The sequence below is a fragment of the Maniola hyperantus genome, chromosome 6, assembly GCF_902806685.2.
Source record: "Maniola hyperantus chromosome 6, iAphHyp1.2, whole genome shotgun sequence".
Classification (NCBI taxonomy): Eukaryota; Metazoa; Arthropoda; class Insecta; order Lepidoptera; family Nymphalidae; genus Maniola; species Maniola hyperantus.
Window position 1 is genome coordinate 15,872,123 of NC_048541.1, and position 144,179 is coordinate 16,016,301.

At 38.4% G+C, this 144,179-nt stretch overlaps 1 long non-coding RNA gene across 1 annotated transcript; it reads right to left on the bottom strand.

The window, feature by feature from the left end:
* Positions 1-1,038: 1,038 nt before the first annotated feature.
* LOC138402512 (uncharacterized) lies at positions 1,039-62,814 on the bottom strand. Its single transcript, XR_011236890.1, has 2 exons — positions 62,698-62,814; positions 1,039-1,116 (listed from the first exon to the last, which is right to left on the bottom strand). It is a non-coding gene; the product is annotated as an uncharacterized lncRNA (long non-coding RNA).
* Between the last annotated feature and the right edge of the window lie 81,365 nt (positions 62,815-144,179).

Here is a 144,179-nt window from a genome sequence, read left to right on the forward strand (position 1 = left end):
TTTGTGTGATGTAACCACAAATTCACAGTTTTCACATTTTTTCCCGAATGTCAGCTAAAAGACCTACCTAACTGCCAAATTTCATGATTCTAGGTCAACGGAAAGTACCTACCCTGTAGGTTTCTTGACTGACATGCAGACAGACAGACAACAAAGTGATCCTATAAGTGTTCCGTTTTCCTTTTGGGGTACGGAACTCTGAAAAACTTGTGTAGTGTCAGTACTTAGTTCCATTTTATAAGTACCTATAAAAGTGTAGATTTAAAAAACAAATCCACGTGTAGGAAATCGCGGAAATCATCTGTTTAAAAACAAGTTTCATTTTTTTTTTTTTTTTTTTCAATAAAGAATATTAGCCATGTTAAACGACTAATATTCCCCTTTTCTCTCCAACTAAGCGTTAAGCTTGTGCTAGGAGTAGGTACGACAATAGTGCAACGGGCGGGGTTTGAACCGTCGACCTTTCGGTTTTCAGTCCACTCCTTTACTCGTTGAGCTATTGAGGCTTCGCTTCGCAACCTGAAAAGTTAGCTATAGCTACTCCTGAAGTAAGATAGCTCCTGAAATCACCCCTAATTGTGACAATATATCGCTGGATTGTGTGAAATCAACCAGAACGCTCCTGTCTGGCCGACCCCGCGCAGCCGAGCGTGGCGGACACTGGCACAAGTTACTGCCAGTATCGCAATAGCATTAAGTACTCCTAATTGCTTCATTTTGACTTTAATTTCATTTATTAACTGTCCGGTCAATAAACATGGTCACTAAGTACGGGCATTTTTAAAAATTCATTATAGGCAAACGCTTGACCACAATCACACCTGATGGAAAGTGATGAAATGGTCACCACAACGGGCGATGGAGAGAGCTCTATAGCTCATATCGCCTAAAATTCTTTGATGAACTTGATCCGAGTCAGTCGGCTTTACCTTCTTATATATAACCCATTATAATATATAACCCGTTTCAAAGTTACAAAACTAACTAGAAATAAAGGCCTTGTAGTAAATAAAACTTCGCATGTAGTAGTGTTTTACGTACCTTGGGTATAATACATAATACTAGACGACCATTCGCAGCAATGTGTTGATTTTCCTTGTCTTTAACACCACTCACCTAAAACAAATGAAACAAAACATGTTTTATATGTTTGTTGAACGAGTTTCGCATACAAAATAATGAAATAATGCAAGGATGAAAAATCCGCTATGATTTGGCAATGACTAATTTGTGAACTAGTGATGTGCATCAGCTATATATCGATGAAATAAGCTAGATAATTAATGTATTAATTACTCTTCAATACTGTAAATGAATGAGTTTGTTACAATATTTATTACTTCCGCAACTCATTACCAAATAACAAAAAAACCATGACCATATCTATTATATATAAAAGGAAAAGCTGACTGACTAACTGATCTATCAACGCACAGCTCAAACTACCGGACGGATCGGGCTGTATGGCATGCAGATAGCTATTATGACGTAGTAGCTAAGAAAGGATTTTCATAAAAGATATTCATTTGATTGAACCTGACCCTGATATGACCCACCAATTATTCGATCCTGACCTTTACTTAAAGTAAATATAATTACTGTTCTATAATATTAATAAAGCAAAAATCATTAATTTAAAAATGTAGACGTAGTTTCATATTATTAGAACCCTTTTTGTCTTAAAATGTTCATTTATATAACTACGACCCTTATTTTCAAAGATTTGCCCAAAGCATATGTATGGAAATTAAACGAACGTAGAGAAATACCATCATGCATATGCCACAAAAACCACATCCTTGCACAATGCAATACAAAGGCAAATCTCTCCAAGCTTTGTTCAACAATCGACAAGATTAATTTCAGAATGCATAGCTCGGTTTAGCAACGCACACACACAAACAGGTGTAGCAGAGCCAACTGCACGGCATAAATATAAGCAAAACAGAAAGTTATCGATGCCCACTAAGCCGCCTTTATTGACTATCGTTACATCACTAGTGGAGCGAGTAAAGCTTAGACAAATATTTGCATTTTGAACTTTGTTGCATCGAAATAAGGTTGTGGTTTGTAGCTTTTGTTTGATAGGGATGTTTTGTTAAGCACAAGCCGAGTACGGGTTTGCAATAATGACGCAGTGACAGCGGCAGTGTGTGCCGACTGCGTTTCATATCGTTAATCGATAAGCTGGTATCGCATCTGAATATAAAGTGCCTTAAAGTGTTGACTATGAAGCGATTTAGTGATGCTTATGTCGTATGGCGAAAATTTCGGATTCTAGTACCCACTTCCGATTGTCATCAAATGAAGGTCAGTTAACCGCATTTGAGGTCACCTGTGTTGGTAATGGGTACTTTATATTTTTTTACGAAATATGATTCACTAGCTAATGCCCGCGACTTCGTACGCGTGGATTTAGGTTTTAAAAATTCCATGGGATCTCTTTCAATTTCCGGGATAAAAAGTAGTCTAGGTATGTCACTCTCCAGGTCTTAAACTATACCCAAAAATCACGTCAATCCGTTGCTCTGTTGCGACGTGATTGAAGGACAAATCAACAAACCAACAAACAAACACAAAAGTTAGAGGTGCGTGCTTGGGATCGAACCCCCGACCTCTGATTAGAAGGCGGACGTCCTTACCACTAGGCTATCACAGCATAGTGGCAGAATAAGAAAAGCTTTTAGAAATTCCACCAGAGTGAAGCCGAGGTAGAGCAATTAGTCACTGAATAGGCATCTATCTAAATATGTAAAAGGAAAAGGTGACTGACTGATCTATCAACGCTCAGCTGAAACTACTGGACGAATTGGGCTGAAATTTGGCATGCAGATAGCTATTATGACGTAAGCGTCCGCTAAGAAAGGATTTTTGAAAATTCAACCGTTAAGGGGTTGAAATAGGAGTTTGGTGTAGTGCAAGCGGATAAAGTTGCGAGCATAGGCTGGTCGTAGATCTAACAAATAAGCTGTCTGCTTATTTTGAAGTAAAAATTATACCTAACTATAGCTAACTTGTTTCTGAATAAAAAAATAAAAATACAATTATTGCAGATACCTAATATAGTTAGATACATTTTTTTTTAAAGAATATTAGCCATGGCCCTTGACTAACATGCCCCTTTCCTCTCCAATAAAGCGTGAAGCTTGTGCTAGGAGTAGGTACGACAATAGTGCAACGGGTGGGGTTTGAACCGGCGACCTTTTGAATTTCAGTCCGCACCTTTACCCGTTGATCTATTGAGGCTTTAAGTTTAGAGAAAATTTAGATGCCATTTTGATTGGCCCCGATTCTCTAGTCTCTCTCTAAACTAAATTTAGAGTATCTGCATCCTTTTCTTTTTACTAATGCTAAAAAAGGAACGGAACATGACTTTCACATTTAAGGACTCTAAATTTTAGTGCACAATACAAATTTAAACAGTAGGTTCGCGACTGCGCGCTACAATCACGGGTTTAACCATCTAAAAATTAAATTTAGAAATGTCAAACTGGTTCTGTCCTTTTCATATTACAATAGTAAGAAGAGGGTGCGAATACTCTAAAATTAGGTTGTGCTTAGAATCGGCGGCGGGAAGGTTTTAAGTTTAGAGAAAAATATCAGAATCGACGGGAGTCTCTGTATGGGAATTGTTACTAAAAGTATTAAAGAAGTGAAAAGGGAGAGCAAACAATAAGGAAAGAATATAATATTGATACAAGCTGCTGTTGTCTTTTGTATTACTTAAATTGAAGGTGGAGGGGCAGAGTGCATCGCAAACTTAGATTGCAGCTCGGCGGGAAGATTGTTATATAAATGAAATCGTTTTGGGAATACAACTAAATATGTACTGGGACTTAGACAACTTTTTGCGTTCCATTTTGACAAATCTTCGGCATTCCCTTATGAATATTATTATATCAAATAATTATATATTGTATTGTATCAAATAACCTAGATTAAAAAAGTGTATGTATGTAATATGTATAAACATATGTATATTCTTTATTGCACAACCGCGACCGGCTTGCCTGAAAGTTTGCCATAACATTCTCAAAGGTTTGTGAAGTCCGCCAACCGGCACTTATTTGGCATTGTAAACTATGACCTCTTATGAAGATTTAAAAAAGTCTTATTGTATGGATTGTGACGGTTTTGTCACGCATATTAGGCCTCAGACAAACAGCGCGGGACAATTAGCCCTGTCTCGCCGAAGCCCTACACGATCGTAAGCCGGTGTCAGACGCCTCTGTCGCCACTCTTATCCCGTCTATATCTACAATACGTATGGGAAACGCACACTTTTCGTAACCTAACACATAAGCTAACAACGTAGCATAGTGTCTAAGTGACATTTTTTATTTCATACTAGCTGCCCTGGCGAACTTCGTTCCGACTAACAGTCAATTCAAATTTTTTAATTTTTTCTCTGTAAGAACCATCCTCGTACTTCAAGGAATATTATGAAAAAAGAATTAGCGAAATCGGTTCAGCTGTCCTCGAGATTTGCGATCAGCAACACATTCAGCGATTTATTTTTATAGACCTATAGAGATATCCACGAAAGCAATACGTGGAATTAACATCATCATCATCATCAACCGATAGACGTCCACTGCTGGACATAGGTATCTTGTAGAGACTTCCACGCGTCTTGCGCCGCCTGAATCTGTATTTAGTCTGTATCTGTATTGCAGGGAGCCGCTGTCGGCTCGTCTGATGTCGTCCGTCTAGAACTAGAACAACGGGTTGCGAAGCTGAAGTGGCAATGGGCAGGGCACATAGTTCGTACAACCGATAGACGTTGGGGTCCCAAGGTGCTGGAATGGCGACCTCGCACCGTAAGACGCAGCGTTGGAAGACCTCCCACTAGGTGGACGGACGACATCAGACGAGTCGCAGGGAGCCGCTGGATTCAGGCGGCGCAAGACGGTGGCATGTGGAAGTCACTACAAGAGACCTATGTCCAGCAGTGGACGTCTATCGGTTGATGATGTTGAAAGTCCACACGGACGAAGTCGCGAGCATAAGTTAGTATTGTATACCTACGCCTAAAACTTAGGTCACACAACTGACTGTTACGAACTAGTGAGTAAAAGTTGGTATTTTTCCCATCTTAAAGGCTTCTAATATCGCAGCCTCCCGCCTAGCCTCCAGCCCGTTGTCATTTGTCCGCCGCTGTACGCAAACTTTGCCGCAATGTTTGAAAGCACTACATTATAGCCGTCTTCATCGTCTTCGTGATAGTGATGGGACAAGGTCGATAAAAACTCAAAATATATTTTCAATAAAAACAGTTTTTATTTTATACTAAACTAGCTTATGCTCGCGACTTCGTCCGCGTGGACTACACGAATTTCAAACCCCTATTTCACCCCCTCAGGGGTTGTATTTTCAAAAATCCTTTCTTAGCGGACGCCTACGTCATAATAGCTATCTGCATGCCAAATTTCAGCCCGACCCGTCCAGTAGTTTTAGCTGTGCGTTGATAGATCAGTCAGTCAGTCAGTCAGTCACCTTATCCTTTTATATATTTAGACTAGCTGATGCCCGCGACTTCGTACGCGTGGGTTTAGGTTTTTAAAAATCCTGTGGGAACTCTTCAATTTTCCGGGATAAAAAGTAGCCTATGCCACTCTCCAGGTCTTTATCTATACCCATGCAAAAAATCACGTCAATCCGTTGCACTGTTGCGACGTGATTGAAGGACAAACCAACAAATAAACACACTTTCGCATTTATAATAAGGGTACTGACTAATATCGCAGCCTCCCGCCTCCAGCCCGTTGTCATTTGTCCGCCGCTGTACGCAAACTTTGCCTCAATGTTTGAAAGCACTACATTATAGCCGTAGCTCTTCTCGTCGTCGTGATAGTGATGGAAGTAGGTCGATAATAAACGATTATTTATCAAAAAAACCGGCCAAGTGCGAGTCAGGCTCGCGCAACGAGGGTTCCGTCCTACAGTCGTATTTTTTCGACATTTTGCACGATAATTTAAAAACTATGATGCACAAAAATAAATAAAAATCTATTTTAGAATGTACAGATGAAGACCTTTCATATGATACCCCACTAGATATAGTTATCTTACTTCGAAAATTGAAAATACTTATTAGTGCATGAACACAATTTAATTTTTTTTGTGTGATGTAACCACAAATTCACGGTTTTCAGATTGTTCCCCGAATGTCAGCTATAAGACCTACCTACCTGCCAAATTTCATGATTCTAGGTCAACGGGAAGTAACCTGTAGGTTTCTTGACAGACCGACAGACAGACAGACAACAAAGTGATCCTATAAGGGTTCCGTTTTCCTTTTGAGGTACGGAACCCTAAAAATGGTTGTGACTGACTCACTGATCGATCGACGACGCACAGCCTATGGCGCTCGGCTTAATTTGCTATAATCCGCTGAAACAGGTCGAATCTGTATGGTGCACCATGCAGCAAGCGAAATGCACCACCCGCCCTCCCACTGCTAAACAAGCAGGAATTTGCAATTGTGCATAGTAAGGTCTATACATTGCTCCGCAATATATTGTACGGGAGCGGTGTGCAGGCTCGACCGTACCAAAGGGGAGATCTCCCTCCGAGCGGTTGGGTTGTGCTCGGTAGGCGCAGCTGGGCCGACGGTTGTATCTTGAAACTTCTATATAATATAGTCCAGATTGCAGAACACTCTGTTAGTGCGAGTACTGTCGGCGGTACATTTGTTCGGGACTATGTCATCGATTGAACAGCGCCATCTAGTTTCTATTGTGGCAACCGCCACATCAATTCTTGATCACGTCGGGGTCACCAATGTACGGGAGCGGTGTGCAGGCTCGACCGTACCAAAGGGGAGATCTCCCACCGAGCGGTTGGTTGTGCTCGGTAGCGCCAGCTGGGCCGACGGTTGTATCTTGAAACTTCTATATATAGTCCAGATTGCAGAACACTCTGTTAGTGCGAGTACTGTCGGCGGTACATTTGTTCGGGACTATGTCATCGATTGAACAGCGCCATCTAGTTTCTATTGTGGCAACCGCCACAGTATCAACGTGATTTTTTGCATGGGTACAGTCAAAGACCAGGAAAGTGGCATAGGCTACTTTTATCCCGGAAAATCAAAGAGTTCCCACGGGATTTTTAAAGCTAGTTAATAAATAAATTATAATAACATGTATTATTTCATAGCACAGGAACATCACTAGATGGAAGTAAGACGTGGCACTCCCTAACACAGTGGATTTCTTTTTAATACCCTACATTTAAACTCGTCGCAGGAAACCACATGTCGTCGTACAAACTTCTCTCTTTTTAACCGACTTCAAAAAAAGGAGGAGGTTCTCAATTCGTCGGAATCTTTTTTTTTTTTTTTGTATGTTCCCCGATTACTCGAAGACGCCTGGACCGATTTTGAAAATTCTTTTTTGTTTGAAAGGGTATACTTCAAAGTTGGTCCCATTTAAATTTGGTGAAGATCTGATGAACATCTTCGAAGATAGATACTGGAACTCCTCAACGGATAAGAGTAAATTGCTCGCGATCAGTGTAATAGCTTAGTAAACAGTAGATTTTTAACCAGTCATAGCATAATTCCATGGAGCCACTAAAAATTGTGAAATAAATTTTTTTTACAAAAAAAAAAAAAAACCGACTTCGATACACAAACACTAAAAATTGAAAAATAATTTAATTTATTACCGAATATATTATGTATACAAGAGTTAATATAGTTCCATGATAATATTTTTTGGGGTCGGTGCCAATGAGGTGCCATTGTGGAGTCTCATAAAAATATGAAGTCTAGACGATTCGCGCAGCTAAAGCTAATTGGCACCGGCACCAAAAAGTATATTATGGAACTATATTAACTCTTGTATACATAATATATTCGGTAATAAATTAAATTATTTTTCAATTTTTAGTGTTTGTGTATCGAAGTCGGTTTTTATTTTTTTTGTTTATTTATTATTATCATGCTAATGTTGCCAATCTTTTCCTTTTTGTTGCCAGTAGGACTAATTAAAATATTAGATGGATTTTTAGAATAGAATAGAATAGAATAGATTTTTATTCAAATAAACTTTTACAAGTGCTTTTGAATCGTCAACTAGTTTCGGAATGCCGTTCCAACCGAGAAGAACCAATAAGAAACTCTGCTCTTATTATGGTATGTACTAGCTGATGCTCGCGACTTTATCCGTGTGGATGTAGGCTTTAGAAATTCCGTGGGAACTCTTGAATTTTCGGGATAAAAGTAGGTACCTTATGTACGGACATCCACACGGATAAAGTCGCGAGCATCAGCTAGTACATACCATAATAAGAGCAGAGTTTCTTATTGGTTCTTCTCGGTTGGAACGGCGGCCTAGGAACGTTCCTAGGCTGCAAGATATTGCTGTACCAAGTTCGTCGAAATTCGTAAACAGGTGGGCCGTGAAAAGCTAGCAGACAGACTCACAGACAGACAAATTGACAGACAGACAGACAGACAGACACTATTTCGCATTTATAATAATAACGTATACTTATATTTATAAACACGATCATAGTCCACGGTATAATTTCATTATACCAAGGTATATGTATATATATTTATCTCTCAGCCAAATCCATTCAGTAGTTTTTGTGTCAAAGTTTAAGAAACATACACACATATATACAAACTTTCGCCTTTATAATAATATGAGTAGTGATTTTTTAAATATAACCAGCGTAAAATCAGCAGAAACTTAGGGTGGTGGGACAGGACACCATTAGCTCCGCGTGCCTGGATTTCGGTGACGGTTCCAGCGATGAAAAACAGCAAGAACTGTCGGGAGACGATCGGCAGCTGTCCCCCCCCCCCCACCCCAGCTACCCTCACAACGGGCTCTACGGGCAGCGGCACGCGCGTCCCGCAGTCAAAACCGCGGCACGTGCGCGAACGGACTCCCTTGAAAAAGGACCCCGTATGGGTTCGAAACTAGTCGGGCTAACGTCGACTAAACACGTGAGTAAAGCCGGGACAGATATTATTTAGAATGGAAATCACTCACGGTAGTTTAAACGCTACAAAACATACATTTCAACATAGATTCATAAGAGACCTTGACACCAAATGCTGCAAATCTCAGACGCTATATACTTCAATGAAGGGATCCGAACGGAGTGTGACGTCACAGGGGAAATCAGGCTGCCTCAGTCACTCCGGCCGATGATGTATATTTATGGAGGTCTGTCAGAGGTCGATCGGCTCTAGAGGGCCCGGGGACGGGACGACCTCAGACGAACGTTTGGCGTAATAGACATACCTTTTGACGATATTATGGAGAACTATCAGGCATGCAGGTTTCCTCACGATGTTTCCCTTCACCGCTAAAGCAAAAACACACATAACTAACTCCCAAAATACCCCCAGAGCCCCGACCAGCGCGGCGGGGTGAATCGTTAACTCAGTATCTAACAGGGTCGTGACAAAAGGGTTCTGCCTGAAAATCAGCGCTGCAGTAGTCAAATACTGCAGCATCAAGCGGAGGCAGTAGCCCTTTTGGCTCAAACAAGACATCATTTTTGTTCTTAGTACTGTCGAGCTCGTTAGTTAGTTTTAATTTTTTAATTTTTAACATTTGGTTTACCTATATGTTAAAAAAAAAAAGGACCAAACCTTTTGAGTTAGTGTATAGTGATTAGTGATAGTGTACATAGTGTAAGTGCTAAAAGAACACGTGAACAAAGTGTCATATCTCAAATCAAGAAAGACTAAGATGCGTCAGTGGACAATTTCTTAGTATATAAGATAATTTATAAGTTTAGGTTAAAATAAAATTACTTATTGGTCATACATTAATTAGGCTAGATCGTAATATAATTGAGTAGCTTATTGGCACTCAACAATAAGGAAAAAAAAATGTTTTGTTTTGTTTTCTTGTTTTGTTAGTTAAATAAACTTTTTTTTTATTTTTTTAATAGAGATAGCGAGCAAACGAGCAGGCGGGTCACCTGATGTTAAGTGATTACCGCCGCCCTTGGACAGAGGAACCGCCGATGCGTTGCCGGCCTTTTAGGAATTTTAACACTGAATGATAGCCACCGAGATCATTTTTTAATTCGTTGAAGGTTTTCTACGAAAAAATATTTTAATATCACCCAGTGAAGCAGTAATGTAGAACCAATTAATCCCGGCGGCTATCATTAATGTTAGACACTTAGTTAGCGAATCACCTAGCTGGAGGCTGACGTCTAAAATACAGTTGTATAAAACTTCTAAGAAACGCGTTTGACACGTCGTCGCCTGGTTCATGCTTTAGGGAAGTTGGGAGCTCGCGCCTCTCATGTTAATTGGCTAAAATGCGCCATTTTACACTCAGTCTATTTTGATGCGATATTTCACTGGGAGTTTGCTGAACAGGTTTGCTCTCAATAAAATTATCCACGCGGAGTTTAACTAAATTAATTTCGTTGTTTTAACAATAAATTATGTAGGTGCCCACGACATGCCCGTGTGGATTTAGGTTGTCAAAAATCCTGTCGGACCTTTTTCACTTTCCAGGATAAAAAGTAGACTATGTTACTCTCCAACCTTTCTATCTCTATGCTAAAAGTCAAGTCGATTGGTTGCTTAGTTAGGGCATGAAGGAAGGACAAACAAACCAACAATTTCGTAGTTATAATATTAGTATAGGTAGATGACTACTCGTTGAATGAGGAAGGCTGAGGACCGGGTGATGGTAGCGCTCTTTAGGGAAGCCCTATGTCCAACAGTGTACTTTCCCATGCTGATGATGATGATGTTATATGTACAATGTTATTTCGTAAAATAGTATCAAAAGCATGACTTTTTCAATTTAAGTAAGTACACAAACAGATTAAAATACCAGTCTAACAAAATGAATTAACTTGCTTTTTGTCACAACACCTTTAGAAATCAGCATCTAGTGAAATATTTATGACGAAGCCACCAAAAACCTCTCGTACAACATCGGCCATATTGATTTTGTGACTTAGGACCCCATTGCATAATGCGATCCACTGAATATTGTATTGGGCTTCGAATTCGCTTCAATAAGACTCTATTCTTCTTCTTTTTGGTACCTTGTGCTGTAATCTGTAATTCTATTAGGGTTAATACGATTTATAAATAAATGTACCTGTACTTGGATTATTATAGGGCTGACATGTACATACAGGGTGTAACCAAAACGCTGGCAAAAACGAAGACAGATGATAGTACAGGGTCCCGTACCTACTCGGGTATTTTTTCGACATTTTGCATGATAAATCAAAAACTATAATGCATAAAAATAAATAAAAATCTGTTTTTTAGAATATAATATAGCTCTTTAGCTATATATTCTAAAAAACAGATTTTTATTTATTTCATAATATTATGATACCCCACTTGGTATAGTAATCTCACTTTGAAAATTGAAAATAATAATAATTTGTTCATGAATACATTTTTTGTGATATAACCACAAATTCACGGTTTTCGGATTTTTCCTCTTACGTGTGCTATAAGACCTATCTACCCACCAAATTTCATGATTCTCGGTCAACGGAAAGTACTCTATAGGCTTACAGACAGACAGACAATAAAGTGATCCTGTAAGGATTCCGTTTTTCCCTTTAAAAAACACGTTTACAGGAAACGGGAAGACGAGTTTCACCAAGTTACAGATATTTAACTAACTCACATGCCAGTCAGCGAAGAACCATGAAAGTCACAATAAATTTCCACCAACCAGTACTCAGTCACAGTTAATCAACATCTCTAAATGTTAACTCAAGAGTTGGCAACTTAATTAGTAAGTTGTGAACGCGGAGCGAGACATGCAACTTGTAAGCGTAGGCTCGCAAGCACTAAGTAGGTTCAACCTTTATGTATGACAAGCTACCTCTGTACCAAATTTCATCATTTTAATGACTTACTGCCGCACTCAGAGTTGCTAATCGTTACTTAAGATTGAGTTAAAACGAGACAGGTTTATGTGAGAGATATAGCTCTGTCTCGTTTTAACTAAACTTAAGTACTGATTAAGCAACTCTGAGTGCGGCAGTTAAAGCGCATATAACTTCGATTAATTAGAAGTGCGGGACCCAACCCCGGACCCCCGAATAGAAGCCCTACGTCCTAACCAATAGGCAATCATCACTTTACTGCTAGATAAATGGTGTGAATTAGGAAGGAAGGAGTAGCTCAGAGGACCTTCCTCAAGCCATTAGCAGGAGTCCAATCAATTTGTCAGGGCCGTCATGCGGCGGTGTCAATTCGTCGGCCGTCATTCGACGCCGCCCGAAACGACGCGCGATAAAAGCGGGCCGTATCCGCTTCCGATGCCCGCCCGCGCCGCACAACACGTACCAAAGAATAGTTCATTAAGTAGATACGACGTATAATTTTACTAATTTTTCATCATCATCATCAACCGATAGACGTCCACTGCTGGACATAGGTCTCTTGTAGGGACTTCCATACGCCACGATCTTGCCCCACCTGAACCCAGCGGCTCCCTGCGGCTCGTCTGATGTCGTCCGTCCAGCCACCCGGCCGTCGCGTCGGCGGCCCCCTGTCTCATACCCACTACACCACAATCTCAATTGTTGTGATTGGCTAAATTTGTGCGATTCTTGTTGCAACAATGCACTGTAGCCAATAGTAAGCGAGCGTCAACCAATCAGAGGCGATTGCGATTGTTGCATTGTAGCTGGCATTCTACCGCAATAGAGCAGCCGATTACCATGTCGACCTGTCGCGTATCATAAGGTCGCATTTTACGTCCGAATTTACTTTCCACGCGACTACCATGAATACCGATTTAAAAAGTCACTCTGGAAGATTTATAAAACTCACGTCTCGAACGTAAAAGTTTAATATTATGCTTCAAAAACGCCATGATCTTTTCCGTGGACACAAATTGAGATTTAGCTGATCGAAAATCTGAATTCTCCGCCGGCGTGACAGCGAAGTGATTTATTGCGAGGCCGATAATAACGTTATCACGGCCATCTTGGATTCTAGGACATAATGGAACATGGTCCTCCGAACCGGATCGGTCGAGTTACCTGGTTGGACTGTATCATGGAGGTGTCACTTAGTAACCCTCCTTAGTCAACTTGAATCTATCTATTATCTTGTAAAGGTAGTTTGACTACAGTATACTTTATACTAGCTGTTGCGTGCAACTTTGTCTGCGTGTGTTTAGGTTTTTAAAAATCTCTAGGATGCAAGCTTTTATGGAAGATGCAGTCTAAGATGGAAGCGGGTTAGCTTAGAAGAGGTATGAAAGTTTTATTAACGATTTCGAAAATCTGAACTCTCCGGCGGCGAGGTGATTTATTGCGAAGCCGATAATAACGTTATCAGGGCCATCTTGGACTCTAGAACAAAATGGAACATGGTCCTTCGAACCGGATCTGTACAAGCCATTATAATATGACCTAGGTTCTTATAGCTTTGAACCCAAACTCTCTCATTTATCAATCAATCAATCAATTTATCGATCAACATTGGAAGTAAAAACCGTTACAGTCGATTATTATTCAACACAACGGAAAAAATCAAAAAATATTTTATTTTCATACGTACATTTAAACTTCGTTTTATTTAACGAGATTTGTTCGAAATTTTTAAAGCAATAATTCGGGGTGTACCTACGGAAATAAAATCGCGTCGCAACGTGACGTCACGACACGCACGTCCACACAATCAAAAGGAGAATAAAGTCGGATGCATCGCACGTCACGTTTCATACGAGCACAAAATAAATAGGTGCAGAAGGCCCGCTACGGCTTTTTACTTGTATATAAATACCTACACTCGAACATGGCGCTAGGGTTGGCACTCTCCGAAAATATTCTTCTCTTCAATATATCCCTATCCCATTGCAACTTTAAAAGTTCTTTATAAAGAGTACCTCTGTGTTTCATCAGCGTTTCGATAACTACTCCTAAGTAGATTATTAGAGATATTTTACGAGATTGTCAATCTAGGGGAATGGGCGTTGTACAACACTTGTACAATGACTATGCACAACTATATACCTAGTACAGTGTTCCCTCCGTTAAAAATGATAGAGACAAAAATCTAAGTGGGGTTAACCATTTTGAATCACAAACCAATCACAAACATGTTTTCAAAAACATTCGAAGTTTAATTAGAAAACTTAGTTTCGTTTGTGATTGGATGGTGTCTCAAAATAGTAGGCGTCCACTAAATTTTTTGTCTTTATCATTTGTATAGGAGTACGTAACAGAGAGCGCTATACTAGCTTCTTTCCGCGGATACAGTAACTATAGCATTTGTTTGACTTGATTTAAGATCTCCGTGCTTACACGACTATCGTTTGTTATCCCTCGATGTATGGAGGTGACCTTCTGAACCTATTTATTTTATCATACCAATGTAGTATTAGGCAGGCTGCACACGTACGACATATTAACGTACACCGCGACAGACGTGCCTGCGCCGACTTGTATAGGGGCGTTTCGATTCAATAAGCCCCGTTTGTTACTTGTACCTAGCTACGCCTTTTGGTTAAAGGGAAACACAATGAGGGCTTCAACAAAGATTACTGTAACGTTTAGCGGGTATTAATATTAATTAAAAACAAAATAATATAATAATGCGTACAAAATGAGATTTTACTAGCCATCTTATCCTTATGTGTCAACTGTCAAAGTACGATTTTAATCCTTAATAGTAATAGCTTTAGTTTTAAGTTTGCGTAATAATTATCACCACTACATCTTACAAATCCAACTGACTATCAAAAAGAGTAGGTAATTTATTACCTAATTTGAATAAATCATTTGAATTGAATTTTTTGAATTTGAATTTAAAGGTGAACCTGCATCAATCATTATTACAATCTCAATTGTTCTGATTGGCTGAATTTGTGCGATTCTTGTTGCAACAAGCCAATTTTCTAAGTTCCGCCCGAGCGAAGCCGGGGCGGGTCTGCTAGTCCCGACTTAATATTATAAAGGCGAAAGTTTGTATGCGTGTTTTTTTTTTTTTTTTTTTATTATTCATTATAGGTGTACGCTTGACCACAATCACACCTGATAGGAAGTGATGATGTGGCCTAAGATGGGACGCGTTTACCTAGAAGGTGCCTATTCACTCTTGTTTTAAAGATACCCGGGTTATAATTGGTAGGAAACACATATCGCGGAAGAGTATTCCAAACCTTAGCCATACGTATGAGGAATGATGACGCAAAACGTTTCGTGCGTGTAGTGTGGATGTGTGTGTGTGTGTATGTGTGTATGTGTGTGTGTGTGTATGTTTGTTACTCCTTCACGCAAAAACTACTGGACGGATTTGGTTAAAATTTGGAATGGAGATAGATTTTACCCTGGATTAACACATAGGTTACCCGGAAAATAAAAGAGTTCCCGCGGAATTTTGAAAAACGTAAATCCACGCGGACGAAGTCGCGGGCATCAGTTAGTTATTTATAAAAATTGAAATAAAATCCTCGTAGACATCACTCAAATGCCTCCTCGGAAGCTATTCGCAGTTCGGCCGCCATCTTAATGAATTCATTAGACATGACGCGCGCCATCCGCCCAGCTTGTTCGATTAATTCTAATTAATCCCGTTACCGTCACATTTGCACTGACTTATTAATAGTGTGGTAGAGGGGATTAAATTGGGGGAAATTGGGGAAACCTGCTAGCTGTTGTATTGTTGTTAGGTATTCCAGGTATTCTATTGTTGTGATAGCCTAGTTGTTAAGACATCACGTCGGCCTCCTAGTCAGGAGGTCTGCAGTACGATCCTGGGCACGCACCTCTAACTTTTCGGAGCTAGTGCGTTTTCAGCACTTAAATATCGCTTTCTTTAAGGCGAGTTACCGAGGCGGGCAGCACGGCTTGTAATTAAACCGCTTGGCAACGTTCAAATTCTGTGTTTCAAACGTTAAATTTGAATTTAATAAATTATAGAAGTCCTGTTGAAAACCAAAATTTAGCAGGTTCTCTGTAGTACTTAAAGACAAATATTTCCATATAAAAATATTTGCCAAGTCAGAAATTTTAGTATTAAATAATTAGTTTTAGACTTTTATTTCGGCTTATTTCAAGATTTTATTTGATCGAGTGAAGTACTTCCTATTGTGTATCAAAGTAGCACATTCTTTAGCAATGTCTTTAGGTATATTGTATATTTTTAGCAAGGCGATTATTTAATAGTAAATACCTAAAACATTTGATCTAGCTAACCAGTTTTTTCCGCTTAGCCTCGTTGACTCGCCTGCTTGCTTGAGAGTTCTTCAAAATATTCTCAAAGGTGTTTGAAGTCTATCAATCCTCACTTGGGTAGTGTGGTATACTATGGCTATGCCCTTCTCACTTTGAGAGGAGATCCGTGCACATTACTTAGTGAGCCGGCAATGGGATGGTTATGAACCAACATAGCTGAACAATTTACGCAGCTGAACTGGTAATGGGCACATAGTTCAAAGAACCAAGACCTCTACAAAAAAGCAAAACTAAGTACACACCGAAATCTGTGAGCAATCAATCATCATCACGTTTAACCCGCACCTAAGCCAATGGCGTGCACTGAATTCCTGAATAGAATATGTGCTCCATTACACCAAAACTAACACCACGCCATTGATATACGACATCGCGCTAGAAGATACATTGGTGACGAAGCGTTGGTCAATTTTAGGCAAGCGCGCTCCAATTTAAACATCACTAGCTTATGCTCGCGACTACGTCCGCGTGGACTACACAAATTTCAAACCCCAATTTCACCCCTTTAGGGATTGAATTTTCAAAAATCCTTTCTTAGCGGATGCCTACGTCACAATAGCTATCTGCATGCCAAATTTCAGCCCGATCCGTCCAGTAGTTTGAGCTGTGCGTTGATAGATCAGTCAGAACCAAATTTAAAAAACCAAGATTTGAAGTTTGAAGAAGCTAGTAAAAGTAATCTTCAAACACAATGCCAAACATAAAGGTTAGTACCTACCTACTGCAAGAAAAAGTTATCACAAATGATTTTTAATTTTACGTGCACGACAAATAAACAAAAAAATTAAGAATATCTAGTTGAATTTAACCTAAGTAAATTAAAATGGTTTTTCCTCAGGTATCTTTTTCTTCTAGTCCAAAAAAGCATTATCATTAAGGTCCATTGTGTGTATCTTTGGTGTGTGTATATTAATGGCATACGAACGGACCCAATAGGGTCCACAGCGGGTCGATCAATCATCGCTATCAGTTCCATTCAAAGCCTATTTATGTACAGGGGACATTTACATCGGGGGATACAAGATTTACATAAAACAGCTCACATCATACCGCCGTCCGTCAAATGAAAAGCGGATACGTGAAAAATGATAATTTCCATGAAACGAAAAATAGCAAAGTGCTTATACTGTATTTTTGAGTAAAGATAAAGTATAGTACGCGACAGGTCAAGAGTGCAATCGGCGTATGAGGCGGGGGGGACACCCAGTACACCCGCACCTCACTCGCGTTATCCCGCACTGAGGTAGCGCGTGGGATGTGCGGGTGGGCGGGGCGTCCCCACCTCGAGTGCCTTCTCGACCTGTCGCGTACTATAGTCAGACTATCACTGCAATTATTATTGACATTAGCTTACTATAAAGCTCTAAGGTTGAGGCAAAAGTTACACTTTGTTTATATATAACGCGAATCAAGCTGTAAACGTTCTGAAGCGAAAAATAAAATAACTCAAAAATACCAAGGAGACACGCAAATTGCCACAAAATAAATCTACCGTAACCGCCTGATAAACTCCTGCGGGAAGAGCCAGTCATTGCCTAACGAGCTACGATTAAAAACTGTGCAGAATGTAAAGGACTGTAGGTACATTTGAGCCTCAATAGCTCAACGGTTGAAGAGCGGACTGAATTCCGAAAGGTCGCCGGTTCAAACCCCACCCGTTGCACTATTGTCGTACCTACTCCTAACACAAGCTTTACGCTTATTTGGAAGGAAAAAGGGGAATGTTAGTCATGATTAGCATGGCGAATATTCTTTAATAAAAAACAAATTACACTTTTTTTTTCAAGCCTTAATGACTCCCGAAAGCTCAGCGATTCAAACTCCAATCGTTGCACTATTGTCGTACCATTCCTTAAATATCAGTCATGATTAACATGGCTAATATTCTTTTTTATGATCAAAGTGTACTAGAGAGTAATCATCATCATCACGAGTAACCCATCGCTGGCTGACTGCAGAACACGGGTCTCCTCTCAGAGTGAGAAGAGTTTTGGCCATAGTCTACCACGCTGGCCAAGTGCGGATTGGCATACACCTTTGAGATTTTACAGTTCAGAAACCTTTGAGAACATTATGGAGAACTCTTAGGCATGCAGGTTTCGTGAGGTCGGAGTTATGTAAGTTTTAAGTAATTAAATATTACATCCTTCAACGATGAAGGAAACCATTGATGTTTTCCTTCAACGTTAAAGCACATGAGTAAATAATATCTAGGTACTCGTGTGCTTAAAGGATGTGATATTTAATTACTTATTACAAAAAAAATAAAAACCGACTTCGTTACACAAACACTAAAAATTGAAAAATAATTTAATTTATTACCGATTATATTATGTATACAAGAGTTAATATAGTTCCATAATAATACTTTTTGGTGCCGGTACCAATTAGCTTTAGCTGCGCGAATCGTCTAGACTTCATATTTTTATGGGACTCCACAATGGCACCTCATTGGCACCGACCCCAAAAAATATTATTATGGAACTATATTAACTCTTGTATACATAATATAATCGGTAATAAATTAAATTATTTTCCAATTTTTAGTGTTTGTGTAACGAAGTCGGTTTTTATTTTTTTTGTAAAAAAATTTTATTTCACAATTTTTAGTGGCCCCATGGAATTATGCTATGACTGGTTAAAAATCTACTGTTTACTAAGCTATTACACTGATCGCGAGCAATTTACTCTTATCCGTTGAGGAGTTCCAGTATCTATCTTCGAAGATATTCATCAGATCTTCACCAAATTGAAATGGGACCAATTTTGAAGTATACCCTTTCAAACAAAAAAAGAATTTTCAAAATCGGTCCAGGCGTTTTCGAGTAATCGGGGAACATACATAAAAAATAAAAAAATAAAAAAAAAATAAAAAAAAGATTCCGACGAATTGAGAACCTCCTCCTTTTTTTGAAGTCGGTTAAAAACGCACATAATTCCGAAAAGTCAGAGATGCGTGCGCGGGTTCAAACTCCCGACCTACGATTAGGAGGTGGACATCCTGGGGCAGACTATCACAGCTTCAATAGTTAGAGAATACTTTGATCAAAAATGTATTACAATTCAATTCAGAAGCGTATATAAATAAGAGAGGCGTACACAAGGTGTATTTTAAGAGAGAAATATACGAAAAAGAGGGAATGTTTGTCAAACTATACAGTATCTCATGACAAAGCTACAAATTGTAACCCGTTTCGCAAACACGCACTTTCATAAAAGGAGATTTGTTTATTCAACAGTCGTCTTATCCAAGGTCACGTCCTAAGGGCCCAGGCCTTGCGCGTAGGGTTCACATTATCACTCGTGCTTTTAGGACTGTCCCAGAATTACTGAACTAGATGATGCCCGTGATTTCGTTCACGTCTTCAAATATCCCGCAAGAACTCCATAAAAGTAGCTTATGTGTTAACTAGTTTATGCTCGCGACTTTGTCCGTGTGGACTACAGAAATTTCAAACCCCTATTTCACACTCTTAGGGGTTGAATTTTCAAAAATCCTTTCTTAGCGGATGTCTAAATCATAATAGCTATCTGCCAATGCGAAATTTCAGCCTGATCAGTCCAGTAGTTTAAGCTGTGCATTGATAGGTCAGTCAGTCAGGCAGTCAGTCAGTCAGTCAGTCAGTCACCTTTTCCTTTTATATATTTATATTCAGCGTAGGTATATGCTATCTCGTTTTATTTATAGTTTACTTAAAAAGGAGTTGTGGTAAAAAGCAAAATTTTAACACTATGACTAAGCCTCCTGTGTGAACATACATAATATATCACAAATTTTGTCACTGGCAGCAAGAAAATCGTAGCTTAGCGGTCAGAGCGTCGGGCCCGATCCCAGGAGACGCGGGTTCGAATCCTGCCAGTCCGCAATTTTTGATATGTATTCAAAAATTATTTAGAAATTTTCTTGTAGGTAAAACACCACAAAAATGATAAAAATGTATTATTTAAGTCCTTTCACTTATATCTGCTCAAACGTGGAATGGTTGTCGCCCTAGCGCCGCCCAACAGTTGTTTCGTCACACTTACAAATTCTTCCTGTTTAGCCTCCCCTTATTTTGTCGCGAATTAAATTAAGATTTCACAAAGTCACTAGAAGAGTATTTTGAAGAACGACCTCCGATCCTTATTGAGTTTGCTGAGGGACAGGGATTTTGCACAATGTTAACACTATCGCAGACAACCGATAAAATATGTAGATTTAGATGGCCTTCACGGCTTCGAGGGCTCCAAAACGTGCTCTGGTAACTCGGTTTATTTTATAATGTCACTTAAAACTTATTAGAACTATGGAAGCATTCCCAAGCTTTCTTGTGATTTAAACAATCCTACATTGGCGCCAATTTTGTTGTCTTTTTCTAAACTAAATTTAGAGTATCTGCATCGTTTTCTTTTTAATATTGCTAAAACGGGACGGAACATGAATTTTACATTTCAATGCTCAAAATTTTAGTCCACGCTACAATTTTTAACAATAGGCTCACGATTGTCAAAGCGAGGTTTGACAGCTCTAAATTAAATTTGAAACTGTCAAACTATGTCAGTCCTTTTCACATCACGTTAGTAAGAAGAGGATTCAAATTCTCTAAAATTTAGTTGTGCTCAGAATAAGTATTAATGTAATATAATAGGATTTTTTAATAAGTTTGCATTTTATAAAAACTTCAAACTTGTCTAGAGACATTTCTAATGAATTCTGGGAGCTTATTTTAAAAACATACATAATCCACTAATAAATATTATTGTAAATGCAAAAGTGTGACTGTCTGTCTATCTGCTAGCTTTTCACGGCCCATCCAAGTCACAGTACCAGAATAGTTTTCATCTAGGAATGTACATAGGCTATACTTTTGTCTCGGAAGTCACAAAGATCCCACGGGATTCTAAAAAACCTAAATCCACGAGAACGAAGTTGCGAACACCAAGAACACCAATAACTCGCTGTATATTTATTGTACAAAATATCGATCTAAGATAAAAAAGCGGTCGTCTGCATTAGGCCTTAGATAGTAGACACTTCCATTGATTGTCCCTGGAAAATTCAGTCAAGTTGGTCCCCTCAGTGACGTCAGCGTTCGTTGCACAAAGACGCACTGTTTGTCTTGTCTGAAGCCTTCGGTCAACATTTGCTTCCTTGTTTACGTGCTTTTGTGATTGCTTGATGAACTGACTTGCTGATCTACCCGGCTGCGCTTGGGAAAATTCTTTTAGAACCTACATGCAAAATGCCAAATGTAAGAAACGCCAAATACTAATTAAATACACTGTATTAATTCAATATGACACTTATATTCTTTTTCCCATTGCCTAAAGTACAACTTTTACACTTTTTCTCAATAATCCACATTACATCTCTGGATTCTAGCATTTTGATCTGCGACTAATACGAGTAGATTCTTTCTTTCTTCTTTTACTTCACATAATTTGACTATTCCAAAGCAGTTATCTTTTTATAGGTAATGTATCTTACACAAGTTTGGAGAACCAGCGGTTTGAGCTTCACGCTTAGGTAATAATTTATTTATTTATTTATTTTTTATTTTTTACATCTTATTAGAACGGCAGTGCCACTTACACTAACTAGATAATTAATAATAAATTTAAATACAAATAAAGGTATAATTTATGTCATACAGTCAGATTTTCCTATAAATCAAATCAAATCAAATAGTTTATTTAAAATAGATAATAAATTATACTTATTGAAAGTCCGTTGTTACATTTGTAAGATGACAATATAGTGGTGATAATTTTTACGCGAACTTGAAAACTAAAGCTACGAGGGTTCCAAACGCACCCAGGTCTGAGAAGAGCCCGCAACAAACTCAGCAGGTATAATATAGACTAGCTGGAGTGGAGTTTCTGAAAATCCTTTCTTTGTCTTCTTCTTTTTTCTAGTTCTTGGGTCTTCCTTAGAAAGAAAATCTACATGCAAAATTTCAAGTTTCTAGACCTGAAAGTTTAAGCTTTACGGTGATACTATATAATGCCCGCGACTTCGTCTGCGTGGATTTAGGTTTTAAAAAATCCCGTGGGAACTCTTTGATCTTCCGGGATGAAAAATATCTTTTGTCCTTATCCGGGATGCAAGCTATCTCTGTACCTACCTACTAAATTTCGTCAAAATGGTTGAACGCATGGGCCGTGAAAAGCTACCAGACAGACAGACATACAGACAGACAGACGGACGCATTTATAATATTAAAATGGATTAGTATGGATAAAATCAAAAAATCAATTTCGCACTGATAACGTGATTGAACCAAAGTAATAAATATCAATAAAATAATTTCGCCTGCATTGTTACAGAATGCAGCTTCCGTATTCATGAAACATTGATTCGATTATATCCAGCTGACAGTAACAAGTGGGTACGGAACACTTCAGCTGATGAAGGAAATGAAAATATATTCCTTGTTTTTACCAATAACCATGAAATTATATTTACCAACGTTGATGGTGTACATTCGTATTTTTAAAAGATTTTAAAAATATCTAAATATATAAAAGGAAAGTTAATAACTTTTTATCTCGAAATAACCGGCCAAGTGCGAGTCAGGCTCGCGCAACGAGGGTTCCGAACTACAGTCGTATTATTTCGACATTTTGCATGATAACTCAAAAACTATGATGCATAAAAATAAATAAAAATCTGTTTTAGAATGCACAGGTAAAGCCCTTTTATATGATACCTCATTTGGTATAGTTATCTTACTTCGAAAATTGAAAATACAAATTATTAGTTCATGACCACAATTTAATTTTTTTTTGTGTGATGTAACCACAAACTCATGGTTTTCAGATTTTTCTCCGAATGTCTGCTATAAGACCTACCTACCTGCCAAATTTCGTAATTCTAGGTCAACGGGAAGTACCTACCCTGTAGGTTTCTTGACAGACCGACAGACAGACAGACAACAAAGTGATCCTATAAGGGTTCCGTTTTTCCTTTTGAGGTACGGAACCCTAAAAAGATTTCTCACGGGATTTTCAAAAACCTAAATCCACGCGGACGAAGTCGCGGGCATCAGCTAGTATATAATAGTACTAACGTACCTCTACGCAAGTTGCAACTAAAAGACGAACTCCAAACAGATCGTTACTAAGTAACGGACGATCCATCAACTGCCGAGGTTTTTACACCGACTGGCTGATGGAGCACGCGTCTGTTGCCGAAATATTCTCTTTTGCCATGTTTTACTTTTTATCTCTACAAGAAATGGCTAACTAATTGATTTAGGGTAGACTTAACCATTGATGAAAAACCGGCCAAGTGCTGTTTCGGCAAGACGGCTACCGTACTACAATCGTTTTTTATCGACATTTTTCACGATAAATCAAAAACTATAACGCCTAAAAATAAATAAAAATCTGTTTTAAAATGCACAGGTAAAGCCCTTTTATATGATACCCCACTTGGTATAGCAATCTTACTTTGAAAGTCAAAAATAGCAATATTTGTTCGTGAACACATTTTAATTTTTTTTTGTGATGTAACCAAAAATTCACGGTTTTCAGATTTTTCCCCTAATGTCTGCTATAAGACCTACCTACCTGCCTTTCATGATTCTAGGTCAACGAGAAGTACCCTTGTAGGTTTCTTGGCAGACAGACAGACGGACAGATAACAAAGCCATCCTATAAGGGTTCCGTTTTTCCTTTTGAGGTACGGAACCCTAAAAAATAGTCTTTTTTTATTTAGATACAAATTAGGCCTTGCCTGCAATCTTACCTGCTGGTAAGTGATGATGCAGTCTAAGATGTGAGTGGGCTAACCTGGAAGGGGTATGGCAATTTTCATTAAACCCATGCCCCTTTAGTTTCTACACGGCGCGGCGTCGAACTGGAACGCAAAACCGCTTAGCGGCACGATTTTTCCGGTGTGGTGGTAACTAGCCACGGCCGAAGCCTCCCAGCAGACACAGTAAGCACGAGGCTGTGAGGTAATGCGGGGCGTTTCCTCCCCTATTGCCATTTTGACCTGTCGCGTAACTTACTCAACTTTAAACATAATACAGCAACTACTTGAGTAAGAGTAAAACAAACAATAGAGATAAAAGTCTGATATGAAGATGAGATAAATCATCCCCCGTCGTCATGGCAACGGCGACAATCGGGGGACGAAATTAGAAATAAATTACATTCGACATGCAGGGGTTGTGTTGAAGCATTTTATTGGTGTGCTTCTACTCAAATGCAGGGCATCAGGTGTGAAAAATGGCGCCGGTTTGCGCTTGATGAGTTTTTCTTGAAGTTTAGGAGCTGGTGGCTAATTTTCTGATTAAAGATTATAATTGTCAATGATTTAACGTTCAAAAAGTGTACTGTAAATGTACTTACCTACTTTGAATAAAATATTTGATTTGATTTGATTTGAAAGTTTAATAAATTGTCAAAGTTTAGGGGTGTCGCGCAGGAGGTTGCCACGAAACTAAAGGTCTGGCAATGCATGACGTGATTTTGAATTCTATTCCGAAAAAAATATAATAAATTACACTTTATAATTTTGACGTAAGATTTTGTACACCTTTGTTACCTCGCTATGTTGGGAACAATACGCAGAGAAACTTTCAGCTTTTTAAAATAACGAAAGTCTGGCCATCGCAGGCTCTCTCTCTCTGTCTCTCTCTATATGGATTACTGGAACAAATTAATTCTTTTACCAATGGCGCTTTTAATTGAATTTTGTTTTAATACACATTTTTGAGATATACATAACGATAAACTGAGGAACCTCGTATCTTTAGTTTTAAGTTTTCGTAGTGAATTATCACCACTACACCATCTTACAAATCCAACAACTGACAAGTGTACACTAGTAGGTACCTACTTTGAATAAATGCTTTGATTTGATTTGAACGTTCACTCAAAAAACGATTGATCAAAGATTTAGAGATAAGGACTAAAAAACTTGAAAAAACTGTTTACCAGCTCTCAGATTATTTCTGATCGCGCGAATTTCTTATTGAGAATCATGGTGGTGGTATTTTAATGTGAATGCTTTTTCTTTGGTTTTTTACATCTTCGGGGCATTTTATTGGATTTTGAGTTGATCTACCCCATAAATCGTGTTCTCTTTGATAATTCGAGGGTAGGAAATTGTGATAAAATGAAAATTGTAAAAGAAAAGTAACCACAAATAAATATTATATTACTAGACGATGCCCGCGACTACGTCTGCGTGAATTTAGGTTTTTCAAGAATCCCATGAGGATGCGTATCAATCGATTCATAAATTCCAAGCCCTCTCAATCTATTTAGATGGGGGCGATAAGATAACAGGATTTAGATGGGGTTCAGATATTGTTTGGATCTATGAATTTGCAAGAAACGATTATGTATGTATTTAATTTTCTTAAAATGAAGTTAAAATTGTACCTTAACAATTGAAAATACCTATATCATAAATTAGAGAGTGAGAGCCAACGTGTGCTAGACCTTTCTTATTTTATAAAAGCTGAAAGTTTATCTGCGTACTTTTCCCAACACGGGGAGGAACGTTTGTTTGAATCATGGCGACTTTGCTTAACAGGTAATAAAGGTATCTTACGTCAAAGTATAAAATAGTTTTTTTTGTATACTTTCTTCGGAGTAGTATTAGAAATCTCGTCATGCATTCCCAGACACTTAGTGTTGTGGGAACCTCCGCCAAACTCCCTTAAACGTTAATAATTTATTAAACTTTAAAGGTGTCTGGCAAAACATGACGTGATTTCTAATACTATTCAGAAGAAAATATAAACAAATCAGATTTTATACTTTGACTTAAGATTTTTTTATGCCTTTATTACGTCACATGTTAGCTCACAAAACCACCATGATTCAAATAAACATCCAGACAAACGTTCCCTACGCAGATAAACTTTCAACTTTTATTGAATAAGGAAGGTCTGGCACGCGATCGCTCTTAGGCCATATCACTACCATCAAAGGATGCAAAAAGAGATCAAAAATCCCACTCTACTCCCACCGCCCGTGTCTTTGAAAGGTACCAAAAAATCAAAAAGATATCTGAAATCTGAATAAACAAAAAAGGAAAACGTTTAACTTTGAAAAAGCCAATACCATAAATCACAGCTAAAATAAACTGAGTCATAAAAACAGGATTTTACTCAAATATTTTATCTGGCCAAGGTTTTTCTGCTGTTTTTCCGAACAACTAAATTTTTTCATTGGAAAAGTGCAGCTACAGCCTCCGGGACAGCTCCGATGACCATAAAGGTGTGCTCACACTGTAACGTATTTTTACGCAACTTCACAAAAAAAATGACCAAGTGCGATACGGATTCGCACACGAAGGGTTCCGTACTATCGTTCAAGTAAGTGCCAAGTGGGTGCAAGAACTCATTATAAAGTAAATTAATTATTAAATATTTTTATTATTAACTACTACCTACTAACCATTAATTTTAAGTTTGTTTGTACCTTAGGCACACGAGGAATAAACTAGTTTTCTTTCTTTGATATCTACCACTTTTTCTTTTTTTTCAATTTTCATGGCGGCCATTTTGATTTTTTTTAATGCAAACTGTTTACAACCAAAAGACGGCGCTGCCGACATATTTTTGTTATAGCGGCAACTCTCTACACAGCAGTAGTAGATATACAGGTAGAGGGTTGAACCGTTCGCGTTGACTCATTATAGTATGGTTCACAAGATACAGCCCGCTGACGGAACCCTAAAAAGAAGTGTAATATTTTCAGGGTTCATGTATGTATAATGTGAGTTTATTTATTCAACCTTTGACTTAAATTTTGACTACCTCCCTGGCGCAGTGGTAAGTACTGTGGATTTATTAGTGGGAGGTCCCGGGTTCGATTCCTGGCAGGGCTTTGGAATTTTATAATTTCTAAATTTCTGGTCTGGTCTGGTGGGAGGCTTCGGCCATGGCTAGTTAACACCCTACCGGCAAAAGCTTTGCCGCCAAGCTGTTTAGCGTTTCAGTACGTGTAGAAACCAATGTCAGTTTTTATTAAACCCATGCCGGTTTAATAAAAACTGCCATACCCCTTCCAGGTTAGCCCGCTTCCATCTTAGACTTCATCATCACTTACCACCAGGTGAGATTGCAGTCAAGCGCTTACCACTGCGCCAGGGAGGTCGTCAAAACTGTATAGCGATGTTGGGGCAATGTCTTCAATGTGAACACGGCCTAACTTCGATTGTGGTAGCAATCCAGCAATGGCGCGACACAGCCTGCGGCGGCTCCCTCCGAATAACGTTTTGACTATTTGACAAGCATTTTTTTTCAAAATAGCTTCGATCCCAAATAGTATTCGAAATCATGAGATAAGAATCAGCTTAAATACAGGCGAAACGGGATCGCAAAGCACGCGCATTAGCAATTTGCGGGACTTATTATGTAGATTTATATAAATACTTAAGCTAATTTTTTTAATTTTTTAAAAACTATCCATCAAAATCTCACAATTCTATACAGTAAATATTACAATACTGTTGGCAAAAGTGATTCTTGTAAAATGAAAATAGTTGAAGTATAAAAGACAAATGTGTTAAATGAAGCCCCCATAATCTGCCCATCAATCATGGCGACGAATTGTGCAAACGAACGCACGCTAAGTTTTATTATTCATAATAATTTGTCGCGCTCACAAAGTTACAACTATAAATTACCATGACGTAACGATCGATCAAGATTTGAGAGTTTTACCAAAGAGACAATTACAATAAAACTATAGCCTTATCTAATTACTAGCTTATGCCCGCGACTTCGCCCGCGTCGACTACACAAACTTCTAACCCCTTTAGGGGTTGAATTTTGAAAAATCCTTTCTTAGCGGATGGCTACGACATAATAGCTATCCGCATGCCAAATTTCAGCCCGATCCGTTCAGTAGTTTGAGGTGTGCGTTGATAGATCAGTCAGCCAGTTAGTCACCTTTTCCTTTTATATATTTAAGAATATACAAATAATGCCCGCGTGGAATGGTGCTAAGAATACTGGCTGCATTTTTGCGCTGGACAGCCAGGCTGATCCGTTGCGCAAAAAATGAGCAAGCTCTTTCTTCTGTCACTAGATGAGGCTATTAATCGCGGTGAAATGTCTCATAAATTTTTTTAGCAGACAATGTTTTAAATTAAAAACGTCGTTTCGGTTTAGAGATGTCTCAGTTACGACTGTATAAGACTGAGGTCAAACGATGCGTTTCCGGTGCGTTGCGGCGCCGCACCGCTTTAGCACACGAGTAGATGCTGTAGATGTGAGTATTGGGCGCCGCACGGGCACTGCCTTGCCGCCTGTTTTACCTGTGTACTCTAAAACAGATTTTTATTTATTTTTATGCATAACAGTTTTTATATCGGCCTTGTCCACAAACTCAAAGTCGCTCAGCGAGCTATGGAGAGGGCTATGTTAGGAGTTTCCTTGAGGGACAAGATCCGAAATGAGGAGATTCGCAGGAGAACCAAGGTCACTGACATAGCCCAAACTATTAGCAAGCTGAAGTGGCAGTGGGCAGGTCATGCCTGTCGTAGAGGCGATGGCCGTTGGAGCCGGAAAGTGCTTGAGTGGAGACCGCGTTTAAGCAAGCGTAGTGTGGGACGCCCTCCAGCACGATGGACCGACGATATAAAGAGGCTGGCGGGAAGTGGCTGGATGAGGAAGGCTGAGGACCGGGTGTGGTGGCGCTCTTTAGGGAAGGCCTATGTCCAACAGTGGACGTCCACAGGCTGATGATGATGATGATGATGATAACAGTTTTTACTTATCGTGCAAAATATCGTAAAAAGTAATGGTACCCTAGCCTCGGAGCGCGAGTCTGACTCGCACTTTGCCGGTTTTTTTAATTTTCATAGCGGCCATTTTGAAGTTTTTATCATAGCAGCAATAGAAATAGGGACACGTTGTGTGAAAACTCTCTACCTATAACAGTTCACGAGCTACCCGCTGAAAGACAGACGGACGGACAGTAGTTGAGGCTTAGTAATAAGGTTCTACTTTTAAAATCGACATAGACTAGGATATATTATTATATCCCCATAATCGCATTATTCATAATATGTCGCGTTTTCAGTGTGGACTATAAATTACGCGCGGCGCACAATCAATCAGGCCGCATGGGAGACAGTGTTTTAAATTAAACCTCGTTGGGAATTAGGGCTCAGATCGCACCCGGCCCGACTGCGATCGCTTAATCTCGTTTAAAAAATCTTTTACGCCGTAAATAGTCCTTTTTATATAAAGAATATTAGCCATGTGAAATGACTAATATTCCCCTTTCCTCTCCAACTAAGCGTCAGGCTTGTGCTAGGACAATAGTGCAACGGGCGGGGTTTAAACCGTCGACCTTTCGATTTCCAGTCCACTCCTTTACCCGTTGAGCTGTTGAGGCTCTAGAATTTGAAGAACTGCTAAAGGTTTTTTTTATTATTCAGATACAAGTTAGCCCTTGATTGCAATCTACTTTGGTGGTAAGTGATGATGCAGTCTAAGATGGAAACGGGCTAATCTGGAAAGGGTATGACAGATTTTATTAACCTCATGCCCCTTTGATTTCTACACGGCATCATACCGGGACCTAAATCACTTGGCAACACGCCTTTGACGGTAGGGTGGTAACTAGCCACGGCCAAAGCCTCCCACCAGACCAGACCAGAAATTTCGAAATTATAAAAGTCCAGGAATCAAACACGGGACCTCCCACTAATAAGACCACAGTGCTTGCCACTGCGCCAGGGAGATCGTAAAGCTTTAAAATTTTAGCTAGCTAGCTACTTTTTTATCCTTGAAAAAAAGTTTCCAAGGGATTTTTAAACCTAATTCCACGCGAATGAAATCTCGGGCAATAGCTAGTACTGAACAAGATTGATCTGGCATTTGACACCAGTACATACCAGAGACACCGGAGCAAGTTGACACAGCTTAGGAATACATACCTGAAAAGAAAAAGTCAAATATTAGTCGAAACCATACAGATAATATAAAGAGTTGCCCTAATGTCCTATAGCAAATAGCGGACCAGAAACTAGCTCAAGCTTATCGAAATTTTCATAAGTTTGTAAGAGACAACGATAAAAACAGGGTTTCGGCACAATCCGCCATTTGCTGTGCCAGCGTAAGTAAGTACTTGTTTTTAACCGACTTCAAAAAAAGGAGGAGGTTCTCAATTCGTCGGAATATTTTTTTTTTTTTTTTTTATGTATGTTCCCCGATTACTTGAAAACGCCTGAACCGATTTTGAAAATTCTTTTTTTGTTTGAAAGGGTATACTTCAAAGTTGGTCCCATTTCAATTTGGTGAAGATCTGATGAACATCTTCGAAGATGGATACTGGAACTCCTCAACGGATAAGAGTAAATTGCTCGCGATCAGTGTATAAGCTTAGTAAACAGTAGATTTTTAATCAGTCATAGCATAATTCCATGGGGCCACAAAAAATTGTGAAATAAAAAATTTTTACAAAAAAAATAAAAACCGACTTCGATACACAAACACTAAAAATTGAAAAATAATTTAATTTATTACCGAATATATTATGTATACAAGAGTTAATATAGTTCCATAATAATATTTTTTGGGGTCGGTGCCAATGAGGTGCCATTGTGGAGTCCTATAAAAATATGAAGTCTAGACGATTCGCGCAGCTAAAGCTAATTGGCACCGGAACCAAAAAATATTATTATGGAACTATATTAACTCTTGTATACATAATATATTCGGTAATAAATTAAATTATTTTTCAATTTTTAGTGTTTGTGTAACGAAGTCGGTTTTTATTTTTTTTGTAATTTTTTTTCTTGTAAATGAATTAACCTAATCTTTTGTTATGACAGCTGATTAGCTGATACTATGAAGAAGCGCCGCCATTTTCTGTGCTAAAAAATACACGGTAAAACCATAGATATTTTCTCTCTATTAGTTTAAATACTCTAAGGTCAAAACGTAACAAATGCACCGACCCACGTGAGATGAGAGGAGCAAACGAACGTCGGCTTCCGGATACAAAAAGAAAAGCGATAAATTTTGTTAAAACGCCGGCAAAAAGTGAGCGTCACATAAAGCTTGCTGCTGACGCTCCCACAACTTGTCTAGACGCCAGTGGCGTGCAGCTCATAGAAGCATAAACGCACTGCTTACCCTCATTGTAAGAAATCAATGCTTACTTTTTCATTATAACCTGCCGTAAAACAAGTTCATACCTAAATGCATACCCTGGCTTGAACTCCTGTGCACGCCACTGCTAGACGCTATCATGAATCCATGACACTAACTTCAAATCTTGTAGGTATAATCCTAACACTTAAATTACCTTCTCGCTGAACTATACGCAGCCCATAGGACGTTATTACCGCGCACTAAAAATCAGTACCCTTATTATAATAATGCGAAAGTGTGTTTGTTTGTTGGTCTGTTGGTTTATTGGTTTGTTGGTTTGTCCTTCAATCACGTCGAAACGGAGCAACGGATCGACTTGATTTTGCATGGGTATAGTTAAAGACCTGGAGAGTGACATAGGCTACTTTTTATCCCGGGCTATCAAAGATTTTCCACGGGGTTTTTAAAAATCTAAATCCACGGGGACTAAGTCGCGGGCATCAACTAGTTATGTATATTATAATAGCAAATTTTGAAAATTAACTCTCGTTCCAAAATGCACTAGAAGTAAACTGAAATTTCAGCAATAGCGTCAAAGAAAAACTTTTGAGCCGCATAATCTTGTTTGTTAATTCTACAGCTCAAGGGGGAATAGTGGCTATAGTAAATTTGACCCTTAGGAGCCTACACATGAAACTATATGGAATCAGCAATTAATTGGTAAAAGTTTGGATTTAAAAAAGAGAGTGTTATTTCAAAAAAAAAAAAAAAAAAATAAAAAAAAAAAAAAAATGTTACAAATTATTATTACATATTCTTTATTTGCTATAGGATCAATTTTGAAATTGTACAAACGCATCGTATAGTAAGGTTTTGCAGCTTTATTTACCTGTTTATATACCTGTATCATACATAAGTATTAAAAACTTAAACAAATATTTTATAATTTTTTCACAATAAGAATCATGCCGGGCACTTTTGGGCCTAATCTCGGCATTTGTCTTTACTGTACTTGCTCACGCACTAGAATAGAATAGAATAGAATAGAATAGAATAGAATAGAATAGAATAGAATAGAATAGAATAGAATAGAATAGAATGTTTTTTTATTCATGTAAACTTTTTTAAAGTGCTTATGAATAGTCAGGTTTAATTTACCATAGACAACTTAGTACCAAGCACGCATCGCAGTGTGTGCACCAGCCTTTATACTAATTAACCTATGTTCCGAAACTCATAAATCGCGTCCAACTGAGCATCCCTCTTCGTTACCGTGTACTTGGGCTATTTTTTTGGTACCTAAGCTATGTTTGTTTGTTTTTGTAATTTATTTGCCGCGTTTTGTTCTGTGATAAATGCTTCCTAAAAATACGTGCATTGCAACATTTTTTACGATTTTTTTAACTTTAATGCAATAGACAAGTAATAACATGTTATTTATCTCAAAAAAGGATCTTTGAAACAGTTTTCGAATTTCTTAGGGTTACGTAGGTACCTATTTCCAGAGAAATAAGGTACCTTATTTCTTTTAATAAGGTACCTATTTGAAATTTGTGTAGTCCACGCGGACGAAGTCGCGGGAATAAGCTAGTATATGGATATTATAACAATCGCACTATGCTCACAGATAATAATTATATATCGTATGAAGGTTACATAATATAATACGTCATTGTACACTGTACATAGCCAACACAATAATTAACGACGTCACTATAGTAATTAGATAATGTATCCAATTTCCATACAGGCCTAACGTCTAATTCAGTTAGGCAGGAAATTGTACTTGCTTATGCCTAGCTCACTGACCTATCAAGATGGCCTCCGTTACAAAGGCTCAGACCATACACGGACAGCTTGAAGCAGTCAGGATGGACTGCTTCAAGCTGCGACTGCGTATTGAACTACAGACTTATACGTACGTACATACACGAGCCGCTCAAGCAGTTGCAACTGCTTCGGGCGATTGGGCGGTCAAGCAGTCGCCAGGCATACACTCCTCATCCCACGTCGCACACGCATCCCGCCCGCATTTGAGCAGTTAAGCTAACTGCTCGATGGCAGCTTCAAGCTGTTGACTCTGACTGAAAGAGCGGTCCGTGTATGTTGGTCGCTGGCTAACGAGCAGTCCGTGTAAGGCCGGCCTTATAGAGATCTCGAAAACATCCATCGATTTTTTGGTTCCCTTATAGGGTCACATTTCTGTCTTTCTTTCGTGTCTGTCAAAAAATCTAAAGGGTACTTCACGTTGACTTAGAATCATGAAATTTGTATGAAACACAAGGGGGAAAAATCCGAAAACTGTGAATTTGTGATCACATCACAAAAAAATTAAAATGTGTTCATGAACAAAACAATATAATTTTGCATAGAATCCAAATATAATCAAAATCGTATTCGGTACAGAATTTTCTTATTAGACCAAATATGTAATTCCCCAGCCCCACATTAACAAGGGATTGTATGAAATTACCTTCGGCTCAGGTTATTCAATCACACACGAGGCTCTTTCTGCCTCGTATCGATCCTCCATTAATCCGTGATATTCAGGGGGAACCTAACTAATTTCTTTGAGACATCCCCTGTGTGTTCTCTTCTATCTTATTTAATTAAGATTAAATATATTATTCGTATCATATTGATTAGGAGATGATGTCACAAATTTGTAAATAAACTTTTTTCTTAACTAGCTGATGCTCGCGACTTCGTCCGCGTGGACTTACATTTTTCTAAATCCCGCGGGAACTCTTTGATTTTCCTGGATAAAAAGTAGCCTTTTTGAAAATTCCGCCACTAAGAGAGTACAATAAGGTGAAAGTCTCATACAAAGTCCATCATTTCTTCATTTATGGCCATAGGGCTTCAGTACCCGTAGTACAAGATTTTACGTCTCACCAAACCAAACCAAATTCGAGAGTCGAAATACTTCCGCGTTACAGTAAACTGGATCTTAAATGCCTTGTTTTAAAGCTCGAGTTTGTCTACACTTCTACAGCCAGCGCTCCAAGCGGAAACATTGCGAAATTAAAATCAGTGGCATTGAATATTTGACTTCAATTCAAGGCTGTTTAGGTCCATTTTACTGTAACGCGGAAGTATTTCGACTCTCGAATTTGGTTTGGTTTGGTGAGACGTAAAATCTTGTACTACGGGTACTGATTATTGGTTAAAAATGAAAAAAAAAAATGGTTTCAGCATTCTATGTTCACAATGCTCTTGGTACATAGATATACAAAATATGTTAACGTAATTATCCGAGCGTCGAATTAATGGAGTGACAATAATCTTATGGTATCGCGTTCGAAGGGCACGGGATTATCCCGAATTTAATCAGCGGGAACCGCGCGTCCCTTGCCGCCGACTTGCTCATGCAATTCAATGGATTGGACGGCTTTAATGGTATAAAAACATTTCTGACAGACACACTATCCATACTAATTTTATAAACTAGAGGATGCCCGCGACTTCGTCCGCGTGGATTTAGGTTTTTAAAAATCCCGTGGGAACTCTTTGCTTTCCCGGGATAAAATGTCACTTCTCCAGGTCTTTAACAATACCCATGCAAAAAATCACGTCGATCCGTTGCTCCGTTGCGATGTGATTGATGGACAAACCAACAAACCAATAAACCAACAAACAAACACACTTTCACATTTATAATAAGGGTACTGATGATATTATTATCGAGTAGATTTCAAGCCGCCTCAGGTTTTCAATCAGCCAAACAATCGGTGACCGCGCGGGTCCCTCGTAGAAATCATTAAAATTGTAACATTATAAACAGGGGGCCTTTTTATAATGGACCTTCTATGAGGGGGGCCTTTTGTGTGGAATGGGTAATTTACGAAATGTAACCTTGGCGAGTACAATTGCGCAAGGGGTACTGTAACATAAATAGTTACCATTTCATTGTGAACAGCAAATTATTGTGATTCGCTCATATTTTATATTGGGGACGTTGAAAAATTGTTATTCGGTGATGACAAGCTAGTTTCGTTATTGAACCAGTTACGGCAGTTGTTTAAATTGTAACTAATAAAAAATAATGTTATTTCTACAAAGAGTTAAATTAATATCACACTATAAAATGGTATATGGAGAACTATAGGAATATTAAATCAACGGGTTGCGAAGCTGGAGTGGCAAAGGACAGTGAAAACTCACGACTCCTTTAAGTTTTTGAGTTTTTTGTTCCTTGAGTCAAATTTAATCACAATCCTACTTAGTAGAGTTAAGTTAAATCACATACTTAATGATACTGATTCTGAGCACACCTTAGAGTATTCGCATTAAAAAAAATCCTCTTCTTACTAATGTAGGTATTATGAAAAGGACAGACACAGTTTGACAGTTTTAAATTCAATTTAGAGCTGCCATACCTCGTGACTTAAGCTGCCAGTCGCGAGCCTAGTGTTTAAATTTGTAGCGTGCACTAAAATTTCTAAATTTTAGTGCACGCTACAAATTTTAAATGTAAAATTCAATTCAGTCCTTTTTAGCAATAGGTACTTATTAAAAACAGAAAGATGCAGCTATATACTGTAAATTTAGTTTAGAGAAAGACACGAGAATCGGCGCCATTCTGCTCCTACTGCCAGTTGAGTTATGCTAGGTACTCTACTTAGACCTTAATAATTCAATGACGGATTTCTAATTTAACCAAGTAGGTAGGCATTAAATATTGTCCAAATATGACTCTTTCTATTGCCCGTTCTTACTCTGAGCTGCTACTGTTTACAAAGGTGCTCACTCTCTCACTTGGTCAGCGTGGACTATGATCTAAACGCTTTTCATTCTGAGAGACCGTACCAAGTAGTAGGCCCGTGATGTTATTCCTGGTCAAAATACTCTGTATAAGTAAGCACCTATTAATTTTACCAGTAGCCTAGTGAATCTATGGCCATATATCTACATAAGCCACACCATCTGACACAGTACGGCTGCATGATGGATGGCACGACGCGTCATCGCAGTTACAAATAGGGGTCGGCTATTGAACGGGACTCGTTATTGTGTTAAAATCAATTTGGCTCATCCCTGTCGCGTGTGCGTTAGTGATGTGACGTGAGTCAATATCGATGTTATAGAATAGTACAGTTCTTGCAATTCACGAAGGCGAGAGAAATTTACTTGTGGTTACGTCGTATATAAGGGCATTGTGAAAGTGTGCGTGCATGTCGGATCAACCAGTCGCGAGCAAGTGCTCGCTAACGTACACATTTACTTAACACAAGCATAAGCCACTCGCCTTCGTGAAATGCAAGAACTATAGTTGTAAACACTTAATTTTACTAAGAAGCTTTCAAGCAAGCTTGGTACTAAACTAAATGTAAATGTGTTATCTTTTGAGCCACTGTTTTATCTTACCTATATGTGAGATATGTATAGTGAATCACTCACGATTTAAACGCTAAAATAGCCTACCTATATCTATTACTTGTGCGTGTGTTTTAAATTATAAAACTTTCTTTATTTTATTAATGTAGTAATGTAACATCACTAGATAATAAACCGTGTGTAGTTTCAGCTGGATGTTTATTTTTATCCAAGGTTTTCACAATAAGGCAGTTTATTTTATTTTCATCTTTCTACCAATAAATAAATAAATAAAAATAAATAATAATAATAATAATAAATTTTTATTGACTTTAAGTGGCTGAGTGCTGACATAAATTATATTATAAGAGTTAGCGACATTGCTTTGCCTACAGTTGAATTTAAAAAAAGAATTACGAGGAGATGTAAAAATGGCGGCCATAAGAGCCGGAGCTATTGATTTGAAGCAGGGAAAATTAGAATTTATAATTATGTCTTGAAGAAGTTAATAGTTTAGAACTAAGATTGAAGTTTATTAAGTATTGTCTAAATGGAATAAAGTCAGTTCCTATAGTTGAGGATATTTTTTATTAGTTCCGAAGTGAAGATTACTCATCGCCCACAATTTTGTGAGTATTTGTATTCGTTTATTATGTAGGTACTTTGAGAGTGTTAAATTGAGTTTTAATTGATTCTGTCTTGACTAAAATGCAGAACATACCTAAATATTATAATATTTATCATAATTTATATTTCAAAATATTTTAAGTTGTAGTAGGTATGCATAGTTCGATTCGTTCCTCGAAAAGGCAAAGGTCGTAGACCATACAGCCTGGTAAGTCGTAGGTGACTATTAAACGTAGATACTTAGAGTAATAAAGATAGATGCAGGAACGTTCTCATTCGCACTAAAAAGAGAGCACAGATAAAGTTACTAATGTGATAAATAGAGACGCAGCTAACCTATTTTTGTCCTTTATCGTGTAACTGGGTTTTTTTTTTCAAGAATACATACAACTTACATACAAGAAGTTGCAAAACAAACTTTGAGAATTCGTGGCGTAATTGTATTTCTCATGAGTTATTTACTTGTTTTCGCATAAAAAAAACGTTTAATACAAATATTGTTGATCGGTTAATACAAATATTGATTACTAAATAATGGTAATAATTGTCGTGTTATTCATCGTTACGTCGTGCTATCGCTATCTCATACGCGGTTACACAGTAGGTACTTGCATCTACCTATTATTCTATCTACGCTATTAAAATATATTAATTTGGGTTTATAAAAAAAAAAAAAAAAAAAAGTTCTTCTAGACGTTTGCATATAGATAGGCAAGGATTCTCAAGTTTAGATAATTCATATTTTACATCACCGACATTTTTTTTACTGAGCTGTGTTTTGAAACAGTTACTATCCAAGTGTGGAGACACCATAACAAGGAGCATAGAGAATTTGCACAGAAAAAAAACTGTAAAAATATATGCGCGGGAAAATGATGCGCGGGAATCGTTTAAAAAAAAAACTTTTACTCGTGAAAATTTACGATAATTACTTATAATTTATTTATTATTTTGTGAGAGGTTTGGAATTACTCTTGAATTAATATTAAATTGTTGTAACAACGTGACTTGAATCGCACGGACCATGTCTGAAAAATCATCAACACCACCACTTGGTAATGTCAAGCTCAGAAGGCGATCAAAGAAACGAAAACGACAACGTTCATCATCAAGTTCATCAAATACGTCAACTTCTAGTGCTAATGAAACAACGGAATCGTCTTTGCTGAAACAGTTGGTAAAAAGCTTAACTCAAAGCAAACAGGTAGTCCCTAGTGGACACGGGTCTCAACATATGATACCAACATTTGATCCCCAAGCTAAAACACAAACTATGAAAGATTGGTTGAGAAAGATAAATGAATCAGCGTCTGTTTATGGGTGGAATCAAAAGCAAATCAGTTTTTATGCATTACCTCGTTTGGTTGGTCAGGCTAAGCATTGGTATGACGGACTTACTTCTGTTAAATATAATTGGAAACAGTGGCAGGTGAAACTTTTAAAGGCTTTTCCTTGTGAAGAAAATTATGGCGATCTTCTTACCGAGATGTTGGTAAGAAAAAGTCTGCGGAACGAAACCCTAGAAGAATATTATTATGATAAAATTCGTCTCATCAATAGATGTGGCATAGTAAGATCTAAAGCAGTAGATTGTCTAACACATGGTATATATGATAATAATATAAGAATTAATGTGCAGGGCTTAAGCTTTATAGACCCTGAAGATGTGCTTAATTATTTTCGTAAGATGTCATCTAAGAAAGGAGACGTCTTGAACTTTAGAAAACAATTTCTTTCTACTGAGCATCCATCAGTAGAAAGAATCATCAATCAACCGTTGTTGGATAAAACCATAAAACAAGGAGAAAGTTTAGCTCGTTGCTATAATTGCAAAGAAATAGGGCACCTTTGGACGTCATGCAAAAAAGAATTAGTAAAATGCAACCTATGTAATCGTGTGGGTCATGAATCTCAACAGTGTTTTCAGTCGAAAGGGTTCAGAAATGAAAAGACTTAAGTATTGTCCTGGGATAAGATACCTGTGTAGCTTATAATGTGGATGACATTATTATTTAATTTTAATTTAATTTCTTATCTTTATGTTAATTTTATTTCAATTCAAATAAGTACTCTTAAAGTCTTAGTTAATATTTTGGGTAGGTATTAATTAATAAATAAGTTAAACAAACAAGCTATTTTATTACTTTCTATTAATAATGTAGGTACCTAGTTATTTGATATTTTACTGTTATATTTCTAAAGTTACACTCGGTGGGTACCCGAATTTTGGTATGTTTATACCAAAATTCGGGATCCAATTATTACGTACTCCGATCATAATATTAATTGTGCAAATAATTATGTTTTTTTAATCACATACCGATTTTGATTACAAAATACGACGAATAGACCGATTTTTAAAGAGCAATCTACCGATTTCCCACTCTGACGTTCAAAAACACTGGTTACACTGCTTAATTATTATAGTAAGCCTATGCCCTATGATAATTATTACTCATTTAAAGATTTCAGATACTGCTTAATTGTTTTATTTTGTTCCTTTCAAGCAGTTAATAGTTGACATTTAGTAGAACTAAAACCAAAATCAGGTAGGATTAAGTACTACAATAGTTTATGGTCCTTTTAATGATGATTTTGTTGCTGCTTTTTGTTTTTTTTCTGTTTCAGCAAGAATCTGTAATGATGATCAAAACGTAAATGCGGTACAATTAAAATGCATATTAAAGATCATAGTTTAATAGAAAGATTGATGACATACAGGAAACAAAATTTATGAGCTATTGAAATGATCAAAAGATATTATAGCAAGATATGAATGTTGCCATGTCAAATAGACAATATGATGACAATAACGATAAAAGAATGAGACTATTAGTTTGCGGCCATCAGGTTGGTGAGCGGGCCACCATGGCGTAAATGATATAGTTAATTAAGATGATGATTAAAATTATGATTAAGATGACAAGAGAATGAGACTATTAAGTTTGCGACCATAGGCTAGTGAGCGAGCTGCCATGGCGTAAATGATATAGTTAGTTAAAGATGACAAGTAATAATAAGTGAGTATATCTCTAAAGTTAAACTGCATTTACACATTTAAAGAACTCAGATACTGCTTAATTGTTTTTTATTTTGTTCCTTTCAGGCATCATTGACGTAACGATCGTGGATATTTTACTGATGTCATGACGTTGTGGATATGATGACGATCACGATAAGAGAATGAGATTATTAGTTTGCGGCCATCAGGTTGGTGAGCGGGCCACCATGGCGTAAATGATATAGTTAATTAAGATGATGATTAAAATTATGATTAAGATGACAAGAGAATGAGACTATTAAGTTTGCGACCATAGGCTAGTGAGCGAGCTGCCATGGCGTAAATGATATAGTTAGTTAAAGATGACAAGTAATAATAAGTGAGTATATCTCTAAAGTTAAACTGCATTTACACATTTAAAGAACTCAGATACTGCTTAATTGTTTTTTATTTTGTTCCTTTCAGGCATCATTGACGTAACGATCGTGGATATTTTACTGATGTCATGACGTTGTGGATATGATGACGATCACGATAAGAGAATGAGATTATTAGTTTGCGGCCATCAGGTTGGTGAGCGGGCCACCATGGCGTAAATGATATAGTTAATTAAGATGATGATTAAGATGATGGTTAAAATTATGATTAAGATGACAAGAGAATGAGACTATTAAGTTTGCGACCATAGGCTAGTGAGCGGGCTGCCATGGCGTAAATGATATAGTTAGTTAAAGATGACAAGTAATAATAAGTGAGTATATCTCTAAAGTTAAACTGCATTTACACATTTAAAGAACTCAGATACTGCTTAATTGTTTTTATTTCGTTCCTTTCAGGCATCATTGACGTAACGATCGTGGATATTTTACTGATGTCATGACGTTGTGGATATGATGACGATCACGATAAGAGAATGAGATTATTAGTTTGCGGCCATCAGGTTGGTGAGCGGGCCACCATGGCGTAAATGATATAGTTAATTAAGATGATGATTAAGATGATGATTAAAATTATGATTAAGATGACAAGAGAATGAGACTATTAAGTTTGCGACCATAGGCTAGTGAGCGAGCTGCCATGGCGTAAATGATATAGTTAGTTAAAGATGACAAGTAATAATAAGTGAGTATATCTCTAAAGTTACACTGCATTTACACATTTAAAGAACTCAGATACTGCTTAATTGTTTTTATTTTGTTCCTTTCAGGCATCATTGACGTAACTATCGTGGATATTTTACTGATGTCATGACGTTGTGGATATGATGACGATCACGATCAGAGAAAGAGATTATTAGTTTGCGGCCATCAGGTTGGTGAGCGGGCCACCATGGCGTAAATGATATAGTTAATTAAAGATGACGAGTAATAATAAGCATCATTGACGAACGATCATGGATGTTTTACTGATGTCTTGGCGTTGGGGATATGATGACGATCATAATAAGAGACTGAGACTATTAGATTGCGGCCATTAGGCATCATTGACAATGATCATGAATATTAAACTGATGTCTCTGTCTGTCTGATGTGTGAATGAGGACATTCTAAGAAAAGGATGGCCGAAACGAAATAATTGTTCGAATGTAACAATCATCCAAAGAAGTGGTTTGGTTTAAACAAAGATGGTGATTATGAGATTAAGATAAAAGTATGAGTTTGATGAAATGAGAACCCCTGCCAAGAAAAGATGAAATTCTTCGAATGCAACAATCAACCAAAGAAGCGGTTTAGTTTAAGCAAAGGTGATGATTATGAGATTAAGATAAAACTATGAGTTTGATGGAATGAGAACCCTTGTCAAGAAAAGACGAAATTCTTCGAATGCAACAATCAACCAAAGAAATAGTTTGGTTTAAGTAAAGATGGTGATTATGAAATTAATATAAAACTATAAATTTGATGAAATAAGAAACCCTGACAAGAAAAGATGAAATTTTTCGAATTCAACCAAAGAAGTGGTTTGATTAATGAAAAGTTAGTGATCATGAAATTAAGATAAAACTATGAGTTTTATAGAATGAGAATCTCTTTCAATTGAGCCTGAATGTCTGAGGACAGACATGAAGTCAGAATGGCCGATTGTTAGCGACATTGCTTTGCCTACAGTTGAATTTAAAAAAAGAATTACGAGGAGATGTAAAAATGGCGGCCATAAGAGCCGGAGCTATTGATTTGAAGCAGGGAAAATTAGAATTTATAATTATGTCTTGAAGAAGTTAATAGTTTAGAACTAAGATTGAAGTTTATTAAGTATTGTCTAAATGGAATAAAGTCAGTTCCTATAGTTGAGGATATTTTTTATTATAAGGAACACAAAAAATACTAATAATACAGATAAAAAACAAGTAATAACAATTAAGTAGACTAGGCCTACTGAGGACGTATGAATGGGCAACCCCTGCAGTAGTAAACACTGTATTACAGTGGGTTGCCTTCTCCATTTCTAAAACTTGAATAAATGTTATTACAATTTGGTGCGCTAAGGTCGGACAAGTGATAGTGGTGTGAATGTCTGTCACTACGTTTTCATTACGAGTAAGTCAAGCTCAGAAATCGATAAAAAACAATCGATATAATATTTATACTTGCTACAAGCACTTCCCTATCAAACCAACGCCTACCAGACGATGCAAAAGAATAGTTTTTAGGGCTTTCCACCCCACAGAGCAACAATGACAGATCCAAAGCGATCCTGTAACAAAAGTCCTACAACCCCAAACTCGGCTAATACGACACAACCAATTTTTTTTCTACGTTTTCTAGGGTTCCTTTTTAAAACGTTTGGAAAATAACCGCGCTGTAGTAACGTTAGTTTATCTTCATCACTACCCATAATCTGTACTTCAGCACCTACCCTTATTAGGGTACTGAAGTATGCGAAAAAATGCGAAAGTGTATTTGTTTGTTGGTTTGTTGGTTTGTCCTTCAATCACGTCGCAAAGGTACAACGGATTGCCATGATTTTTTGCATGGGTATAGTTAAACACCTGGAGAGTGACATAGGCTACTTTTTATACCGGAAAATCAAAGAATTTCCACGGGATTTTTAAAAACCCTAATTCCACGCGGACGAACTCGCGGGCATCAGCCAGTATACGTATATTATAAATGCAAAAGTTTGTTTGTTTATCTCTTTTTCACACTAGGCAACCAATTGCCTTGATTTTTGGCATAGAGATAGTTGAAAGGACGGAGAGTAACATAAGTGACTTATTATCCCGGAAAATTAAGGAGTTCCCATGGATTTTTATAAACCTAAATCCACGCGGACAAAGTCATGGGCATCATCTTGCGAAAGTGTGTTTGTTTGTTGGTTTGTCCTTTGATCACGCCACAACGGAGCAACGATAATTTTTAGCATGGGTATAGATAAAGACCTCACAGAGTGACAGAGACTATTGTTATTCCGGAAAATTAGAGAGTTCCCGGAGAATTAAGAGAATGGCGGAACCCTTAATAAATTAAAACAACTCGTTCTTTACCGAGTATTATTTTTTATTTCCAAGGGTGTCCGGTTGCGATTTAATAGGGATTTGTTTTGTTGGGCGGCGGGTGTACCGTTAAAGGGTAATTTTGGATGATAATTTGACTCTCGATGACTGGGTAACAAGCAAAAAATTACATTTTTTTCATTTATTTTTAATTATGGACCCTAAGGAATATTTTAAAGAATGAACAAGGTAGGCTAGTAAGTTATGATTTTTAAAGAGCTGCATTTTGATAAATATGACACTTGTACATGCATTGTTATTTTGGTCTGATTTTTAACCGACTTCAAAAAAGGAGGAGGTTCTCAATTCGTCGGAATCTTTTTTAATTTTTATTTAAGTTCCCCGATTACTCGAAGACGCCTGGACCGATTTTGAATTTTCTTTTTTTGTTTGAAAAGGTATACTTACTAAGCCAGTGTGGTGAATTATAACCTAAGCCCTTCCTATTCTTAGTAGAGACTCGTACTCAATAGTGGACCGTCGATGAGTTGACTTTTCATAAAACAGTCCAAGACCCTGTCCTTATATCATGGAGTCCGCAAAGTGACGCCTGCTTTTTTAAAAAATAAAATGGCGAGCAAACGTGCAGGCGAATCACCTGATGTTAAGTGATTACCGTTGCCCATGAACATTTGCAGTACCAGAAGAACCACCGATGCGTTGCTGGCCTTTCAGGAATTTATTGGTCCTATACAAAACAAGCTTCTAAACCCAGCGATTCGAGTTGTACCTACCAAAGTGAACTATGCACGTTGCACGTGCACGTTGATAGGTCAGTCAGTCAACTTTTATATATTTAGACAACTCTAAAAGTAGCAGTATAAAATGTGAAAATAACGTTTCTAATTAAATTGTTGTGCTATTTCAGCTTAATTACGAATAAAATATCGTTTTCATCACGCACACGGTGGCAACTGGCATAACATTCTGAGACGGAGGGTGTCTAAAAGCGTCCTCGGAATTAGGTTATTAAAGAAATCTCCGAGCTTTCAACGCTCTGTGATATATCTAAACGTGCGTCTATATTGGTTACAGACAGGACAGACAGTTGAGACATAATATGGTAAGTATTTGCCTAGGTGTGTCAAAAATAAATCTATATCTATACTGATAAATAAAATTGAAGTGTCTGTCCGTAATTTCGAAATAACTACCTCATATCAAGCGCATATTTTTATTTGAAAATTTAAAATTTTTTCTGCCTGTCTGTCTGTTTGAACGGGCTAATCTCCGGAACGGCTGAACCTATTTTGATAGGACTTTCACAGATAAGTAGAGGGAGAACCAGGGAGTAACATAGGTTACTTTTTTAGCCGATTTTCCAAAAAAGGAGTAGTGATTTTCTACCTATATACATCAAAATCTCTGATATTACGGAACCGATTTGCGTAGTTTCTTTTTTAATTGATAAAGACACTTTGCGACATTTTTTCATAAAAAAATTGGATTCCTACTCCTCAATCCTGATGCTGCAGGGGTCCTATGGCGAGTGCAGCGACCATCAGCGCCTAATGGGCCAAGAGGCGCAAATATTAAAACATCGATGGGAGCTTCATATTCGTGCCTTTTGGTGTGGAGACCTTGGGGCCGTGGGGCCCGGGGCTCAAGTTCTTTTTGAGGAAATTTCGAAAAGGGTTATTGAGGGTTATCAAGGGTTAAAAAGAAGCCTATGTCACTCTCCAGGTTCTTAACTATACCCATACTAAAAATCAGGTCAATCCGTTGCTCCGTTGTGGCATGATTGAAGGACAAGCCAACAAACCAACAAACAAACATACTTTCGCGATTCTTATCTTTCTAAAAGTATTAAGTTTTTGTACTCTTATGTGCACACGTCCTTACAAAACCACAAGAATGAAACGCTGCTACATCGATCGACTCCATTATTGCATTTTTTCCTAATCGGTTTATTTAAACATTAACCAAATGGACTTATGTTTACACAACGGGCCCACTTTGGGGTGTTTTAGGATTAAATAAATAAAAAGACTTTTGCGGACATCTTTCTGTATCTAAGGATAAAAACTTGACTTAAAAAAAATTATAAATCGGTCCAGAAACCTCAAAAAAATCAGTGAACATACATTAAAAAAGGGCCGAACCACCTCCTTTTTGGAAGTTGGTTAAAAATTATCAAAAGTAGGTTCAATAATCACCAAGTGTAGTGATATAGAGCCTCAATAGCTCAACCGGTATAGGAGTGGACTGAAAACCGAAAGGTCGACGGTTCAAACCCCGCCCGTTGCACTATTGTCGTACCTACTCCTAGCACAAGCCTGACGCTTAATTGGAGAGGAAAGGGGAATATTAGTCATTTAACATGGCTAATAATCTTAAAAAAAAAAAAAAGTGTATTGAAATATACTCCTATAACCAAACTATCCTTCGTCTGGTGGGAGACTTCGGCCGTGGGTAGTTACCACCCTACCGGCAAAGCCGTGCCGCCAGCGATTTGGCGTTCCGAGGGGATTTGGCGATTCAAAGGGGTATGGATTTAATAAAACTGCCCTACCCCTTACAGGTTAACTCGCTTCCATCTTAGACTGCATCATCACATACCACTAGGTGACATTGCAGTCAAGGGCTAACTTGTATCTTAATAAAAAATAAAAGAACCTGCTGTATGGCTATATAATACTAACCCAAAATTCGAAAGCACACCATAAAATTTAGTTTAAATTCTGCACAAGTTGACAAAGCAAGTAGTAATTTTTGCTAACTACAAACAGTTCCGGGACGGCGGCAAGCGACAGGCTTTTGCTGCTGTCGCAAGCCTTCATTTGCAAGTTCACGCATCGCTGCTCAGCAGACCTATTCTTTAAGTCCACAGCTGCAATTACAACCCTGACGCAGCGACAAAATGTAACATATTTGAAACTGAAGCGAAGATTTTTGGTAACTCCAAACACAGTTTCAGGACGGCGGCAAGCGATAGGCTTTTGCTGCTGCCACAAGCCTTTATTTGCAAGTTCACGCATTCCTACTCAGCAGACCTATTCTTTAAGTCCACAGCCGCAATTACAGGCCTGACGCAGAGAAATATAACATGTTTGAAATTGAAGCGAAGATTTTTGGTAATTCCAAACACAGGTTCAGGACTGCGGCAAGCGACAGGCTTTTGCTGCTGCCACAAGCCTTTATTTGCAAGTTCACACCTCGCTACTCAGCAGACTTATTCTTTAAGTCCACAGCCGCAATTACAGGTCTGACGCAGCGACAAAATATAAAATATTTGAAACTGAAGCGAGGATTTTTGGTAACTCCAAACTGAGTTTCGGGAGGGTGGCAAAGGACGGGATTGTGCTGCTGTCGCAAGCCCTCTTGTGCAAATTCACGCATCACAGCTCAGCAGATCTAGATATTTTTAGGTCCACAGCCTCAGTTTCAGCACTGACGCAGCGACAAAGTTAAATATGTATATCGATTGTGAAACGTGGCAACACGTCCCATCTCAAACTTTTGACGATTTTACTTTATTTTGCTGAATTAAAATAAATGTCACACAGAATGTGAGAACAACCACTGAGTTTCTTGCTGATTCTTCTCAGTAGGAAAGGCATTCCTAACCAGTGGTAGATGCATTCGACAATTCAAAAGTTCATGTAAAATTTAATTCAGATACATATTAAAGATGTTTTATATTTTTTCCTGTTCTAAGTGCTGCAAAGAAACCCAGGGCAGAAGGAAAATATGGCAAATCAGTATCGTCAACGAAATCAACGACGAGCATGGCTTGTTAGAGAATAACACGGTGGTACTCCTCGCTGCATACGGTTTGTGTCTATTGTAACAGTGTGTACTGAAAACAGTCCTAAAAACTACTAGGTATTGAACAAAGGATTTTTGTTACACATTTTTTTGGGTTCCGTACCTCAATTCAATTCAAAAGGAAAAAAGGAACCCTGAAAAAACGAACACTTTATTGTCTATCTGTCTGTCTGTCTATCCGTCCGTCTGCCCATCTGTTTGTCTGTCCATCTGGCCATCGTGTCTGTCAAGAAAACCTAGGGTATTTCCCGTTGGCTTTGACCTAGAATCATGAAATTTGGTAGGTAGGTAGGTCTTATAGCACAAGTAAGGGAATAAATCCGAAAACCGTGAATTTGCTTTGCTGCTTATATCACAGAAAAAAAATTAAAATGTGTTCATGAACAAAAATATAAGTATTTTCAATTTTCAAAGTTAACTAACTATACTATGTGGGGCATCATAATATGAAAGGGCTCTACTTGTACATTCTAAAACAGGTTTTTATTTATTTTTATGCATAATAGTTTGTGATTTATCATGCAAAATGTCTAAAAAATATTACTGTTGTACGGAACCCTCGGTGCGCGAGTCTCACTTGCACTTGGCCGGTTTTTTAGGGTTCCGTACCTGAAGAGTTCCAACGGAATCCTATTACTTATCTTCCGCTGTCCATCCGTCCGTCTGTCTGTCTGTCAACGGACAGTATCTCGTGAACCGTAATATCTGATCGGATTCAACACGGCATCGTACCGGAATCGTTTTATCAGTACCCATATACACACACGCATACAGAAAACACACACGTACACACACTCACGCTTATCTATAATTTTAGTATATTAGGTATAGTATTAGGTGAGGTATAATATTAGGTTAGTTTTTAGGAAACTTGTAACTGCCTTTCTGCAACACAGGTTTTTTCCTAGTGCAGAGGGTAGGAAACTCGTTCTCTTACCTATAATTTTAGTATAATATTAGATATAATATATTAAGTCCTTAGTTTTTAAAAAACTTGTAACTGCCTTCTGCAATACAGGGTTTTCCTAGTGCAGAGGGCAGAAAACTTGTTTCTCGTGTCTAAATTCTAAATTCTAAATTCAAAATAAATTATTCTTATTCTTATTCTTCTTATTCTTGTTATAAATGCGAAAGTGTGTTTGTTTGTTGGTTTGTTGGTTTTTCCTTCAATCACGTCGCAACGGAGCAACGGATCGACGTGATTTGCATGGGTATACTTTACCTGGCGAGTGACATAGGCTACTTTTTATCCCGGAAAATCAAAGAGTTCCCACGGGATTTTAAAACCTAACTCCACGCGTGCGAAGTCGAGGGCATCAGCTAGTTAATTTTTTACGAATAGCAAAAAAAAGAAAATATTATAAAGAATAATTTTCCGTAACATTGTGTATGGAATTTCCATTTCTAACAATGATTTCCGCCTGCCCGCTTGAATGCAGAGAAATTGTATGAATGCAGAGATATTGTATGGCTGTAGAGATGTATGAATGGCGGCATTCATACATCGCGTCGATACTGAGGTATCTACGTGTTAGTACACTTTTCATTCATTTCAAAAGCTTTCGCGGTATGTAGGAAAATATTTTTTTTTTCCGTGCAATCTTTTTTCACGGTTGCTATATATATAACGGTATTTTTTCACGGTATAAAGCTTAGTTAGTATAATATTATAACTAGCGACCCGCCCCGGCTTCGCATGGGTGCAATGTAGATACTAATGTGGTGTCATTGAGGTTTTATTGCCTCGGAAACTCTCAAATGAGAGGATTTTTTTCCGACCTAATTCACATTATTTCAATTTCTCTAGGGAATTTTTTGAGAATTAAATTATAGCTAAACCTTCCTCTTGAATCACTCTATCTGTTGGTGAAACCCGCATTAAAATTCGTTGCGTAGTTTAAAAGATCTACGCGTTCATACATACAGACAGCGGGAAGCGACTTTATCTTATACTAGCTTATGCTCGCGACTTCGTCCGCGTGGACTACACAAATTTCAAACCGCTATTTCACCCCCTTAGGGGTTGAATTTTCAAAAGTCCTTTCTTAGCGGATGCCTACGTCATAATAGCTACCTGCATGCCAAATTTCAGCCCGATCCGTCCAGTAGTTTGAGCTGTGCGTTGATAGATCAGTCAGTCAGTCAGTCAGTCAGTCAATCAGTCAGTCACCTTTTCCTTTTATATATTTAGACTATGTAGAGTAGAGATGATACAGAATTGTAAAGTAAAGCAATATTTTATTACTAGTTGATGCCTACGCCTTCGTGCCTCCCTGGCACAGTGGTAAGCGCTGTGGTCTTATTAGTGGGAGGTACAGGGTTCGATTCCTAGCAGGGATTTGGAATTTTATAATTTCTAAATTTCTGGTCTGGTCTGGTGGGAGGCTTTGGCCGTGGCTAGTAACCATACCGGCAAAGCCGTGCCCCCAAGCGATTTAGCGCCTGTTTAGCTGTCTGTTTTACTTCAAAGAAAATAGAGATCCCTGTGAAACTTGTAATAGGCTAACCGTGCAAAGCCGGGGCGGGTTGCTAGTCTTCTGATATATAAAAATAAAAGATGACTGACTGACTGATCTATCAACGCACAGCTCAAAATACTGGACAGATCGGGCTGAAATTTGGCATGCAGATAGCTATTATGATGTAGGCATTCGCTAAGAAAGGATTTTTGAAAATTCAACCCCTAAAGGGGTGAAATAGGGGTTTGAAATTTGTGTAGTCCACGCGGACGAAGTCACGATCATAAGCTAGTCAAGTAATAAAATAAATAGACCAACTATTACAAATTATAATAGTAGTTTTTTAATTCAATAAAAAAATCCGCACATTCAACTAGGTATGAAATAAAGTCCTACTAGAAAAGGTAGCCTAGTGTATAAAATTAAACACATTCAGTTATTCAACATAGTTTGATGTCAAGGGTCATTTAGTAGATTGAGGCCTTTAATATCTGGTGTTTTTATTGAAAGTGCCTTTTGACCTAGATTTTTACGAGAGCTAGAAATACAGAACTGGAAATAGTCACGCTATGTTATGTAACGGCTGAGTTTAATTAAACTATTACATTTCTAAAAGACGTGATAGCCTAGTGGTAAATTTGGCCTATTATTTTAAAGGTCTTGGGTTCAATTCCGGGCACGCACCTTTTTTAAACCCATCCGATCAATCGATTTTGATGAAATTTGGTACAGAGATAGCTTGCATCCCGGGGAAGTCATAAGGACATAGTCTACTTTTGGTCCTGGAAAATCAAATCCAGCGTTCCAGTACGATTCCGTATAGAAACCAAAGGGGCAAGGGTTTATTAAAAACTGCTATACCCCATCCAGGTTAGCCCGCTTCCATGTTAGACTGCATCGTCACTTACCACCAGGTGAGATTGCAGTAAAGGGCTAACTTGTATGTAAATAAAAAAAAAATAAAAAAAAACATGTTATATAGATACTGTTCCATTTGAAAATTATCTTTACACCAACATAGCAATTGAGCCGTGATTCGCTTTCATGATCAGACTTCAATCATGTAATTGAGACTGGCTGTATTGATCGTTCTTTTGAAACCTTTCCATCAAATGCATCGCACACAGGGTCGGCTCTAGCCTATGTAACGCCCGGTTGCAATAAATAGGTACCCTGGTGCCCTCTAGTAGGCGAGTGATCAAAATATAATACTTAAGTTACGTTATATTAACGGAATTCTGCGCACCGGACACTTTCTTCAGGCATGGAAGCAAGGAAAGGTCATAGTCCTTCCCAAGCCTGGCAAAGACCACCGCCTGCCTGCAAGCTATCGGCCTATTACGCTGCTCTCTCACATAGCCAAGCTGTTTGAGCGGCTGCTGCTGCGAAGACTCGCACCTCATCTGCCCCTGCGCGAGTAGCAGTATGGGTTCCGCAGCAGTCACTCTACGACGCTCCAGCTTACAAGAGTGACTAACTATTTAGCCAGTGAACTTTACAGCCAACACTGCACCGTTGGAGTCTTTTTGGATATAGAAAAGGCATTCGACCAAGTGTGGCACGCTGGACTCCTGGGCGAAGCTTCTCAACACCACAATGCCGCCAGCGTTAGTGCGAGTAGTGGCATCATTCCTACAAGACCGAAGATTTTATGTCTCAGTGGAAGGCGAGGACTCTCAATCGCGCCCCATACAAGCCGGAGTTACTCAAGGCAGCTGTTTGTCACCGCACTTATAAACGGACGACATACCCACTCTCAGCGACCATCTGCGCCAGGGTGAGGAGAATCTGTTGGTCCTGTGTGCGGATGACAGTGCAATCTTTGCGTCGTCCTATCATCAGATCGTAGAAAGCACCACAACAGTTAAATTTTCTCCAGTGATCGGAAATTCGGGTGCAAATGGTGCAGTTATTATTAACTAGCTGATGCCCGCGACTTTGTCAGCGTACATTTAGGTTTTTAAGAATCCCGTGAGAACTCTTTGATTTTCCGGGATAAAAGTAGCCTATTAGGTATTATGTCACACAGGTCTTTGACTATATCCATGGACCATGCAGAAAATCACCACAATCCTGCTTCACGGCTTTAAAACGAAAGATATTAATAGTCTATTTTTCTTATGTTCCTTTAATTTTCAAGTCTATTCACCAAAAATCTGATTACCTAAATTGGATCTACGAAGCCATCTTAGAGTAAAATAACGAAGAGTATAAAGAAAGTTCTGTCGAATGTTCTAGAGAATCTAGACCCTTGAGTCGTAGACGATCGTCTGAAGGTAATCGAGACTAAGGTCACGAATGGGCAGTAAAACTACGCACTTTATGATTTTCAGTAAAGATTGCGTTTCGTTCGCTCGTGAAAAAAATTTGGAGGGAATAGACGATAGGCTATGGTATATTAGTCGAGAAAATCGAAAGGTTTCTGAAGGTTTCAAGCGTAAACTAGATGATGCCCACGACTTCATCTGCGTGCGTGGATTTAAGTTTTTAAAAATCCCGTGGGAATTCTTTAATTTTCCGGGATAAAAAGTATCCTATGCCAATGTATTAATGTACGAAACTTTATCAAGATTGATTTATTAACGGATGGGCTGTGTTCAGCAGAGTATTATTAAAATCCCACGCGGCTCTGAGTTTGACAACTACTGTACGGATATTCATATGGTTTATACCAATAGAAAGAAGACTTATATCTAAGAAGGTAATCGGCTGTAATTTAAGTTTTTTTTTTAAATTAACCACTACTGTGATGATAATGAATTGAGGCGGAAAAAATTGTACCGTCGCGCATGTCGTCGAAGCTTCCATGATATGCGCTGCGAAAATAACTACACGAAAACGTAGATTCCTCCTGCATTGATGACAAAAATAATGTACAATGGAATAGTTCCTCTCAAGCTTCTATAAACTTTTATGAATAAGACTGATGTTTTGTATGAAAGGTTAACTAACACCTTATAAGTAGGTACTTTAAAATCTATAAATCGTGTGAGGTCGATGATTTTTGTCAGACCTAGCACAGACTACAGTTTATTTGGACTGCAAATTGTAAACAACAGTCTCAGTTTTTATCAATTGCTTTGGTCTAAAAGTGTGGTGTAAAATGTTCACATAAGACAGACAGACAACAAAGTGATCCTATAAGGGTTCCTTTTTTCCTTTTGAGATACGGAACCCTAAAAAAGCAACCCGTGCGAAGCCGGTACGGGTCACTAGTTAAAGAAATGTATAGTGAGACTGTTCGCACGGGTGCTCACTTATGTATCGCGCCGGTACAAATCGGATGCGCGGGAGTGGATTTATTGGATAAAGGTGCCGCCACTCGTTGAGTAGCACTTATGCTCATAAAGCGTAACTAGCTGTTGTTCAGATTTTAACCGCTCTCTTTACGGTATAATTTTTGTTCCTTTGAAAAAAGTAACGGCTTCACTACACTACACTACACAATTTTGGAAAGACGCGTTTTTTGGACTTTTCACATTTCATTTAAGTAGATCGGTAATGTTCGGTAATGTTCGGTAATGTTCGGTAATGTTCGGTAATGTTCGGAACACCGTTATGGTGTTCGTACAAATTTTCAGCTCTATGCGTATTATTTATAACCTTACCTCTATTTTTGTGGTATATTGACCGGGCTATTAGTTTATATTTTGTTTTCTTCTTCTTTATATGCCCGTCTTAATTTCGACGGTATCGTTAGTTTTAATTACCTAGAAAAAAGGGATTCAGTATACTCAAAAAAATCCAATTTCATCCAATTCCATCGAACATTGTGTTCGTGTAACATTCACTATTTACGCAGCGCACGCCACGGAAGCTCAAAGATGAGACGATTTTTTTCACATTATTACAATTTTCGAAGGGATCTCTAATTTTCTCAACAAAAAAAAATTTTTATAGCCTTCGTCACTCAGGAATAATGTAGCTTTCTACTGGTGAAAGAATTTTGAAAATCGGTTCAAGTAGTTCCTGGGATTACCCCCTACAAACAGACTTACCTCTTTAGTTTAGATAAGACCCGACCCGATGACGCTAAGTGGACACCCAGCTATTAAATTACAAATTCCCACAGCAGAAAAATAGCCGTCTAAATTGTTAGAAGAACCTCAGCAAGTCGCGCAGAAGCGATTTGTCTCTATTTTAGTTTAAAATAAAAATGAGCTCGCCGCGCTGGTTTCTGGGCCAACTGAATATGATGACAAACGATCTAACAGTTAAAGTTTAACTAGCTAACGAGATTCCTCGACTCCTCGGGACTCGCAAGTTTAATGCGGTTTACTGAGTTGCGCGGGAACGCATTTAGAATTCATTAGGAATATTCAAGTATCAGTGAAAACAAGATGAGTGGTGCAAGCGGAAAGGCTGTTTTCGATACATAGGATGTGCATGGCGCTTTAAACCTTCTGGAGTTAGGTTCGTATTATAACTCATTGTCTGTTTGCGGTAACAATAAGGTCCTATGTGCCACATACGTCTTGAGTTTACGTCTCTGCGGTGCTCCAGGCTTTCCAACGAGCCAGTTAGTTTGGAATCGTTCACAAATCGAACAGCCCGCCTTTGGATCCAATCAAATGGAAGGAGTTGGTACTGGGGTGCTCCGGCCCAAAGGTGAGAGCAGTACCTACTCCATGTGTGGGCGGACTTGCGCTTTATAGAGGTGCCTAGTACATGGGTTACTTTTTATCCTGGAAAATCAAATTTTTCCCATGGGACTCTTAATCATGCATGCCTGAGAGTTCTACAAAAATTCAATCAAGTACTTTGTATTATTTTGTGACCCTGCCATAATAAATCCCTTCAAGTAGACGTTCGTTTATTTAGATTTTATATATACAACCTTGAGAGAGCTTAGTTGGAAAAGCTTGGAATTCTAATACCTTTGGAAGAAGGCAATTTATCAAGATTGTGACTTAGTATTAGTTTGTTGGAACTAAATAAAAACCTTGTTAAGTACACCAATATTAGATTCCCTAGTTACTTTTGCACGTGACTGTGACGTCAAGCAAATTGGAAAAGGTTACAGCAATATAGACAGACATACTGACAGAAACATTTTGTCCATTTATGTATATCTTACTAGATGATCCCCGCAACTTCGTAGATATTTTTTAAATATTTTTGAAGAATTTTCCGACACAAAAAGTATTGTATGTCCTTCCTCGGGCTGCAAACTGTCTCTGTAATTTAGTCAAAATCAGTTAGACAGATAGGCCGTAAAAAGCTAATAGACAGACAGACACACTTTCACACATTCACTATATATTTTTTCACATATTATTTAATAGTCACGACTGAAAACATGATCCATCTATACTAAATATTATAAATGCGAAAGTGTATTTGTCTGTCTGTCTGATTCATATGAAATCTGATACAGAGGTAGCTTGCGTCTCGGAAATTGTCATAGGCAACTTTTTCTCGGAAAATCAAAGAGAGAAACGAAGTCGCGGACATCATCTAGTTTTTTATAAAGTGTGGATTGAAATTAGGCGAGTTTTGGCTAATGGTGTAACGACATTTTCATCTTCTCGGCACACTTTTCACCGTCGACTAAAATAAGAGAGGATATTATTAAAATAAAAATCAAACAGAATCCGCAGATTACGAAACCGCTTACGTAACGCTCGGTCGTAAGCGGAGCGGACGTAACGCTTGCCAGAATCTGCTTACTTTCAATTTTTTCTCAATGTAATTTTTACAAATCGGAATTGAATTCGATTCGAAACATTTTCCGAGACGACAGCTGTTTGGGCCTTGAAAGTATTTTTGTTACAAAGTAGAATTGACTATGAAAGGAAACGATCGATTTTTACAGGGATTTGACGTTGACGACCTACTTGAAATATAATTATTTTAGTAGCCCCTAAGATAAGTTATGGACTTATATTAGACCATTTAGGAGTGCCATTTAAGAGGGATTTTTTTATCATAAAACTATAGCTGACCCGGCGAACTTCATACCGCCTAACAGTCGATTCTTTAATTTTTTTTAATAGTTTAAATTTTTCTCTCCGTAACAACCATCCTCGTACTTCAAGGAATATTATAAAAAAAAGAATTAGCGAAATCGGTTCAGCTGTTCTCGAGATTTGCGATCAGGAACACATATTTAGCGATTCATTTTTATATATAGAGATGGGATGAAAGTTTGGATGAAAGTCTTTTAAAAAAAATTTAGTATTTTAAAGTAACATCGATGAAAATTAAGTATTCAGGCTTTCGGTTAAGAATTAAAAATAAGTATATCACGATTTTAGAAAATTCTACTGCCAAGAGGGATGAAAGTTTGTATGAAGGTCCGTCATTTTTCAAGTTATTTCCATGAAAATTGATATTTGGGTTTTCGATAACACAAAAGAAAAAATACGTAGGTAGGTACCTATTTCAGGATTTTTGAAAATTCTATCCCGCAAAAAATTAACCAGCCCTTCTGTCACCAGATGAGCACTAAGACTTTATGGTCCATTAATTATTATACTTTGTTTTTGGTCTTTTACCAAAATAAATAAAATTACATGTGTTTATTCATGAACCTTCCCCCCCCCCCCCCCCCCCACACACACACACAGCTTCACAGCAACACAGTCGCACCGTACAGCGATCCATCAAAATCGGTTGCATGTGTTCGCATGACAAACGCGCGCTTAATCTCTAGCTTAGCATATAAACCCAATGCATAACAATTTGTCGCCAACCTACTAACGATTTAGCTAACAGGTAAATCGTAAGGGAAGTTAGATTTCTCGCACTAAAAAGGTTTGGGTTCGATTCCGGTTGAGAAAGTTTTTTAAAGGTCGTTTTCGTCGTCGCCGGTTCGATGCCGCGTAGAAACTAAAGGAAGTCAAAGTCAAAGAAAAATGATTTATTCAAAATAGGTAATGAATTACTCTTTTTGATAGTCAGATGTTCGATTTGTAAGATATAGTGGTGATAATTATTACGCAAACTTAAAACTAAAGCTACGAAGGTTCCAAACGCGCCCAGGTCTAAGAAGAGCCCACAACAAACTGAGCATGGGCAAAAACAGGGGCATGAGTTTAATAAAAATTGGCATACCCCTTCCAGGTTAGCCCGCTTCCATCTAAGACTGCATCATCTCTTACCACCAGATGAGAATGTAGTAACTTTTGACGCCTGCCAATGATGTTGAAGCTTCGACGTTTTGTTACAAGTGCCCTAACAGTCGTGAACTGTGGACCCAGATGAAACGCTAAGATTTGGAACACCCTTCCAGCATCAGTTTTCCCCTCCAGTTATAATATGGGTACCTTCAAGTCAAGAGTGAATAGGCAATTCTAGGCAAGCGCGCTCCATCTTAGGCTGCATCATCACTTGCTACCAGGTCTGATTGCAGCCAAGCGCTAGTCTATAAATTAAAAAAAAAAAAAAACAAAGTGAAACACCGAGCAAAAACGTAAACCCCACGTCATACATTTTAAAATTAGCATTGCAAGTGCGTCCTTCAGTCAATGTCAAATATGATAGAGACGAGATTATTTTTGTGCCCACAGTGCCAAAGACTAAGAGCCAGGGCGTGCCAGACCGTCGTCATTTTATAAAAGCTGAAAGCATCTGAAAAGCTAAAGCAAGTTTATCTGCGTATTGTCCCCAACACATGGAGGAACGATTTTCTTCGGAATAGTACTTATTAACGGTGGTAATAGGTGTCTGTCAGGGGGTTGCCACGATTCTAAGTGTCTGGCAACGCATGACGTGATATCTTATCTAAATATATAAAAGGATTGACTGACTGATCTATTAACGCACAGCTCAAACTACTGGAAGGATCGGGCTGAAATTTGGCATGCAGATAGCTATTATGAAGTAGGCATCCGCTAAGAAAGGATTTTTGAAAATTCAACCCCTAACGGGGTGAATTAATATGGGTTCGAAATTTGTGTAGTCCACGCGGATGAAGTCGCGAGTATAATTATGTAAATAAAATACATGTACCTACCATAATATTCGAGCAAAATAAATGGTAAAAAAAGACACCATGATCCAAACTTCACAGTCACTGATCGTTACTCCCCGTTGGGGACAATACGCAGGTAAACTTACAGCTTTTATATAATAACGAAGGTCTGGCACGCACTGGCTCTCTCTACCACAACTGCGACGATTTTAAATTTGTCAATTCAGTGTTGGCACAGGCGGAAATTAGGCCGGATGTTGTTTATTTTGTGCTGTTTCGTAAGATGTCGCATCTGCGGTAGATTGCGACATCTATCTGGATTTATAAATCACTAGCTGATGCCCACGGCTTCGCCCGCGTGGATTTAGGTTTTTGAAAATCCCGCGGAAACTCTTTGATTTTTCTGGATAAAAAGTCACTTTCCATCAGGTCTTTATCTATACCCATGCAAAATTCACGCCAATCCGTTGCACCGTTGCGACGTGATTGAAGGACAAACCAACAAACCAACAAACAAACACACTTTCGCATTTATAATATGGACACTTACTGACTAGCTTATGCTCGCGACTTCATCCGCGTGGACTACATAAATTTCAACCCCCTATTTTACTCCCTTAGGGGCTGAATTTTCAAAAATCTAACCTCTTCACCGCAAATGAAACCAAACCTTTACATAAACTGGTAACTTGATGGTAATCTAACATAAATGGTAACGGGGTTGTAACCAAGTAGTAACATAAATGAATCGCAGTCAAAACCACTAAGTAACTAACCAGTAGGGTTAGGAGGTACTTAGTATGAGATTTTATACCTCACCAACGTTGATAGAATTCGAGCGTCGAAAGACTTCAGAGTTAATGTAAAATGGACCTCAAAAACTTTGTTTTAAATCTTGAGTTTATCTAAGCACATACAGCAGTGCTCTAAGCGGAAAAGTTCGACGACCTCCCTGGCGCAGTGGTGAGCACTGTGGTCTTAATAGTGGGAGGTCCCGGGTTCGATTCCTGGCAGGGGTTTGGAATTTTATAATTTCTAAATTTCTGGTCTGGTCTGGTGGGAGGCTTCGGCCGTGGCTAGTTACCACCCTACCGGCAAAGCCGTGCCGCCAAGCGATTTAGCGTTCCGGTACGATGCCGTGTAGAAACCAAAGGGGTATGGGTTTAATAAAAACTGCCATACCCCTTCCAGGTTAGCCCGCTATCATCTTAGACTGCATCATCACTTACCACCAGGTGAGATTGCAGTCAAGGGCTAACTTGTATCTGAATAAAAAATAAATAAAAAAAAAAAAAAAGTTGTGAAATAAAAATCAGTGGCACAAAACATTTGAATACCACCAATTTTCCACTACTATCACACGCACCAGTATAACTAACGATGAAGACAATGCCAGTAGGTACTACCGGATTTGACACCTCCACGAGCAATGGTGAGTCCATCGTACACAGCACGAGGGCCTTGCCTACTGATTCGCTAACTCAGTTTCTAACACCTAATGATAACCATCGAGCTCATTTGACATTTATTTTTAATCGATTGAAAGTTTTCTACCAAAAAATATTTTATTATCACTCAATAAAGCAGCAATCTAGAACGAACCAATGCCAAATGAGCTCGGTGGACATCATTCAGTGATAGACACTGAGCGAATCATCCTGCAAGTCCCAACACAGAACCAAGATCTTGAGATCCTTAAAATGGCCGATGACAACTTCAAAAACGTTTCCAGAGAAGCAGCCAAGGAGGCCATGTACCGAGGCCCGTACCCCTGTCTTGACCTAGACAAACGAAGAATGCCTCACTACTGAATTTTTGACTTTAAATCAAAGACTTGAGTTCCATTTTACTTTGACGTTATTATGTTTGAGCGCTCGAATTCTATCAACGATGGTGAGATGTTAACTCTTATACTAAGCCCACAGAGGTGTACAGAACAGTTATAGGGTTTAATTAGGTCGGGAGCGGAGTCCTGAGGGATTTATTACCATAATATACGACAAGGAAAAAAGGAATAGGAATGAGTAATACCGCGTTAGAATTAACCGAGTTTCTCCCTATATGCCGGCTTTCTTGACTTATTGTAGCCAAAATTGTATTACATAATATAAAGATGTCTACCCAAAGATCTGACTGCTATTTTACGCAAATAATTAAAATTTATGGATTATATTACTAGCTGATGCCCGCGACTTTGTCCGCGTGGATTTAGGTTTTAAAAATCCCGTGGGAACTATTTGGTTTTCCGGGATAAAAGTAGCCTATGTCCAGTGGCGTGCGCAGGGTTTAAAGTCAGGGTAGGCATTAGTTAGGCAGGAACCTGTTTACTGGCAGGTAATAATGTAAAATTTGCATTGAGCTATTACAACTGGGGTAAGCAGTGCATTTATGCCTCTATGACCTGCACGCCACTGCCTATGTCACTCTAGACATAAATTATGAGCTTAATATGGGGTAGTTATTTCGAAATTACAGACAGACACGTCAATTTTATTTATTAGTATAGATATTACACCCAAGTCATGATTTTGATGTCCGCGATTTCGCCGGCATGAGCTACGTTTTTTGAAAAATTCTAGATAGACAGACAGACGGACAGACCGACAGACACACTTTTGCATTTATAATTTAAGGATTTATGGTTGGTTGCAATCACACTTGATTAAATTAAACGAACAAAGTGCAATAAATACTCGCTAACAACTACACTCGGTCTCGCAGTGACGTCGCCAATGGACGCGTAAATCAAACCGACGCACGCGCATGATTCATTATACGTGCGAGTTTATTAACATGGCATATCACAGCCAATTGCTTTGCGACACATCGCACACCTACATCTAAACTGAGACCACTAAAAAAGGGTGATTTTTCAGGAGGCGAATTTTTTTTTGTGACTTAAGTAAATTAATTTTAATTTAGATCATAAATAGTTTGTGAAATGTCATTGTATTGTATATAAACAAGGGCTAAGAATCAATCCTTTTTACCGAAAATCCATATTTTTGAGTTGTTACACTTTAGGGTGGTGACTTGTTCATGATAAACTTGATGTTGATCCATCAAAACAAAGTCGAGCCAAAATAGTAACAAAATATTTAGGTACCTTATCATACAAAACTGGAACAAGTCAAAATATCTCGAAGTTTTAAAGCAGAAAATTCACCAACACTACAACTCAAAACTGACGATTTTTGAGTTGTCTCCTTTTTGATCTAGGTGTACAACATGTGTGAGGTTTATTTGAAACAAAGGGTTCAGTTTGTGCCATGACGTCATAGTCGTACCTATAGCGTTTACGTGAGCTGGATGACATGCCGTGCCGTGCCGCCAAGCGACTTAGCGTTGCAGTACGATGCCGCGTAGAATCCGATCAGGGGTTCCCAAGTTAGACTGCATCATCACTTACCACCAAGTGAGATCGCAGTCAAGGGCTAAAGTGTAATGTGAAGAGTCATGGAAGGGGTCATGGAAGGGTCATAATTCGCAGCAATGAGGGTTACGATACAGTCCGAAAAACAGATCTATGTTATGGTTACACGGTCATCGACTTGAATGTAAATGCACTCATAATCGACACCGTTCACTCATAATCATTCATTCACTTGAGCTCGTTAAAGCGAACGACAATAAACAACATGGCCGCCCCTTGATGAGCGTAAATCAGTTTAACACAATAGATACTCTATCTGTTTCATTAAAATATTAGGTAGAATTTTTTACTGAACCTACATATAATGTAGGTATAAGAAATCAATAATATATTTGAAAATATAATATAATATAATATAATGTAATATAATATAATATAATATAATATAATATAATATAATATAATATAATATAATATAATATAATATAATATAATATAATATAATATAATATAATATAATATAATATAATATAATATAATATAATATAATATAAAAATTAATCACTAAATGTGTTGCTCATCGCAAATCTTCTTCTTCTTCTTCTTCTTATTTAGCTTTATGGCATCGCAAATCTTACAATATTCCCTGAAGTACGAGGATAGTTCTTACGGAGAGAAAAATTTAAAAAGATTCCTGAAAAAGAATCGACTGTTAGGCGGTACGAAGTTCGCCGGGGCAGCTAGTATAATATTATTATAACAATATGCTTGAATATTAATTAACAAAATGAAAAATACGACTGTCCTGCTATATTTAATTAAAAAAAATTATGGCCTGGTTCACTGAGCATGGTGTCAGGATTCTCACGATATCACATACAACTAAATCTGTTCAAGCATTTAGAAGTTATGGTGGGATAAAGAAACTCACTTACTGCATACATACCTACATGAAACCTGAAAACATAAATACAACTTTTTCGGACAGGACTATTATCATTTATACCTAATTAGAAGTTATTTCTACAAAACACGACCCTAGGTTAAAGTAATTCAACTAACACAATTATTAAGTACGTTACGTTTAAAACTTACAAAAAAAAACAGAATACCAGAACAAACAATAAAAAGTGTCAATTATTTGCATAAAATACAACCGAAAAAAAAATCGGTCGTATAGGGTTCCGTACCATCGTATAAGAAATAACACTTCTTTTTTAACTTTTACGGCGGCAATTTTGAAATTTTGTAAGCTATTTCTTGTTATGGAGGCGATAGTAACACACATTCTGTAAAAATTTCAGACTCTCTACCTATTATGGTTAACGCGATACAGACAGACGGACGGACAATGTAGTCTTAGTACTACGGAACCCATAAAAACAGACAGAACCAAAACAAACAATAAAAAGTATATATTTGCATAAAATACTACCTTTCACCTAACACAGTTACCTACTACGCTAGGTTTAAAACTCACCTAAAGTAAAAACAAACAATCACAACAACGTTCACAAAGGTAACACAACACAACACGTCACAATCAGCTGTTCACAACACGGTTCACAACCGGCCCGGTGTGTACCCGGCCCAGGCGCGCCGGCGACTGCCGCGTGTCGCCCCACGCGCGCTCTGTGCGGATACTACTACGAACTTTAAGAAAAGTTCGCTATAACTTTACGAAAACTATCGCTATTGTATTTAAATAAATAAATAAACTTTTATTTCAGGCATAAGTACACCCATAATTGTGTTTTAGTGCAGAAACAATTACTTAACCTATGTTAGTACCTACTTAATACTTATTACTAGCTTAAACTTAACTTAACAGCTTAAAAAAAAAAAAACTACAAAGACTAAAACTAATCCGAGAGGGAGTCTCTTTGCGCCTATGTGCGCACCATGATGTAACCACAAATTCACGATTTTCAGATTTTTCACCGAATGTCTGCTATAAGACCTACCTACCTACCAAATTTCATGATTCTAGGTCAATGGGAAGTACCCTGTAGGTTTTTTTTTTTTTTTAATAATAAGAATCTAATAGAATAATATCTAATTTTTTTTTAAAGAATAAGATAGACAGACAGACAGACAACAAAGCGATCCTATAAGGGTTCCGTTTTTCCTTTTAAGGTACGGAACCCTAAAAAGCGTATTATTTTACCAGCAGTTCTTTTCATGTCAACCAGTGCTTTGGCCTTCTTTCTAAAATCTATGTATTTAAAATAACAAATAATTTTCGAGTGGAAAGTGTCGAGTGTGTTAATGAGTGTGTGAGTTTGTAGTAGGTCTCCCGAACGTAAATTTTACACGATACTGAAATTTTATTAAGGCTTCCTACAGAACGGCTGTGTGGAGTTATTGTGTGCCACTTGGCATTCTTCTTGTTAACGGCTTCAGCTGGATCTAGTGGAGCGGCTCGGGTTATCTCGGATATCTTTCTTTTGTAGTGGCTGAGTTAACCGTGGTTATTTCTGAGACAAGTTTATACAACGAGATTGTAGAAAATCAAACTATCTTCATCGTGATATATTTTTTTAAAGCCCAGATTTACAAATTATCTGATAACTAGCTCGTGACTTCGTCCGCGTGGACTACATAAATTTCAAACCCCTATTTCACCCCCTCAGAGGTTGAATTTTCAAAAATCCTTTCTAAGCGGATGCCTACGTCATAATAGGTACGTGCATGCCAAGTTTCAGCCCGATCCGTCCAGTAGTTTGAGCTGTGCGTTGATAGATCAGTCAGTCTGTCCAGTCACCTTTTCCTTTTATACATTTAGATTAGTATCAAAAAAGTGAAGTAACTAGGCAAAGGCAAGTAAAAAGCATTTTAAGTTGCAAAACGATATAAAAAGATATTCAATCCGAAACCCCTTGTTTATAAAAGAGAAATTAAAACCCGTATGACCTACTTTGTACACATAATATGGGTCTAGATTTTCCTAGAATTTTTAGCAAAAGCTAGGTACTGTGAAAACATCATGTAAAGCGGTTTGTTAGTTGTATTGCTACTATTCTACGAAACCTTCCTACGCTGTGTGTTAGAGATATACCATGTGAAAAGCTTTTTCATATTATAATGCTAGTTTACTAAAAGTAGCATGTGAAAAATCATGAAGAAAAATCTCACAAAGTTTGGAAATTATTAAATTGAATCCCGCTTTATTGTTTAAATTTCGCTTGCGCACGGTCGTCGACTCGAGCTAAAGAGCGCCCGAGCGAGAACACTGGCATCGATGCGTGTAAGAAAGAGAAAAACATCCAGCTAAATAAGTAAAGTAAACAATTGTTATTCGTTTGCTTAAATCTCACGTAAAGCGAATTTTTGCAAATCAAAAACTTAGCGTTAATGTCATACTACCTAAACACAATCCAACCATTAATTGCCTCGTTTTGTACTTTTAGTGATTTAGAATTTTTCTAACCCGCAGTTAAATTAAATTAAATTAAATTATATTTTATTTAATAAGGCGACAGATACCCATATTTTGTTAGTAGGGACAGATAATGCTTAAAAACTAATGTTAGTATAATCATTTTATAATTATTTTATTTTTACAGCAGCTATCATAATAGGGCGCAAACAATAAGATCTTGGGATCACTTTCAAGCCCTCGTCCGGTCAACACTCTGCGTATTTACCGGACGAGAACTTGAATGAAATGCTGGAGAATTGGCGTATCCAGCTTTCCCGCCATCATATTCAGGATACTGTTTGAGCTCGAACGCAGCCTTGCCAGGATGGATGACGTCCTTTTCCTTATTAGGGCATAGAAATCATCCGTTCGTGCTTAAGTATAGCATGCAAAACTCGGGTCAATTGCCCGCCTACGACGCAGCATTGACTCCGAGTAGCCTACTTTTACAACGTTCGTTGACGTGTAGTGTCAGTCTGCTGATGTTTTATTTGCAACTAGCTTATGCTCGCGACTTCGTCCGCGTGGACTACAAAATTTCAAAACCCTATTTCACCCCCTTAGGAGTTGAATTTTCAAAAATCCTTTCTTAGCGGATGCCTACGTCATAATAGCTATCTGCATGCCAAATTTCAGCCCGATCCGTCCAGTAGTTTGAGCTGTGCGTTGATAGATCAGTCAGTCAGTCAGTCAGTCATTCAGTCAGTCAGTCAGTCAGTCACCTTTTCCTTTTATATATATAGATATATTGTAAATTTTTACCAAATTTATAGGGTTTTTCAATATTTTTTTCGCATTTTTTTGTAATATCTTCCAGTAGTTTGAGCTGTGCGTTGATAGATCAGTCAGTCAGTCAGTCAGTCATTCAGTCAGTCAGTCAGTCAGTCACCTTTTCCTTTTATATATATAGATATATTGTAAATTTTTACCAAATTTATAGGGTTTTTCAATATTTTTTTCGCATTTTTTTGTAATATCTTATCAGTAATCATCAGTAGGTACTATCACCTGTCTTTGTCTGTGCGTTCTGCGTTCTGCGTTCCAGCGTTCTGGTTACACTCTGTATGTGGGAAAATTCACCTATGAAATATAAGCACTAGGTAAGTAGATAGGTATATAGATCTTGATTATAATTCCTGTAGCAAACGATTTTAAGTGCGTACATTAAAAAATCACTTAGCGTGACAAATCGCCTGTGAAAATATTGGGAACAAAAATAATCATTCAGCAAATGAAAATCAAAGTCAAAGTCAAAGTCAAAACGTTTATTCAAAATAGGTAAAAAAATACGCTTTTTGATAGTCGGTTTGCATTTGTAAGATGATACCTTTGGCTACCTTTTTGTTTTTGTAATATCTCCACTGTTTACCCATATTCGCAATAAAGAAATTTGAATTGAATTGAATTGAATTGAATGATGATAATTTTTACGCGAACTTAAAACTAAAGCTACAAGGGTTCCAAACGCGCCCAGGTCTGAGAAGAGCCCACAACAAACTCAGCCAGGTATTTTTTGAATTAAAATGATTTTAAAGTAGCAATAATGCCCATCTCTACTGCGTATCGCTCGTTTGGTCAAAGCTTTTCGTTTACCCAAGGGCTGAAATAAAAACATTGCAATACCGTGAAGAGAGCCTTTTACTAGAATTTCACTCTTTACTTCGCCTCTCATACAAATATTTTGTTTAGTTATCCCTTTTATGTACCTACCAAAATAGTTGAATGGCTACAAACTGTTCCAAATAGCAATTAGTGCGAGAGGGCTAGGTTTTTTCTACGAAACGTTAATTATAAATATTATGTCTAAGCAAAATGTTATTACTTAATTAATTAAAATATTACAATAAAACTTAAAGCTAGCCTTACTTAATTAGGGCCAGTGTGGTGGACTAATGGCCTGAACCTTTCTCATTATGAGAGGAGACGGCCGTGCTCAATAGCGGGCCAGTGATGGATAGATCATAGTGAGGATGATGATATTGCTCCTGCCGGGAATCAAATCCACTGTCCATTCATTAATAAACAGTGCCTACTACTTTTTTTGTAAATTCAGATACAAGTTAGCCCTTGACTGCAATCTCACCTGGTGGTAAGTGATGCAATCTAACCTGGAAGGAGTATGGCAGTTTTTATTAAACCCATACCCTTTGGTTTCTACACGGCATCGTACCAGAACGCTAAATCGCTTGGCGGCACGGCTTTGCCGATAGGGTGGTAACTAACCACAGCCGAAGCCTCCCACCAAACCAGACCGGAAATTTAGAAATTCTAAAATTCCAAACCCCTGCCGGGAATCGAACCCGGGACCTCCCACTAATTAGACCACAGCGCTTACCACTGCGCCAGGGAGGTCGTCAAAATGCCAGGGTGAGGTGTCTAGGCCACGTTATGCCACGTTATCAGCCTCTCGCCACTTCAGTATAAACGGCGCCTAATTGTCATTCCACACTTGGAATAATTGTCGGCGCTATGCTAATGTCAGTGGAAGTATTCGCCTTATCTGCGTGATGTATTGGGCCGCTTACCGCACGCGATCTGAAAAGAATTTCCTCTATCTTAGTGATTTTTGCTTATTAACTTGTGAGGTAGGTTATAGGTAGTTGAAAGAAAAAAGATAAGATAGAAAACATAAGGGTGATATTTCCTTACTTATAAAATACTAGCTTATGCTCGCGACTTCGTCCGCGTGGACTACAAAATTTCAAAACCCTATTTCACCCCCTTAGGAGTTGAATTTTCAAAAATCCTTTCTTAGCGGATGCCTATGTCATAATAGCTATCTGCATGCCAAATTTCAGCCCGATCCGTCCAGTAGTTTGAGCTGTGCGTTGATAGATCAGTCAGTCAGTCAGTCAGTCATTCAGTCAGTCAGTCAGTCAGTCACCTTTTCCTTTATATATATATATATATATAAGACTCCTAGTTCAAAGTCATAATCGCGCACCAAGGGTTCCGTACTCGGGTATTGTTTTGGACATTTTGCACGATAAAATCAAAAACTACTCTGCAAAAAAATAAATAAAAATCTGTTCTAGAATAAACAGGTAAAGCCCTTTCTCATGATACCCCATTGATTTGATTTGATTTGATAAAATCCCGCGGGAACTCTTTAATTTTCCGAGATATATATCCCATGTCCTTCCCCAGGATGTAAGCTAACTCTGTACAAAATTTCATCAAAATCGGTTAAACTGTTGGGCCGTGAAAAGCTAGCAGACAGGCAGACAGACCGACACACTTTCGCATTTATAATATTAGTATGGATTAACAAATATATTTTTTTCGATGTAACCACAAACCCACGGTTTTCGGATGTAGTAAGTACTTTATCACTTCACTAGATTGGATTTTGGAACTAGGTGGGTGATTGAATAGGTTAGGTATATATTACAAGAATGTGTAGATAATATTCCCGATTTCCCACGTCGAGGCGGCATCGCAGACACTAGACACTAGACAGGCACAATGCCCGAGAGACAATAGCCTTTCTGCGCGTGTGATTCCTCCACAATACGCGCCCAGCAATACTACGCGTTCCAGGTGGCTTAATGAACTGACGTGAGTCGCAACTTGAAATTCATCGTCATTAACCCATCGCTTGAGGAAATGCTGATCGATCTTAACTGTTCTTCTAGCTTTCTTGAGATGAACATAGGCAAAACGAAAGTCATGTTTAACGAACACGTTATCTCAAGACCCGTCACCGTCAGAAATGTCAGCATCGAAGTTGTTCAAGAATATGACTACCTCGGCCAATATACAACTCGGTAGAAAAAACTTCGACAAGGAGGCTGACAGAAGAATTCAGCTGGGCTGGGCAGCATTTTCAAAGCTACGACAGGTCTTCGAATCGTCGATACCGCAAAGCCTTAAGAGTAAGACTATAAGGTCTTCAATGAGTGTGTCCTACTTGTGATGACATATGGAGCGGAAACGTGGACACTGACAGTTGGCCTCGTCCACAAACTAAAAGTCGCTCAGCGAGCTATGGAGCGAGCTATGTTGGGTTAACTCTCAGGGATAAAATCCGGAAAGAACAAAAACGACCGACATAGCTCAAAAGATTAGCGCGCTGAAGTGGCAATGGGCAGGTCATGTATGTCGCAGAACTGACGGCCGATGGGGCAGTCGTGTTCTGGTATGGAGACCGCGTACCGGTAAGCGCAATGTGGGACGTCCTCCAGCCCGATGGACCGATGACCTAAAGAAGGTGGAAGGGAGCGGATGGATGAGGAAGGCGGAGGAACACATGAAGTATTACAAAATGAAAAAGATCAGATTTTTTTGGTAAAATGCATGTAAAATGATTTAATTTTAAAATACTACTAGCTTATGCTCGCGACTTCGTCCGCGTGGACTACAAAATTTCAAACCCCTACTTAACCCCCTTAGGAGTTGAATTTTCAAAAACCCTTTCTTAGCGGATGCCTACGTCATAATAGCTATCTGCATGCCAAATTTCAGCCCGATCCGTCCAGTAGTTTGAGCTGTGCGTTGATAGATCAGTCAGTCAGTCAGTCAGTCAGTCATTCAGTCAGTCAGTCAGTCAGTCACCTTCTCCTTTTATATATATAGATAACTCCAAGTTACCGTAGTACATTAATGCATAAGTACGTACGCCGCAGGCACGCACGTCGCACGTAGATGCGGCAATTGTCTCTCAGGCATTGTGGACGTGTCTACTATACTGCCTCGAGGTGGGAACTTGCGAATATGACTACCTACGTTATATATAATATGTAATACTAGCTGATGCCCGCGAATTCGTCCGCGTCGAAGTAGGTTGTTAAAAATACCGTGAGAGCTCTTTCATTTTCCGGAATAAAAAGTAGCCTATATCTCTTTTCTTAAACTATAGGTACCTATGTAAAAAATTACGTCGATCCGTTGCTCCGTTGCGACGTGATTGAAGGACAAACCAAGAAACCAATAAAGCAACTAACAAACACACTTTCGCATTTATAATAATATGGTAGTGATTTTTTGATAAAATGATTTAATTTGAAAACGCCATAACTCCAAGTCACCGCAGTACATTAACGCATAAGTACGTACGCCGCAGGCACGCACGTCGCACGTAAACGCGGCTATTGTCTCTCAGGCATTGTGGACGTGTCTACTATACTGCCTCGAGGTGGGAACTTGCGAATATGAGTACGTTATAATATAGTATGTGTAGCTTTATAAGGGTGGATCCACCTCCACATCTGACCTTTTCCGGCAAACCACGGCTACATATTATTTAGCACTTATCATAGTATCAAATAGTTTGGACACTCGTATGTCTATTTTTATGCTCGGTTAACGTCAATGCCCAACAAACGCTATAGTTATCTAAAGTGTCCGTGACATCGGTGACAAGTTGCAAGAGGCCCGTCTCAAACAGTACAATCATGAAGCATGGAAACCACAAAGCTACGTCGGTAATAGATGTCTCAACTCTCAACATCCCTGGAGCTAAATCCCGAGGGCGCTGGCTGGACGTCGCGAACGCAGACTTGAGAGCCAGTAGACGACGTAAATCGGATGGTCAAGACCGGGCAAACTGGGCGGCGAAATATTAGAGGAAAGTGGACCCCACCTAGGTTGGAAAATACTAAGTCATCAACATCATCAGCTCCGATCTTGCGTCTTCCGATGCAAGGTCGCCATTCCAGCACCTTAGGACCTGATTTCTGATTTGATCACGTAGAGAAACTCCAAGCATAGCTCTCTCCATCGCCCGTTGAGTGACTCTGAGCTTTCTTATGAGGCCCATAGTTAGCGACCATGTCTCGGATCCATATGTCCAACGCAAAGTCTTACCTACCTAAAACAAAGTGAGGAGGCGGCCACGTCTTAACCACTAGACTATCACGGCTTAGTATGGATATTAGATGTCATTGTACTCATTTAAATGATTTTTACAGTCTACATTCTAACACGCTGGGTTTCAGCAAAAAGTACAAAATGGTGGAGTTCACCATAAACAAAACGGCATCTGTACTGGATGTCGCAAAAACTCGTAGCCGTTATGCAGTTATGGTTGCGACAAAGATATTGTGAACGACAGATAGGGCAAATGTTGAAGCAACAGTTGGTTGGTTTGAAAATATAAATTGACTAGCTGATGCCGGCGACTTCATCGTCGGGACTTTTAAAAATCCCGCTGGAACTCTTTTCGGGATAAAAAGTAGCCTATGTCACTCTTCAGATTTTTATCTATACCCATGCAAAAAATCACGTCAATCCGTTGCACCGTTGCGACGCGATTGAAGGACAAACCAACAAAAGAAACCGACAACCAAACACACTTTCGCATTTATAATAAGGGTCAGTACCATTATATAATAAGTGTACTGATAAAAAGTACTGCCTTTGATTACAAAGATTCCGAGCATAGTCATCGCCCGATGAGTGACTCTGAGTTTCATCCGTATACTCTCACTGGCAGAACACATCATTCACAGATCAAAGGACATACATATTATTGGGCGGTGGTATCCATTGACAATGAAACTTCGTGAGGAAACCAACAGCTTCCATCTTAGACTGCATCATCACTTACCACACACCACCACACCACCAGGTGAGAGTACAGTCAAGTGCTAACTTGCATCTGAAAAAAACCATGCCAACAAGTTCTCTATAATTGTTCTCAGAGGTATGTGAAGCTTGCCAATCTTCATTTGAATGGCGTGGTGGACTGAGCCCAAACCATTCTCATTCTGAGAGAAGAAAGACCCGTGCTCAGTAGTTAGCACGATGATCCTGTCCTGCTCTTAAAACAACGAATAGAGAAGAAAGGTTATTTGAAAAGCCTGAATCTACGCGAAGTTGAAGGAAATTGCCAGTACGTTTTAAATATTCTCCTATCTGTCACTAATACTAAAGTAGAGATATCTTCGCCGCTCGCCCAATGGCCAGCCTGTCCCCGTCCACTGCAATAGTATTACCATACAGGGCGGAGGACTGATTCAATTTGCAATACCATTCGAGTCGTCTTGTTCCTTTTCATTCATTTTGCTCGTCGTAATGCTTAATGTAAGCTCTTCGGGTTAATTTTTTGAACCGTTTTTGTCTCACTTTTGGCTTTGTTGTTCACTAGATTTTTGTCCTATCTGTCACTAACACTAAAGTAGAGATATCTTCGCCGCTCGCCCAACGGCCAGCCTGTGCCCGTCCACTGCAATAGTATTACCATACAGGGCGGAGGACTGATTCAATTTGCAATACCATTCGCGTTGCCTTGTTCCTTTTCATTCATTTTGCTCGTCGTTATGCTTAATGTAAGCTCTTCGGGTTAATTTTTTGAACCTCCATTTAATAGGAGTGGCTCTTTTGCGATTTTGTCTCACTTCGGTTTTTTTGCTCACTGGATTTTTCCAAATCAAGACCTTATTTTACGGTTTTTTAGGGACCCTATTACTAAGCCTCCGCTTTCCGTTCATTCCGCCCTTCCGTCCGTCTATCATGACATAGGCTACTTTTTATCCCGGAAAATCAATGAGTTGCCACGGGATCTTTAAAACCTAAATCCACGTGGACGAAGTCGTGGGCATCAGCTAGTATTATATAACAAATAAACATCGTGAGGAATCTGCATGCCTGCCATCTCCATAAAGTTCTCAAAGGTGTGTGAAGTCTGCCAATCCAGCGTGGTGGACTTTGGCCAAGCCCTTCTCAATTTGGGTGGATTGATCCCATCATGGGTTCGTATTTGAGTTGATCATTATGAATTATGATGAAATATGAATTTCGTATAATCTGAGTGAGCATAACTAAAGTAAAACATATGTTCAAAGGCTCATTATCCGATAAACACAGCTCGAAGTTCCGTAAGAGCGGAAAACATTCCGTAATTCCGCATGTTTGCTAAACAACTCCGCCGTTTCCGGAAGATTTATACGCGCCCACATATCAGACGATCGCAATTTGTTTTCCGCCGTAACTAAGACAAAGCTTTCACCCTTGACCTTACGCACTCCGCGCAATTTGGATGCTTTAGAACCATTTTTTATCTGACATGTTTAGATTAGATGATGAAACGGTGATAGCCTAGTGGCTAAGATCCCTGTTTCCTATCATAGGGGGTCATAGGTTTGACCTCGGCATGCACTTTTTACCTTTTAGAGTTAGATATGTGCGTTTTAAGCGATTTAATATCACTTGCTTTCATGGTGAAGGAAAATATCGTGAGGAAATCTGCATGCCTTAGAGTGGTCCATCTTCTCTAAGGTGTCCAAAGTTTGCAAATCTACGCCTGTATGATGGACTATGGCCTAATCCTTTAATTTCTGGAAGATATCAGACGACCTCAATTTGTTCCTAACGTAATTACTAAGACAAAGCTTTCACCCTTGACCTTACGCACTCTACGCAATTTGAATGCTTAAGAGCCTTTTTACCTGTCATGTTTAGATTAGACAATAGTTGACCCATTTTAAACTGAGTCGTCGAGTTATCTGTCTGTTTCTCTCAAGTGGTAGGTAAGTGCGAGCGAAACAGACAGATAACTCGACGACTCGGTTTAAAATGCGTCGACTATAGATGATGAAGCGGCGATAGCCTAATGGTTAATACCATTGGCCTCCTATTCGGGGTCCTAGGTTTGGTTCCAGGTTTTATTTTACTTTCTGGACACTTTACTTTTCGGAGCTATGTGCGTTACAAACAAACAAAATCGCTGTATTATTTGCATGCATAATTTCAGCCCTATCCGTCCAGTGGTTTGAGCTGTGCATTGATAGATCAGTCAGTTACACAAATTTAAAACCCCTATTTCACCCTCTTAGCGGTTGAATTTTCAAAAATCCTTTCTTAACGGATGCCTACCTCATAATAGCTATTCTGCGTGCCAAATTTCAGCCCGATCCGTCCTATGGTTTGAGCTGTGCATTGATAGATCAGTCAGTCAGTCACCTTTTCCTTCTACATATACTATATTTAGATAGACTTCGTTTTATCTATCTTGCCTTCAAAACAAAATTATCTCATCAATAATGTGCACAGGTTGTTTACGGGGCCAATAAATCTGACCGTTAAGAAGCACCTACCCCGTACCCATCCCGGGATGGCTTAAACTTTTAATGGCACTTGACGCGAGAAAACGGGGTTAAAGTACATTAAAAGTACTCTAGGCAGTGGTTCGACCGTCCGGCGAGAAAACGACTAACTATCGGCGATTTTCTCTCTCAAGAAACGCACAATAAATGTACATTCCGTGTAAACGAAATAGATGCATATACCAATAGTTGCTCTTTGACTGTTCACACTGCCGACGACGACTCGCTTTACTAGTTTTGTTGCTGAGCGACGTGCTTTCAAAAATAAACTCGCTCAGCGATATTCGTTCAGCTTTCGGTTTGCACAGGACTGAGCGACCGCGGGCAAATGGCGTGAGTAATCGCTCGTCGCACTTGCACACTCGCTTATAGCCCGGCGACAAAACTATCGAAACTACACACTCGGTTCCCGCTGATCGCCAACTCGTTAGTTTTTAATTCTACTCGTTTCTCGTTCATCATCGGCGGTCGGACGACTGCCTATATCTCGATTCTTAGTTCACATCGAGACCACTCGATTTTGGCACTTGCTTTGTGTGAAACGTTATACACGTTATGTTTCGGGAAACGGATATGGACGGAAACAGCCCGGTGTTTAGGTTTTAACTTTATAATTGGAACACCATTTAACATAACATAACCAAAGGAGCAAAAGCCCGGCCAAGTGCGAGTCAGACTCGCGCACCGAGGGTTTCGTACTAGGGTATTTTTGTAGACATTTTGCACGATAAATCAAAAATTATTTTCTAAAGGTGACTGACTGACTGACTGATTGAAGTGTGTTCCATACCGCGATTCATTAATTTTACACTATAAACCACTAATTACGCGGTATTTACTGTAAATTAACTAACTTTTTCCATAAAAATAACTAAAAACCCGCTGCTACCATGTAGTGAAACACGCATAGCTGATTCCATACTCACATATACCTAAGTACAATAATTATTTATTTTCAATCTACCTATAGGTATACACCACAGACTGACTGACTGACTGACTGATCTATCAACATCCATCACGGGGACAACGGGATAAGTTTTTAATAATTTTATTCAAATCCCGATGTCCCCGTTAAACGGAAACGACAACGGGGACAACGGGATAAGTTTTTAATAATTTTATTCAAATCCCGATGTCCCCGTTAACGGGGATACGGCTAACGGGGACAACGGGACTACATCAACCACGATGATGATGAGCTCAAATTACTGGACGGATCGGGCTGAAATTTTGCATGCAGATAGCTATTATGACGTAGGCATCCGCTAAGAAAGGATTTTTGAAAATTCTACTCCTAAGCGGGGTGAAATCTAAATCTAATCTATCTAAGCTTCTTTTTGGGGTGAAATAGCAGTTTGAAATTTATGTAATCCACGCGAAGTCGCGAGCATAAGCTAGTTCAACAATAAGTTGCTACCAATTAGTTACATTGATAAAATATAGACGGGACCAACCAGACATCAATAAAAATTAAACCTCATGAATCTCGAAGCGACTGTCAAAATTTGAACACATGCGTCAAATTATCGAACATGACATCGGAATGATTCGTTATAACTTACGATAAAGTTGTATTTGATTTAAGTATTTAAGAACATTTTAATACAGTGTCAAGGGATTTCCAATCTTCGTTTAACTAACCTAAAATTCAAATTTGAATGCTACGAAATCATTATTTTAAGTTGTTTTTATGTTTTGAACGGTAGTAGCGTCATCTGTCGTGATCAATAAACGTTTCAATTTGCCTTTTTAATTTACGAACGAGTCGACGGACGTTGGATGCGCGCGCGCCGGTTTTCTTCCTCTTTTTACATCTCTTAACAAACCCGTCTGGGATTGCATTTGTCATGTACCTACATCACGATTATGCTCGGCATTAGTAACACTTGATTTTTATTCATTGGATTAATTTTAAAAGCTACGTTTCTGATGACTTCGACTTGATTTGCAATTATGAAATTTTCTTTTTTTTTTTTTTTTTTCTTTATTTATTTAGGGGCTTTTATATTTATATACATGTCAGCCCCATTATAATCTAATACATACAATCAAAACAAGAAAATCTTAACCTAACGACATACCTAACACCAATACAAAAAAAAATTAAAGAAAAAACAAAATAAAAGTTTACTGTCTTCAAGAAATAAGGCTTATGAATTCAAACAGACTTATAGCATCCTTAGATGTAGGACGGACAAGTATATTCACAAACATGCCCGTATCAAATCTGTTCAAATCCATCAGCCTTCTAAAATTTTTAAATTATGCACTAAATAATAAGCTACTTTCATGGTTAGATGCAAAAATATGAGGCAACCTGCATGCCTGAGAGTTCCGTATGTTCTAAAAGTTATGTGAAGTCTGCTAATCCACACTTGGGTAGCATGGTGGACTATAGAATAAGCCCTTCTCATTCAGAGAGGAAACCCGTTCTCAGTAGTGGACGGCAGTGGATTTAGGTCATGATAATAACCTTATGCAATGCCATATGCTCATAATTGATACTTGTAATACTTAGTACTAGAATTTTCTAAACAGTGGCCCTACCGCGGTTGTTTGACAGCTACAATGTCACGATCGCAATCATCTCTGATTGGTTAATGCTCGCTCACTATTGGCTACAATGCATTGTCGCAACAAGAATGCCACAAATTCAGCCAATCAGAACAATTGAGATTGTAATAATGATTGATGCAGGTTTTAGACAATCGCCCCACTGACTTAATTAAGCTCACTGAAGTTATTTAGATATATGCAGGTGACAATACCTAAAATAAATGTTCTTCCTACTGAAAATAACCAACAAGACACTCAGCTCTGACTCTTTTCAAATAGGTACCTATACAATTAAATTCAACTCAACAACATTCAAATTCATCAACAATAATTAAAAACAAAACAAAACCATAATAATTAAAACCTCAGTAAATAGTTAGTTACCCACGGGAAAAGCTCAATAAGCTAAATGAACTGGTCGCGAATACTTAATTTGAGATTAAAAGCGATCAATTGTACTGGTCCACTAATTCTGTGATCGCGAGCTGACCTCTCTCTGCCGCACCAATTGTGATCGATTTAGGCTTTAGTTAATTGTATGCAGCTGGTTAAAGAACGTCGGTTAATATAACGGTCAGTTAGTATATGCCACTTTTGATGCCGTTGATCGTCGAGCTAAGAGACTCATAGGCGAAGACTCAAAATATACGACAATTTTACTAATATTTGACGATTATATTTAAACCAGGTATTTATTCTGAGATTAAAATAATAAAGTCGTTGATAGAAACAAAGTGATATTTGGTCTCTTCAAACGTACTTTTATAAATTTATAATCAATAACTATTGAAGTAATCTGTAAAACAAAATTGTAATCCTATTTGGCCTTATTTTTAGTCTGTTATTATGTAAAATTATATTGTATGTATCGCTATTGATTGCAAATAAACGAATAAAATAACAAAATAAAATACCGGTATAAGTATAGTGAAACTTGAGACTGGTGAATCCGCCTTAGCTCAACTGGTATAGGAGTGGACTGAAAACCGAAAGGTCGACGGTTCAAACCCCGCCCGTTGCACTATTGTCGTACCTACTCCTAGCACAAGCATGTCGCTTAATTGGAGAGGAAAGGGAAATATTAGTCATTTAACATGGCTAATATTCTTTTTAAAAAAAATAAAAAAATACAATATATAAAAAAATAAAAAAATAAAAATATTTCAAACAAAACAAAAATATAAAAAAATAAAAATATTTCAGTTGACACTTTACACCGTTAACTATCGACGAATGACATATTATTATGATACCAGTAATCAAGTGCACCGGATGGCGACCTCGCACCGGAAGACGCAGCGTTGGAAGACCCCCACTAGGTGGACGGACGACATCAGACGAGTCGCAGGGAGCCGCTGGATCCAGGCGGCGCAAGACTGTGGCGTGTGGAAGTCCCTACAAGAGACCTATGTCCAGTAGTGGACGTCTATTGGTTGATGATGATGATGATGATGAATCAAGTGCACCTATCTGTGATTCACCCGTTGAACTGTTGAGGTTTATATTTGAGCAGCAAAGTCGTTGACAGAATCAAAGTAAAAGTGATACCGGTATAAGTATAGTGAAACTTGAGACTGGTGAATCCGACGCTAAAAGCAATCACAGTGACGAATGACGGAAGATACCAGTAATCAAGTGTATCATTGATATTTTAGTTAACTCTCTACACCGTTAACTATCGACGAATGACATAATATTATGATACCAGTAATCAAGTGCACCTATCTGTGATTCACCCGTTGAACTGTTGAGGTTTATATTTGAGCAGCAAAGTCGTTGACAGAATCAAAGTAAAAGTGATACCGGTATAAGTATAGTGAAACTTGAGACTGGTGAATCCGACGCTAAAAGCAATCACAGTGACGAATGACGGAAGATACCAGTAATCAAGTGTATCGGCGATAGGCCGGCGCGATAACGTATCAAGATGTATCGCTCGTTGGGCAATTTTGGATGCACCATTTGTACACGTCTGAGCCTAACGGATCCTCTCCTATTAGGCTGTATGGTGGGCGCAGAGGCGGATTTGCAGTCTTGGCCGCTCTAGGCCCCAGGCCAGAGCCGCCCCTTTCCCAGCTCTCATCATATTAAAGACTAACTTATGCTCGCGACTTCATCAGCGTGGACCACATGAATTTCAAACCCCTATTTCACCCCCTTAAGGGTAAAATTTTCAAAAATCCTTTCTTAGCGTATGCCTACGTAATAATAGCTATCTGCATTCCAAATTTCAGCCCGATCCTTCCAGTAGTTTGAGCTGTGCGTTGATAGATCAGTCAGTCAGTCAGTCACCTTTTCCTTTTATATATTTAGACTACACAGTACTTAATGAATTTACTTTATTGTCAATTTTCATCGAAATCGATTCAGAAATTTAGTTAACATAGCTGGTACCTAGTTTGCAATATTTTTCGACCTTTCAGGGATAATTGCACATTCAAATAAAACATTTAAAACGGTTATCTGTATATATACAAAAGTCCTGACTGACTGATCTATCAACATACAGTTCAAACTTACGGACGGATCGGGCTGAGATTTGGCATGCAGATATCTATTATGACGTATGCATCCGCTAAGACACGATTTTTGAAAATCTAACCTCTAAGAGGATGAAATAGGGGTTCGAAATTTGTGGGGGGGGAGACACACATTTTACCACTTTGGAAGTGTCTCTCGCGCAAACTATTCAGTTTAGAAAAAAATGACATTAGAAACCTCAATATCATTTTTGAAGATCTATCATATCACACTCCACACGTATAGGTTTGATGAAAAAAAATATTTTTTGAGTTTCAGTTCTAAGTAGGTGACCCCCAAAATTTATTGTTTTTGTTTCTATTTTTGTGTGAAAATCTTAATGCGATTCACAGAATACATCTACTTACCAAGTTTCAAAAGTATAGCTCTTATGGTTTCGGAAAAAAGTGGCTGTGACATACGGACGGACATACAGACAGACAGACAGACATGATATTATACGTTTATAAGGGTTCCGTTTTTTGCTATTTGGCTACAGAACCCTAAAAAATCTATAGCATCCATTAGCATCTTTAAAATTCATCGGCACCGTAATAATCGTTTTTTTTTATATCACGTAGGTATAAGTTTTGTAGTGATCGCTCTATATTAGTTTTCTCAAGGATTTACTTTATTAATCGCGATTTTTCAAACAGAAATTATTTAAATCACACAAACACTCGGACATACATCCTATACCCTACGCTATACCCTATCTGTATTGTTTTGCCAAAATGTATCGCGTAAAGTTTTATGGTCTCGTTTTGGTGGTGTCGTCCGTCCCTCCTGTTGTTTATGAATAGGTTTTCTGTACCATGTGTGTTCGAACGCAACATGAGACCTCATAGTAACATTTGTGAATATGGGTTGTAAGTGTTTACGCTTTTGCCTTTCTCGATCCTTGACCTATTGTTTCGTTCACGTAAAAACAATGATCTATTGTCCTTTTATTGGTTGCTTACGCACTTTCTATTAGTGATTTTTCTTGAACTTATTGATTATTTATATAAGTTCAAGTTAGTTATAAGTATTAATACGATGCATTGCAGAGCGGCCGCCCCTAATATGTGGCCGCTCTAGGCTCGGGCCTATTGTGCCTAAGGGCAAATCCGCCACTGGGTGGGCGATCAATAAAGATGTTACATTGCGACCACGAGAACAGCGGATTCCGAAAATTATGGGGAATAATTGACAATTTTTGAAACATCATCTCAATTCATCAAATCATTGTCTTCCTATTACTCATGAACTAAAAGCCAGCGCGTGCTAGACTTTCGTTATTTTGGTTTTATAAAAGCTGAAAGTTTCTCTGCGTATTGTCTCCAACACTGAGAGGAACGTTTGTCTGGATGTTTGTTTGGATCATGGTGGCTTTGGGAGATGACAGGTAATAAATGTGTAAAAAAGGTATGATTGCAGCCAAGCGCTAGTCTATAAATTAAAAAAATCTTACGTCGAAGTATAAAGTCAAATTTTTTCATATTTTCTTTGGAATAGTATTAGAAATTTGATAGTTTGATCGTGTGTGGTGGCATGCTCTTGGGAAGGCCTATGTCCAGCAGTGGACGTAAATAGGCTGATTGATTTTTTTGAGTATTAGAAATCACGTCATGTATTGCCAGACACTTAGCGTCGTGGCCACCCCCTGCCAGACACCCTTGAACTTTTAAACTCTAAGGGTGTCTGGCAGGGACAATACGCAGAGAAACTTTCGGCTTTTATAAGATAACGAAGGTCTGGCACGCGCTGGCTCAGTCTCTATCACGTATCTCCTCTCAGAAAAAGAATGGCTTACGCCAAGTGTGGATTCAAGAATACGGTGTTTGACAACTAGTCAAATTAGTAACGTTTTATCAAACGTCAAAACAAGCACTCAATATGCGAGTTTCTATGAAATACTAGAATGCGACGTCACATTATAATAACGTACTTTTTAGTTTAATCGATAATTTAAAATGGTTATTACGCTTAAAACTAACAAAGGACGTGGATTTTACGTATTTTACGTATTTAATAATCACTGAAAAAGAATTTATTCTTGATATAGTCAAATACCCAATTGATACACTTTTGAGAACAGCATATTATGCAAAACTTTCAGATAAGTATGCCAGGTTTCCTCATAATGTTCTTCACCGTTAAAGCAATGTCAATAATAAACAAAAGTTGAGTGGGAACACCACTGAAGATAGTATGTATAATCCCGACCGCTTTTTTCGTGGCTCCAAAGTACAAAATCTAGCCTATTGATAAGAGAATGGTACGAGAAGTGAAGAATGATAAGATAGCCGCGTCTTCGAGGCGCGTGTCCGTGATAATGAGTGTGACATACACTATCTTGACCTCTGCTATCGATGATTTTGCATATTAATCAACTGATTGAGATATAAGCGCCGTCGGAGGTGTTCTAGTCGTTAATTTTGTATGGCTTTTACACGTTTTGAGCACGTTTAGGGCTGTCAATGATTAAAGATACTGATGATGTAGTTATAAACATACATACAGTGTCAGCGACTAGGCGACGTCGCACCTTGTAAATAGAACTTAGCATAGAAATCAATAAGAGTAAAGAAATTATTAGGGATTGTAATTGTCATTTTTAGTGTTCCGTACCTCAAAAGGAAAGTCGGAACCCTCATAGGATCACTTCGTTATCTGTCTGTCTGTCAAGAAACCTCGCGGATACTTCCCGTTGACCTAGAATCATGAAATTTGGTAGGTAGGTAGGTCTTATAGCACACATGGAAAAAGCCCGAAACCCGTGAATTTGTGGTTACATCACGAAAAATAAATTAAAAAGTGTTCATAAACAAATAATTATAAATAGCAGTTTCAATTTTCAAAGAAAGATAACTAAACCAAGTGGGGTAAGTATCGTATGAAAGGGCTTTACCTGCACATTCTAAATTAGATTTTCATTTATTTTTATGCATAATATTATGTAGTTTCATTCATCGTGCAAAAATGTCGAAAAAATACGACCATAGTACGGAACCCTCGGTGCGCGAGTTTGACTCGCACTTGGCCTGTTTTTATTTTTGTTTGCTTTATTAATACATATTGAGACGTTGGTTTTCAATGATATGTTGAGCATGCGTCTGTCATGTCTGTCAACACCACATTTCGTAATTGTCATCTTTAGCCTCGACAAATAACCTGTAGTTAGCGATAACAGTTATTTATGTTAATACGGATCGACGCGAGCGCATCGTTACTCGTTACTCGTTACTCGTTAGCAATCGCGCACGAGACCAACACTACTTGTACTTAATGAGCGCTCCCACTAGTGATGTACCGACCACTTAAATAATAAAGGTTCTTATTCTAAAATAGAAAATATTACAATAATTACTTACTATATACAAATCATGCCCACGAACAAATATTAGTACCTACCTACATATTTTTAATTTTCAAAGTTAGATAACTAGTGTGTCAAGTGGGGTATCATAATACCTATAATAAAGCTTTACTTTTACATTCTAAAACAGATTTTTATTTATTTTATGCATAAAATAGTTTTTGATTTATGTGCGCGAGTCTGACTCGCACTTGGCCGGTTTTTAGGGTTCCATACCCCAAAAGGAAAAACGGAACCCTTATAGGATCACTTTGTTGTCTATCTGTCTGTCTGTCTGTCAAGAAACCTACAGGGCTACTTCCCGTTGACCTAGAATCATGAAATTTGGCGGGGAGGTAGGTTTTATAGCTGACATTCGGGGAAAAATCTGAAAACCGTGAATTTGTGGTGGAAAATTGTGGTCACGAACTAATAATTAGTATTTTCTTTCTTCTATTATATTATAAGTCTTCTTTTTTCTTTTATATTATAAATAAGATAACTATATCAAGTGGGATATCATATGAAAGGTCTTTACCTGTGCATTCTAAAACAGATTTTTACTTATTTTTATGCATCATAGTTTTTGAAATATCGTGCAAAATGTCGAAAAAATACGACTGTAGTACGGAACCCTCGTGGCGCGAGCCTGACTCGCACTTAGCCGGTTTTTTACTACGGTAAAAGTTTTGATAAACAATGCTAAGTAGTTTTAGTGCAAGACCATCTACATCACTAGGATTAGGAGAAAATGAGCATCTATATTCAGACAATGTTGGCTAACCGGTCGGACCTCGTCAGTGCTTGATGCATTGATCTTTCTTTTACCTCCCTTTTTGTTGTCCGTCCCCTTAATAGACTTCAATTACGGGATAGTTTATGTGCATTCAGGCTATTAGTTGCCCCATTACTGAGTCAGTATTGTAAAAGGGTAAGATGCTGATGTGAAGATTATAGGAACGATTATTTAGAATGTTTATTTTATAATGTCAATGTAATACTTATATAAAGAGCCTCAATAGCTCAACGGTTAGAGGAGCGGACTGAAACCCGAAAGGTCACCGGTTCAAACCCCACCCGTTCCACTATTGTCGTACCTACTCCTAGCACAAGCTTAACGCTTGGTTTTTTAGGGTTCCGTACCTCAAAAGAAAAACGGAACCCTTATAGGATCACTTTATTGTCTTTTTAAGGTACGGAAGCCTAAAAACCGATAGACGTTGGGGTCCCAAAGTGCTATAATGGCAACCTTGCACTGGAAAGCTCAGCGTTGGAAAGCCCCCTCACTAGTCGCGCGAGTCGCAGGGGGCCGCTGGATTCAGGCGGCGCAAGACCGTGGCGTGCGGGAGTCCGTACAACAGATCTATGGGCTATAATAATATGTCCCGCATACAGTACTTACTTATTAGAAAACTAGAGGATGCCCGCGACTTCGTCCGCGAGGATTTAGGTTTTTAAAATCCCGTGGGAACTCTTTTATTTTGCGGGATAAAAAGTAGCCTATGTCCTTCCCCGGGATGTAAGCTAACTCTGTAACAAATGTACATGAATGTTAGGCCTTGAAAAGCTAGCAGACAGACAGGCAGACAGACACACTTATACATATTTTATAAAGACAGACACACTTACGTACATTTATAATATTAGTATGGATATTTGCTGCTGCTTCTAACTTAAACCTCACACCCCGACAAAGTCGCGTTAAATCGACTGTTAAGTCATGTAGCCGAGTAAATTGACTGCCCCATAACAGCCCTAACCTAGGTCATGTAATGGGCTCAATTAAACGAGTTATAAAACTGTAAATCGCTTAAGTGCCGAATGTAAAAGTCGGGAAATGTTGCGTGGTAGGTACGTAAAAATATTTTTACTAGAGGATGCTCGCGACTTCGTCCGCATGGATTTAGGTTTTTGAAAATCCCGTTGAAAGTCTTTGATTTTCCGAGATGGAAAAGTAGCTAGATATACTAAGAGGAGACCCGTGTTCAGTAGTAAACTGGCGATGGGTTGATCGATAACATGTAAAGTTCCGTCAAAATCGGTTCAACCGTTCAAAAAATTGTCAAACAAACAAACGACTTCTGACTAAATTAATGAACTGAAAAATTACAGACGTAGGTACCTGCATAAAAAATGTATTTAATTTTATACACATAAACTCTGTCAAAGAACTGAAATTCAAAATTATTCGATACCTACAGGCCAGCTACAGGCAAACTGCATTCTGCAATTTTTCAAGACGCATAAGGGACACTAGCGCTGTATGACGCAGCGGCAGCCAAGTGAAACTACTGTCTTGCATTTACTAGACCTACCGATAGATGGCATTGGTTAATACAACTTACTGTGAAAAAGGCAAAAATATGTTTACTTCCTTCAGTCAAGGAAAAAGCTCAGTAATTTTTATCAAGTAAATTTTTAAAGAAGAAGAAGTATTATTTTACAATCTATATAAATAAAAATGAATCGCCGAAATGTATGTAAGTACGCGCATAACTTCCGAACGACTGCATCAATTTGGATAATTTCTTTGTTGTCTTCGTTATTGTCAGGACAAGTTTTGTATGAAAGATTTTTTTTTGAAAATCCACGGGAAAAGACAGTTTCCGCGGGACGGGGACGAAGTCGCGGGCAACAGCTAGTATTTTAATAAGGGTATATCCATACTAATATTATAAATGCGAAAGTGTCTGTCTGCTAGGTTTTCACGGCTCAATCGTTCAACCGATTTTGACGAAATTTGGAACATAGATAGCTTGTATCCCGGGGAAGGACATAGGCTAGACACTTTTTACCCCGGAAAACAAAGAGTTCCCACGGGATTTTTAAAAACTAAATTCACGCGGACGAAGTCGCGGGCATCCTCTAGTAACTAGTTAATTATAATGGTATAGGTACTTACTTTGAAGGTCACCCTTTATTTTTATCGATTTTTGATGTTCGTTGGTAGGTAGGTAATTTATCTTAATCTAAGTAGACATCTTTTCAAATTGACCCAAGCGTCTAACCAAAATGACATTCACGAAGGACATCTGAAAGTTAAACTGAAAGTTTGCGAGTCAATCTGCGACATAAAATTTTATTGTGGAACTTTTATCTGTCCCCCAGAGGAGTTTTTAAATGGTACGAGGAGATCGTTACTTTTGTTCGATTTAAAAATTTCTAGGTAGTGTTCGAAATTTGAATAAGTAGGTAGGTAATTAGTTAGTGCATTGAGGAAACATTTCGAATACAGTGCGACAAGACTATCTTGGCGCGTGGCGAGAATCTGAACTAAAGTTGCCGTCAATTAGTGGACCTTTGTTCTTGTTTGAATATTCGGAATATTCTAAGCCTTTGTTCTCCAACAGCGCCCCCCTGTCAATGTCATTGAAGTGCCAAGACACCCTTGTCGCACTGTATTAATCATCATCATCATCATCATCATCAGTCAATAGACGTCCACTGCTGGACATAGGTCTCTTGTAGGGACTTCCACACGCCACGGTCTTGCGCCGCCTGGATCCAGCGGCTCCCTGCGACTCGTCTGATGTCGTCCGTCCACCTAGTGGGGGGTCTTCCAACGCTACGTCTTCCGGTGCGAGGTCGCCATTCCAGCACCTTGGGACCCCAACGTCTATCGGTTGTACGAACTAGGTGCCCTGCCCATTGCCACTTCAGCTTCGCAACCCGTTGAGCTATGTCAGTTACTCTAGTTCTCCTACGGATCTCCTCATTTCTGATGTAATCACGTAGAGAAACTCCAAGCATTTCTTATGAGGCCCATAGTTAGCGACCATGTCTCGGATCCATATGTCATCACTGGCAACACGCACTGTTCGGAGACTTTGGTCTTCAAGCACTGAGGAATTTTGGACAAGAAGACATCTCGAAGCTTCCTGAACGCTGCCCAACCGAGTTGTATTCGGCGGTTGACCTCTTTCTCGAAATTGGACCTACCCAACTGGATTGTATGTCCTAGGTATATATTATACTCGTCTACAATTTCGAGTGCAGAGCTCTCAACGATTACTGGGTGGGGCCGGACATAAGCATTAGACATGATTTTCGTCTTACTCATGTTCATTTTAGGCCCACCTGCTGAGAAGCTCTGCTAAGGTCACTGAGCATTATATTGAGGTCTTCCAGAGTCTCTGCAATAACGAGTAAAAAACGAAAACCTTGAAATATTATATAAACCAAACCCGACAAGTTCACCGTGTTATTTTCGAGTTTATTAAATTTGTATGGAACTGGAGCACCGAATGGGCATTCAGTGGAGCGGATTAGTTAAATGGCCCGTACGTCTTCTTTGAGTAGGGGGGGTTGGGGGGATATAAATCGTAAATACTCAACTGGGGTCAAATTTCCGTTTTGTTCAATATTATGATGATACCATTTTGATTATACAGCAATTCTATGTAATCAGTACCCTTATTATAAATGCGAAAGTGTGTTTGTTTGTTGGTTTGTTGGTTTGTCCTTCAATCACGTCGCAACGGTGCAACGGATTGACGTGATTTTTTGCATGGGTATAGATGAAGACCTGGAGAGTGACACTTTTTATTTATAAAACCAAAGAGTTCCCACGGGATTTTTAAAAACCTAATTCCACGCGTACGAAGTCGCGGGCATCGGCTAGTTTTAAATACATATCAAAAATTGCGAACCGGCATGAATCGAACCCGCGTCTCCTGGGATCGCGCCCGACGCTTAACCACTAAGCTACAGCTCGCTTGCTGCCAGTGACGAAAGGTGACATGACATGTATGTTCACTCAGCACTGAAGCGACTGTTTATGTTATGCCAACTAGTAGACTTTGCAGTTTGCAATTTTTGATATTTGTATTTAAGAAAGTCTGGCTGAAGGAAGATGGCTTCCGCAAAGTAACGCCTGCTTTTTATACAAGTTACAACAGAGTAGAGACATAACATTAGAATAGGTTAAAGCAATATTAAGTTGAAAGCTGAAACTCAGCCTCCCCACCATCTCAGATTATCGACTCAGTAACGACTAGTTTTATGGTGGTAGTATATTTTATGCTATGTTTTATGTACCACCTACTCTCCCTCTGCTAAACATGCAGGAAAAGCAAACCACCGAGCAAACAATACGGATCAACACCACCACTACGCAACACCACACAAATTCTCCAAAACACACTCAACGCACGTTTCATTTCGACATCAGAGTTTCCTCAAGAAAGACCTGGCTTGCTTTCCCTGAATGTTTAGGAGTGGGAGGGCCAGCAGTTTATATTGCATGTTGCACCATACAGATATATTTTTTAGCGGATTATAACATACATAGCTTATAGTTCCTACTTAAGGAAGACATACAAGGGTATGACGGACTTCTGCAAAGTATAAAATAAAGCTTGTATAAAATAGTCATAATGGTTACCTATTATGCCTCAAAGCAGTAATAAGTTTAATAACTTTGATTACAGCCCTCTAAGCCCCTGAAACTCAGCCTCCCCACCGTCTCAGATTATCCCATGATAACGAGGCGGGTCCACTCTGTTTTCATTACTGTAACGACTAGTTTTCTCGCTCTAATGGGCTATAAACATCGCCGCAAATAGAGTAGGAAGGAACAAAGTTCTTCGCAATAATCTTAGTCTACGTAACCTTGCCTCGGGAGATGTAATAGAATTGCCCGCTGGAAGTGGTTGCCTCTTCATTGCGTTAGAATTAACTCTTTCTATTGTATTCTGAACTAGAGGTGCTTACAGTACGTAAATTATTTATCAAACATGCGATTATTACACAACACAAAATTCAACCAGTTTCTACAACAAAGCGTAGAATAGATATAGTATACAAAATCCCTCAACTTAAAACAATCTTTGCTCAAAAATTCATAAATTATCTCGGTCCTAAACTATACAATGCAATATGCAGAAAGATAATGCTAAAAGGTTTTACAAGTAATACACTGAAAACGCAATTAATAAAATATCTCAATGCTCTAAATTATAACGAAACTGAGGATCTTCTGATTAAAATAATATGATTGAAACAAACTTGCTAATATAAATAACAAATAATACACATACACACATACACACACACGCAACCACACAAACACACACACATACACACCTCAACACACGCTAACACGCACTCGCATACATGCACACCACTATCACTTGTAATAGACACCGGTATAACATGTCCGACCTTAGCGCACCAAATTGTAATAACATTTATTCAAGTTTTTAGAAATGGAGAAGGCAACCCACTGTAATACAGTGTTTACTAGTGCAGGGGTTGCCCATTCATACGTCTACTAGACCTAGGTCTACTTAATTATTACTTGTTTTTTATCTGTATTTTATATGTAATTTAATATGTAATAATATCCAATAAATTTAATTTAATTTAATTTAATTTAATTTAATTTAATTTAATTTAATTTAATTTAATTTAATTTAATTTAATTTAATTTAATTTAATTTAATTTAATTTAATTTAATTTAATTTAATGTAATTTAATTTAATTTAATTTAATTTAATTTAATTTAATTTAATTTAATTTAATTTAATTTAATTTAATTTAATTTAATTTAATTTAATTTAATTTAATTTAATTTAATTTAATTTAATTTAATTTAATTTAATTTAATTTAATTTAATTTAATTTAATTTAATTTAATTTAATTTAATTTAATTTAATTTCTTTCTAAAAGTACTTAGGTGGTTTAGAAATACAAGGTTCATTTTGACAGTTTATTTTAGAAAGCTTGGTGAAATAATTTATAGATTTTCCTCAGCTCTATTAAATGACTAGCCTGTGCCAGCGACTTGGGTCGCATGGGTTATACAAATTACGAACCCCTCTTTTACCCTTTAAGGGATTGAATTTTCAAAAATACTTTTTTAGCATCCGTTTATCTGCATGCCAAATTTTAGACCGATCTGTCTAGTAGTTTGAGCAGTCCGTTGTTAGATCAGTCAGTCACCTATGCACCACGGTGTCGACAAAATCTCTTCTTCTTCCACTCACTTCTGTCATCCGTAAACGCATTATCCACCCGTTTTCCATATTATCCTCTTTCACGCTATATACTTATCCACAATTTCTCTGGTCTTCTTATCGTATTTTTCCTTCCAATACATTCCAAATAACATAATAGTAACTTAATCATAGTGGATTACTTTTTTTCGAAATAATTATTTTAGTTACTTTAGCGTTTAAAGTCTATCGTGAGTGATTTTCATTATACGTTCGTTCCATTGTACGTGAGTACAGCCGGGATTAGCTATATTTATTCTAGAGTTAGTAAGCTGTGATAGCCTAGTCGGTAGGACGTCCGCCTTCTGATCGGAGGTCGGGGGTTCGATCCCGGGCACGCACCTCTAACTTTCCGGAGTTATGTGCGTTTTAAATAATTAAATATCACTTGCTTTAACGGTGAAGGAAAACATCGTGAGGAAACCTGCATGCCTGAGAGTTCTCCATAATGTTCTCAAAGGTGTGTGAAGTCTACCAATCCGCACATGGCCAGCGTGGTAAACTATGGCCAAAACTTCTCACTATGAGAGGAGACCCGTGCTCTGTAGTGAGCCGGTGATGGGTTGATCATGATGATGATGATGATGATTCTAGTTACATTATTTAAAATCCATCCAGTGTCTCTACATCAGTGAGTAAGCTCGTAAAGTGAGTTTTCGTCGGGATAATCTAACAATTTTACGCCTCTTTGATTACTCTCAACTATTAAATTCACGTGACCGCTTTTAGTGCTTTAGTTTGTCCAAATAAACGGTTATTATAGCGTTCAAGTTTGTTTTGGATTAATAAAAACCAAGAATAATTTTATGAGTAGACGGTTTTTACTTGTTTTCGAACTATTAAATAAAATCGTAAATTTAAATTTAATTTTACAACCTTTTTAGGGCTCCCGTACCTCAAAAGGAAAGAAAAAAAGATTCCGACGAATTGAGAACCTCCTCCTTTTTTTGAAGTCGGTTAAAAAAGAAACCCTTATATGATCACTTTGTTGTCTGTCTGGCGTGTCTGTCAAGAAAACATAGGGTACTTCCCGTTGACGTTGAATCATGAAATCAGGTAGGTAGGTCTTATAGCACAAGTTAAGGGAAAAACCTGAAAACTGCGAATTTGTGGTTACATTATAACCTGAAAACCGTGAATTTGTGGTTACATTATAACCTGAAAACCGTGAATTTGTGGTTAAATTATAAAAATAAAATGTAGAAATAATTTGTATTATTCAACTTTCTAAAAAGTCGGTTCACACTTGTCGGAAACCGATTTGGTGTCAAACTGCACTGCCATTGGAATATCAAGCGACAAACGACAAGTGGGAACGGGGGGCTAGTCATCAAATCGGAATTTACGTTACGCATAGAGGAAACCTGTGATAGCCCAGTGATTAGAACGTCCGCCTTCTAATCGGAGGTCGGAGGTTCGATCCCAGCACGAACCTCTAACTTTTCGGAGTTATTTGCGTTTTGTGTACTTAATTAAATATCACTTGCTTTAACGGAAAACATCTTGAAAAAACCGGCATGCCTGAGAGTTCTCCATAATGTTCTCAAAGGTGTGTGAAGTCTACCAATCTGAACATGGCCAGTGTGGAAGACTATGGTCAAAACCCTTCTCACTCTGAGTGGAGACCCGAAAGGAAACCTACAACCAAAATCTTAAGTTTTTATATCCAGGGTTAAAGCTGTAGTTAATATACGAGTTAGTTTACCATAATATTATGTAGGTATAAATGACTTTTCTTATCATCACATGTAACATAAACACAGTGCAATAAAGAACTCCTTAACTTCAAGACTCCACTTGGAGCAGTTCCAGCTTCCTATACTTATTAACACAGCACTCGGCAGCTGGGGGGGTAATATGATAAATGAAGTCCTTGTATTATGATAACATCTCACAATAGCTAGCCTTTCACAGCCCATCCGTTCAACCAATTTTGACAAAATTTGGTACAGATATAGCTTGCATCCCGGGGAAGGACATAGGCTACTTTTTATCCCGGAAAATCAAAGAGTTCCCACGGGATTTTTTAAAAACCTAAATCCACGCGTACGAAGTCGCGGGCATCAGCTAGTGGGAAAATAAGGATTTTGAATTTGAAGCACACGCGGACAAAGTCGCGAGCGTATGAAGTTTGAAGTCTGCTAATCCACATTTGATCAGCGTGGCGAACTATGGCTTAAATTCTCATTCTGAGAGGAAATCTGTGCTCAGTTAAGGGCCTGTGATGGGTTGATCATGATGATTTAGTTTTTGATAATACATATTCATAGTATCCAGGTGAGGTAAGCGTTAAATATTTCTCGTCTTAAGTTGCTTGGAGCGGTGCCAGGGAGCGGTTATTAACACTGTGCTCTTGGCAGCTGCCGGGTGACAAATGAAGCCGGTATATGAAGAAACCTCATATTTATGTAATACCGGTGCCGCCTGCTAGTGGCTCAGCACTTTAACTGCCTGCACTGCTGTTTTACAGGAAGTTTAAACATGTGCAAAAAGCCATGTGAAAAGGCCTCATGTAAAGCCAATGGTCGCTATGGGCCTCATAAGAAAGCTCTGAGTCACTCTGAGAAGGCGATGGAGGTACTTGGAGTTTTTCTACGTGAGCCAATTAGAAATGATGAGATCCGTAGCAGAATCAGAGTACCCGACATAGCTCAACGGGTTGTGAAGCTGAAGTGGCAATGGGCAAGGCCACATTGTTTAGGCGACGCTACACCGTTGCGTGTGGAAGAGCCTACAAGGGACCTATCGGTTGATAATGATGACGATGATAATTTTCTCTTTTTTTGAATTTATTGTTATATTATGTCAACTGTGTAAATATTGTCTAAGTAACTTACATAGTACTACTTATAACATTCATTCTAAAAATAAATAATTAAATATATCTTACAAATTATTGAACAGTCCTATAAAATATTACAAAGTAGATTAAACTCAATAAGACAATGGGGCCGATTCTCTAGTACACAATCTCTAAACTAAACTAAATTAACAGGTCTAAATCTAGTGCTATCCTTTTCCGCAAGCATCATTATGAAAGGGATAGCAATAGATTTAGACGTGCCGTTTTAGTTTAATTTAGAGATTGTGTACAACGGATTTAGCCACAGTAACATACAAACTTAAATAAACCTAACTTAAATAAACTGACCTCGTCGTCAAAAAGTCCGCCCCTGGGTGCCCCTGGGCCAAAGGTGTCCATCCAGCTGGCACCATTGCCAGACTGAATGGCGATGAACAAAGATTGTCGATGAACAAGTTGTGACAAACTTGTTTTCCTTAGACATTTTTTTTAAATAGGTAGTCTTTGTAATAATGAGTTTTTACTTGCTTACTAATTGACCGAAAAGGCCCATCACAGTAAGTTACGTTACATTAAGCCAACTAAAACACAACAATCATCCCCCATTCAAACGGAACTGTAAATATCCGGGGCATTACCCGGGATCCGCGCTGAGCCATCGGCTCTAGTTTATTGAGCACTAGCTTATGCTCGCGACTTCGTCCGCGTGGACTACAAAATTTCAAACCCCTATTTCACCCCCTTAGGAGTTGAATTTTCAAAAATCCTTTCTTAGCGGATGCCTACGTCATAATAGCTATCTGCATGCCAAATTTCAGCCCGATCCGTCCAGTAGTTTGAGCTGTGCGTTGATAGATCAGTCAGTCAGTCAGTCAGTCATTCAGTCAGTCAGTCAGTCAGTCACCTTTTCCTTTTATATATATAGATTAGCCGGTGCGGCCGCGCACGGGCGACAGTCGGCCGATAGTTGCCGCTAATTGTGTTCATATCGCGCGTTTATTGACGGGATCATACTGGCTCTACGGTGGATAATGTATGGGTGTAGAGGTCATCATCATCATCATCAACCAATAGACGTCCACTGCTGGACATGGGTCTCTTGTAGGGACTTCCATACGCCACGGTCTTGCGCCGCCTGGATCCAGCGGCTCCCTGCGACTTGTCTGATGTCGTCCGTCCACCAAGTGGGGGGTCTTCCAATGCTGTGTCTTCCGGTGCGAGGTCGCCATTCTAGCACCTTGGGACCCCAACGTCTATCGGTTGTACGAACTATGTGCCCTGCCCATTGCCACTTCAGCTTCGCAACCCGTTGAGTTCGTACCCGTTGATGTAGAGGTATTCACTTCATATTACAAATTTTCAGTACATTAGGTAATTAAAGGGGTAACTTGACATTTCAATGTTTGCAAGTAGATTTTTTTATGACTCCATGAATCAGCGTAGCTTATTTTCCAACGCGTAGATGCTACGTAGCATTTTATCAACGTTGGTAACCAAATCCCTTGGTCATAAATTTCATACTATACCTACCTGTACAGTACTTGGGCATAATCAGTTCTGACCATATAAATTTTTCTATACGAATATTATAAATGTGAAAGTGTATCTGTCTGTCTGCTAGTTTTCCACGGTCAATCTGTTTTACAAACTTTGTCGAAAGGTACAGAGATACCTTGCATCCCGGGAAAAGATAGGCTTCTCACTTCGTTCTCTGTATCACTTTGTTGTCTGTATGTCTGTCTGTCGGTCTGTCAAGAAATCTACAGGGTATTTCCGGTAGACCTAGAATCATGAAATTTGGCATGTAGACCGTAGGTCTTTTAGCAGACATTCGGGGAAAAATCTGAAAACCGTGAATTTGTGGTTACATCACACAAAAAAATTAAATTGTGGTGATGAACTAATAATAATTAGTATTTTCAATTTTCGAAGTAAGATAACTTTATCAAGTGGGGTATCATTTATGAAAGGTCTTCACCTGTACATTCTAAAACAGATTTTAATTTATTTTTATGCATCATAGTTTTTGAATTATCGTGCAAAATGTTGAAAAAATACGACTGTAGTACGGAACTCTCGTTACGCGAGTCTGACTCGCACTTGGCGGTTTTTTACTAGTATATTTTAGTGTTCAGTCAGTCAGTTAGTAATGCAAAACTTCAGATATTAATAGTTTGAGTTTCTTCCATTTAAAGAACAACGATTCAACATTTAACTAATTCACCAAGTGAGCGCTCAGAAGTTTGTCCGGATACAAATTTAATAAACTTGCAAAACAACAAACTTTGCCGTGTTTGTCTTTGTTGGGGGGTTTTAATTCACTGGCGCCATCTGGCGGGGCGCTGCACTTCTGAACTCGGGGGCTGACTTTATATAATTTTGAAACTGTTACCGGCTGGGGTCACCTTTGGTTGTGCCTTGCCTTCTTTGCAAATTAATTCTGGTATTTTGTCTTGTAATTATTTTTTACTAGTTGATGTCCGCAACTTTCTCCGCGTGCATTTAGGTTTATTGAAAATCCCGTGGGAACTCTTTAGTTTTCCGGGCAAAAAATTAGCCTATGTCCATCTCCGGGATGCCTAGCTTTCTCTATACAAAATTTCGATCAAATCAGATAGGTGGACAAGCCACGAAAAGGTAGCAGACAGATAGACAAAAACACTTTTACATCCATACTTATATTATAAATGCGAAAGTGTGTCTGTCTCTCGGTCTGCTAGCTTTTCACGGCCCATCCGTTCAACCGATTTTGACGGGTAGAAAGACAGCTTACAGGCTACTTTTTATCCCGGAAAGTTCAAGGCGCGGGTGGTGCCACGTGCATCACCTAGTTTATAATAATAACTAGCTTTTGCTCGCGACTTCGTCCGCGTGGCTACACAAATTTCAAACCCCAATTTCACCCCCTTAGGGGTTGAATTTTCAAAAATCCTTTCTTAGCGGATGTCTACGTCATTATAACTATCTGCATGCGAATTTTCAGCCCGATCCGTCCAGTAGTTTGAGCTGTGCGTTGAAATATCAGTCAGTCAGTCAGTCAGTCACCTTTTCCTTTTATATATTTAAGAAGATATGTCACATTTTTACGCATATTCCACAGAAACTCTACAAAATTGTCTTCCATTCAAAATGTTTATCAACTATTCATCCTCAAAACCGCAATACTACAACTATAATATTCCCGGCAATTCATGGCACAACTAGATATACCCAAGTTAATATTATTTCGTCATAAACACAGAACCTCGCAGCGCACAGATGTCGCCACCAGTTGGGGTTAATTATAATCAAATACGTCTTATTAGCTTGTTATTCGTAATGTGCGTTATTAGGCCACCAGCGACTTGCGACTGGAGACAAAAATAACTGAAAGCAGGCATTTCAATGTTGGTAAACCTGTTACGTTGTGCCTATTTGACTTGCTCTAGCAATGCGCGGGGCTGCAATAAGGTATTTTACCCTTTTATGAAAAGTATCTCAATTTAATCCCAAAGTAATAATAAACTACCAACAACTTTACAAAAATTTTATTCAATCGATTTATTCAAGTGCAATAAAAATGCATTTAAATTTTGCATTTCAAATTTCTGTACCAAATTTTATTAAAATTGGTTGAACGGATGGGCCATGAAAATCTAGCAGACAGACTTTCGCATTTCTTATATTAAGTGTGGAATTATGGATAAAGACTGGCTTACACTCACTTTTTGTCGAACTATGCTGACTAGGTTCAGACCCGTTCGAAGTCCGTAATCCCTATTCATGGCCCTCTTCACGCGATGGGCGGCGACCCCCAAGCACGCTGGATGGGAGGAGGGCACTGAGTTATCATTAATTAGGACTAGCTGATGCCCGCGTCTTCGTCCGCGTGGAATTAGATTTTTTAAAATCCCGTGGGAACTCTTTCATTTTCCGGGATAAAAAGTAGCCTATGTCACTCTCCAGGTATATATATATATATATAGATAGATACCCATGCAAAAATCACGTCAATCCGTTGCACAACAAACAAACACACTTTCGCATTTATAATAAGTTAATAAGGGTACTGATAAGGGTACTAAATAAATAAATAAATAAATAAACGTTTATTTCAGACCTTCATAGATCCATACTGATAAGGGTACTGATTAATTAGGATGTCTTACGACTGTCTTGTCGTTTGTCTGCGCGTGTAAGTATTTCTTAATCGTGTTGTGTGATGTGGTGGCGTGATTGCGTTCGTGTACCAATTGATTAAAATCATGAACATGTCATTGACATTAATATGGAACCGCTTAGAACATACGTGTATTTGGATTAAAACGTCATTGAAATCAAATATTAGGTACTTCCTCCTCGATTCTAATCTAAACATATAAAAGGAAAAGGTGACTAACTGACTGACTGACTGACTGATCCATCAATGCACAGCTCAAACTACTGGACGGATCGGGCTGAAATTTGGCATGCAGATAGCTATTATGACGTAGACATCTGCTAAGAATTGATTTTCGAAAATTCAACCCCTAAGGGGGTGAAATAGTGGTTTGAAATTTGTGTAGTCCACGCGGACGAAATCGCGAGCATAAGCTAGTAAATGATAAAATAAAAATAAAAAAGTCTTTATTATTCCTTAATTAAAATAGATTTCTAAATTTCATTTAACTACTATAGAAATATTATAAAACAAATATCGTTAAATAAATATCGTTGGCATATCTAATAAAATAAAATAAAATAAAATAAAATAAATAAAATACGCTTACTATAGATTCCTAACTTAATTCTTAACTATACATACGACATATTTTGACGACCTCCCTGGCGCAGTCGTGAGCGCTGTGGTCTTATTAGTGGGAGGTCCCGGGTTCGATTCCTGGCAGGGGTTTGGAATTTTATAATTTCTAAATTTCTGGTCTGGTCTGGTAGGAGGCTTCGGCCGTCGCTAGTTACCACCCTACCGGCAAAGCCGTGCCGCCAAGCGATTTAGCGTTCCGGTACGATGCCGTGTAGAAACCAAAGGGGTACGGGTTTAATAAAAACTGCCATATCCCTTCCAGGTTAGCCCGCTATCATCTTAGACTGCATCATCACTTACCATCAGGTGAGATTGCAGTCAAGGGCTAACTTGTATCTGAATAAAAAAATAAAATAAAAAAATACAAAATATGAAGGTTATGTTAGAGAGAAAAAAAATAGCCTATGTCACTTTCCAGGTCTTTAGCTATACTCATTAAAAAATCACGTCGATCCGTTACCCCGTTGCGACGTGATTGAAGGACAAACCAACAAGAAAACACACCTTCGCATTTATAATTAAAATGGGTAGTCATCATTCAGATACTAGGATAAATAAGAATTAATCATAATAATTTTTATTTATATAGGAACTTTTCGATTAACACCAGTTAGTTACCAGTTCTCTAACTTTAAATCGAACTAGGTAAAAGTATATTCTGCTTCTAAAGAGCTTTTTATATGAAACTGAAAATACAATTAAATGGAAGTTCGTATGTATTTAAAGGCAGTTGGCTGCAGTTTCATTCGCTGTAATCCCGGACGGCCCGGACAATATACTAGTTGACTTAGCCCGGCTAAAGCTCTGCTAGCCAATCGAGTTGCTGTGCTAACAATAATAGCCTAACTTGCTGTTTCGTTTTTCATTTCAAGTGGTTATATTATACCTTTTTTATTCAATGAATAGCTGATATTAGAAACTTAGTCTAGATTTTTAAAAATACTATGGGAATCCTTCAAACTACCACGGTCTCCCTGCGACTCGTCTGATGTCGTCCGTCCACCTAGTGGGAGGTCTTCCAACGCTGCGTCTTCCGGTGCGAGGTCGCCATTCCAGCACCTTGGGACCCCAACGTCTATCGGTTGTACGAACTATGTGCCCTGCCCATTGCCACTTCAGCTTCGCAATCCGTTGAGCTATGTCGGTTACTCTAGTTCTCCTACGGATCTCCTCATTTCTGATTTGATCACGTAGAGAAACTCCGCACATAGCTCTCTCCATCGCCCGCTGAGTGACTCTGAGCTTTCTTATGAGGCCCATAGTTAGCGACCATCTCTCGGATCCATATGCCATCACTGGCAACACGCGTCATGTATGTATGTATATACTTTATTGCACCACAGAAACACAAATGACAGGTTACAAAAAGAAATCTTCATGTCATGAAGATTTCTTCGGCGTCATGTACAGTAGCCGGCAAGAAATATTGTACATCGATCTTTAGAGTGAGATTTCGGCTTTGTAGATCGTTGTCTCTGTCACTTATACCTACCTATATGACGTTTTGTCGGTCTCAACGACAGCGACATCGCTTACGAAACCGCATCTCTTTCTAAAGGTCGATGAACAATACTTCCTTCCGGGTACTGCAATTAAGAGCAATATAACACAAACAGAACCAAGAGTGTATCAGCAAATACAAGACGAAACTTACTTCATCATCATCATCATGATCAACACATCACCGGCTCACTACAGAGCACGGGTCTCCTCTCAGAGTGAGAAGGGTTTTGGCCATAGTCTATCACGCCGGCCATGTGCGGATTGGTAGACTTCACACACCTTTGACAACATTATGGAGAACTCTCAGGCATTCAGGTTTCTTCACGATGTTTTCCTTCACCGTTAAAGCAAGTGATATTCAATTAATTAGTCATTTCATTATGTTAGAGCCTCGATAGCGCAACGGTTAAAGGAGCGTACTGAAAACCGAAAGGTCGCCGGTTCAAATCCCACCCGTTGCGCTATTGTCGCACCTACTCCTAGCACAAGCTTTACGCTTAATTGGAGGGGAAAGGGGAATATTAGTCAGCAACTTGGCTAATATTCTTTATAAAAAAAAAAAAAAAAACGCACATAACTCCGTATAGTTAGAGGTGCGTGCCCGGGATCAAACCCCCGACCTCTGATTAGAAGGCGGACGTCTTAACCACTAGGCTATCACAGCTTGAAACTTACTTATTCCATTGTAATTTGTTTTTGTTTTGTTCCATTGTAATCTTAAATTGTTATCCCCTTTGTAAGTCTGATATATTTGTACGGAATTTGCATGCAGTGTTTACATTTAAAAGATTTAACATAGTTGTGCATGATAGAAAAACCTATGTATATATTATAGTTAGTAAGTTTTATGTTAAAATCGCTAGTAAACCATTCAATAAAAATAAAATAAAAATAGTAATAAACCATGGATATCCGTAAAAAGAGGTTGTTTAAGTAAATTATACGCGCGACTGCAGCGGCCAACTAAGTCTAATTAATTTACTGCGATCCGAGGTTAAGATAGGAAGATAAGAATTGAATTATACTCGTAGCCAGCTAGTTGCATCCTGAAGCTCTAGTCGTTTGGATTTTAAATCTCTGACGGGTCTGGTGGGAGGCTTCGGCCGTGGCTAGTTACCACCCTACCGGCAAAGCCGTGCCGCCAAGCGATTTAGCGTTCCGGTACGATGCCGTGTAGAAACCAAAGGGGTATGGGTTTAATAAAAACTGCCATACCCCTTCCAGGTTAGCCCGCTATCATCTTAGACTGCATCATCACATACCACCAGGTGAGATTGCAGTCAAGGGCTAAATTGTATCTGAATAAAAAAAAAATAAATAAAAAAAAAACTAACAATAGGGCCTTGGACTGTTTGTGTTGTTTACCTAACTAAAATGCTGCTAGAAATATTTTTCCGCAGAAATTATGTTTAACTAGATGATACCCTCGAATTCGTCCACGTGGATTGAGGTTTTTAAAAATCCTGTGGGAACTCCTTAATTTTCCGGGATAAAATGTAGCCTATATCCTTCCCCGGGATGTAAGCTAACTCTGTACTAAATTTCATCAAAATCGGTTGAATTGTTGGGCCGTGACAGGCTAGCAGACAGATAGACAGACACACACACTTTCGCATTTATAATATTATATAGTATGGATGTTAAAAAATTGAAAAATATTTGTCGTTTATTGTCTTGTGACGTCATTGATGGCCTTCCGTACAGCGTGACGTTAATAATAATTAATGCTCATGGGCGGCAGTAGTCACTTAACATCAGGTTGACTGCCTGCTAGTTTGCTTGCTATTTAAAAACCGGCCAAGTGCGAGTCAGGCTCGCGCAATGAGGGTTCCGTACTACAGTCGTATTTTTTCGACATTTTGCACGATAATTCAAAAACTATGATGCATAAAAATAAATAAAAATCTGTTTTAGAATGTACAGGTAAAGACCTTTCATATGATACCCCACTTGATATAGTCACTCACTTGGAAAGTTGAAAATACTAATTATTAGTTCATGACCACAATTTAATTTTTTTTGTGTGATCTAACCCTAAATTCACGGTTTTCAGATTTTTCCTCAAATGTCAGCTAGAAGATCTACCTACCTGCCAAATTTCATGATTCTGGGTCAACGGGAAGTACCCTGTAGGTTTCTTGACAGACAGACGGACAGACAGACAGACAGACAGACAGACAACAAAGTGATCCTATAAGGGTTCCGTTTTTCCTTTTGAGGTACGGAACCCTAAAAACGTATAGAAGCTTATTTAGTAGACTTATGAATAACTGATATTATTTTAATCACACTTGACAAGCACTTGACCAAAGTTCCTTACCACGACTTATGCAACTGGGTCGAAACATCGATAGTACAAAATCGTATTATTCGTAGTCATCATGATCAACCAATCGCCGGCTCACTACAGAGCACGGGTCTCCTCTCAGAGCGAGAAGAGTTTTAGCCATAGTCTTCCACGCTGGCCAAGGGGGGATAGTTAAATCGTAGTATTTACCCGTTATTTACATTTTGATATGTCGTTAAACCACACAATTACCCTAAAATCAAAAGTACAGTCAAAAATTGATCGGAAACTTAATTTTACAAAATTGAAACTCATTTTTTCAAAATGCGACGCAGAATGAATAGTCATTCTGCCGTTTCAATCCTAAGTGCATTACAGCCAGACTTGGGAAATCTTTTTAATCAATAGTAAAGACTTGCCGGGACGCAATTAAAAATTGCTTTGTACGCACGCCTCTATGACATTAACGCGGAGTGCGGAAAAGCGGAGTGCGGAGTGCGGATCGCCTGCAGGAGGCTGTCGTAATTAAATTTTAAATTTCAAACATTCACGCCCTGTGTGTAAGCGTGAGGAACGATTGTCACTTTACGGTTTTATTTTGTTGAGTTTATAGGTATATACATTTTTAATTTACGAGTACCTACTTAAGTACTATATTTAAGTATTTGCAATATTGTCATGTTACAAATTCGGTAAATAGAGATTTACATTTGATTTACTCTGTAGAGACATAGTATAAAATGAAGTCGCTTCCCGCGTCTGTATGTATTGTATGAACGCGTAAACTTTCTTTTAAACTACGCAACGGATATAAATGCGGTTTTCACCAATAGATAGAGTGATTCAAGAGGAAGGTTTATAGGTATAGTTTAATATTGGTTTGTGTTAATTTGTTGAAATATGACGATGTTTGAACAAAATGTCGCAAGAAATCAAGCTTCCATCGAAAATTAACAAATATTATAAGAAAAAAGTAGGATTGACATCACATTAGTATCTATATTGCACCCATGCGAAGCCGGGGCGGGTCGCTAGTCTAAATATATAAAAGGATAAGGTGACTGACTGACTGACTGATCTATCAACACACAGCTCAAACTACCAACTTCTGCAGTCCTCTTACATGAAACCGAGTTGATCGGCATTAAAAAAAATTAGTCAATTTCATTGATTTTTATGGACAACTCACGCTTGACAAAAAAAGGTTATAGATTAATACTTAGTAGTTTGATAGTCACAACTTTTATTATTTTGCCGTATTTTGAAAATATTCTCCAACTAGATGACGCCCGCGACTTCGTCCGCGTGGTTTTAGGTTTTTAACAATCCCGCGGGAACTCTTTGATTTTTCAGGATAAAAAGTAGCCTGTGTCACTCCCCAGGTCTTTGACTATACCCATGCAAAAAATCATATCAATCCGTTGCTCCAATGCGACGTGATTGAAGGAAAAACCAACAAACAAACACACTTTCGCATTTATAATTAGGGTACTGATTAACGGCACTAGGTCACAAACCCTAAAACTTTTGCATGATTTTACATACTTTTACATGAATATGTGCAACCCAACAATAGAATAATAAACAGTCCCTACAATAGAATAATAGCATATTCAAATACCGCGAACAATCATAATTTCATGACATTTACAACAATATAATCATGCCCCTGTGTACAATTTATTCGCCTACCCTCCAACTTTTATTGCGACAAAATGTTAATGCAATCAAATTTGCACATTACGACGTCAGGAGGAATGTTTTTACAATTTACAGCTTTACATTTTTCACGTGCGAATTATGTTCACTTTTAACGTCATTTTTTGATGTAGGTATCTAAACTGTTAGAGACGATATTATTTTTAAAATGTAATCAAACCTTGGACTTCCCACTAATACGACCTCAGCGCTGACCACTGCGCCAGGGAGGTCGTCAAAATTGTAATAATTTAATTGCCTAAAGCGGACATAGCTCCGAAAAGTTAGAGGTGCATGCCTAGGATCGAACCACCGACCTCCCGAATAGGAGAGGCCATCAGGACTTTAGTTAGATAAATAAATATTTGCACCGATTCTGTTGTCTTTCTCTAAACTAAATTTAGAGTATCTGCATCTTTTACTTTTTGATATTGCTAAAAAAGGACAGATTAACATGAACTTTACATTTAAACACTCTAAATTTTAGTGCACGCTACAAATTTAAACAATGGGCTTGCGACAGTGCGCTAAAATCACGGGTTTTAACATCTTAAAATTAAATTCAAAACTGTCGAACGGTGTCTGCCCTTTTCATATTATATTAGTAAGAAGAGGAGGATGCAAATACTCTAAAATTTGGTTGTTCTCAGAATCATTACCATTATTGGGCAATAAATTTTAAAATTAAGCCTAACAAATGATTCAGTTTACCGTTGATAAGTGAATAAATACTTTAAATCGCGTACAAATAGCATCGATAAGGGCGACGGGGGGGGCACAAAGCCCCGTGAAAAATGGCGGAGCTTAACCCTTCCCCGGCGCAGGTCGGGAGGACCCAGGACACAGGTAATTAGAAGGCGCGCGGTGACAATTTGTTTCCGATGAATTATATAGATGTTGCTCGTTAAACCGGAAGTCTGGGGGCCGGTGAACTATTCGTTGAGAATTTTAAGCAGATTTAATTTTACTTTTTTTGAAAGTTGGTCTTGAAATTAGTTGAGCACACGTAAGAGTAAATGTTTTTAAGTTAAAAAAAATCAACGTACAGTCAAACCACTCTATAACGTATAGTGTCTATGCGACAAGGAAATCGGGGAGGGAACTAACCCTGTGCGGGAGAGCAGTAAGAGAGTGTATTATTAGGATTTATGCGCGTAGACCTAACACTAAGAAAGGATTTTCAAAAATGCAAACGGGACCTATAAAATACCTAAATGCACGCTGCTTTTTTCAGATTTTTAGACTTTTGTAAACTTGCTTTTAAAAACGTAATATTTAAGTATACACAGTTTTTTTCTTATACTTTACGCACCAAGAGTCCAATAGGCTAGTTGACACTTTTTTTAAGTTGGTCTTAAATGGTTAATATTTGTCCTATTAGATCAAAAAAATTAACACTATATTTTTTTGCGCCCTAAAAACCGTAAAACTTTAATTTAAAAATATATTTTTCTTAGACAGGTGAAAACACTGTCGGCCATGTTTGGCCGATAGATTATCTGTGCTCTGACGTCATGCATTTGTAAACAACAGCATAACCTCCTAAAGTTTAATAAACATGACTTCTATACTAGTTTACATGAAAAATATAGTAATTATCGTTATTGTATCATCCGAGAATGTAAAAACGCATCGATAAAGACCACAGGAAAGTTGTGGATTAGAGTGCCCAGTGAAATAAATATACGTAACACGCGAAGACTTGCTTAAAGGGATCCTATATGACTAACGACTTCAACCCAAATTTATTTTTGCAAAGATCACTTTGTTGTAAGTCTTACTTAATAACTTATTCAATTTATAAAGAGAAAACGATATTTTTTTACGTTTACTATGAGTTTTTAGAAATATATAAAAAACTAGCTTATGCTCGTGACTTCGCCCGCGTGTACTTCATAAATTTCAAACCCCCATTAACCCACTCAGGGGTGGAATTTCAAAAATCCTTTCCTAGTGGATACCTTCTCTTTACCTACAAAGAACACACCCACCAAATTTCATGTATCTAGGACCAGCTGTTTAGATGTTTAGGCTGTGCGTTGTTATATAAGTTAGTCAGGACTTTAAATTTTATATATATGGATACTACGTTAGTCCCCGCGTGACATAGGGTTGACATTTCTTTGTTTACATATTTAATGACGTCACATCATGGCTGACAGCGTTTTCTGCGTTTCAAATAAAAATAAAAACTGATTTTTTAAAAATTGGATTTATATATCCATCCTGCGTTTTTAATAATTGTTATTGATATATTTCGCTGTCTTAAGCAAAATACTATAATAAATAATCATTTATTGGACGAAATTAGATATGAGTCAAGTAGCCTATTAAGCCTCTCATTATGTATTCGCTTTGCTCTCAAATCATATTTTCCTTCCTTCCGTGTCACCGGAGCTATGAGTTTAATTTTGACCTTGTTTCTGTTTATATTGTATACTTTCATTATTATTTTTTAATCCATATGCGTGGATGTACTTAGTTAAAGACCTGAGGGCCTAACATGCGCCCCGCGAGAAAATTTTGTCTACGCATTATCTCGTGTTTCTTCATACAAATAAGACGAGTAAATACGTAGACAAAATTTTCTCGTGGTGCGCATGTTAGCCTAACAGGAGAGTAACATAGGCTACTTTTTATTCGAGAAAATCAAAGAGTTCTTTAAGTAAGTATTTATACCTATCTAAATCCACGTAGATGAAATCGCGCGAGCATTAGCTATTAGTCTTCTAAATTATAAAAGGAAAAGGTGACTGACTGACTGATCTATCAACACACAGCTCAAACTACTGTACGGATCTGGCTCAAATTTGGCATGCAGATAGCTATTATGACGTAGGCATCCGCTAAGAAAGGATTTTTGAAAATTCAACCCCTAAGGGGGTGGAATAGGGGTTTGAAATTTGTGTAGTCCTCGCGGACGAAGTCTCAAGCATAAGCTAGTTATAATATAAATACGAAACAAGAAACATCCTTGACAAATGGCTAACAAAACGAACTTGTAAAACAATCGAAACAAAACGGTCGCCCATTAGAAGCCGTGCCGTATCACAGGACAGTACAAGTTACAACTGATACAAACTTGCTATCACTGATGGAAGTTATTAAAGCGCCTCTCAATATTTTATACGAGAAATCTCCAAGGGTCGATAGCGAAGTTTGGGGACAACTCGTCTCCAAGTTGGAGCCGGAACAATAAATCAATGTGTCGAATAATTGCTCCTCATCGTAGACTCGGGGAGATGTACGCTTAGTACGAGATTTTATTTAATTTAATTTTAATTTATTTTATTTTGTAGAGACAAACAGTTACAATTAGTTAACTAGATAGTATATATATAAAAACACTTAAACCAAAGCAGTCTCCAATGAGAAATTAACACTTATAATAAAAAATTATGTCCACAACACACGGGCATAGTATGCGTATGAAAAACTAGGCACAGAGTATTTAAAACTAACTAGGTAGGTAAACTTATGGAACACAGAACTAAAATCGACTAAAGTATAAACTATAACTAGGCAGAATTTGATATAACATCCTTAATTGCTAATTTATTTTATGTCTCATCACGCCCCTTTCACACGGCAGTCCAGTTTTTTGCAGGATCCCGTTTTCTGCAGGATCCCGTTTGATGGCGAATGTGTTTGTATGCTAGCGTTCACACGAACATCCCACATGCGGGATGTTCGCTATCATATAAACACATTCGCCATCAAACGGGATCCTGTAGAAAACGGAATCCTGCAAAAAACTGGACGCCGCCGTGTAAAAGGGCTGTCAGCGTTGATAGTATTCGAGTGTCGAAAACCGTCTGCATTATAGTAAACTGGATCTTAATTGCCTTGTTTTAAAGCTCAAGTTTGTTTATACATCTACAGCCAGCGCTACAAGTGGAAACGTTGCGAAATTAAAATCAGTGGCATTGAATTTTTGTCTTTAATTCAAGGTTGTCCATTTAACTTTGACGGTATTGTGTTTCGACTCTCGAACTCTAGCAACGTTTGGTGAGACGTAAAATCTTATACTAAGCGTACTAGAATCAAAAGTTACTAATCACCGACTTGGTATTAATAAGGCGTGGAGGAAAATACATTTCGGCGAAAGTTTCTGAAGGCTTTGGGACTTTCGGCCTCACGGGGGGTTCCGGACATTTGCGTAGCACTTAGTTTCTTGATGGGGTTCCATAGTAAATTAAGGATCAATAGAGCGATTATGCACTGCACTTCGGTCATCCGAGTTCTATCCGTCATCCGTGTTCTATCCGTCATCCGTGAGAGTACCAGTGATTATCTACGACATACGACATAAGCTCCCATACAAAACTAAAGAGAACGTATTTTCACCACAGATTTTCACAATATACCAAATGTCAACATATCTCATTGCAACTTGAATTTTTTCTCTATATTTTTAAAATAAAATAAAACCTATTATAAAACCAAACAACTTATGTAAGTAGCTACCTACTTAAATAAGTTGTTTTTTTAAGGATACATTATATGAAGTGCCTTTAGGGATGAAGGTATTAACAATCTACGGATTCCAAAACGATCGAAGTCTCATTTCTCAAAATTGGACATAAAACAAAAAGTCCCGCCTAACTCCGCCACACCTTATAAGAATTTGCGAACTTTCAGCAACATTATAATAACAGAAAACTGAAGGAAAAAGGGCCGAAAAGTCTGACCTTTTCCCGACCGTTGAAACAATAGGCGAAGAGAGTTTGTGGAGAAAAAAAATACCGGCCAAGTGCAAGTGCGCACCGAGGGTTCCGTACTACTGTCGTATTTATTCAAGCTGTGATAGCCTAGCGATTAGGATATCCGCCTTCTAATCGGAGGTTGGGGGTTCGATCCCGGGCACCTCTAACTTTCCGAGTTTTGTGCGTTTTAAGTAATTAAATATCACTTGCTTTTGAAGGAAAACATCGCGAGGAAACCTGTATGCCTGAGAGCTCTCTATAATATTCTCAAAGGTGTATGAAGTTTACCAATCCGCACATGGCCAGCATGGTAGACTATGGCAAAAACCCTTCTCACTCTGAGAGGAGACCCGTGTAGTGAGCTGGCAGAGCTGGCAATGGGTTGATAATGATGCATAAACACAATAAAAATCTGTTTTAGAATCTACAGGTCGAGCCCTTTCAATACTCCACTTGGTATGTTTATCTTACTTTGAGTGTTATCTGTATATATAAAAAGAAAAGGTGACTGACTGACTGACTGACTGACTGACTGACTGACTGACTGATCTATCAACGCACAGCTGAAACTACTGGACGGATTGGGCTGAAATTTGGCATGCAGATAGCTATTATGACGTAGGCATCCGCTAAGAAAGGATTTTTGGAAATTCAACCCCTAAGGGGGTGAAATAGGGGTTTGAAATTTGTGTAGTCCACGCGGACGAAGTCGCGGGCATAAGCTAGTTAATACTAATTACATTTTTTTTGTTATGTAACCACAAAATCATAGTTTTCTGATTGTTTCCCTTACGTGTGCTATAAGACCTACCTGTCAAATTTCCAAATTCTAGGTCAACGGGAAGTACCCTATTTACTGTTATTCTTGATCACAGACCACCACTGAATTCTCTGTGTTCTTGACAAACACGACAGACAGACAGACAACTAAGTCCTATAAGCCTATAAGGGTTCCTTTTTTCCTTTTGAGGTACGGGACCCTAAAAATACTTTGGTCCCTCTATATTCATTGCCTCAAGTTCTTTATAACCAAATAAACTCTCTTCGTATAAATCTACATAATAAAAATTTTGCGAATGGAGCGAGGTCCGAGTTGATTGGATAAAAATTATACGAATTCTTTTTCTTTTGCTTTTCATTCTCTAGGGTTTGTCTTCATATCTATCATTTTTAAGATTATTTTTGTCCATGAATATAAAAGCCCCTCAATAATTTTAAAAATAACTTCAGTAAAAGATTTTGAATAATCCTTTGAGGTTTTTAAGGTTTTTGTAGTAGATTCACAGTAAAAAGATATGTTAAATTACATATCATTTTCTTAGCTCCTAGATTGGGCGTTTTTAAGGTTTATTATAAAAAAACTGGTTTCAAAATTAGTGATAGAGTCAATCGTAGAGTCAAATTAAATTAATATAAGAGATCTCTACCAGTGACCCTTGGCTGTGCTAGAGGTTGTAAAAGGAGTAAAACAGGTACAACCAAGATAGAAAGTATTCATGATAAAAACCGACTTCGATACACAAACACTAAAAATTGAAAAATAATTTAATTTATTACCGAATATATTATGTATACAAGAGTTAATATAGTTCCATTATAATACTTTTTGGTGCCGGTGCCAATTAGCTTTAGCTGCGCGAATCGTCTAGACTTCATATTTTTATGGGACTCCACAATGGCACCTCATTGGCACCGACCCCAAAAAATATTATTATGGAACTATATTAACTCTTGTGTACATAATATATTCGGTAATAAATTAAATTATTTTTCAATTTTTAGTGTTTGTGTAACGAAGTCGGTTTTTATTTTTTTGTAAAAAAATTTTATTTCACAATTTTTAGTGGCTCCATGGAATTATGCTATGACTGGTTAAAAATCTACTGTTTACTAAGCTATTACACTGATCGCGAGCAATTTACTCTTATCCGTTGAGGAGTTCCGGTATCTATCTTCGAAGATGTTCATCAGATCTTCACCAAATTTAAATAGGACCAACTTTGAAGTATACCCTTTCAAACAAAAAAAGAATTTTCAAAATCGGTCCAGGCGTCTTCGAGCAATCGGGGAACATACATAAAAAAAAAAAAAGATTCCGACGAATTGAGAACCTCCTCCTTTTTTTGAAGTCGGTTAAAAAGAGCTCATTACATAGATATTATGATTTTTAGCGCCTTCAAAAAGTTTTGACTTGCGTCTCCGGGTGCGATACCCAGGGATACGTAGGTTCAAATCCTGCCAGTTCCGCATTCTTTGATATTACATAACTAAAATCTAAATATGTATGTATATAAAAGGAAAAGTATGACTGACTGACTGACTGACTGATCTATCAACGCACAGTTCAAACTACTGGACGAATCGTGCTGAAATTTAGCACGCCGATAGCTATTATGACGTAGCTACTTTTGCTAAGGAAGGATTTCTGAAAATTCAACCCTAACGGGATAAAACAGGGGTTTGAACTTTGCGTAATCCACGCGAGCATAAGCTAGTTATTTTTAAATTTCTTTGAAGTGTAGGTAAAAATATTCTCATAAAAATATTATGAATTACCTACTTTAGCAACTTTAAAAATATTCCTAAAAATAAAATTTTTATACACCGACTCACTCTAAAACAATAATAAGCCAGGAGCAAGTACATCAACTTTTAATAAGAGACCAAACCAGATAAGCACCTCCTCCGAGGGACGTATTTAAAAATAGATGAAAAAATAAATGAGTCTTCCGTACGGCAGAGACAAGCTGTTATGGTTTGAATTGATAATCACTGTTTTTGTTGTATACGCCTCATGGTAATCTATTTGTTGATGGGGCTGCGTGTTTTGTAATTTATTTTGAGCTTTTACCTACTTAATTTAGTGTGTCAGTTTTACATTAGGTACAGTTAACTCGATAGAATATATAAGTCCTGAACTTATACCCACTTACCTACCCCTGATCAGATTCTGCACGTCATCATATACCGCGACACTAAAGCGCTTGACGGCACGGCTTTGCCGGTAAGGTGGCCGAAGCCTCTCACCAGACCAGACCAGCCACAATTTTAGAAAATATAAATGCCCAAATTGCTCCTACCGGGAATCGAACCCGGGTTCTCTCACAGCGCTCGCCACTGTGCCAGGGAGGTCGTCGAAACTGTTTACGACACTGAATTAATTTAGTATAGAGACCCTCGCAACCGAAAATAGAAACTGAAACTTTGCTTACCAGTCGGACTGTACAACAGGGGTCTCAGAAAATAAGAATACATACTAAACAATTCTTATTCCCAAACCAAAATAGAAATAAAAACAACACCTCCATTCAGAGATAACAATTACATATTATTTTGCTTGACAATACAACAATAAGTCCCCGAAATGCCAACCCCGTGTCCCATATAATACAAGAGGAGCTAGTAGAATAGTTGGAGAGATGGTGGGAAGAATTTTATAGGATGCTTTACATCTAGCTAAAAGCTGTTAATGTAAAATGTTATTAGGCTTGGAGAGCCTACTTTAAATTTGCTCAGACTTAAAGCGTTTATGCACTGTTATGCGTGTAATCACGGATTCCGTAAAAATACGAATCGAATGAGTACCTATTTGTATGACGCCCCGGCCACTTCGAAGAATCATGAATATGAACCGAATACGAGTGCACAAAGGCCCTTAAGACAGTTGGAATACCACCATAAATCTATCTAAATCTCATTTCAATTGTGTCTTAAGTCTGAACAAACAAAGTTCGCACTTTAGATTTCATTTTAAGACCTGCAGCTGGTTCATTAATCGCTTCGCAATTGTTAATTAACCTGTCGTCTATTGATTTTTTTTTTCCAAAAATTTATTACCAATGTAACTCGAAATGATGTAAGGATTCTAACTAAGTTTATCCTATAAATCCAAATTTGTTGAGGCTTTAAGAAGTTATGATGGAATTAAGAAACTCCCATACATGAACCCTACAAATATTAAACTTCTTTATTTGGGCAGTCGTGAAAAAAATACAGTCAATACAATGGAAAAGTTCACAATCACCAAGTGAACAACTGATGTGTATGCTCGTTTGTTCGCTAATATCTATAGTAAAATCTCATAGCTTTCGATTCCAGCACAGGTAAGCTGGCAGCTGGCATATCATGCTTCAGAGAATGTAAAGTAACCATTATTAAAACCATTCAGCTTTTACCTATCAAGCACATCCAAAAAACATTCCACAATCTCTTAGACCATGATGTGTATTCAGTTTTTGTATCTTAGAGGATACGACAATCTTTTTGTCACCACAATCCCATTGTTAGTTTTCGTAACAAAGGCGGAAAAAACTACAAAAAAAAAAACTATATTTCGGTGTCATTTGTTATGTCACTTTTGACCTTATTTTAGGGTCGCAGTTCGGAAGATCAGGCACTGACCTTAAGGATAGCTTTCCTGAAAGTGTGACTGTAAATAGATACAAAAAAAATCATAAAATATTTTACAGACAGCAACATTATTTTCTGGAGCATGGTTTAATACGTTAAACCGTACTTTTAACGTGATAGTTGACACAAGTGAATATGATATGGCGAGTCTTTTCTGAGCGTTATAAGAAGCTAGCTGTGGTATCCAATCCAATCCATCAACCTGTTTGCGTCCACTGCTGGACACCCGCACGTCCCCTGCGCTGTCCCGCACCGGGTTATTGCGGGACTGTGCGGGTGTCCCCTACCTCGATTGCCATCTCAACCTATCGTGTACTATACAATAAAAGTATTGCTTAAAGGTGGAACAAAAAAAGAGTTAGAGTAGTGTTCGATTCAAAATTTTATTTTCCGTTCGGAGCGCGCTCAAAAACAATGAATGCAGCAGTAGAAATTAAGCGGTAAACAAAACAATAGTTCGACGAGGAGTTCATATTCAATAGACGGAACCGTGCGCCGCGGGCATTTCGCATTACCAGTGGGCTTAGTATGAGTTATAACGTCTCACCAACGTCAGAGTGAACTAGAGTAAGGGAACTCTCGGTTTCATTTTGAATCGACGAAAATATGTCAAATATTAGGCTATGGTGACGTGAAATCAAATGGTCTTCCTAAATTCGTAAAATCCATTTCCACTATTAGTTTTAAGTTTGTCAACGATTTTTAACTAAAAAAGTAACTAGGGCAATAAGAATACAAAGTTATGACGTCACATCTATGTAGGTCGGGTGTATTTCATACAAGCCCTCTTACTAAGTGAGCATTTAGACGTTTGATAAAAAGTTGCCTGATTTGACTAGTGGGCATCATAACTATTCAAGCGTTGAACCACTTCAACGTTAAGTTAAATGGACCGTAATTGCTTTGTTTTAAAGCCCAAGTTTGTCTTTACATCTACAGCCAGCGCTCCAAGCGGAAACTTGGCGAACTTAAAATCGGCGCTACTGAATTTTTGCCTTTAAATTAAGAGTTTTAGGACCATTTTACTCTGATGATAATGTGTTTCGATTTTCGAATTCTATTAACGTTGATACTAAGGCCACAGATGAAACTGGGCCAAACTTTACGTGAAAGTTAAATGTTCAATAGATGTCGAAATATTGTTCAATAAACTTTGAAAAATATAATGTAGTTCGTAGCTGAAGAATAGTAATCTGAAAACATTGTTTTGAGTAAGTTATGAAACTACCCCTTGTATTACGTAGAAGGAATATAAGTTTGAAACATAAGCTTCAAACGATAATTAAGAAATAATTAATAAGCACCTCTCAAGGATCACTTTGTTGTCTGTCTGTCTGACAAGAAAACCTATAGGGTACTTCCCGTTGACCTACAATCATGAAATTTGGCAGGTAGGTAGGTCTTACAGCACACGTACCTAAGGGCGAAAGTCCGAAAACCGTGAATTTGTCGTTACATCACAAAAAATAAATAATTAAAATGTGTCCATGAACGAATAGTAAGTATTTTCAATTTTCAAAGTAAGATTAATATACCAAGTGTGGGGGGGGGGGGGGGCATATGAAAGGACTTTACCTGTACATTCCTAAACAGATTATTTATTTTTATGCATTATAGTTTTTGATTTATTGAGCAATAGGTATGTCGAAAAAATGCGAGCGAGCCTGACTCGAACTTGGCTTGGTTTTTTTAATAGTAGCTTTTCACTTTTGTTCATTAATAAATTGATCGATGCCTCTCCATTCTTTTTATGCATACCGTGGCGCGTCGTGAGAACCAAAGCAATAAATCTGATATAACCTGCGTTTGACAGTCCATTGCTGGCGTGTACGTGCAGCCCGCTGCACATGTCAAGTGTAGCGAGCAATATGCAACGTGGCGCTCGTAAATCTCGCAGCACGACGAAGATCGATTGTGACGTGGTAGGCAGGCTATTTGTCAGATTTTGCGGGATGTGCAGTTTCTGTTTCATAGAGAAATTTTGATTTTGATGATTAGGTAGGCATGTGCTCTAAATACAGTGTACACTCTATATAGCGAAAGAAGGAGAAGCGGAAATGAATTTTAGTGCGATATAAAGAGTTTTCGTTAAACGCTAAGTAAAAGAAAACAATAGGTACAGTTCTATGAATAACTGGTTAGCAATAAAACGATAGTAGGAAGATCAGTAAGTAAATACGTGTAAGGTAATTACAACAAACAAATGAACACAATTGTAAGAATTACATTGTACCTACGTAAGAAATATGACTATTTATGTAAGGTTCCCCCGAAGGAAAAATAACTCGAAGACGATTTCACAAGTTTATTTGTCGATTTTCATTGCAGAACTACCTGCCTATTAGGCCACACGGCTTTTTATATCGTTTATCATGAATGAACTCAGATATTAATTGAAATGACGTCAAGTTACCTTCGTTCATTCCTTAAGATTCGTTTTCAAAGTATCTTAATTAAAGTCATTATTATGTTAACAAACAAATATATGTAATACTAGTTTGATAAATAATTTTAGTAATTTTAACGATTAGCAAGCTTAGTAAGTAAGTTACTTTAAATAGATATGCAATTTAGGGATGTGTATTGTCAACAACATTTGATTGAATGAATCACATAAGGTTTAGGTTGCAATATTCTTCATTCAATCAAATGTTTCCTTCATATTTTATTTAATGCGTTCTATTAATTATGGCCATAGTATTTAACTCATTACAAATTTTAATATTTATAACATGATTTCTAACATTTATGACTATTTTTTTTATATCTTATTAGAACGGCAGTGCCACTTACACTAACTAGACAATTAATAATAAATTGAAATACAAATAAAGGTACAAGAAAAAAGACATAAAATACAAAACGAGAAAAAATCCAAGGATTTTGAATATGTATATCAGTACCTATGGTGTTGAAGGTACCTAAGTGAAATTTATGTTTTTTGGGGTCAAAAAATGACGTATTGTTTCGCTATTGAGAGTGGTTGATACGCTATATAGAATGTTTCAATATAAGGATAACAATGTAAACCAAACGAACCTTAGCAATTTCTACGTTTTAAGGAGTTTTGCGTTGAAAAGAGGTTCGCAATAAAGGGTTTATACACTTTATTAAATTTTTTAAGCTGCAGTCAATTGGTTGAGCACAATTTTAGCGTTTATTGATTAACTCGCTAGCTTCGAGTAACTCAACAATCGTGACAATCGTCAAAATATTACAAGCATTATAGATGACCTGAAATGTGTGACTTTAGACTTCGCTAGATACCTACATGTAAGTAGTAAAAAACCGTGTCGTGTGCATCTTCAAGAAATATAATATTTATGTCCAAAAGTGAATATTCATCAATCAATGTGAATATTTTAGATTCACGCAATAGGCGCATCAAGCAAGTCGCAGGGTACCACTGAATTCTGGCGGCGGCGCAAGACCGTGGCATGGGGAAGCCCCTACAAGAGACCTATGCCCAGCAGTGGATCCATCAATGGATATTGTTAATGATGATGACACACAAGATCAATAATTTGCGACAGCCTCCAAACCCTATAAGCCTCAATAGCTCAACGGGTAAAGCAGTGGACTAAAAACCGAAAGGTCGACGGTTCAAACCCCGCCCGTTGCACTATTGTCGTACCTACTCCTAGCACAAGCCTGACGCTTAGTTGGAGAGGAAAGGGGAATATTAGTCATTTAACATGGCTAATATTCTTTTTTTTTAAACCAGTAAAGTAAAGGTAAACTAGTTCAAAAAAGTATGATTCACTTTTGCGTCCGTTCAGTGAAATATTGGATATTTCTAGCGCGATGGCAATTCACACCCGCGCCCTGGAATATGGCAGGGTCTATCGTAAATAAGAATTTACATTTCATATCGAAAATATATTTCGCTTTCGACGCCGCCGCCATAATTTTGTAGCCCAGATACCCGTAAATCTGGGGTGCAATTTGACGGAAAATTTCGACTGACGTGAAAATTTTTGGAAACAAACGTTGTGTAGCCTACGTAGAAAGCGTATTTTTTTTGTTTATTCGACCATCAGAGTCGCTTAATACCATTGATACACACATATACCTATATTTTTTTTTAAATAAAATGGTGAGCAAACGAGCAGGCGGGTCACCTGATGTTAAGTGACCCGCTAGCTCATGAACATTTGCAGTACCAGAGGAACCACCAATTCGTTGCCGGCCTTTCACGAATTTGTTGGTCCGCTCCTTGAATAACCCCATGTTGTAATTTTCAAGTCGTTTTAAAATTTTTGGCTGTTAATAACCAAGGATGATTCGTTATCATCATCATCACTGAGCACGGGTCTCCTCTCAGAATGAGAAGGGTTTGGCCATAGTCTGCCACGCTGGCTTAGTGCGAATTAGCAGGCTTCACATATTATCTTTGAGAACAATATGGAGAAAATTTAGGCATGCAGCTTTCCTCACGGTGATTTCCTTCACTATAACTCCAAAAAAATGAAGGTGCGTGCCAAAGATTGAATCCCCAACATCTTTTTTTTTTTTTTTTAATAGATATAGCGAGCAAACGAGCAGGCGGGTCACCTGATATTAAGTGATTACCAGCACCAGAGGAGCCGCCGATGCGTTGCCAGCCTTTTAGGAATTTGTTGGTCCGCCCCTTGAATAACCCCATGTTATAATCTAGTGGGAACACCGCCGATGGGAGTTGGTTCCACAGTTTGCACGTGCGTGGAAAGAAGGGTCTGGCGCAGCGGACGGTCGAAGTGCACCAGACACCCAGATGGTGAGGGTGAAATTCCTTACGTTGGCGCGCGGTGCGGTTGTAGAAAAAAGAGGGTGGAATGAGGTCAAAAAGCTCTTCAGAGCACTCCCCATTATAAAGGCGATAGAACACGCATAGAGAGCTAACGTCTCTGCGGTGCTCCAGGCTTTCCAACGAGCCGGTTAGTTTGGGATCCCCAACATCCCGAATTGCTTCTATAATATACATATACAACGTCTTCAAAATATTAAAATCGCTTCAGGGTTTACCTCCTATCAGGGTATCGCTTCCTTGAAATACCCTTTTTTATTACTGTACTTACTAACTCTAGATATAACTACATACAATTTCGCAGATTAACTACATTTTCAACTAGGAACAGTTCTTGCAATTCACGAAGGCGAGTGGCTCATGTGTCGTATTCGTATAAGTAACGTACACTGAATGTGTGCGTTTGCGAGCGCTTGCTCGCGACTGATTGGTCCGACATGCACAATGCCCGTGTATCCGAAGTGACCACAAGTAAAGTCCACTCGCCTTCGTGAATTGCAAGAACCCTTAATAGAAGATTTAAAAAAAAATATTATTTGTGATCAAATTGGAGACCATTAAATCGTGGATATTTTGTTAGTTATATTTTGTTAAGTAGGTATATCTATATTTTACTTTAAATCTAAATTCCTTTACATATTTAACTATTTTATTTTTACCTACTGTTAATCTGTCAAGTTACTCTGTACGTTATTAAGTCTGTCTGTTATTAAGTTAATCTATACTTTAATCTGTTAGTCTATAAGTTAGTGCATGTTAGTTTATAAGCAAAGTTTCACCTGTAATTGACGACCATACTGTTTATTGTATGTATTTAAATGTGCGGTCTTTTATGTATGGAAGTTGTCGGTGATAAAAAATTAAAAAAAAAAAAAAAAAAAAGTGATATTATGTGAACCTATCATAGACAACAACTGATATTTTATTTTTAAAAATCAGTAGGTACCTACCAAGCGGGCGCCAAAAAAAAAACCGTAAGTCTCTTTTAAAGGGGCTAAGTTGCGAAATAGTGGGCCCCTTGCACCCGGCGGGGGCGGGGAGGCAGGGCAAATTGAAACTGGACTTGATTCACACACCGGCCACGGCCGCCCGCCGGTACTGTCGGCAGAAAAATATTTTACCTATCTCTTTACTTTTAGATACAATAGGTATAATACAAGAGAAAAAATACTAAAGATGTTAAAAACTACACAATTAAAACTGCGAGCTAGAAAATACAAAAACAAAAACCAGCCAAGTGCGAGTCAGACTCGTGCACCGAGGGTTCACACTGTATTCGTATTATTTCGACATTTTGCACGATAATTCAAAAACTTTAATGCATAAAAATAAATAAAAATCTGTTTTAGAATGCACAAGTCAAGGTCTTTCATACGATACCCCACAGACAGACAGATGGGAAGACAGACAGAAAGACATACTTTCGCATTTATAATATTAGTATGGACCAGTATGGATTTAATTCGTTAAAAATTAACGTTTTTGTTTTACAGAATTGATTTTTTTGCAAAATTTAAAAACTAAGAAAGAAGCTTGAAACTTTTTGCTGTCGGTCCCCCAGCCGTCGCGTCCGGCACTGTCCGGTGCGCACGAATTGGCATGCATTGCGCCCCGGCTTTTTACACGCCTATCCCAAGTCTTATCCCTCCAGTACAAGGCACAGGCGACTAGCGGGGAACACGTTATATTATAATATATATTTTTAATTCAGCGTATCTAAATATATATAAGGAAAAGGTGACTGACAGACTGACTAACTGACTGACTGATCTATCAACGCACAGTACAAACTACTGGACGGATCGGTCTGAAATTTGGCATGCAGATAGCTATTAGCTACTATGCCGTAGGCATCCGCTAAGAAAGGATTTTAGAAAATTCAACCCCTAAGGGGGTGAAATAGAGGTCCTTCTTTCCACGCACGTGCAAACTGTGGAACCAACTCCCAGCGGCGGTGTTCCCACTAGATTACAACATGGGATTATTCAAGGGGCGGACCAACAAATTCCTAAAAGGCCGGCAACGCATCGGCGGTTCCTCTGGTGCTGCAAATGTTCATGGGCGGCGGTAATCACTTAACATCAGGTGACTCGCCTGCTCGTTTGCTCACTATATCTATTTTTAAAAAAAGGTTTGTAATTTTTGTAGTCGCGAACATAAGCTAGTGTAAAATAAGCTTTAGTAACGCCAAGCTTATATTTTTGAACCGCACACAAAAAGCTGCTGTGATCGTAATAGGCACGTCCGCCTAAAACGATATCAGCAGATCATCTATTTACTTATATTGTTTGTTATATTTGATAACGCCACGGACCTTCCTGCCCTTCCCTTATCAGATGTGTCTGTGCCCTTTCCGAATAAAAATGAGGAAATAACATAATATTAGGTAAACAAGAAGAAAGTTGGTAAAAAACGTTATCGATATATGAATTTATTCTGAGAAATGGTTATTCCTTTTTATCTTATAGCTGTGGTAGCCTAATGGTTAGGACGTCCGCCTTTCAATCGGAGGTCGGGGGTTCGATCCCGGGCACGCACCTCTAACTTTTCGGAGTTATGTGCGTTTTTAGGAAAACATCGTGAGGAAACCTGCATGCCTGAGAGTTCTCCATAATGTTCTCAAAGGTGTGTGAAGTCTGCCAATCCGCACTTGGCCAGCGTGGTAGACTATGGCCAAAACCCTTCTCACTCTGAGAGGAGACCCGTGCTCTGTAGTGAGCTATGGGTTGATCATGATATTCTTATAGAAAAGACGAATTTTTCATTGTGTACCTATAAAATAAATGATACTCTTTTATGGGAGTTTGTACTCTTTATTTACCTCCTTTGAAATGAGATAATACTCTATTTCTTCTAATAAAAGTTGGCAACCCTAAGTGACACGTCCATCCGTCTAGTGTGGAGTTATCTGGCAACACGACAGCACTGGAGGGACAAAGAGGTGTTCTATGCAATCAGCGGATTAATTGTGCAGATTAGGCGCACTTGGGCGCACTGAAACATGCATCAAATGTACCGCTGTGACGTCACTATATAGCCCTCATCAATAGCAATACCACTCGCATTTAACCAGGGATCTCTCTGTGCCAGTTTAATAGACCTATATTTTGACATTCAACAATTCATCATCATCATGATCATTCATTCTCATAATATAATAATATATAAGCATGCAAATGAATAATATTTAATATCTAGTAATGATAATTTTAATAATTTTAATCCTATTCTTATTGTATCTTTAATATTTACCATTTTATTGTACCTAAAATTGTATTTGCAATACCCTGACAGGGTCTCATGTATTTAGCTTTTAGCTTTAAGCACCCACCATCAATAAATGTAAATGTAGGTACATGAAAGCAAATAAATAAATCTGAATCTGAATCTGAATCTGAATCTGAATCTGATCAACCATCGCCGGCTCAATGCAGAGCACGGGTCTTCTCTAAGAGTGAGAAGGGTTTGCCCATAGTCTACCACACTGACCAAGTGCGGATTGGTAGACTTCACATACCTTTGAGAACATTATGGAGAACTCTCAGGCATGCAGGTTTTCAGACGATGTTTTCCTTCACCGTTAAAGCGAATGATATTTAATTCCTTAAAACGCACATAACTCCGAAAAGTTAGAAGTGCGTGCCTGGGATCGAACCCCCGACCTCTGACTAGAAGGCGGACGTCCTAACCACTAGGCTATCACAGCTTTGTTGCATTAGTATCCTAATATTTTTTAATATTATAAATGTGAAAGTGTGGATATTTGGATGTTTGTTACTCAATCACGCAAAAACCACTTGACGGATTTGGCTGAAATTTGAAATGGAGATAGATTATACCTTGGATTAACACATAGGCTACTTTTTATACCGAAAAATCAAAGAGTTCCCGCGGGATTTTGAAAAACGTAAATCCACGCCCACGAATTCGCGGGCATCAGCTAGTACATAGTTATAATAGCCTCGATAGCTCAACGGTTATAGGAGCGGACTAAAAACCGAAAGGTCGCCGGTTCAAATCCCACCCGTTGCACTGTTGTCGTACTTACTCCTAGCACAAGCTTTACGCTTAATTGGGGGGGAAAGGGGAATATTAGACAGCAATTTGGCTAATATTCTTTATAAAAAAATGAATCTGATAAAACCAGACCTTACAGCAGTTCCCTAATACCGTCCGCATCCCCCATCCCTTTGAGCTCAGACAGGAATGGAACCGCAAATGCTAAGTCGATGGGTAAATTGTAAAGTGCACCGTCAGCGGTTCAACGACCAATCCAATATTCTGACTAACGAGCAATACGTCTACGAGAAGGCAGAGGCGTTCCTATTCCTATTACATGTGGAGAAAAATATCAGCCAGTTCCTCACTAAGCGAGCTGTATTTCGAGGATTCGCAAATTTGTACGCCCACATTCAGTCTTGATTGTGGAAATTATTTCAAGTTTCGCATGAAGATGAAATTTATACCAGCTATGAGCACTGATTCCAAGATTAATATAAGATAATTTTGGAAGTGGCAATAGGATAGGGTAAAACAATATACTTACATTGGTTTACCGAATTTAAAATATTGAAATAAATTATATTATAAGTACTTTTAATAAAAACTCTCATTGTACATGTTGTTGCCTAAAAAATATTTAAGACAGTCAGATTATTCGAGTCAGGTTGAGCCTGCTATCGGACGAGATAGAACGTGGTGGAGTATCTACTTATATTGGCTATTCTCCAAATATAACTCAGAACGATTAAACACAACACATACACAAAAAAGTTGCGCAAAGTTAGAAATATGGCAACACACCAACAATTTACGCATATATCAATGATATTATGATAAAATCTGACCCATTGGGCCGGCACTTTGGTAGAGTAGACCACCGTATACAGGCGTCTCGCCAGCGAGGGGTTCTTGATTGTGACCGTCTCCAATCCTGTGATAACTGCGGCCCTAAACATTTTAGTATCTCTATAACTAGTTCCTGGGGACCCTTGAAGGGTCACGCTACGTCTGGCCGATGTACCGTCTGATTGGAGATACGATAAAAGGTTTTATCTTGAAATAGGTAATAAGTATCTTATATTTAACTAGCTTATGCTCGCAACTTCGTCCGGACTACACAAATTACGAACCCCTATTTTACCCCCTTATGGGTTGAATTTTCAAAAATCCTTTCTTAGCGGATGCCTACGGCATAATAGCTATCTGCACGTCAAACAGCTCGATCCGTGGCGTAGGTCGAGCTGTGCGTTGATAGATCAGTCAGTCAGTCAGTCAGTCGCCTTTTCCTTTTATATATGTATTTAGATATAATATGTGACGACCTTCCTGGCGCAGTGGTAAGCACTGAGGTCTTATTAGTGGGAGATCCCGGGTTCAACTCCTGGCAGGTGTTTGAAATTTTATAATTTCTAAACTTCTGGTCTGGACTGGTGGGAGGCTTCGGTCGCGGCTAGTTACTAGTGATTTAGCGTTCCGGTACGATGCCGTGTAGAAACCAAAGGGGCATGTGTTTAATAAAGACTGTCATACATACCCCTTCTAGGTTAGCCTGCTTCCATCTTAGACTGCATCATCACTTACCACCTGGTGAGATTGCCGTCAATGGCTAACTTGTATCTAAATTTTAAACAAAATATCTTAAACTAAATTTTGTAGTTTTCCCGTTTTACCCTTTGGGTACGGAACCCTAAAAAGGTATCAATTTAAAATAAGTTAAAAAAATTAAACGTTGTTTAAAGATACCTCTGTCACTTAGCAGTAATTAAAACAAATATTTTCATTTGAGAATACAAAGTTTACATTTCGAAATCTCTCTGTAAAGTTTGAAAGTTAAAATTGTACAAATAATAATTGAAAGAAAGTCAGTCTTTTATTATCAACCCCTCAGCAATTAGTTTGATTTCTGCTACATTGGCACATTCCACCCCATGGCAGTCTGTTTCTTTTAATGATTCATCATCACAATCGCGAAATTGGTGGGACTGTGAAAGTTTGTGCCCTTTACGTGTGGTCTAAGTGCATAAGAGACAGAGTGCCTGGAAAGAGATCGCTAGGTAGCGATAAGGCTGCCAAATTGTACCTATCTATATTTTTTTTGCCTCTTGTGTGTTTTCTATGATAATTTGGTGGTGTACAATAAAAGTATATGCATTCATTCAATCATTCATTCATTCGAGATAGAATGAACACCAATATTTACAAACAAATAAGAAAATGTAGGATAAAAAAATGTCGGATATTTTGCACGACCCTAAGACCAGATTCCGCCATACTCTGTTTGTTAAATTAATATCCTGTCAAATGGTTTAACAAACTGTTAATGGAAATGAATGTTCCACCTTACACTAACAAGGCATTTACTTTCATAACAAGGGATCACATTTGATCACAGATATAGAAGTCCGTTAACTTTGTAACAGACCATATCGAACAAAATTGGGAAAAATAAAACTAAATATTGTGATGGAAGTTAAAATTGCGTTATAAATAATAAATAAATAAATAAATAATATTTATTTCAGGCAATGAAAATACAACCCATAATAATATATACAGTATGATGCGGATTAAATTAATATTAAAATTGAATAGGAATATAAATGAAGAAAAAAAAATGGAGCTAACAATTTAACAAATTATAGTCACAGATATATATTTTTTACTATTGTTAATGACAATAAATAGTTCATGACTGCATAACTGCATTTTACAAAAGACTTTCTTAAACGATATCCAAAACTACTCATACTACAAATGCTAAAGTGTGTCTGTTTGTTGGTTCGTTGTTTGTCCTGCAATCATGCCTCAACGGAGCAATAAATAGACTGACATGATTTTTTGCATGGATATAGTCTAAACCGTGAAGAATATAAACCTACGTCCACCCAGATTAAGTCGCGGGTAACTAAGGAGATATAATTATAAACTGTTTTTGACACAATATAAACAAAGTCTGACGATTTTCTCTCGTATCTCAAAAACTGATAGAACTTAAGGAAAATAATAATTGTTAAACTTTCGCTATATTTATAACAACTTGGGTCAACCAACCAACTTGACGGTTCCACCCTTCGAATAAGGTAGGTGTGGCCTGTGTACGTGGCATTTTGCTTAGACATCATTGTTAGCAAGAAATTTTAATTAAGCTCATTTCTATAATATCTCATTTCTATCCACGCGATAAATTGCTTAAATATGAAAATAATTATTGCTGTATTAAGAATTTATTCTACAGAATTGTAGACTTGAGTTATTTTAAGCGAAATAATTTTGAATCCTTGAATTATTGCAAATTGAGAAGTAAAATTCAAAGCTAGACTCAGTTTATATTAATTAGTCAGAACTTTGAAAAAATTTGTTTCAATCAGCCTCAATCAAGTCAGCCTGTTTGCAACCACTGCTGGACATAGGCCTTCCCAAGAGCGCGCCACCCCACACGGTCTTCCACCTTCCTAATCCAGCCACTTCCCACTACCTTCTTAAGGTCATCAGTCCAGCGGGTTGGAGGCGTTTCAACTAAATTATAGGTTTTCTTAACCATGGATATCAGAGGAGAAGGAAGGTCCTTTTATTGCTACAAAAGCTATTATACCGATATCAATTTCCTTAGCTAATATTAGCAGATGAACTAAAGATATGCCTAAAGAAAGTGGCGCATAAGTCAAACGGAGAACCTAGGACTGACAACGGAGACAACGGGATGAGTTCTTCTTCTTCTTCTTCTTCTTCGCTCTGGGCTGGTTTCCGCACTTAACCGTTTCCGCCTGTTGTGCGTGCATTGCCCCTCCCCGCCGAAGTCTTCACTCCAGCCATTCAACGCGATGAGTTTTTAACCGACTTCAAAAAAAGGAGGAGGTTCTCAATTCGTCGGAATCTTTTTTTTTTATTTTTATTTTTTTTATTTTTTATGTATGTTCCCCGATTACTCGAAGACGCCTGGACCGATTTTGAAAATTCTTTTTTTGTTTGAAAGGGTATAGTTCAAAGTTGGTCCCATTTAAATTTGGTGAAGATCTGATGAACATCTTCGAAGATAGATACTGGAACTCCTCAACGGATAAGAGTAAATTGGTCGCGATCAGTGTAATAGCTTAGTAAACAGTAGATTTTTAACCAGTCATAGCATAATTCCATGGGGCCACTAAAAATTGTGAAATAAAAAATTTTTACAAAAAAAATAAAAACCGACTTCGATACACAAACACTAAAAATTGAAAAATAATTTAATTAATTACCGAATATATTATGTATACAAGAGTTAATATAGTTCCATAATAATATTTTTGGGGTCGGTGCCAATGAGGTGCCATTGTGGAGTCTCATAAAAATATGAAGTCTAGACGATTCGCGCAGCTAAAGCTAATTGGCACCGGCACTAAAAATATTATTATGGAACTATATTAACTCTTGTATACATAATATATTCGGTAATAAATTAAATTATTTTTCAATTTTTAGTGTTTGTGTATCGAAGTCGGTTTTTATTTTTTTTGTAAAATTTTTTAATGAATTTATTCAATCCCCGTTGTCCCCGTTAACGGGAACAACGGGACTACACGTACAGTACCTACCTAGTCAGATAAACCAGTAAATAGCAACAATTTCTCACCCACTCTAGCAGTGCGAGCGGTGGTGCACAACTCGTAAAGTTGTGTCGCAGGTGCGGACACACTAAATTGTTCACCCACTCTGAATCTGAATATTGATTCCAGTGTTTTAGGACGCTTTACTGTATTGGTTTATGTATTTTATGAATTACTAGATGATGCCCGCGACTTCGTCTGCATGGATTTAAAACTCTTTGCTTTTAAAAAGTTGCTTAGGTAGGAATATCAATTTCCGGGACGCAAGCTGCCTCTGTACCAAATCGGTTAAAGGAATGGGTCCTTAATATTAGCAGATGATTATAGAACTCCGTGGGAATTAATTTGTTTTCCGGGATAATAAGTAACCTATGTCCGTTTCTGGGATGTAAGCTAACTCTGTTCCAAATTTCATCAAAATCGCTTAAACTATTGGGTTGTGAAAAGACAGACAAACACACTTTCGCATTTATAATAATATTAGTAAGGATGTCGCAAATAGGTTTATGACATTGATCTATTCGATCCAAATCGTTTGGATATGGAATACCCTTCCTGCTTCCATTTTCCTCACTTAGTATATTACGCGACAGGTCGAGATGGCAATCGGCGTGGGGACTCCCCGCACGCCCGCACAGTCCCCGCGCTAACCCAGTGCGGACGAACGCGGGTGACGTGTGGGTGTACGGAGCGTCCCCCCGCCTTATACCCCCATTGCCATCTCGACCTGTCGCATACTAAGTATAGGCACCTACCTGTTTAAATCACAATCACATCTATTTGACTTCTAGGGATTTTTTTGACAGGATTGATTTAACAGTCTTGTAGGAAAAATGTAGTACCTAGGTAATTTTATTCTTTATGTAACAAAGCAGGATAATTTTTTCTTTTACTGATTAAAATTTTAAAACAATAAAACATACAGAAAAACTTATCACTAAAAAATTTATATTTACAAAAAATATACGCCGTCCAAATGGTCAGTTATGGGCATTGTGCCCAAAACACTGGCGCTATTACCTCGCTGAACGGCAAGGCTCAACCGTTGAGCGAAATAAGCATCAGCTCTTGGGTCACCAGACGCGTGGATCAGCTTTTGGGAAACGACGCTAATAAAAGCTTTCGTGTCCTTTGATTGATCAGAAACAGTCTTGTACCAGCTATGTATTCGACAACCTCTCAGGCGCAGTGGTGAGCGTTGTAGTCTTATAAGTGGGAGGTCCCGGATTCGATTAATGAAACAAAATCCGCTCCGCTGTGATATTTAGTAATGAACTTTTTCTTACCTACCTACATTATATAAATGATTGTTTTTTTTACCTATTATGTATATTAAGTTTAAAATAACTTACATTTAGCGCAATGTTGTTAGTTTATATTAAGTAATTGTTAGTTAGCTTTTAAGTATTAAGTATACCAATAAATGAATGTGTTACGTGTAGGTACCTATCAACTGTCGACGGCACTGGTGTACGGAAAAACTTATTTAAAGTTTATGAATGCACCAAACTTGTTGTAAACTGTAAATATTCTTCTTTAATAAATAAATAAATACAAATACAAAATACTTAGTAGGTAAGTAATTATTTTCCTGGTTAGCCACAAATAAAAGGTCGAATATTACAGCAATTACATCATAAATTATATTGAACACAGATTACACCACTTGACTTTGTAAAGACAATATCACCATTTCCCCTTTTGGCGACGAAAATCGCGACGCAAATGGCAACGTTTATTTAAAATGCCCTAATAAAATCGAAACCAAGCGGGTCATTTGGAGACGTCAACAAATAATCAACGCAAAAACTCAACAAACGTCGCGCTTCGGCGAAAATTCGGCGCAAATTCGGCGGAATTACGCGCCACCAGATACAAAACATTTATTCCGTGTGCTTAGTACAAGATTTTACATCTCATCAACGTTGATAGATTTCGAAAATCGAAACACAACGACAAATTAAAATGGGTCCTTGATTTCAAGTCGAAAATCGAATACGAATATCGTAAGAGTTTTTGTTTGCCTATAGCCAAAAGCAAGCTTGGGCGACATAGTTCGTTGTATTGAATGCAATTTCTTGCAATTTTTTTACGTAGATGCTATAGAGTATAGATAATATCTTTTGTGACAATACACTTACCAAGTATAAAAAAGGAATTAAGTGCACTTAAGTTAAGTTAGTAAGTAATCTGTTAACCTTTTATCTTTGTAGCTGTGTTGTTAAATTTTGTTAAGCTTGTTTTATTAGGCTTTTGCTAATATTGCGTTGTTGTTGTTACTATAGTAAGAAAAGAAGCCTTTAATCACGTATGCTACGTCCACATCTAGAAAACTCGATTTACAACCAATATTTTTGTATACCTACCTACTACAATAAGCCTATCCAAACAAAATTGTAGTCAGTTTTTTAGACTAAAACAACCTGTTATTTTAATTTCGCAACGTTTCCGCTTGGAGGTCTCGATGTAGATGTATGTATGAGAAACGTTAGCTTTAAAACAAAGATATTAATATTCAGTTTACTATAACGCTGAAGTATTTCAACGCTCGAATTCTATCAACGTGACATGTAAAATCTTACACTAAGGCTACAGACACAAGACATTAATTCCAAAATAATTAAAGAAACGATTAAAGCGCCTCAACCCTATCCGGGGCCGAAAATTGTTAGCGTACGAAACAGGGCTGTCTCCGGCAATAAACTTTGCTCAGGAATTTCATTAGTTTCGTTCAATAAATTAAGAGGTTATGCTCGCGTGTGTCAGCCCTGCAATTACCTCGTCTGGAGGTGTAATGAAGAGCCCTGCGCTAAGGAGGCGACGGTTTGGGAATTATAAATGTGATTGGATGTGTCGCTACTAGGTACTTGTACCTTGTTACAACTAAACATTTCATTAAGTTATCTTTTCAAACCATAATATAATTAAAAAAATCTTTTTAAACGTCAAAAGCTAAATATTTATAACTAGATGATGCCCGCGACTTCGTCCGCGTGGATTTAGGTTTTTAAAATCCCGTGGGAACTTTTTAATTTTCTGGGATAAAAAGTAGCATAATATGTCCTTCCCCGGGATATAAGCTAGCTCTTTACCAAATTTCATCAAAATCGGTTGAATTGTTGGGCCGTGAAAAGCTAACAGACAGACAGACAGACAGATAGACAGACAGACAGACACACTTTTGCATTTATAATATTAGTATGGATATGGATAATAAACAGATTGATATACTACATTATATTTTACTAGATGATGCCCGCGACTTCGTCCGAATCCATATTTGTGAACTTTTACCTTCAATATATTTTTTTCAAATGTTGGATCGATGGGGGACTTTCTTTTTTTTTTTATTCAGATACAAGTTAGCCCTTGACTGCAATCTCACCTGGTGGTAAGTGATGATGCAGTCTAAGATGATAGCGGGCTAACCTGGAAGGGGTATGGCAGTTTTTATTAAACCCATACCCCTTTGGTTTCTACACGGCATCGTACCGGAACGCTAAATCGCTTGGCGGCACGGCTTTGCCGGTAGGGTGGTAACTAGCCACGGCCGAAGCCTCCCACCAGACCAGACCAGAAATTTAGAAATTATAAAATTCCAAACCCCTGCCAGGAATCGAACCCGGGACCTCCCACTATTAAGACCACAGCGCTCACCACTGCGCCAGGGAGGTCGTCAAAAATAATAGTGTTCCGAACATTCGTTCAAATTTTCCACTCTAAGAATTAATGTAAGTAAACTTACCCGTATTTTTTGAGATATATTGACTGGAGTATAATATCTAGACCGAAGCTATGACTGCTCGAAAATACGACGAAACGCTTCGAGGAAAGGTACGTAGTGCCTCGTCCTCGTCTTGGCGGGGGCACTGCCGTGCCCCCTGATTATTGGTAGAGACTGACCTCTAACCTTTCAAATGAAACGAGCTTATAAAAACCTCTCTGTACCTAAATAAAAATATTGATTCATAACCAACCTTTGACCATTCAAAAGAGCAAGATCATAGCTTCGTTGAATAAATAATAACATCTCGAATTAGAATTTCAAATTTCTAAAAGAGTTTATATAAATAAAAAATTATCACCTCGTCCGAAGTGAAAATGACTTATCTGCCAGTTGCCGCCTTATATTTTTTTCACTATCTTGAGTTATTTGATAATTCTTGTCTCTTGGTGGTGATTTAGTGGCCGGGTCGGCCGCAGAGGGCGCTGGCGATGCTAAAAACCAGTCAAGTGCGAGTCGGACTGGCAAACGAAGGGTTCCGTAATATTACTGTAATCTCACTTAGTGGTAAGTTATTTTTTTTTAATTGCGGAACCGGCAGGATTCGAACCTGCGTCTCCTGGGATCGTGCCCGACGCTCTGACCGCTAAGCCACGGTTCGCTGCCAGTGACGAAATTTGTGAAATAATATATACTGTTCAGTTCACTCAGTACTGAAGCGACTGTTAATGCCATCTAGTAGCGAACCTTTGCAGTTTTTATTTTTTATTATTTTTTATACCGACCTATAACCCTTCTGCCGCACATCGCCAAGCTGTTCGAGCGTCTATTACTGCGAAGGCTCGCCCCGCACTTACAACCACGGGCCGAGCAGTTTGGCTTTCGCAGTAATCACTCAACGACGCTCCAGCTAGCGAGAGGACTTAACTTTATCGCCAGTGAGAAAAACAGAGGCTACTGCACTGTCGGGGTCTTCCTCGACATAGAGAAGGCCTTCGACCGAGTGTGGCACGCTGGACTCCTGGTGAAGCTCCTCTCCACCAATCTACCACCCGCGATTGTGCGGCTGGTAGCCTCATTCCTGGAAGGCAGGTCCTTCTACGTATCCATAGAAGGCACGGACTCCCAGCCGCGCCCGATACGAGCAGGAGTACCACAAGGCAGCTGCTTGTCCCCGTGTCTGTATGCGGTGTACACAGACGACATCCCTACCCTCGCCGAACATTTGCGCGAGGGGGAGGAAGACGTGCTGTTGTCGCTTTATGCTGACGACAGCGCGTATCTCGCGTCGTCATACCATCAGATCATCGCTACCAATCGCATGCAACGTCTGCTGGATTTGCTCCCGGATTGGCTGGATAAGTGGAGAATGGCAGTCAACGTGGGGAAGACTGCCGCGATCCTGTTCGGCATCCGGAAGCCTTTACGTCAGCTCCAACTGCGAGGGCAGGGCATAGAGTGGCACACTTCGGTGTGCTACTTGGGGTGTCGCATCGACAATAGCCTGAGCATGATCCCCACTGTGAATCACGCCGTGGATCACGCCAAGGCTGCCACGTCGATGCTGTACCAGATCCTTACCTCAAGCCTCTCACTGAAGACCAAGCTCCGGATCTATGGAGCCTATGTCCGCTCACGTCTGACGTACGCGGCTCCTGCCTGGTATGCTCTCTGTTCAGAACACCAGAAGAGCCGCTTACAAGTCCAGCAGAACAAGTGCCTACGCATGATCGTAGGAGCGCCGAGGTACGTGAGGAATGATGTCATTCATCGCGACCTCAAGACGCCCACCGTGGAGGAGTACGTCCGTACACTTGCGCGGCGCATGTTTGCGCGCGCGGACTACGGACCTTACACACACCTTCACGGCATCGCTCCGCTGACCATTCGACCACCGACCGGGCGTCCTCTGCCTCGGGAACTCCTACGACCGCCGCCACTAGCGTGGCACGCAGGAGATCCTAGCGATGATGATGACGACGCGAGACCCACCGGATATGACACTATCTCCGCGCGCGATGGCCAGCCTATCGTCTGCAGCGCGGAGATCTCCACCGGACCAGACACCACCCCCGCGCGCGACGGCGAATCTATCGCCCGCAGCGCGGGGAACGCAACCAGCCACGAGGCCCCAAGCCAAGATGGCGGGCCCTAGCCAGTGAAATTCCGGCTAGAAGACCAACACCGGGGTAACATGAATACCCCGCGCCCTACCCGGGTAAGGAGGCTACGCCTCGAGGCCCGTACCCCCGCTTGGCCTTCGGCCAACCGGAGAAGACCCTGTCGTCGTTTTATTCAGATACAAGTTAGCCCTTGACTGCAATCTCACCTGGTGGTAAGTGATGATGCACTCTAAGATGATAGCGGGCTAACCTGGAAGGGGTATGGCAGTTTTTATTAAACCCATACCCCTTTGGTTTCTACATGGCATCGTACCGGAACGCTGAATCGCTTGGCGGCACGGCTTTGCCGGTAGGGTGGTAACTAGCCACGGCCAAAGCCTCCCACCAGACCAGACGAGAAATTTAAAAATTATAAAATTCCAAACCCCTGCCAGGAATCGAACCCGGGACCTCCCACTATTAAGACCACAGCGCTCACCACTGCGCCAGGGAGGTCGTCAGGGAGGCAGTTATCGATTTTTTTTTGAAAAAAAAAACACTATCATAAATATGGTGGTAAGCAAGGTGGTAGTGGTGGTGCATTATCATGCAGTCTAAGATGGAAGATTATGTACTTACATTAAAAATACATTATTTACGTGGCAGCCAATTTGAAATATTTAATTATTTTGTTGTTATAGTGGCAATGAAAATACACACTCTATGAAAATTTTCTACCTATGTATTTCGGTTCATGAGATATAGCCCGCTGACAGACAGACAAACGGACGGACGGACGGACATCAGAGCCTTAGTAAACAAGGTATCGTTAACACCCTTCGGGTAAGGAACCCTAAAAACCAGAGACGTCATTATGATAAATTGCCACAAGTTATCTTGTTTCTTGTAATTTCATACTTCTCCGTGTCCATTGACCGCGTTCACTGCTATCTTTATTAATGAGGATTTAGCTGTTTGTGTGTACGTACCTTTACTAAGATCAAAGTATTTTTTTATAAATAGAAAGATCAAATAACCTAGTATTTCAGCTTTGTGCACATAATTACTAAAGTTACTAAATTATAAAAAGAGATCTTCTTAATCATAAAATTCTTAAGAATTCATCGGACGTCTCTTAGTTTAATGAAGTAACTAATAAGTCTACGGCTCAGGTAAGAGCGGGTGCGTCCAGCGGGGCGGCAGGCGGGCGCGATGCCATACATTCCATGCCGCTCTGCTGCGGCTCTCGATTAGGACGCGTATTCCTTCCAATTTTTTTTAAATATTAAGGCAAGTCACCGAGGCTAAGCAGAAAAAACTGATTCGCTAGATCAAATATTTTAGGTATTTACTATTAAATAACGGCCTTGCTAAAAATATACAATACACCTAAAGACATTGTCTAAGGAATGTGCTAATTTGATACACAATAGGAAGTTCTTTACTCGATCAAAATGAAATCTTGAAAGAAGTTAAAATAAGAGTCTAAAACGAATTACATATTTAATACTAAAATTTCAAACTTGGCACATAATTTTTACATGGAAATATTTGTCTTTAAGTACTACAGAGTACCTGCTAAATGTTGGTTTTCAACAGGGCTTCTATAATTTATTAAATTCAAATTTAACGTTTAAAACACAGAATTTGAACGTTGCCAAGCGGTTTAATTACACTGCGCTGCCCGCTCCGGGGACTCGCCTTAAGAGTTTGTTCTACGTTCCACACGCTAGCTGCGCCGCAAGACGCACCCGCTCCCAACTGGGCCACAAACTAAAAAACAAAGATAGAGGTAACACCAAAAAATCGTCGTGGTAACTTAGTTTCTATTGTAATCAACATTTGTTTTCTTTAGTTTTGTAAAAAAAAATATTTCCAGCTAAAGCTAAGTACCTAGGTATATTATAACAAAAACATGTCTAATAGTCCGTAATTTTATTGTTATCTTAGTCATACTAAAATAGCGGATACCCGGTGTGTGCTACTACGCTAAAAAACAAAAAAACTCTAAAACCATCTTTGCATTATTGTCTTTCTAATGAAACTGATTTGGAGCACATCGGTTGGTTGATTTCAAAAGGGTATAACGGACAACGGTAGAATTTTTTTTGTGTTATTTTTTTTGAAGATGTCATGTCAAAAAAGTTATGTCAAAATAAGTATACGGTAAGCCGTAAGCGCAGTGTGGGACGACCTCCAACCCGCTGGACTGACGACCTTAAGAAGGTAGCGGGAAATGTGTGGCGGCACGCTCTTGGGAAGGCCTATGTCCAGAAGTGGACAAAAACAGGCTGATAGATTGATAAGGAGACATTCACAATGATTAAAAATGTTAAAATGTGTGAAAGGTGCTCTGTCCCCCAATTGTGTAAGAATAACCATTTCATGGCTATCGCAATCGTCAAGAAATTCTGCCCTTTGATTGGTTGATTCGCTGTTTACATTTTTTCACAGCCAATCAAAGGGCAGAATTCTCGACGATTGCGATAGCCATGAAATGGTTATTCTTACACAATTGGGGGGCTGGGCTCTCAAGTTATGGGTTTGATATAAAAACCACGAAAGGAGAGTCGACTGTAGAGCCACCGTATGTTCTGCATAAACTTTTCATTTTCGCACCACGTAACTTTGCCCGACACAACAGCGCACAACATGTCGGCGAAACTTCGATAGGGCCGACACCGAAATATTGTGTCGGAATTTATAGCCGCCGCGGTCAACCGTTGCGACGGGAAAAGGTACGGCCCTAGTTCTAGCGCTTCTTTGAAGCGAAGAAGATATTATAAATGTGATACAGTCAAGAGCACTTAAGATCTATATACTTTGGACTTGGGACAAGCCCCATGGGCAGCACAAATCGAAGCTCAGCTAGGGGCTTGGCTCTACTAGAGTTCTCATAACTTTTTAACATTGAAAGCATTATGAACTTGTGAGTCTTGCCAACCAAATTTACATGAAATGTTTTTGGTGGGATCTATAGGTCATACAACGAGCCCAGAACAGTACCTATGCTAACGACCATGCCAAAGACGATGCTCCGTAGTTTGCTCGCAACTTCAGCCAATCACAACAGTTGTAACAATGTGATCATTACAAGAATCACAAATGTACACAGCATAGCTAAGTGCCAAAATCGCCTACTCAGGCTACACTCAGAGCAAGCCCTCAGCTTTAATAACTAAACATGTTGTCTTCTAGTACGGAGTCATCTATACCTGCAGTAGATAATTATACAGCTGTGCCACTGAAGGGATGCTCTCAATGAACCAGACCGTCATATTAGACTCACTATACTAAATCTACCGCTGTGATGATCACAATCACCTAATTGGCTGGAATTTTTTCACTATTAGCAAAAATTCACCACTGCAGCAAGAATAAAACAAATTCAGCCAATCACAACAGTTGTAACAATGTGACCATCATAAGAATTAGAAACATACACAGCATAGTTAAGTGCCCAATTCGCCCACACTAGGAGCACGCCCTCCGCTTTGAGAACTAAACAAGTTGTCTTCTAGTACGGAGTCGCCTATACCCGCAGTAGATAATTAAATAGATGTGCTGCTGGAAAGACACCCTCCATAAATCAGACCGTCATATTAGACTCACTATAGTAAATCTACCTGTTTGATAGCTACAGTGTAACGATCGCAATCAGCTTTATTTGGCTGATGCTCTTTTACTATTTGGATAAAAATGCTAATATACACTTTAACAGTATGACATAATTTAGTAAATGACAACAATTACTGAAATCGTAGCAATGTGATCATCAGAACAATCATATAACGTATACAACACATAGTAAGTGATTGATGCACAATAATGGCAAGTGCCCAAATCGCCCACACTCAGAGCACACCCTCCGCTTTGAGAACTAAACAAGTTGTCTTCTAGTACGGAGTCGTCTATACCCGCAGTAGATAATTAAACAGCTGTGCTACTGAAGGGAAGCCCTCAATGAACCAGACCGTCATATTGGAGACGGTGGAATTAAAATTTACAACATAACTTACTAACACTAAAACACGAGCATAGTTTCAACTAAATAATGCCTTCTAGATTCAAACTTAGTATTAGTTTTAGTCTTTCACTATATTAACCCGACTTCGTACGCGTGGATTTAGATTTTTAACCGACTTCAAAAAAAGGAGGAGGTTCTCAATTCGTCGGAATCTTTTTTTAAAAATCCCGTGGGAACTTTTTGGTTTCCCACGATGATAATATCATAATTTTCATAAAAATATAGAACTGACGCGTTTAGTTTTACTAACGCGAGTTAGGTTACAAGCACGTGTAAAAAAAAAAAAAAAAACGTTACTTCGTTAAAAGACTTGTTTCAATAATATAATATTAATAAATAAAAATTTTCAGTGCACTATTTTTACCGTGTATCGGAAAAACTTAATTACAATAATATTTTTACACGCCAAATTCCAGGCATTTCCATATTTCACGATATTAATTTAATTATCATCTATGAAAAAACTTTAATATTTTACGTAATGCTGATGTGCATTTATTATTTTAACCATTTCACAAATTAAAAATTCTATAATAATAACTGAAAAATATATTAAACACTCGTAATGTTTGTTCGAAAATCGAATTATTTAAGTATCTTTTCTAGGGAAAGTTTTTTTTTTGCAAAAAAACAAGTATTAAGCTAGGTTCCAATTAAATTAACCACTTCTTTTGAATGCCATTCGTACTATATTGAATTATTCAGTTTTCCAGTAGATACATTTTCTTTTTTAATTCAGATACAAGTTAGCCCTTGACTGCAATCTCACCTGATGGTAAGTGATGATGCAGTCTAAGATGATAGCGGGCTAACCTGGAAGGGATATGGCAGTTTTTATTAAACCCGTACCCCTTTGGTTTCTACACGGCATCGTACCGGAACGCTAAATCGCTTGGCGGCACGGCTTTGCCGGTAGGGTGGTAACTAGCCACGGCCGAAGCCTCCCACCAGACCAGACCAGAAATTTAGAAAATATAAAATTCCAAACCCCTGCCAGGAATCGAACCCGGGACCTCCCACTAATAAGACCACAGCGCTCACGACTGCGCCAGGGAGGTCGTCAAACATAAGCATAATATCCCCTTCAGAATTCGTATTTGCTAATCTCAAAAATCACTGTACGGATTTTCATACGGTTTTCACCAATAAGAAGGACTCTAGTGTATAAGGCTATAATAATTTATGGTCGTTTTCCAAAAAAGCTACAGGTATGATGATGATAATTGTGAATTAAGGCGGAAAAAATCGTCACTAGTCTAAAAATATAAAAGGAATATGTGACTGATTGACTGTCTGTCTGACTGACTGACTGACTGATCATATCAACGCACAGCTCAAATTACTGGAGGGATCTGGCTGAAATTTGGCATGCAGATAGCTATTGTGACGTAGGCATCCGCTAAGAAAGAGTTTTTGAAAATTCAACCCCTAAGGGAGTGAAATAGGGGTTTAAAATTTGTCGTAGTAAATTTAAAATTGCTTCTTAATATTATATTGAAGCATTTTGTAATTTTATCTATGTTTTTTTCGACTGCATCATTATGGCTATTAATTAAAAAATATGTTACTGGGACGGCCACACGTTCAAGCTCGAGAGAAGATGCTCATATTTCCCTTTGCCTCCAAATTTAATAAGCGTTTAACACTTCAAAGCCTGCGTGTAAAGCAATTTGGTAGTCGAAAAACAGCGAGTTTTCGGCTGGCAACATAATTGGTTTAGAGTACCGGGCCTCGGTAAAAGATTAATTAGCGCTGCAAACAGCGTAGGTAGCGCTTTTAGCGCTGTAGAACACTCGAGAACGTAATGGCGTCGGATGGGAACTGACAAATGCGTTCACAATAGCCTTTATGTCTCCATGAATAGAGTCCAAATTGTGCTTTTTTAAATGTTTTGTCGATTTTGTAGGCGTAAATGCAGGGATGGTAGGCGATTAATGTCCCCGTTTCAAGATTTACAGGATGGTGAGGAATTGAGATAATTTTTCGTGACGAATTATTATACTTAACCTACTTATTTATTGTGCGTATTTAGTCACATCAAATTAAACTTATTTGATTCCTTATGTTCCAGCGTAAGATCGCACATCGTTTTCATCCATAGAAAATAAGAAAAAAATGAAATAAACGTTTATTTTTTAGGAACCTACTTAATCTTCTTCTAGATTGATAATTATAAAGAGGTAAAGTTTGTAAATTTGATGTAATCTCTAACAATCGGATTTGGTGAGGATCTCATGAATATTAATTTATAACGTAAAATGTGATCCGAAATAGCGTTTTCCGGAAATAGACGATTTTCAGTAGAGGATAACTCAAGAGCGGTTGAAGATAGATATAATTTTTACAAAATGAAAAAGTAAGAGTAAGAGATATTATTTAGGACAAAAATATTAGTATTTTTTACTTTTCAAAGTTAGGTAACTATAATATACCAAATGGGGTATGATAATATGAAGGGCTTTACTTGTACATTCTAACACAGATTTTCATTTATTTCTATGCATAATAGTTTTTGAGTGATCGTGCAAAATGTCAAAAAAAAAATCGACTGTCATACGGAACCCTCGGTGTGCGAGTGTAACTCGCACTTGGCGAGTTTTTTTAAAATATTATTATCATTCGTTGACTTGGCTTTTTCTTTACTAAGCCGAAAAATGAACAAACCGCTACATGAACAAAGAAGGGTAGGTCCCTACATTATCGATTATGTTTACCCGCACGTTATGAAATCGGACCCGAGGACAATAAAATACATAATTTAGCCTCCCCCTCTCAGAGGGTATTGTTATAGTAAATTTTGCAAGACGCACGTGTGGCGTCTATTGGATGCGAATCGGCGATAACTTCGGGATTGGACGGTGAGGATGCGACGAGCATGGGAATGCATTAATTATATCTGCGGAGGATATTCTTCAGATTTTTTTCATTGACAACAATCGTGCTTCATCATCATCATCAACTCATACCGAGCACGGGTTCCCGTCAAAAAGAGAAGGGATTACACTCCATGACGCTGGCAAGTACGGATTGGTAGACGTTTGAACTCAAGTACGCAGGTTACATCACGATGATTTCTACACCGTGACTTCCCAGACCCTCTGAAAAGGAGGATGAGGCTATCAGCGCTTTTTGAGGTCTACGTTGGAGCGTGGTGGCTTGGAAGATACCTATTTGTGTTGCCTTGTACATGTTACAGTTATTTTTGCAAGACGCACGTGTGGCGTCTATGCGATGCGAATCGGCGATAACTTCGGGATTGGACGGTGAGGATGCGACGAGCATGGGAATGCAATGATTATTTCTGCGGAGGATATTCTTCAGATATTTTTTCATTACCCTTGTAATGCAAGTTGAACTGAGACGTCCGTGAACCCTGCGACCCCCGAATAAGAGGTATAAGTCTTAACTACTACACTCGCATATAGTACGCGGCCGAACGTGATTAACATCGGCCTTTATAATGACATTTCATATTTGTAAAGCGTTGTCTCTGTCACTCATACCTATATGACGCGTTGTCGGTCTCAACGACCGAGACAGTGCTCTACAAATCTGCTATCTCCATCTAAAGGTCGATGTTCATCACTTTTGGCCGCGTACTGTACTACGGAATGTGATGTTTTAATTAAAAAATTACTCCCGTATTTGTAAGTTGTTTATTGTCTCTTCCCGGGTGGGAGAGGGAGGAGAGTACGGGTGGGGTGGGGGGGATGTAACGACGCTAATTCGGAATTAATTCGTGCTTCATTAAGGGCTGATTAGGGCGCACGTCTTGTTTTCCTTGTTAGTCTTGCTCGGCAGTAAATTTCACTCGTAGAGCAAAATTGTATACCGTGACTACAAAAATTGTAGCATTTTTATCTGTTCCCGTAGTTATCCCGTAGCGCAGACCACCACTTATAGACGCTTAATAGCCGGACACCCCCGATTTACGATTTCACGATTTTTACGAATTTTACCATTTTGTTTTCATGCAAACCTAGAATGCGTACTCTTGTGGTTGAACTCTCTGTGTCCCGTAGTTTTAAGCGCAAGGCGATCTTATTAATAAAATGTAAACTAACCTTTTGCTTTCACGGGAATGTTTCGAGAACCTGAAACAAATGAATAACATGGTAAATAGAGTATCTTTAAATAAGTACCTAATAATATAGGAAAAAGTCTACAGTTTTTAAGCTAACCTTATCTATTTTTTACGCAAAATACAACATTAATTATTATTATTATAGAATAGGTATTCTGAAATCAATCATCTAAATATATATAAGGAAAAGGTGGCTGACTGATCTATCGATGCACCGGGCTGAAATTTGGCATGCAGATAGCTATTATGACGTAAGCATCCGCTAAGAAAGGATTTTTGAAAATTTGTGTAGTCCACGCGAACGAAGTCGCTAGTAAAAGCTATTTAAAAAATAAAATATTGTGTATATAGTCTATCTATTCTGTTAAAATAGTTTTCATTATAATTTTAAGTGATCTCTTGTGGCCTTCTGTTAAAACTAAATTTAGATTTAAATATTAATTATGTAATTACGCTGTTGATTACTTTCAAATAAACAAAATAAAATAAAATAAAATAAAATTCGAGTACAATGCGGCTCCATACCGCCCCTGTTCCCCGCGCGCCAAAGAGCGACTGCACTATGATTTAATTCTTTTTTCTAACGTCACAATTGTTCAGACGTTTTCATTCAGAATTACAGCGACTATCTTTCTTCCCTGCATTACAATACACCCAGTCTCCATACAAATTTCACTAACGATATTAAAATGAATGGATTCTCTACACTAAAGTCTAAAGCACTCGCGACGCATTGTTTCAAAGAGGAAAAAAAATACTAAATGCATTGCCATAAACACGAGAATTTTGATAGAAAGCATCATGCGTGGAAAATCTTAAGTGTACATTCAGACGGACCACATTACAGTGGCAAAAATATTGTCAGTAAACATTGTAAACAGGTAGTTGTCCGACTGCCGAAGCATAGCGAGAAACGAGTTGAGCTAAAAACTAGACACGTGCTGGCGAGCCACGAAAAGCGATTGTAAAGCTGGGATAGTTTTCTCGCTGGGCTAAGAACGAGTATTGCGACAGGCAACTACTCGCACTGTTCACTAGATAGGGGTCTGAAACATAATATATTTAATTCCTGCACAAACGATGTGAGTGTTTTGACAGCCCAGAGAGCGTAGCTGAGCGAATTTTTTTGTTTGTTAGCTCGGAACTTGTTTTGTGTCGTTACGAGAAACTAGTGGAGAGAGAGAGTTCTGCCCTATAGTGTGAGTCAGTGACCACCTCCTAGTACATTTATCTCTTTTATTGACACGGAATCATACATTGATTTGTGCGTTTTTGAGCGAGAAAAATATTCCACAGCTAGTTGCTTCCTCGTTGGTGGTAGCCCAATTGCACGGCCCGTCCCGTCGTGACCACGACCCGTGCAATTGGGTTGAAATATCGACAAATTGATCGTGAAAACAAAAATTGATCGTGGTATGTACCCGTTATATACATTAAAATATATGTTATGGCCGTCTATATTCGTAACTTATTTTTCGTAACCAACTACGAAATAAGATTATTAAGATAAGTACTTTGTCTTTTCGTAACTATTTATTAATTAAGAATATTTTATTAGACTTCAAATAAACCTACGTACGCGTTGTCATATAATTTTGCACTCAACAACATTTTTGCCTCTGTGGTATGTCTGTGGTTGTGACACGTCTGAAAGGACTCTAAATATCTCAAAATCAACGCACGGGTTCATTTCCTTGCGCCGAGTTCTTTCAATGGTTCATTCATATTTCATACCCGGTTCATGCCTGCGCCAGGAATGAGAGTTCAGCCCGATTCATTTACAAGCGTCTCGGCTCCTTATTTTAAAAGAAATTTGTAGAAAGGCCGCCGAGACGTGTGCTTTGAGTGCGGGCTCATTATGGGATTTCATTTCTTTGAATACAGGTGGGCTTCGTTAGCTGAATCGTGTGAGGTGCTGGAATTTTTCATTACCGGGACTGGGTATTGAGTTTTCTATTCGTGTATTGAAAGCTTGGAATGGATTTCAGACGCGATTGAGGGCTGGGGGTTGCTTGAACATTAATTAATTACAAGGTCATTGGCATTACCTGTCTGATTAGTTTTTTAGGGTTCCGTACATCAAATGTAAAAAGGAACCCTTATAGGATCACTTCGTTGTCTGTCTGTCTGTCCGTCTGTTGTGTCTGTCAAAAAAACCTGTAGGGTACTTCCCGTTGACCTAGACCTTAAACTATACTCGTGCAAAAAATCACGTCAATCCGTTGCTCCGTTGCGACGTGATTGAAGGACAAACCAACAAACACACTTTTGCATTTATAATATGGGTAGTGATAATATATTTTTGTGTGACATCAGACGAGTCGCAGGGAGCCGCTGGATTCAGGGAGCGCAAGACCGTGGCGTGTGGAAATCCATACGAGAGACCTATGTCCAGCAGTGGACTCTATCGGTTGATGATGATGATGATATTGTGCCGACACAATTCAACCCTAAATGACATTGTACTCACCCCTATAACATAACTTACCTACTTATCTCTGAAAAATTATGCACGTTTTGCTAAGACCTTCGAGTTAATTAGAAATTTTGAAATCGAAAGGAGTCCAACAAACATGAGAAAACAAACCTCATACAAAATGTCCTATGTAAACGTGAAAATCCATAATAATATTATAAATGCGAAAGTCTGTCTGTCTGTCCATCTGTCTGTCTGTCTGTTAGATTTTCATGGCCCATCCGCTTAAATGATTTCGATGAAAATTGGTACAGGAGATAGCTTGCATCCCGGGGCTGGGCATATGCTACTTTTGATCCAGGAAAATCAATGAGTTCCAACGGGATTTTAAAAACCTAAATTCACGCGGAAGGAGTCGCGGGCTTCAGCTAGTATCTCATAAGTTCAAAAGTCCATTATGATAAATCCTCCGAGAATCTCAGTACACTGCATCATCTAAATACTCTTAAAAGTATGAACTGAATCGACTCTATCAATTTACAGTACAAACGGAAATCCTCACCCTACAAAGCTATTTTATCAGAGACTCTGTCATAGATCAAGGAATAAAGCAAAAAAGAAACTACCCTCTCTACAAAGACTGTCATAGATTAAGTAAACTAGAAGAAACGGTGTGTAAAAAGTAGGTAAAAAGCGTGCTCGTGCCGCCTTAGCGATCCCATCGCCCATTGCACCCCGGCGTGTATTCAAAGAGATCTTACTATTCAGAGATCACGACCGTAGCTTATAGCGTGTGCTCCAATTTATAAGAGTTTTAGGCAAAATCTATAAAATCCATATTTAGGGCGCCTTCAAAAGAGATTGCCCATTTTCTTAGGAGCTTTGGGCCCCCCCTAATATAATTGTTATGTCACCATGGTTTTAATTTTATTTTGTAGACAAATAATTAACTCTTTATATTCTGCAAACGATTTCTATTTATTCACCCTGGTTATAAAGAAATCTTATTTTTTATATTGCTGATATTGAGGTTATATTTAATTAATACTTCTTCAAAATAAATGCATGTTTACGATTCTAACTGTAATTGTGGATATTTTCAATAATAGATTGAAAAAAAGTCGTTATAAAACTTAAACGTAAAAAAATAACACATTTAAAAAAAAATATTTAAGTTTTGACACGCGACGCCACAAAAGAGGGCCCGTTCACGGGCGATCTCCTTTGTCAAAAAGTGGCCCTGCGGAGACAGCGCGTCTGCAGCGCCCTTAATATTATAAATGCTTAGTTTGAGAAACACCGTGGGAACTCTTTGATTTTCCGGGATAAAAATTAGCCTATGTCCTTCCCCGGGATCCAAACTATGTCTGCACCAAATTTCGTCAAAATCGGTTGAACGGATGGACTGTGAAAAGCTAACAGACAGACAGACAGGCGGACATACAGACAGACACACTTTCGCATTTATAATATTAGTATGGACTAGCTGATGATGCCCGCGACTTCATCCGCGTGGATGAAGTTTTTAAAACTCCCGCGGGAACTCTAGAATTTTCCGGGATAAAAATTAACCTATGTAACTCTCCAGGTCTTTATCTATATCCATCCAAAAAATCACGTCAATTCGTTGCACCGTTGCGATGTGATTAAAGGACTAACCAACAAATCAACAAACCAATAAACATACAAACAAACACACTTTCGCATTTATAATAAGGGTACTGATTATCATCAACCCATTACCGGCCTACTACTGAGAACCCGTCTCCTTTCAGAATAAGAAGGATTTTTGCCCTAATCCACCAGGCTGGCCAAGTGTAGATTGACAGGCTACACACATAGAAAACATTATGGAGAACTTTCAGGTATACAGACCATCTCAGGTCTCAAGATGTTTTCTTTCACTATTTAAGCAAATATTCAACTCCTCCAACTCCGAAAAGTTAAAGGTGCGTGTTATCAAACCCCCCCTCGTATATGAGGCTGACGTAAATTTAACCACTAGGTTATTTCCGCTTAGAACTTGCACCAAGCTCGTGGCGGATAGGTCGCAGGCGGTGAAGGTAAAAAACCTGTCTAGAAGAGAGTAACAATGGTTAGAAGGTGGTGTTCGTGAGACAGCGTCGTGGAAACGATCTGAAAGGCCTTTCTTATTTAGTTTTCTTATCTTTCCCCGTGCCTTGCCTTACTTCGGATTTGCGAGTTCCGGTGAGAAAGTTGAGAAACGTATTTTATTACTGCGACTGAGTTAGGGCGCCAACGGGACCCTAATATTAAGCCTCCACTGTCCATCCGTCTGTCTGTTTGTCAGCGGGCTGTATCTCATGAACCGTGATAGACATTGGACAACGTTTAATCGCATGTATAAGTAATTATATCGATTAACGCTAAATTTAAGGTGTCAACACACTCTTCATTGAGACGCGGCGGTCACGTAAGCCGCAGGTGGCGCCCTGCAGTAATATGCAATCTGTCTTCGCTCTTCTGAGCACCGTGTGAAATATTAGAATAGGTAATATCGTAATATCTCCACACCTGACTTTTGTCTAAGACTAAATCGAAGAATAAAAATATATAAAAACACAAATTAGTATCTATCTATACACAAATTTAATAACCATACTTTAAGACTAGTGTAACTACTGTTACTTAAGGGAGCTCACTTCAATGCTTTCTCCATACAAACGTAGGAGAAACACACAAAACTAAGAATTATATCGTTTTATCTTGTCTTTATCTAGGTTCATTGATATATAAAACATTAAAAAACTATTGATTTAAAAGTTACGAGGCTCAAAAGATTCCTATTTTAACACTAAATTTATGTCAACTTTGGGCGTAAATAAATAATATTAGGGATATGAAAATTCTAAAAAAAATTATCATTAGACATAGTTTATTTATACATTAGTTGAAATAAGTAACTATACTTTGCAAACATAAATTCTCAAAAATACTTTTCCTAAACCGTTTTCGCGCGCTTGATTTCGGTGAAAATCATCGTGCCTCTCACCTTTCTCATACAATGTCAAGTGAAAAGCAAACATGTTACCCACGTGCGCTGCCAACTTCGGTCGAGCGTCCTGCTGCACCTTAAGACTACAATTACCTATGTATACTATTATATTGTTATTTAAGTCAGCTGTAACTAGTTCATGTAAATCAATAAA